General features: G+C 46.6%; 2 protein-coding genes and 2 pseudogenes across 4 annotated transcripts; 2 read left to right on the top strand and 2 right to left on the bottom strand.

Annotated features, from left to right (window-relative positions):
* The first annotated feature begins 34,623 nt into the window (after positions 1–34,623).
* Positions 34,624–38,491, top strand: LOC142575038 (uncharacterized). Its single transcript, XM_075684005.1, has 5 exons — positions 34,624–35,397; positions 35,975–36,074; positions 36,169–36,364; positions 36,397–36,788; positions 36,854–38,491. Exons 1-5 carry the CDS (start codon positions 34,992–34,994, stop codon positions 37,548–37,550), a joined length of 1,791 nt encoding a protein of 596 aa, XP_075540120.1. The 5' UTR covers positions 34,624–34,991; the 3' UTR covers positions 37,551–38,491.
* Positions 38,492–49,260: 10,769 nt separating this feature from the next.
* Positions 49,261–130,796, top strand: LOC142576667 (myeloid leukemia factor 2-like). 3 transcript variants are annotated; one of them, XM_075686895.1, is made up of 7 exons: positions 49,261–49,444; positions 75,747–75,873; positions 77,322–77,450; positions 101,308–101,467; positions 111,872–111,986; positions 116,194–116,317; positions 130,495–130,796. In XM_075686895.1, exons 1-7 carry the CDS (start codon positions 49,392–49,394, stop codon positions 130,519–130,521), a joined length of 735 nt encoding a protein of 244 aa, XP_075543010.1. In that variant the 5' UTR covers positions 49,261–49,391; the 3' UTR covers positions 130,522–130,796. The 3 variants fall into 3 exon arrangements, 2 of the variants coding, with proteins under 2 accessions (XP_075543010.1, XP_075543011.1); XR_012826914.1 differs by lacking the exon at positions 116,194–116,317 and having other exon boundaries at positions 49,264–49,444; positions 111,872–112,049; XM_075686896.1 differs by lacking the exon at positions 116,194–116,317 and having other exon boundaries at positions 49,265–49,444.
* LOC142573862 (uncharacterized) lies at positions 105,622–106,589 on the bottom strand (annotated as a pseudogene).
* Positions 107,691–111,540, bottom strand: LOC142573861 (uncharacterized; annotated as a pseudogene).
* Positions 130,797–144,179: the final 13,383 nt, after the last annotated feature.

The raw sequence follows: 144,179 nt of genomic DNA, 5'->3' as shown, positions 1-144,179 counted from the left end.
ACAGCCATGTCAAACCTACCATAATAAATTCACTGTTCACGCCATTTAGAATAAATCCTTTAAATTACCATTTGTCATGGCACTCTTTGGCCATAACTGGCCCTTGCGCCATTAAAAACCACATATCATCATCACATAAATGACGGCTGGTGTGAATGCGCCCAACATGCTCATTGCGTTTCTTTTGGTGTGTTCATTACAGGCTCAAAAAATCGAGTCAAGCATGGGCTTCAAGTTAAGATGCATTTCGGAATACGGGGGTTAGGTTATGGCCTGGTGAGGCTCTCTGGAATGAAAACTTCATGAACTAGAGAACAGATTTGCCCGTGAAAACCTACTTTTAAGTATTATCGCAGACATCTGAATCACAAGAGTAGTCTGAAGCATGTGGTAGGTTTCTGAAGATCTTCCGAGAAACCCGCATGGGTTTTCTTTATAACAGCTTGCTCCAATCGGGTGTATGACTCATTTTATATTTCCTGATCACCTTGCATGTTGTCGCACAGTGCTTTCGTCATTACTGTTCAGTAGTTCTTGTTTAACAAAATGGAGTCATGAGAAAAGAGGAAAAGGGAATTTTTAGGCACTGAAGAGGCAATACAGGCACGAACGTCAAAAGACGCATTTGTATGTAGAATAAATGCAAGATTACCTTGTTTAGATGTCCATGGTTTGTGCTTACAAAGAAGGCAGAAGAAGTATGCCAGGAAAAAAATAAGCATTTCGTCTGAGGTTCCTCTCGTTATGAAGCCGTTTGCAGTGATGAGAGCTAAATACAAAAAGTGTAGTCCTAAAGAATGGACACCTCCTCCCAGTTGCAATTCATAGTTTAAGTAAGATTTCGAGGGACTTGCACCTCAAAAAGATGTCCATGATCAATAAACAGTGCAGGAAGCCAGTATAACAATTTTCTTTGACAGTGAGTTGGCCCTAGGATATGATCCAGTTTGCATCTTCAATAAAATGGCTATTGATTGGCTACTATTGATCTTTACAATAAGCGCAGTGCACATACGGAACAGCACGCAGTCCCATTTACGCGCTTGGGCCCCAATTATACCATGTTAAAAGTGTGGAAATACAACAGATTCATAAAACCAGCTCTCTTTGTCACCTTATCTTAGCGAGGGACTTGTCGATGTTACATTGCAGAGCACGAGCATTTTCTTAGGAGAAGGCTTCCAGTTATTTATTAATAATATTGTAGAGGTTCATTACCTCTTGAAAACTTTTCTGCATAATACTCGTGCTTCTTCACACATCTATCATGATTCTGTCAAATACGGAATAAGTTGGGTGCTGCAGATAAATGGCTCCTACAGAGCATGAAGGTACAGCATCAAGAGGTAGCTAAATTTTCATTTTTTAATGTTTCGTGCAGTTCTCTGAAACATGCACATAGAACTGCAACTGCTCAATCTGAGTACCAATATTAAATGTGTTATCTGCGGGCTTCAATGATTTGCTCAAGTTGATTGAAAGTGAAGGACTGTACAGAAAAAATGGCTGTAAGGTCAATATCATCTTCTGCGCATAACCTTTCAGATACTGCACTAAATATAATCTAAAACACCTGAAAAATTGTTACAGAACAAAGTACAGCCACACTGGATCTCGCTGGCATCATTATCATATGTCACTGGTGCGGCGCTTCAATACAATGTGGGAACTACCATAGCTCGTACAATGCTCCGAAGGATACATTGCAATAGCGCAACTATGCTCAATGGCATTTGAACTGTTTCTTGCAATTACAACAACTTCTAGCTATGCGCTTATTCATTTATGACTTGGATGCTCGTGAAGCCTAAGTTCTTTTCTATCTAGCAATACTGCCAGCTTGTCTGCTCATACTAGCTGCACAAAAGAGCAACAGTACCTTGTGGTCCAGCAGAACTTGAGGGCCGATTACAAGTTCTTGCCACACTATAGATGAGAAATATGAACATACTCCCAAGCTGCAATATCTTGGGCGGTGTACAGCAATACAGATACTGCACTCCCTTAATTGCACTTTTTATAGCTGTAAAGCTATCCTTCTGGTGCTATGCACATTTTGGGGCTGGCAAGAAGTTCCACCAGACAAGGTATCAACCACAGAGGCACTTAAAACATTGAGTTAAGGGTGTTTAAGACTGACTAAACACAATTTGCCACTTGGCATGGAACTCGATTCATTTCCCCTCTAGTGCCATTGACTGAATAGCCACAACAGGAGTAGAGTAGCAATGTTTTGTCTTCTTGGCTGTTTACTAATAGCAAGAAACTACGCTCTAGTACTGTAGCATAATCAAAAAACAAAAAGTCAAGTTTCTTGAGCAAGCTTGATCAACCAACCCAACCACGTCAGAGGGTATCGTCGTATCGTTTCATGACTACAGAAGTGTATCAAGACTACTAGAGGCTGCAGTTTCAGTAGAAGCTAGGGGATAACCCCTAATTAAGGGTAAGCCTTTGCTTTTCACAATGATCGGCGAAATTGAAACACGATTTCCCGCTTCTCCACCGGTGCAGAAATAGCATCGTCCTTTTAAGATTGGCCACATTCCAAAAACGAACGCATGTACAGTCCTATACATCGCGGTTGGTCGCGTCGCAATCCCGTGTTTCTCTAGTTTTAACGCCCGTTCAATACGTATGTAGAACCCAACAATCGGTCTCCTCTGGCGCAGTTTGAAGACGATCGTCTTCAACGCGATCATCGTCGTGCTTTTCCGCGCACAAACGAGTCACACACGCAACTCGATTGCTCTTTGCGCACACCAAAAGCCAAAAGGCGATGTTCTCCCTTCGTTCGTCGTCGTGCTATTTGCACATGCACATTCGTCACACACGTCACATTCGTCACACTCACTTTCAAGGGTCTACTGCTATGAAAATGCATGACGACCATTTTTCTTTAGCCTACATTTGTTACGTATTCATCTGCAGGGCGTAGTGTGTCGCCAATGTGGCTGTACAGCTTTCACAACCATTTACGGCTCAGATTGCATGGCGACGCAAGCTTTAGCACTTTCACATACAGAGTACAATATGTCCCATTCCCACGAATCTCCAAGCGGGTTGTATTCTCAGTTACATTAAGAACTAATTCATCGGCACGGCAGTTAAATTCACAAACTGTTTCCGTTCCCGCGATTCCCCTAAAGTGTGTGGTATGCTCAATGACACTAATTAACAATGCATCAGCACGACGTGATGCTTTGCCATTAAAGTCATCCGAGAAAATGCCTCACGTCCGAACGTATCCCCCTGGGACCATCAGAATTTAATATGAAACCGCCGCAAAAAAAAAGAACAACAAAAGAAGCAACAAACTCGCATCGGCACGGCAGTCGAATTCATAAACTGTTTCCGTTCTCGCGAATCTCCTGAAGTGTGCGGTATGCTGACCTTACTCAACGACACTAATGAATAATGCATCGGCACGATGTAATGCTTTGCCACTAAAGTCATCCGAGAAGACACCTCACTTCCAAACGTATTCCCCTGGGACTATAAAAATTTAATATGCTACCGTCACAACAAAATAGCAACAAACTCACCTTGGACACGGCTTCTTCGCCTTGCCGGCCACGCAATCTGTCGATTGTGTTGCCAGCTCAGCTAGGGACGAACGGAGCTAATGCTCCAACCACTGGCACGCTCAGGAAAGCTTCGGCGAGCCCCGACAAGCGAACGCTTCGCTTCGCGTTGGTGGGAGGAAGAGGGCACGCAACCACTAGACAGAAGCTCTGACGCGCGCCGAAGCTCGCTCCTCGGCTGCGGCGCACTGTTGCTGGACTATTCCGTCTTCATCCGTCAAAGTCCAGCCTAAAACAGCCTGCTGTAAACTAAGCTTGAAACAATAAGTTAGTGATTTGTATGTGCTTTTAGATATAAAAAGCACGTTTGAATAATGAATATACGCCTGCCGCAACAGTTTGTTTTTATTTTTGAAGTAACAATAGTGCACAAGATATAGACATCAGCGCTCGCGCGTCGTCTGTCTGCAATCCTCCGTGGTCTGCAAGATCGCTTTGCAAACACCTGCACGACGATGCCACATATCAAAAACTGTTGTACCATTTCATTTTTTGGTAGCTTATTGCACAGCCAACTATGTAAGAATTAGGCGTGCAATGTATAACTGAAAAAATCTGTGTTGGAAATATTGCCACGTAGTGGTGAGGGTAAATAAATAGTGCCGACTCAATCGTAACGATAGTCGCGAGCAATGTCGGGAATCGTCGAAAATCTCATCTGCGGGTCAAGCGCGTAGGTTTGCATACGTCAGTCTTAGAAAGTTACAGCCTATTCGCTGGTGCCCGCGCGCCTTCCAGAAACTACAACACAAATCGTGTCGAGTATGCAATCAGATTAACAAGGTTCGTCGACAACAGACAGAACCATCGATAACATTCGCGAAACTTCCGATACGTTCAGGCGCATCCTGCACCGAGCGATAACGTTTAACATTTTTTAGCCGGTCAAATAAGGTAACCGGATACAGATAAAGCATCCGTGTCAATATAATTGTGCTTGTGGGTGCATGAGAGAAACGTGAAAAAGTGGGTTCTGAGAAAATCAGCAAAACAGAATTGAAACACCTGTAGCACTCACACAAAAAACTAGAATAGCTAAAATGTATATAATTCGTATCTTGTCTCCCCCCAATTCTTGATTCTGCCAAATCTAGCCCATGGAGCACCTCTATTATTTTAGGTTGTTTTGGTGCATCCATACCGCATCCGGAAGACTTCACATTGAGTGTATTGATGCAAAACATTTTCACAGTGTAAGGGCCATGTTCTATTGTAACTGGTTTCCACATATCAAGTTTGCCTTTCTTTACATTAATGAAATGACATACTGTCAGATAATACAAGCTTGAGAATTAGAGGGTTTTAATAGGAGGCTTTCGTTGCCCTTTGCCAAGTCGTACTGTTGAAGCACTCATTCGAATGTATGGGAGCAGCTCATTTGCATAGTATAAGAAATATATAAAAAGGTTATTTTCACAATTTATGCACTTCGTCACCACAAAAAGAAAAATTGCAGTTTATTGTTTTCAGCCTACTATGATGTTTTGACTGAGAAAGATATATTTAATTTGTTCTGTGAGGCACGCAATAATTGATGTGGCATATTATTTTATTGCACAACACTGCATACAGTAGCCAGCCATTATTAGAACTCAGAAGAAATTAATAGCACAATGCATATGATCAGGCACATAGCATATTACTGCACTTTCTTAATTCATGCCGGAACGACGACCATAGGCGTCCTTCTCCAACAAAGTCAGCATCCATCGTGCCTCCTTGCCATCGGGCTTCACGCCCTCAGCACGTTCAACCTCAGCTTTGTGGTGTTTAAAATAACATCAAGTGCGTCTTAAGGTTCCTGGGGAAACGACAGAAGACCGACCTGCCTACCTTGTCCTTGAAGCAAACAGCTCTGGATTGTTTTCACACTTTCTACTTAGATCGAGTGCACATATATACGGATGGTTCTTCCACTCAGACCAGCTCCACCAGCGCAGTGGTTATACCATCACGATCACTAGCCATCCAATACAAGATTTCTCACTTGACAACATCGACCGGTTCGGAGCTTGTTGCCCTCCGAGGTGCCGTTGATTATATTAATAACCAACCGGCTAATCGGTGGGCAATATTCTGCGATTCAAAAGCAGCCTTACAATGTCTTCTGTCATCTCTTCGTCGCGGTTCATGTGAACAACTTGTGTCGGAGATACGAAAAATGCACCATCACATGATCATGAAAGGACACGACGTCGTGTTTCAGTGGCTGCCTGGTCCATTGCGGTAAATCCGGCAACGACCTCGCTGACGAAGCTGCTAGGAAAGCCCACGAAGGAGCAACCCTTGTTTCTATACCTTTATCGCGGACCGACGCAGCCCAACACTTAGGCAAGCTAGCGCACTCTTTTGACATTGGATAAGTGGCACACACCTGAATTCACTCAACATCGATTGCATTCCCTCGATCCCTCTATGCAACTGCGGCTGTTACCAGGTCTTACGCGAAATGAGGAAACAGTGCTGTGCCGCGTACGTTTGGGCGTCGCATTCACCAATGCATATACACTTTTGATTGGAATGGCTGATAGCGCCGAGTGCAATGCCTGCGTCGGTGTCGAGGAAACCATTGAACGCCTACTGTGCTGCTGCCCATCTTTTGAAGATGACAGGCAAGACCTCTGCACAGCTCTCAATCAGCTAGATGGAAAGCCGTTCGCCTTGAACAAGATCTTGGGACCATGGCGTCGCATATCGCAGCTACAGAAGGTCACGAAAGCTCTGCTGCGATATTTGAAAGATACCGGATTGAGTCAGCGTCTGTGATCCGGAGTGAGTGACCGACTGATATCCCCAGTGGACTTTCTCTTCTTTTAATCTTTCCGTCCCCCTTTCCCTTTCTCCAGTGTACGGTAGCCGACCGGACTCAGTCCTGGTTAACCCCCCTACCTTTCATTTACCATTTTCTCTCTCTCTTCCTAATTCATGCCCTTTTTTTAATTGCACAAAAGCTACTGCACTGAAATAGTATACTAGTACACACTTAAAAAGCACAATTTTATACTACGATAATAATCAATCATTCAAATTTTTATTGTAGTGCCCAGGAACAGCTAGAGAGCCTTTGTACTGGTGCACTTAACGAGCACTATGTGAGACAAAATGTACAAAAAACATGAATGTAGTAGACAAAAAAATGGAAAATAAAGAAACAAATAGGGAAAAAAGGAAACACGGAAGAGTAAAAGGAAGTTAATCCTACGTGATTATCTACAGATACACAAAACACAGGAAATGAACTCTGAAGTATGTTTTGTAGTCGAGTCTTATTAGCACAATCTTGTAACAAGCCCAGGCAACGAATGTGGAATGCTACCTGGTATACTGTTGCGGCACAAACAAATGCATATCATCAAGAAGCTTTAAGGAATGTATAATGTCATGGACCACCTTATACAGGAACAAAAGGTGTGATTAATTAAGACTTGAATCTAGAGGTGCGAGTTGAAGTATATTTGACAAGGCTCAACTGTGGTCGCCGGAATGGCAAAAGTGGTGCTTTAAGATAGATATATCAATTTATTCTGGATGCATTCAATGAGCTCAGAATTACATTTGCTCATTGCATTCCCTCCTTCATAGGCATACTCTAGTAGTTGGAGGCACACAGCAGAATTTCAGAAACGCAACAGGTGAGTGGAAATCATGCAATTCCGAGAACGTGAAGGGCATCTTGTGTAATTATGTATGTAAGGAGAAGCTTAGCATTTTGTCAAAGTACACACCACGATCGTTCATTTCATCGACCCTAAGGAGTGGAGCATCACGCAGGGTGTATCAAAATTTCACATGGTGCGTTTTGTGAATATAACTTAATGCCATGGTGTTGGAAGCATTTAAGGGTGCTTATTGTTTCTGCACCAGTTTGAGAGTGAAAAAATGTCTTTTTGGAAGTCGATGCAGTGGTGAACACTGCTGACAGTTTGAAATAGTTCTAAATTGTCGGCACGCAAAGTCATGCTGTTCATTTATTAATATGCTCTTAGCACTAACAGAAAGCGAGGAATCCCATATCCATTCAAACACCTGACGCACTGAAGAGGATATATATAGGTCGGCAGTTAGTAACTGCAAATCTAGCACCTGATTTCTGCATGGGAAATGTTCATGCTACCTTCCAAGTGCTAGAAAAGGTACTAGACTAGAGGGAACTATTGAAGATGCTTGTGAGAACGAGGAACAAGTATGCTTCCATACGTCTTAACCCTTTCAGACACCACTTTATCCCATTGATTGAAAAGTTGCTTTCACCACATCTCTTGCATCCTCAGAATCATAGAAATTGTACAGCTGCAGCAAATATTAAGAATTTTCAATTGCTTAGCGAGTTTTGTCAAGTTTACAAAATTTCGACTCCATGCGAGAACTCACTACAGGAACATAAAATATGAGAACACGTACTATTTCGTGTTTTGAAAAGCTTGAAAAGCACTTATCCAGCCAAATAAAAATTATGCCTGGTGCACGACATTGTAAAAAAGAGTGAAAGAAGTGAACCCGCTACATGCAACATACTGACAAAGAGTAACAACACCCAGCCGTCTACCTTCCCACTCATTTTGTTAAAACATTCTGCACGTTATTCAAAATTGCAGCACAGTTCCAAGAATAAGTGTTTCAAGATGTATGAAACACATTTTAAATACCATTACTTTCACCAGTGCTTTTGCTATTGATGCACGCTCCTGCTGTGCCCAATTGTGTAGACAGCGTCTTAAAGGGTTAAGCTCTGTGGAGGAAATACCATCAACACCACAAGAAAGGCAAAGTTTAAGGCACTTCATATACTTGGAAACAAGGTTTTCATTGACTGTTAGCATACACTGCGCCAGACTGAGAAGGAAGATTACTTGAAGCATATTTCACACGATATAGCAAACAGAAATGTTCTGCAAAGGCATCAGCAGTGTTCGAGACAACACCACTACTTTCATGAAGAAGGCGTACATCTTTGGCACTCTTTTTAGAAGAGAGAGCCCACAAAGCTCCAGAAATATTTTGAATTATGTGTCACACTGGCTTCAACACAATCAATGTGGTCGTAGTGATGATTCTAATAATAATAATAATAATAATAATCTTAGTAGACTAAAACAAGGCTGATGCCTGTATGTTAGGGTATCTGATAACCAGCCATCTTGAGCAGAAATTTGCAGGATGCAGAAGACACTTCCTTGCCCTCCACGTGCACACACACTTGCTCAATAGCACAGCACGGCACACATGCACACATTCGACAGGTGCACAACACACAGGACTGCTAATTCAGTCTGGTTCCAAGGAAGGAGAATCCAAATCGCCAGGGGGATGGAGAGAAAGCTCTGCATGCCAGATATAATCATGGAGTTGTGGTGTCGGGCCATAGAGGCGCGATGAGGGCTCAGGCTGTGCTTACCACTTGTTCAGACGAACTGAAGAAATATTAGTGCTCTCCATAGAGTCGTCAAGCACCCTGCAGTATAGACTACTGAAATGTTGCGCTGGTATTGCAGGGTGTGCTACTTGAGGGGTTTGAGGCAATCCTCGAAGGCTGGCATGAGCTTGTGACAACCGAAAAGACGGGAGTAAAGGGTGTGTATTGTCCGGCGCTGAACAAGCTTAAGTTTGTTAGCGTCGCGAGTTTGGTACGGGAACTATACTGATGAGCAGTACTCAAGTCGTGACAGAATGATAGAAGTGTAGAGTGCTCGGAAAACCTTAGGTCATCAGGGAAGGGAGACGCGGGACACAAACCCAAGAAAGAGCCGGTGCTTACATACAGTGCTGGTGACATATGCGGAAAAGTTGAGAGAACAGCTAAATGCTACACCCAGAATGGGAAGGGCCCGAACAGTCTTTATAGAAGTGCCTCCAAGGAAGAAGGTTGGACGTGCAGCAGTTTCGTTGTGGCTGATACGCACGGCAGCACCTTTTACGGCGCTACTACAAAGTTTGATATTGTAGGCCCTGTCGTTCACCTTCACAGAATGTATTTATTGTAAGCACATATGCTGTGCATCGGGATATTGTTGTTGTGGAAGTGTTAACTTGTTAATCAAACACATTCTGCGCAGATGCATTAGTAACTTGGTTTTGAGTAGATCTTTGTCCTGACTATAATTTATAGTATCGCAGCAAGAAACATTTTAGTAGAACCTGAAGGGATTCCAGCAGTTTAAGCATCCCGACTGCACAAAACACTGATGACACCTTTTCACCTTCCCCACAATGCACTCACACCATCTGCACATTCCATAAGCAAAAAGTGAGATAAAAAATCAATTACAATTCCATTGACTCAGTACTTGCTGCTTCTGAAGCGGGTATCGAGGCAATCGTGGTATACGCTGCTACATACATAGGTCTTGCGTGATGCAGGTCCTGCTATGCACTGCACACAGGGCACACGTTGCAAACAGGTAATTTATTTTTGCAGTGCTCAACTATAAGGACACACTGACTCAAACGTGACTGCGTTGTCACGTATGCTTCAGTGCGTCAGTGTTTTTGATTGCTACACGAGCGATTTATGCCCAACTAGCCCAAAAGACGGACGCACTAGAAAGAACTGAGTGAATGAGTACACTGAACTTGTACTGAACTGGATTCACATGCCGAATAGAAGAGTGCAGTGTCAACTGAAACAGGCGGCACGGCTGATTATGTAAGAACTTCCAATAGTTCGGCTACTAGTGCATTTCGCTTTCGGAAGTCATCTTTACCACTGGAAACAGCGCAGAGCTTGCCCGTGAAACTTGAGTCAACCGACACCACACGAAACATGCCGTGGTTGACCAACCCAGCTTCCACACGGTTCATTCACGACATCACACATCACACCAAGTCAGGAGTGCCATATTTTAAATCACTGCAGCACCAAAGCGACCTGAAAATTCACTTCCTTCGACAGAGTTCCTTAGTTGGCCTCGTTCACTCGCCAGTTACGAACTCGATGGAGCCACTAGGCCTACGCGTAACGTAAACAACATCGGCGATAGGCGAGTGCTGATTATCCAGACTTCGGAACTCGTAAACATGTTTCCATTCGTTTTGAGCACAACAAAATACACATACAACAAGCACAGAATTTGCGGTAATCGTGATTCGGTTGGCTGTTTTAGCAGACGATCGTACCGAGCCTGGCGGAACCCAGTGGGCAGGTTGGATTAGTCGGCGTCGTTCGAAGTCGTTTCGGATCCACGTCGCACTGCCACAACCCACGGTCGTCGGTCGTGTGGTCGTCGGCATACTATTACAACACTGTCTTTCGGGAACACTGTCGCGCGCGTCGTACGCCCAAGGAACTCGGACGATCGTTGGTGCCGGCGCCTTCGTACGGGGGGCCATCATAGGCCTAGCAGCCGGAGGCTCCGCAGCCTCCGATTGGTCGAAGCCTGCGACAAGTCGCAGCCTCTTATTGGTGCACGGCGGCGCAGCTTCGCTGCGCGTCGGCAAACTTCTAGCATCGGCAGTAGACAATCGCGGCGCGACGTTCCGCTTCGCCGTGTTCCCGACCGACGCTTTTGACGCATGCCCCAACCACTGGCACGCGCCGGAAAGCTTCAGCGCGCGCCGAAGAGGCAAATGCGTCAAAAGCGTCAGTTTGGATTTGGATTAGCGATTAGGATTCTCCTTCCTTGGAACCAGAGTGAATTGGCCCTCCTGTGTGTTGTGCACCTGTCGAATATGGGCGTGTGTGCCGTGCTGTGCTATTGAGCAAGTGTGTGTGCACGTGGAGGGGAAGGAAGTGTTTTCTGCATCCTGCAAATTCCTGCTCTAGATGGCTGGTTATCAGATGCCCTAACATACAGGCATCAGCCTGATTTTAGTCTACTACGATTATTATTATTATATTATTAGAATCATCACTACGACCACATTGATTGTGTTGAAGCCAGTGTGACACATAATTCAAAATATTTCTGGAGCTTTGTGGGCTCTCTCTTCTAAAAAGAGTGCCAAAGATGTACGCCTTCTTCATGAAAGTAGTGGTGTTGTCTCGAACACTGCTGATGCCTTTGCAGAACATTTCTGTTTGCTATATGGTGTGAAATATGCTTCAAGTAACCTTCCTTCTCAGTCTGGCGCAGTGTATGCTAACAGTCAATGAAAACCTTGTTTCCAAGTATATGAAGTGCCTTAAACTTTGCCTTAAACTTTGCCTTTCTTGTGGTGTTGATGGTATTTCCTCCACAGAGCTTAACCCTTTAAGACGCTGTCTACACAATTGGGCACAGCAGGAGCGTGCATCAATAGCAAAAGCACTGGTGAAAGTAATGGTATTTAAGATGTGTTTCATACATCTTGAAACACTTATTCTTGGAACTGTGCTGCAATTTTGAATAACGTGCAGAATGTTTTAACAAAATGAGTGGGAAGGTAGACGGCTGGGTGTTGTTACTCTTTGTCAGTATGTTGTATGTAGCGGGTTCACTTCTTTCATTGTTTTTAGAGCGCAGCTCTTTGGCGTCCGTTCCTGGGTTTCGCGTCGTCGTCGGCGTTGTCGTCGGCCTCGTAACCAGCTCCGCCCCCTTTCAACCCCCCAGCGCTAGCAGCGACCGACTGATACCGCTGGATGCCGCTGACGCCGCTAGAGAGTCAAGATAACGTGACTGCATAGAATACCGTCGCCGCCATGCAGAAAGAGGAGGAAAGGGTCCCCCCCCCCTGTTCTTGTGTGGCGGATAGGGTGCTCTTCAGTTGCCGACGCGCCGGTTATTTCACGTAGGCCCCGGCACGTCGACGAATACGTGACCACCTTCCCACGGCTAGACCTGGTTCTTAGCGCTGCGGAAGCGAGGGTATCATATTGTTTGTGTCGGCATCGGCGGCGTTGTCCCTGAAACCAACTCCGCAGCTGGGGTTGACTCACTATCGGCGTCAGCGGCATCAGTCAGTCGCTGCTATCTCTTCCCTCCTCCCTTTATCGTGTTGTCCGCTTGCTGCGCGCGCTTCTGCCCCCATCGTTTGCCGCTGGGTGTACACGCCGCCCCCCTCCCCCCTCTTCCTGCGAGTCTCCGGTTGTCAAAGCGCCGGCTCGAACTTAATTCCTTTCTTCGCTCCTCCTCCAATGCAACCCCTGTGCGGTGGCAATCAGAGAGCCAGATCGGTGGCGGCGGATCTGTATATGTGCACCGCCCGAGCCGAAATTGCCGCTGCCGTTCGCCACTGCGAAATTATCTGCCAGTTCTTTCTGAGCCATGAGCGAGACGACCGATGGAAGTCCTCCGTCTGCTGCTGCTGCTGCTGCTGCTGCTAAACGAGCTGCCAGAGCAGAGGCCCAGCGCCGTCGCCGTCAGAATCCAGAGGTGCGTGCCGCCGAAGCAGAAGCTTACCGTCGCCGCCGTCGAGATGATCCAGGAGTACGGGAAATATAAAAAAAAATTCTGTGATAGCGCATACATGTGTTGCTCGATTTCTTTGCCTCAATCTATCGAAAAGGTGAAACAGCTTATTTGCTGCGCTCAAATTTCGCATTAGGAAGTAACGTAATCGTCGGTAATTTTTTTTTACAATGTCGCGCAGCAGGCATAATTTTCAAGTGGCTGGATAAGTGCTTTTCGAGCTTTTCAAAACACGAAATAGTACGTGTTCTCATATTTTATGTTCCTGTAGTGAGTTTTCGCATGGAGTCGAAATTTTGTGAACTTGACAAAACTCGCTAAACAATTGAAAATTCTTAATATTTGCTGCAGCTGTACAATCTCTACGATTCTGAGGATGCAAGAGATGTGGTGAAAGCAACTTTTGAATCAACGGGATAAAGTGGTGTCTGAAAGGGTTAAGACGTGTGGAAGCATACTTGTTCCTCGTTCTCACAAGCATCTTCAATAGTTCCCTCTAGTCTAGTACCTTTTCTAGCACTCGGAAGGTAGCATGAACGTTGCCCATGCACAAATCAGGTGCTAGATTTGCAGTTACTAACTGCCGACCTATATATATCCTTTTCGGTGCGTCAGGTGTTTGAATCGATATGGGATTCCTCGCTTTCTGTTAGCGCTAAGAGCATTTTAATAAATGAACAGCATGACTTTGCGTGCCGACAACTTAAAGCTATTTCAGACTGTCAACAGTGTTCACCGCTGCATCGACTTCCAAAAAGACATTTTTTCACTCTCAAACTGGTGCAGAAACAATAAGTACTCTTAAATGCTTCCAACACTATGGCATTAAGTTATATGCACAAAACGCACCATGTGAAATTTTGATACACCCTGCGTGATGCTCCACTCCTTAGGGTCGATGAAATGAACGATCGTGGTGTGTACTTTGACAAAATGCTAAGCTTCTCCTCACATACATAATTACACAAGATGCCCTTCACGCTCTTGGAATTGCATCATTTCCACTCACCTGTTGTGTTTCTGAAATTCTACTGTGTGCCTCCAACTACTGGAGTATGCCTCTGTAGGAGGGGATGCAATGAGCTAATCTAATTCTGAGCTCATTGAACGCATCCAGATTAAATTGATATACCAATCTTAAAGCATCACTTTTCCCATTCTGGCGACCACAGTTGAGCCTTCTCAAATATACTTCAACTCACACCTCTAGATTCAAGTCTTAATTAATCACACCTTTTCTTCCTGTATAAGGTGGTCCGTGACATTATACATTCCTTAAAGCTTCTTGATGATATGCATTTGTTTGTGCCGCAACAGTATACCAGGTAGCATTCCACATTCGTTGCCTGGGCTTATTACAAGATTGTGCTAATAAGACTCGTCTCCAAAACATACTTCAGAGTTCATATCCTGTGTTTTGTGTATCTGTAGATAATCACGTAGGATTAACTTCCTTTTACTCTTCCTTGTTTCCTTTTTTCCCTATTTGTTTCTTTATCTTCCATTTTTTTGTTTACTACATTCATGTTTTCTGTACATTTTGTCTCATATAGTGCTCGTTAAGTGCACCAGTACAAAAGCTCTCTAGCTGTTCCTGGGCACTACAATAAACATTTGAATGATTGATTATTATCGTAGTATAAAATTGTGCTTTTTAAGTGTGTACTAGTATACTATTTCAGTGCAGTACCTTTTGTGCAATTAAAAAAAGGGCATGAATTGAGAAGAGAGAGAGAAAATTATAAATGAAAGGTAGGGAGGTTAACCAGGACTGAGCCCGGTTGGCAACCCTACACTGGGGAAAGGGAAAGCGGGACAGAAAGATTAAAAGAAGAGAAAGTCCACTGGGGATATCAGTCGGTCACTCAGTTTGGATCACAGACGCTGACTCAATGCGGTATCTTTCAAATATCGCAGCAGCGCTTTCGTGACCTTTTGTAGCTGCGATATGCGACGCCATGGTCCCAAGATCTTGTTCAAGGTGAACGGCTTTCCATCTAGCTGATTGAGAGCTGTGCAGAGGTCTTGCCTTTCATCTTCAAAAGATGGGCAGTAGCACAGTAGGTGTTCAATGGTTTCCTCGACACCAACGCAGGCATTGCACTCGGCGCTATCAGCCATTCCAATCAAAAATGCATATGCATTGGTGAATGCGACACCCAAACGTACGCGGCACAGCACTGTTTCCTCATTTCGCATAAGACCTGGTAACAGCCGCAGTTGCATAGAGGGATCGAGGGAATGCAATCGATGTTGAGTGAATTCAGGTGTGTGCCACTTATCCAATGTCAAAAGAGTGCGCTAGCTTGCCTAAGTGTTGGGCTGCGTCGGTCCGCGATAAAGGTATAGAAACAAGGGTTGCTCCTTCGTGGGCTTTCCTAGCAGCTTCGTCAGCGAGGTCGTTGCCGGATTTACCGCAATGGACCAGGCAGCCACTGAAACACGACGTCGTGTCCTTTCATGATCATGTGATGGTGCATTTTTCGTATCTCCGACACAAGTTGTTCACATGACCCGCGACGAAGAGATGACAGAAGACATTGTAAGGCTGCTTTTGAATCGCAGAATATTGCCCACCGATTAGCCGGTTGGTTATCAATATAATCAACGGCACCACGGAGGCCAACAAGCTCCGAACCGGTCGATGTTGTCAAGTGAGAAATCTTCTATTGGATGCCTAGTGATCGTGATGGTATAACCACTGCGCTGGTGGTACAGGTCTGAGTGGAAGAACCATCCGTTTATATGTGGACTCGATCTAAGTAGAAAGTGTGCAAACAATCCACAGCTGCTTGCTTCAAGGACAAGGTAGGCAGGTCGGTCTTCTGTCGTTTCCCCAGGAACCTTAAGACGCACTTGATGTTATTTTAAACACCACAAAGCTGAGGTTGAACGTGCTGAGGGCGTGAAGCCCGATGGTAAGGAGGCACGATGGATGCTGACTTTGTTGGAGAAGGACGCCTATGGTCGTCGTTCCGGCATGAATTAAGAAAGTGCAGTAATATGCTATGTGCCTGATCATATGCATTGTGCTATTAATTTCTTCTGAGTTCTAATAATGGCTGGCTACTGTATGCAGTGTTGTGCAATAAAATAATATGCCACAGCAATTATTGCGTGCCTCGCAGAACAAATTAAATATATCTTTCTCAGTCAAAACATCATAGTAGGCTGAAAACAATAAACTGCAATTTTTCTTTTTGTGGTGACGAAGTGCATTAATTGTGAAAATAACCTGTTTATATATTTCTTATACTATGCAAATGACTGCTCCCATACATTCGAATGAGTGCTTCAATAGTACGACTTGGCAAAGGGCAACGAAAGCCTCCTATTAAAACCCTCTAATTCTCAAGCTTGTATTATCTGACGGTATGTCGTTTCATTAATGTAAAGAAAGGCAAACTTCATATGTCGAAACCAGTTACAATCGAACATGGCCCTTACACTGTGAAAATGTTTTGCAGCAATACACTCAATCTGAAGGCCTCCGGATGCGGTATGGATGCACCAAAACAACCTAAAATAATAGAGGTGCTCCATGGGCTAGATTTGGCAGAATCAAGAATAGGGGGAGACAAGATACGAATTCCATACATTTTAGCTATTCTAGGTTTTTTGTGTGAGTGCTACAGGTGTTTCAATTCTGTTTTGCTGATTTTCTCAGAACCCACTTTTTCACGTTTCCCTCATGCACCCACAAGCATAATTATATTGACACGGATGCTTTATCTGTATCCGGTTGCCCTATTTGACCGGCTAAAAGATGTTAAACGTTATCGCTCGGTGCAGGATGCGCCTGAACGTATCGGAAGTTTCGCGAATGTTATCGATGGTCCTGTCTGTTGTCGACGAACCATGATAATCTGATTGCATACGCGACACGATTTGTGTTGTAGTTTCTGGAAGGCGTGCGGGCACCAGCGAATAGGCTGTAACTTTCTAAGACTGACGTATGCAAACCTACGCGCTTGACCCGCAGATGAGATTTTCGACGATTCCCGACATTGCTCGCGACTATCGTTGCGATTGAGTCGGCACTATTTATTTACCCTCACTACTACGTGGCAATATTTCCAACACAGATTTTTTTCAGTTATACTTTGCACGCCTAATTCTTACATAGTTGGCTGTGCAATAAGCTACCAAAAAATGAAATGGTACAACAGTTCTTGATATGTGGCATCGTCGTGCAGGTGTTTGCAAAGCGATCTTGCAGACCACGGAGGATTGCAGACAGACGACGCGCGAGCGCTGATGTCTATATCTTGTGCACTATTGTTACTTCAAAAATAAAAACAAACTGTTGCGGCAGGCGTATATTCATTATTCAAACGTGCTTTTTATATCTAAAAGCACATACAAATCACTAACTTATTGTTTCAAGCTTAGTTTACAGCAGGCTGTTTTAGGCTGGACTTTGACGGATGAAGACGGAATAGTCCAGCAACAGTGCGCCGCAGCCGAGGAGCGAGCTTCGGCGCGCGTCAGAGCTTCTGTCTAGTGGTTGCGTGCCCTCTTCCTCCCACCAACGCGAAGCGAAGCGTTCGCTTGTCGGGGCTCGCCGAAGCTTTCCTGCGCGTGCCAGTGGTTGGAGCATTAGCTCCGTTCGTCCCTAGCTGAGCTGGCAACACAATCGACAGATTGCGTGGCCGGCAAGGCGAAGAAGCCGTGTCCAAGGTGAGTTTGTTGCTATTTTGTTGTGACGGTAGCATATTAAATTTTTATAGTCCCAGGGGAATACGTTTGGAAGTGAGGTGTCTTCTCGGATGACTTTAGTGGCAAAGCATTACATCGTGCCGATGCATTATTCATTAGTGTCGTTGAGTAAGGTCAGCATACCGCACACTTCAGGAGATTCGCGGGAACGGAAACAGTTTATGAATTCGACTGCAGTGCCGATGCGAGTTTGTTGCTTCTTTTGTTGTTGTTGTTTTTTTTTTGCGGCGGTTTCATATTAAATTCTGATGGTCCCAGGGGGATACGTTCGGACGTGAGGCATTTTCTCGGATGACTTTAATGGCAAAGCATTACGTCGTGCTGATGCATTGTTAATTAGTGTCGTTGAGCATACCACACACTTCAGGGGAATCGCGGGAACGGAAACAGTTTGTGAATTTAACTGCCGTGCCGATGAATTAGTTCTTAATGTAACTGAGAATACAACCCGCTTGGAGATTCGTGGGAATGGAACATATTGTACTCTGTATGTGAAAGTGCTAAAGCTTGCGTCGCCATGCAATCTGAGCCGTAAATGCTTGTGAAAGCTGTACAGCCACATTGGCAACACACTACGCCCTGCGGATGAATACGTAACAAATGTAGGCTAAAGAAAAATGGTCGTCATGCAATTTCATAGCAGTAGACCCTTGAAAGTGACTTGTGACCAATGTGACGTGCGTGACGAATGTGCATGCGCAAATAGCACGACGACGAACGAAGGGAGAACATCGCCTTTTGGCTTTTGGTGTGCGCAAAGAGCAATCGAGTTGCGTGTGTGATGCGTTTGTTCGCGCAGAGAGCATGACGACGACGATCGCATTGAAGACGATCGTCTTCAAACTGCGCCAGAGCAGACCGATTGTTGGGTTCTACATACCTATTGAACGGGCGTTAAAACTAGAGAAACACGGGATTGCGACGCGACCAGCCGCGATGTATAGGACTGTTCTTACGTTCGTTTTTGTAATGTGGCCAATCTTAAAAGGACGATGCTATTTCTGCACCGGTGGAGAAGTGGGAAATCGTGATTCTTTTTGGCCGATCATTGTGAAAAGCAAAGGCTTACCCTTAATTAGGGGTTATCCCCTAGCTTCTACTGAAACTGCAGCCTCTAGTAGTCTTGATGCACTTTTGTAGTCATGAAACGATACGACGATACCCTCTGACGTGGTTGGGTTGGTTGATCAAGCTTGCTCAAGAAACTTGACGTTTTGTTTTTTGATTATGCTACAGTACTAGAGCGTAGTTTCTTGCTATTAGTAAACAGCCAAGAAGACAAAACATTGCTACTCTACTCCTGTTGTGGCTATTCAGTCAATGGCACTAGAGGGGAAATGAATCGAGTTCCATGCCAAGTGGCAAATTGTGTTTAGTCAGTCTTAAACACCCTTAACTCAATGTTTTAAGTGCCTCTGTGGTTGATACCTTGTCTAGTGGAACTTCTTGCCAGCCCCAAAATGTGCATAGCACCAGAAGGATAGCTTTACAGCTATAAAAAGTGCAATTAAGGGAGTGCAGTATCTGTATTGCTGTACACCGCCCAAGATATTGCAGCTTGGGAGTATGTTCATATTTCTCATCTATAGTGTGGCAAGAACTTGTAATCGGCCCTCAAGTTCTGCTGGACCACAAGGTACTGTTGCTCTTTTGTGCAGCTAGTATGAGCAGACAAGCTTGCAGTATTGCTAGATAGAAAAGAACTTAGGCTTCACGACCATCCAAGTCATAAATGAATAAGCGCATAGCTAGAAGTTGTTGTAATTGCAAGAAACAGTTCAAATACCATTGAGCATAGTTGCGCTATTGCAATGTATCCTTCGGAGCATTGTACGAGCTATGGTAGTTCCCACATTGTGTTGAAGCGCCGCACCAGTGACATATGATAATGATGCCAGCGAGATCCAGTGTGGCTGTACTTTGTTCTATAAGAATTTTTCAGGTGTTTTAGATTGTATTTAGTGCAGTATCTGAAAGGTTATGCGCAGAAGATGATATTGACCTTACAGCCATTTTTTCTGTACAGTCCTTCACTTTCTATCAACTTCAGCAAATCATTGAAGCCCCCAGATAACAAATTTAATACTGGTACTCAGAGTGAGCAGTTGCAGTTCTATGTGTATGTTTCAGAGAACTGCACCAAACATTAAAAAATGAAAATTTAGCTACCTATTGATGCTGTACCTTCAGATCTCAGTGCACAAGGACATGTATGCACGGTTTGGCATACCTTCAGAAGTCGTGACTGATCAAGGACCTCCATTTGACTCCACTGAGTTTAGAAACTTCAACAAGGAACGGGACATCGTCCACAAACCCACATCACCTCTTTTCCCTCGCTCAAATGGACAAGTTGAGATAACGGTCCAGACCATTAAAGCAACAATGACTAAAGCGTTTTCTGAGGGCAAGGAACTCTCAATGGCGCTCATGAACCACAGAGCAACTCCGATGAATAGCCTCCTATCCCAGCAGAGATGCTTATGGAAGAAGGATAAGAACATTTATTCCAGCCCATCCCAGAACCTGGCATGGTTCTGGCATGGAAAGAAATGGGAAAAAGCTGTCATAACCCAAGTAGGCCCAGAGCCACGGAGGTACACAGTCACAGCAGCCAATGGTCAAGCGTACATGCGCAACCGACACCACCTAAGAGTGCGACGCCACTCAAGGGATCCCCTGGAAACACCTGAAGACTACTATCCCGTTGAGTCAACAGGAGAAAGTGAGCCACACCATTCTTCAGGCCAGTCTTCCGCCTGACCGATCCTCAGACCCGAGAACGATGCCAACGCAAGTATTCCCGAAACAGACGCGCTCGGGAACACCAGTGAGAATTCCTTCAAGATTTCTCCTGTGAACGTATTTTGTGGTTTTTTTTTTGTTGTCAGTTCTTGTGTGACGGCGTGTTATGTAATCGGTAGCGCCCCTTACGTTTCTCTTTGATAGTTGCACAATAAACGCCACTCCCAACTGGGGAGTGGGAGTGGCCAGTGCTGATTCAACCGCTCACCATGGCGTCTGTTGTCCTTTCTCTTATCAGTCGTAATCTACAGTAATCAAGATATAACAGATATAATAGCAGCGACCGACTGCGCATCTGCATGCATGTCAGCGCACGTTTTGCTTTCGCTGTGAGCGCGTTTTTGCACCGTGCCGTGAGCTTTAGGCCGCAGCATGTGAGCATTTGACAGTACACTAGCAACCATTGCTGCGTGGACGCTATCAGAACTGTTCAAAAATAATTTCGTTATAGTTTTCGTTATAGAGACTTCGGAGGAAGAAGAAGGCTCCGAGTAGTACGGTCGTGCGCACATCGGCTTTCTTCAATATTTACGGTGAGAAATTCATCTAAATCTCGATTGTTTCTGCAACAACGGATGCATAAGAAAAAGATGAACCCATGGATACCAACTTTTCAACGGTGGGTGGCCTTTTCGTCGGTTTTTCGAGCTGCTTCTCTTCCGTGACGCCGTGCTCCCCTCACTCTGACGGCAAGGCCTAACCAGCGTTCGCCGGGCAGGGTTAGTCCCGCCTCGTCATGAAAGAGGGAATGTTTGTTGTAATGGAAGGAGACGATCTTCCTCGGGAAGAATTTGGTGCGGAGCACGGCTGGTGCTCCGCCGCTGTCAAGAAAAACGCCCTGTGCGTCTCTCGTCGCGACAGCATCCGTGATGCGGCAAACAGCGAGGGGCACCGCGAGCGTCTCAATGGTAGCAGGAAGCCCATTAGCCTGAAGCACAAGATCATCAAGTCACCGCGAATGCCTCAGCTCCCGAATGAACACTGGAAGATTATCGCTCGCCCCAGGAGTTGTCTGGATGTTTAGAAGACAGGCTCCGCTCGGCTTGGTCGGGCCATCGCCACCGCGACATGCAGGACTCACTTCCGAGCAAGCTTGCCACGACAGCGTCCGCCCCAACGCAACACAAAATATTATCGTCCTCAGCACCGTGTCTCGCGATAACGCACATGCTTATCTAAAAATGAATTACATCACCCTGGGAATCAAACAGCACGAACTTAGCAATTACGAAGTCGCGCCGTACGCCACGTGCAATGGTGTCATACGTCAAATTGATGTGTCGGAGAGCCAGGCTGACCTGGACAGAAGCATTCTCAACGAGAGAAATCCCTTAGCTCTGGGAGCCAAGCGAATCAAGAATAGCGAAACCGTAGTCATCGTTTTCGACGGCTACAAGGTCCCCAACTTCGTTTTCTACGGCTCGGTGCTAGTGAAGTGCTCCTTTTACCTCAGGCAGCACGACTGCTGCTATGCCTGCGATAGACAAGGCCAGAGCCGACGTCTGCCCAACGCCGAAGGACAAACTATGCAGGAAATGTGGGGCCAACAAACCCGACGAAAACCCCACCTGCTCGCCTACTTGCAGCCTCTGCGGGGGTCCGCACGCCACAGCGGACAAGATTTGCAAGCAAAGATTCCAACTCCCGTACATCGTTCGACGCAGGAAAAGGGAAAGAAATGCCGAATCCAGGAATCGAGACCCGTCACAGCGCAGACAAGCGCCGGCAGCGAACCGACTAGACTTTCGAGCAGGCGCTCCCGCTCGAGTAGCCGCTCGAGGTACAGGAGCCATTCCAGGTCCCAGGGCCCACAGAACAGGGTCCAGTTCGAGGAGCCAGCCGGTCCTGGGAAACAAGGCGCCACCTGGGCAGACAGGTTGCAGAGTGGAGCGAGAATTGCCGAAAAGGTAACGGGGAAGCACGGCGCCAGAGCATGTTTCGTCTGAAATAGCTCAGCTTAGGAAAGAAAATTCCGAGATGCGCAGTATAATCGAGTTAATGCGAGCCGAAATAGCAGAGCTCAGAGAGGCTAATCAACCTCACCCCGTTCCAGTTTCTAGTTCAACCCCCTCAGGGACCCCCTCGGCGACCCCCTCTCCCCAACCCCCTCGGGGACCTCACACCGTTCCAGTCCATAGTTCAACCCCCTCGGGGACCCTCTCTCCCCAGACCGCAGACGTTCCCACGGTCGTGGATGCCAGCCACTTGGGCAAACCAGCCAAAAGAAATGCCGTTCCCAGCACGCCCGAAAATGTACAGGCTAAAGCCAAGTCCGAGGTCAGAGAAATGCTGAATTCCATCTGCTTCGAGATCAAGAAGATTAACGAACAACTATCTGCAGTGGATCAACGACTCTTAGTCTTGGATTAGAAGTTAGACGCGCAAAACGTCAAAATTCATTGCTTAGAAAACAGAATGTCAGATATGGAGTCCAAAGTGCAGGAAATGGACATCAGGACGTTGACCCCGTACGACCCGTTTACTTCCCGGATGGCGCGTCGGTACCTACGCCGCCACCACTGCGCATCCCCGGACCGATAAGTAAAACCATCTCCCTCGAGACCCTATAGTAGCAACGCAGGAAGGCGCTCTATACAGCAAGGATGGGGCCACACACCCAATTTAGGATTTGGTAATGGAACTGCAGGGGACTCCACCATAAGAGATGCACCCTGCAGTAGTTTGTTCGCACTCACAAAGAAAATCCATATGTTATATTATCGCAAGAAACGATGACTGATCGGGTTTCACTCCAGGGATACAAATCTCTTGCTGTCCGTGAGGACGGCAGAGAAATCTGCACATTAGTCAGCAGCAAGTTCACTTTCATCGCACACGATCTAGAAGTCCGGCCTAGCAAGACGGAGACCTCCCTAGTAGAAGTCATCCCGTCAATCCAACATCTCCATCATTTCTATACTTAACTTCTATAGCAGCCCGAGCGATCACAGACAACGTTTCAAAATCTGGTCCTGGTCAAACCTGGTGAAACTGGTCCCAAGGACTTTGGGACCAGTTCAAAGCCATGGTACATGAATGTATTGAATGTCACGTGCCGGTTATTCTTAAAAAGAAAAGAAAAAAATCCATGGATTTCTCGGGCGATACTGCAGTTAAAAAGAAAACTGAAGCGCATGAAACAGAAAAGAAAACATTCCTTCTCCGGAATGGGAACAAAATATAGCTTTCCTTAATTCTCAGCTCAACAAGCAAACAGCCATTGACAAACGGCATTATTTTGAAAAATCTTTGCCCAAATTTATATCAGAGTCTCCTGAGAAACTCTAGCGTTCGGTTTCCCCAGCTTCAAAGACCTATGATCAGTTTGAAATCAAAGGTGTTCTGGTCAGTGATGCACACGAACTATCTAATGCCTTCAATGAACATTTTAAGTCCGTATTTACTAACGACAATAACATCTTTCCAAAATTTGAAGCCTCACTGCCGCCTTCGGAGGATCTTGTCATTGGTGAGCCTGGTATCTTAAGTATGCTACTTAACCTCGACATGAAGAAGTCACCTGGACCGGACAACATACCTAATGCCTTTTTGAAAAGATATGCACAATGAACATCTAGATATTTCTTTGTTTTATTTACAAGGTCCTTGTGTGAAAGTCAAATCCCAAGAGACTGGGGGACTGCCAGAGTGAAACCGCGTCACAAAAGTGGAGACAAGCGATTGATCAAGAACTACCGCCCAATTTCGCTAACATCGACTACTTGTAAACTATTTGAGCACATAATTCACAATCACATATCAAACTTCCTCGAAGCTAACAATTTCTTTACTAAATATCAGCATACATTCAGGAGGGGTTAATCAACTTGTGCACAGCTAGTAGAAAGTGTACATGATTTTTCCTCTTCAATTAACAATGTAACACAGATTGACGCCGTATTTATGGATTTCTCGAAAGCTTTTGACAGGGTAACTCACAAAAAGTTAATTTATAAGTTAGACACAATACTTCATAACAAACAATTAGTAAAGTGGATTTCAGCCTACCTTTTAAACAGGGAACAATTCGTTGTTTTTAACAATCATTGTTCTGACAAGCTTACAGTTGACTCTGGCGTCCCTCAGGGCTCTGTTCTTGGGTCTCTATTGTTTTTAATATATATTAATGATATTGTGTCTAACATTCCTGTGAAACTTAGGCTTTACGGTGATGATTGTGTCATTTATACAGAAGTAAGAGGTGTCTCAGATCAAATACTACTAAATAGCGCGCTGCAATAAGTTTCTTCATGGTGTGAATAATGGCAAATGTCCATTAATTTTGAAAAAACTGCATTGATGAGGATTACTCACAAAAAGAATGTCTTACCGTTTGATTACAGTATTAATGATGTGACACTTGCAGAAGTAACAGTATATAAATATCTAGGGCTCTGGGTCACTAACAATCTCAGCTGGAACAAACATATTGATTTCATAACGTGTAACGCTTTTCGTAAATTGTTTTTCTTAAGACTGGCATTGCAGTTATCCACTCCGTTTGTCCGCCTCCTTGCTTACAAATGTATTGTATTGCCTACCTTAGATTATGCTGCTATCATTTGGGACCCATTCATTAAGACTAACATAAACAAAGAAGAGGGGGTTCAAAGGAGGACTGCTCGATAGATATCTAATAATTACCGATGTACATCGATAACACATCTTTTAATCAAAGCTGGTCTGCCAACAATAAATGAGCGAAATCGTTCTGCAAGACTTAAATTCATGTACCAATTAATTAAAGGACACTACAGAACTGAACTCACCCATTTAGTTCATTTTTCGTCTGGGTATGCGACCTGACAACGACATCAGCTAACTTTAACTCCTTTTCGCATCCGTAATAACTGTTTTAAATACTCATTTCTTCCACGAACTATTACCGATTGAAATAACCTCACTAACAATGAAGTGTTGCAACCGTCACTGACGTTATTCGCTCAACATATTACCTAGTCTGTGTTACTGCATTTCATCAATTTACTGTTCTATTGTCTATTTTTTATTTTTTACTGTTTGGCATCTTGTTCAAATGTATTGCTGATGCTGGCTGTAGAGCTTCAACCTGCACCCTTATTTCTTTTGTTTACATTTTGCCATTTTCGTGAAACTGCTTAATTCTTTTTCCCACCCTGCTATAATCCCGATACCGGGATGGCAGTATCAATAAATAAATAAAATAAAATCATCATCACTAGGGCAACGAAACTCGCCGAAAACTCTCTACTGGTAGTGGCCGGCGATTTCAACGCCCCCTTTCATGCGTGGAACCACACGCACGACACGGTCAAGAGCAGAAGCCTGTGGCAGGAGGCGGGAGATGCGGGACTCTCTCAATTGACGGACCCAGCCTTTCCCACCAGACGCCGCACCTCCTCCACCAGGGACTCTGTCCCGGATCTTGCCTTTCTTAAAAACGCCTGCTCAGCCATGTGGTCGAATCTGCTCATATACCTCGGTAGCGATCGTTACATCATGGTCACCAGCTTACAAGTGGAGCAGAAAAGAAAGAAGGCCTTCTCGGTCCCTGACTGGGACAAATTCCGTGAGGTTCGCAAGGCCCGCGCCGCCCGTGGAGAAAAGCCGGAGAGTTTCGTCCAGTCGTGCGGACTAATTCTGCAAGATGTCTGCTCCACCACCAAAACCATAGAGACGGATCTACAGACAGACAAAATGGATAGCAGGCTAGCACACCTTCTCGAGGCCATGCAATCACTTCCCGGGAAGTGGAAAAGCCAATGCTTGAATCGCAAGCTCAGAAAAAAGATAGCCGAGAACAACAAGCAGATCGACGAGCCCTGCCAAGCCCTGTCTAGGCAGCAATGGGACGAAATTTGCAATTCAATCGACGGGCAGATGCGCACGGGAGGCAAGTTGAATCTTCTCAAACACTTGCTCGACGACTCCGGCACCAAGTCAAACCAGAGAAGTGTCCTCGCTAAAGCACTCCACGAAGCCAAAAAGTCTTCGGAAAAGGACGTGCTGGATATGCTAGCTAAGAAGTACCTTCCGCTCAATACTGTGTCCGATGAAGCGGCATATCCAGTGTACAAAGGGAAGCCGAACTCCGCGCTGGATGAGCCTTTCAAAGTCAGTGAAATCCGCCGCGCCCTACACGACCTCAATGGTAGGTCAACACCCGGCCCGGATCACATTAACCAAAGGCTCTCAGAAATCTAGAAGACGCATCGATCGAGTTTCTTGCAGATGAGATAAATCGGATTTCTGAGGAGAGAATTTTACCGGAACAATGGAAGTTGGCGAAGGTCATACTCATCCCAACGCCCGGTAAACCGCCGAGCTTGGACAACCTCCGCCCCATCTCACTGACGTCATGTGTAGGGAACGTGGCCGAGCAGGCCATCCGTAACAGAATTGCCGAGTATATCGAAACCAACGGCCTTTTTTCCGCACAACATGATAGGCTTCAGGCCAGGCCTCTCCACCCAGGACGCCATGAAGTTTATACTCGTCGCCCGGAAGTGCTATGAGCGACTAGCCAATAGCGCTAAGCCGGAACTGGATGTACATAACTCAAGGACTTCCGATTGTCACACGGAACGAGCAAACGATTGAATTTTTATACGTGCAAGGATAAGAACCTACTGCAAGACTTTCAGAAATATTTTATGTTGCTTTTTACAGTAAAACACATCAACTTAAGTTAATAAAGCACGCGTCGCGCTAGTTTCGGCGCCTATATTGCTGCCCTCAAACCGGCAACACTGGGGAAACGTCGCTCGAAGTCATCGCTCGCGTATCGCTCGCATGGGGTACGACTTGTAGGCGACGAGCGAACGCGACAGCCATCTCCATCGCGTCGCTTGTCGCGTGCAAGATCACTTGCATGGGGTTTATACTTCAAGTGCCAAATCCTGGAACGCTGCACTCGGGACACGAGAGCCATCCTTGGTTTGGACCTGGAGAAGGCCTTTGATAACACCGTCACGAATTCGTTCTCGACGCCATCTCCAAACTCGACCTAGGCTCGTCCTTCCATGCCTTCGTCAGCGAGAAAAAGGGGGTTAACCGAGGGGCCCGATTTTGATTAGTCATATCATAAGAAGCCAACAAACACTGACACCAACGACAACATAGGGGAAATTACTTGTGCTTAATAAATGAAGTAATGAAACGATAAATTAATGGTAATTAAAGTGGATGAAAAAACAACTTGCCGCAGGTGAGAACCGAACCCACAACCTTCGCATTTCGCGTGCGATGCTCTACCAATTGAGCTACCGCGGCGCTGTTTTCCCATCCACTTTCTTGGGTATTTATGCGTCCTATTAGAGCCCTGGGAGTGTTAGCCAGCGCCGCCACTCACAGACCTTGGCGGCGGACGTGGAACGTCCATCATGCCGCAGGCGTCACGAGAACGTGATCTTTTTGGGTGAAGGCAACTGGTCAATAAACCCACATATGCTACCTAAAGGCATCAATGTTGCCGGATTCGGGACCCTCGTTGTGTAATCAACGAGAAAAAGGGGGTTAACCGAGGGGCCCGATTTTGATTAGTCATATCATAAGAAGCCAACAAACACTGCCACCAACGACAACATAGGGGAAATTACTTGTGCTTAATAAATGAAGTAATGAAACGATAAATTAATGGTAATTAAAGTGGATGAAAAAACAACTTGCCGCAGGTGGGAACCGAACCCACAACCTTCGCATTTCGCGTGCGATGGTCTACCAATTGAGCTACCGCGGCGCTGTTTTCCCATCCACTTTCTTGGGTATTTATGCGTCCTATTAGAGCCCTGGGAGTGTTAGCCAGCGCCGCCACTCACAGACCTAATTTATCGTTTCATTGGTAAATTGCTCAATTGGTAGACCATCGCACGCGAAATGCGAAGGTTGTGGGTTCGGTTCCCACCTGCGGCAAGTTGTTTTTTCATCCACTTTAATTACCATTAATTTATCGTTTCATTACTTCATTTATTAAGCACAAGTAATTTCCCCTATGTTGTCGTTGGTGTCAGTGTTTGTTGGCTTCTTATGATATGACTAATCGAAATCGGGCCCCTCGGTTAACGCCCTTTTTCTCGTTGATTACTCAACGAGGGTCCCGAATCCGGCAACATTGATGCTTTTAGGTAGCATATGTGGGTTTATTGACCAGTTGCCTTCACCCAAAAAGATCACGTTCTCGTGACGCCTGCGGCATGAAGGACGTTCCACGTCCGCCGCCAAGGTCTGTGAGTGGCGGCGCTGGCTAACACTCCCAGGGCTCTAATAGGACGCATAAATACCCAAGAAAGGGGATGGGAAAACAGCGCCGTGGTAGCTCAATTGGTAGAGCATCGCACGCGAAATGCGAAGGTTGTGGGTTCGGTTCCCACCTGCGGCAAGTTGTTTTTTCATCCACTTTAATTACCATTAATTTATCGTTTCATTACTTCATTTATTAAGCACAAGTAATTTCCCCTATGTTGTCGTTGGTGTCAGTGTTTGTTGGCTTCTTATGACATGCCTTCGTCAGGTCTTTCTTGAGCAAACGATGCGCCATCCTCAAGGCTGGAGATTTGGAATCGGAGAAAATGGACCTGAGCAGAAGAGGCACCCCCCAGGGAGCAGTCATCTCACCGCTCCTCTTTAACATCGCGATGGATACCTAGGCAAGGTCCAGGGCATCGGCCACACGATCTACGCGGACGAGATCTCTGTCTGGTGCGCGGGTGGCAGTGACGGACAAGTCGAAGCCGCTCTCCGGGAAGCTGTCGACACTACACAGCGCTTTCTAACAGACACGGTACTCCGGTGCTCCCCAAATAAATCAGAGCTCCTTCTCTACAGCCCAACTAGAAAGGGCCGCAAGCCACAGAACTGGAAACACTCCACTGAAATCGACATTAATCTCTACACCGAGTGCGGAGATCCGATTCCCAAAGTCGCGTCCATACGAATCTTGGGAATGACAGTCCAAGGGGCGGGCACAAATAGCATCACCATTGACAAACTAGCAAAGAAGACGGATAGCGTCATCGGTCTAATCAAGCGGGTAGCTAACAGAAGGAGAGGCCTGAGCGAAGAGAATCTGATAAGGCTAGTCCACGCGTTTTTGTCATGCCATTTCACGTACGTAGCGGCCATGCACGTCTGGAAGAGGGCCGAGCGAGACAACCTAAATTTCTTGATAATGAGGGGGATCAAGAGCGCGCTCGGACTACCAAACTGCACACGAACCGACCGACTCCTGCAGTTGGCTATTCATAATACCCTGGAAGCAATTGCAGAAGCACAAGAAATGGCATAGATTCTCACACTCTCCGGCACCAGGGCGGGCAGACGACTCCTAACAGAAATGGGCGTCCCCCCGCCCACTGTCGAAGACGCCTACCAGGGCCTTCCGAAAGAGCAGAAAGACAACATCATATCACCCGCCCCGCGCATTATGTATCCCCAGCGCAACGTAGAAAGAAGGAAGGCCAGGGCCGTGGCGCTCCTACGCAGCGCGACACAACTCCCTGGTGGCAGCTGCTTCGTTGATGCGGCCCAGTATGGCAACAGCAACAATTTCACGGTAGTGTCGATCAACCACAATGGTTCGACCGTTAACGCCGCTTTGGTACGATGCACGTCGTTGCGCGCGGCCGAGCAAATGGCCATTACCTTGGCCCTCCTGGACGACAAGCATGTCTTCAGCTACTCCAAGGCAGGCATTCGCGCCTTCAGCGTTGGCGCCGTATGTAAGGAAGCCTGTCGCATCCTCGACGGCAAAAGCATCGCCACCTACACTCTCACGTGGTTCCTCGCTCACATGGGATCCATCATGGAAGGCCCCACAAACTTCAACGAGCTGACCCACTCCGAGGCGCAAGGTCTCGCTTTCCACGACCCTCCAACGCCTGCCCGCAATGGTAGGGAACAGAGATCAACCGACCACACACAATGAAATTATGCAGCACTTTTATCTCGTCAGGAAAGACTTTCCCCTTTCACACAAGAAGTTAGAGCGCAGGCATTGACCCTCAGATTATTGCAAAAAGGCTCGTATCCCAGCCAGGCTTTATTCCACAAGCTTTATCCCGACACTTATGCCACTAGTTCTTGGAGGCACTGCAATGACTTCGCTAGCCTAGACCATATGCTCTGGCGTTGCCCCTCGTTACGAGGCACAGAACAAATCAATGAGGACAAGTGGCTCTCCACTATCAAGATCCCCGATACCGGGGCGCAACTTTGAGCTGTCCAGAGGGCCCAGGATGCGGCGGTTGGGCATGGCATGACTGTACCAACGTGGGAGCGGCCCGCAGCGCGCTGAGTCGCGTACCTCGGGACCTTCATTTTAAAGTTTTGCATCCATCCATCCACCCATAGAGGCTTCGACGCGATGTGACGTTGCGACAATTCAATATTTTTTTTTTGTCTTCTAAATTCTTAAACATTTCAATATTATTTCTCAAGTTGCGTCGCACTGTATGTTTATCGGTCCTCTCAGCGTGCGATTTCCCTCCGCTTCTTTTTCGTAATCCAGTGCATTACTTCATAACACAAATATGACCATATGCCATGCCTTTTTAATGCGCTTCTTACCGCTCCCTTTCCATTCCAGTGAACTTGCCAGAATCTAGTATCAAGTTCATAGACCTAATAAAGCGTCATGACATTAGCCGGGCAGCGGGTGCGGGCGAGCGTCTCAGTGCGCGTTTTATGCTACTCTCTGAATATCGCGCAGTCCCGGCGCCGTAGCAGAAATCTTCCTCGCGTCTGCTTGCTGCATGCTCGAGTTGTAGCAGATGGATGTCCGCCGGTTCTAAGTTTCGCCAGCCAAGCTTCACGCAGCTCCTTGCCCTGCGGCTACGTGTGAATAAGGCTGACATCGGGCTCCATTGCTTACGTCCGGCACTGCGGCACCGAGCAGCAGCCTACCATGCTGCACGCCTCCAAAGGCAGCCACTACCTATTATAGTAGTTTCAAATGTTGTCAAGCAGACACCCACGGTGGTAAAGCCTCACCACTTAACTAGAACCGCAGCGCAGGTGGTACTTTAAACTTTCGTTTTCAGCTCGCTTCGGCACTTCCGAAGCAGCCGACGCGGCCGCTGTGTCCACGTGATCCCTCATGTCACGTCATGCCGACGGTGGCGCCAGCTTTTCCAGTGGTGGAGCTCGCCCCCATATTAAAAGCACCCAGATTTTCTCTGTCACGCCCGCTCTTATTCGCACCTGCGCACAAACGGCTGGCTATCCCATAAAATAACGCCGCGTATGGCAGCCCTGCCTGAAATGCTGCTTTCTGCTGCTGCCGGCAGGCGGCAATGCAAGTTTGTGCTTGCATCCCTAGGTAGGCGTTTGGATGATAACTTTGTAGCGGCAGCAGCATCGGCGTCGCACGAGAGAGGACGTAGACGCTCGCGTCTACACGAGGCACGAGCGGCTGGCACGCTCCGGCACGGGCTAGCGTTCCGAAGGCGATTATTAAAAGAATCTCCTTCTCTCTCTCTCTCTCTCTCTCTCTCTCTCTCTCTCTACGTGGTCGCTCGTCGCCACAGTTTGGCGACTCCGGACGTGATACTGCCACACGCTCCTGTGGTAGAGACGACCATGGACCAGACCAACGCTACGAGAGCTCAAGGCCAGAACCCTTCCGAGGAACGTGGTGAGCCCTCCTGTTGCGCCATCGCTGTCCGCCTCCCACAGTACTGGGACCAGCATCCTTCGGCGTGGTTTCTTCAGGCCGAAGCGCAATTTCAAGTCTCTGGTATCCACTCTCAAGCCTCGAAGTTCCATTACGCCGTCGGAGCGCTCTCGCCAGCCGCCATTGACGAGGTAGCAGATTTGTTGAACTCCCCATTTTCTGCCGCCGCCTATGACGATCTCAAGGCAGCACTGCTACAGCGCACATCAGCTTCACAGCGTTCTCGCATACAGCAGCTTCTGTCCGCTGAAGAACTCGGCGACCGACGCCCTAGTCAACTTCTTCGCCGAATGAGCCAGCTGCTCGGAAACAACGCGAGATCCATCGACGACACGCTGTTGCGCGAATTGATTTTGCAACGACTCCCGGCTAACGTGCAGATGGTCCTGGCGACAGCCTCTACCATGGACCTTACCGGACTTGCCGTTTTGGCCGACAAAGTCATGGAAGTAGCCACCCCAACCATCGCAGCCACGGCACCGTCTCCAGGTGACAATACAACCGCTCTGCAAACTCTTCCCTGCTCTTCCGCTGTGCAATCTCCGATCGACTCCTTGTGTGAGCGCCTGGAACGCATCATCTGTGGAGTGGAACATCGCCGCACATCTCGTCGCCCACGCAGCCGCAGTTCCAGCAGATCAAGACGCACGGGCACCCGCAATGAAACCCCAACTACAACGCCTGGCGTTTGCTACTACCACCGCCGTTTTGGAAACGACGCTCGTCACTGTCGGCGTCCCTGCGCTTGGCAGGAAAACAGGCCGGCCAACCTCTAACGGCGACGAGTGGTCCGGCCCAGCACGCAAGTCGCCTTTTCTACGTGACGGACAGAGTTACGGGACAACGATTCTTAGTCGACACAGGTGCTGACGTCAGCATTCCTCCCGCAAAGCACTCCGACCGAAAAGCGACACCTGTCTCGTTTTTGCAAGCCGTCAACGGCACCAGGATTCCAGTTTTCTCGTCACGCTCCGTCATGCTAAACCTTGGCCTTCGACGAGCGTTCCGCTGGATTTCCCTGGTTGCAGACGTCCGTCATGCAGTCATTGGAGCAGACTTCTTGCATAACTACGGACTCCTTGTGGACATCCAACGACGCCGTCTCATCGACTCCGTGACGCAGCTATCCGTTCCCGGAGTCCCATCATCAGGCACATCGCCCATAGCGCCTATTTCTGCCATGTTGGACGAACCTTTCGCCGCGCTCCTACGCGAGTTTCCCACTTTGACGCGCCTGCCGGACTGGACGCAACCGGTACAACATGATGTGTGCCATCACATCGTCACCTCCGGCCCACCGGTCTATTTCCGACCCCGGCGTTTGTCCCCGGAGAAACTCAAGATCGCTCGCGCGGAGTTCGAACACATACTGCAACTTGACATCATCCGCCCTTCCTCCAGTAACTGGGCATCACCACTTCACATGGAGCCTAAGAAGACGGGAGACTGGCGCCCATGCGGCGATTACCGGGCACTAAACAACGTCACAGTTCCTGACCGCTGCCCTCTACCGAACATTCAGGACTTCACAGTAGCGTTGCACGGTGCGACTATCTTTCCTAAGATCGATCTCGTTCGCGCCTACCATCAACTACCGGTCGCTGAAGAAGACATTCCCAAGACCGCCATCACCACACCCTTCGGTCTTTTCGAATTTCTCCGCATGCCTTTCGGTTTACGGAACGCGGGCCAATCCTTTCAGCGTTTCATCGATTCCGTCACCCGAGGTTTGCCTTTCGTTTTTGCCACTCCGTGGTTTTTGCATACATTGACGACCTTCTCGTCGCAAGCTCTTCGGCAGAAGCACATATTCACCACTTGCTGTTGTTGTTTTCACGCCTTGCCAGTAAAGGAATTGTCATCAACGCCGCCAAGAGTGAATTCGGTCAACCTGAACTCGAGTTCCTCGGTCATATCGTTGACGCTAACGGCATTCGACCACTACCGTCCAAGATTCGCGTCATCGAAAACCTTCCCCGACCGACCACACTCACCAAGCTTCGCCAATTCCTCGGATTCGTCAATTTCTACCGCCGATTCATTCCCGAGTGCGCACGACTTATGGCTCCGCTAGAGGCTCTCCTGGTAAACAAACGCGAAGTGCTTCAGTGGACTGAAGAGGCCACCGACGCTTTCACAAGAGTCAAGTCTGCCCTCGCCGACGCCACGCTGCTTAGACACCCAAAGCCAGACGACCGACGCTTCCAACACCGCCGTTGGTGCCGTTCTGCAACAATTCATCGACAATGCGTGGCATTCACTCGCTTTTTTCTCCAAGAAACTGAAGCCTGCGCAGTCCCGCTACAGCGTGTTCGGCCGTGAATTACTCGCTGTTTACCTGGCTATCAAGCATGTTCGCCATTTCCTCGAAGGCCGTGCATTCACTGTCTTCACTGACCACAAGCCCCTTGTGCACGCAACGAATCGCTCGGCGTCCTGTTACTCGCCGCGCGAGATTCGACACCTTTCCTACATCTCCGAGTTTACAACAACGTTCCACCACATCAAGGGCACCGACAACGTTCCAGCCGACGTTCTGAGTCGTGTCAATGTCGTTTCCACGTTGACATCGGAACGTTTCATCATCGAGGCCGACTTACTCGCCAATCAACAGCGTGACGACACTAAACTTCGTACACTCCGGAATTCGTCAACGTCCCTGAAATTGGAAGACGTGCACAGCCTGTCGCACCCTGGCATACGCGCGACACAGAAGCTTCTTTCCAGTCGTTTCGTTTGGCCTCGGCTAAACGCGCAAGTTCGCGATTGGGCGCGCTGCTGTTTGTCGTGTCAACGCTATAGGAGGTATGCACTGGGACTGATCCCCCAGAGGGCGCCAGCGTCGTTTCGGCTTGTCCGCCATGCTTGCGGTCCGTGCGGGGTTTCCGTTCGGGTAGGTCGTGTAAAGAAGTCATGTTTTCTGATTTGCGAGTTCACCTCGGCAGCGACTCGTCGTTCAAGTGTGCCAGCATCTGCCAACGGTCTCAGCAACGCGTTCGCAGTTCGTTCGTGTCTTTTGCAGTGAGTGTAAATACTAGCTATGCATATTTCCCGTTTCTGCGGCGTCGACCTGTTGCATACGCGAGAATGGTGAACTGCGTTGTGTTTGGTTGCAAGAACCACACAAAAAAGAGGCGCGGCGACGAAAATGTCGCGCAGGTCGGCTTTTTTTCACTACCCAAGGTTGTGAAAAACCAATGTAAGAAAACCGAAGAGACGACTGCTCGAAGGAGAACAGAGTGGCTTCGTCGAATCAACCGCAAGGACTTGGACGACTCAGCAAACCATTACCGAGTGTGCGGCAAGCACTTCATTTCAGGTAAGCGCTGATATCTCAGAATGAGCGTTATTTCAATTTCAATATACTTTTAATGACGCCCAGCGTAGCGGTGTCGTCGCGTTGACGGTTCTAGAGTCAGCGAATGTCTCAACATTCGCGCGACCGCCTCAACCCAACACAGTCAGCCTCTACTGCAGTTTTCTGGGCTGGAATGATCGTTCTCTTTTGTACTTTGTTGCCAGAAGAAAATAAGCTCAAGCGAAGGTAGCGGGTACTACAAAATTATTCTTTGAACAGTGCTGTGCGTACATATGCAAGCTGGAAAAGAAAACGCGTTCCGTTTAAAAGCGTACGTCGTTCTGAATCAGCTGCTGTTGACGAGCCACTAAAACAGCTCTGCTGGTGATCTGTGGGTCTCGCGTTCTATGCGGCTGTATTTCCGAAAATACGAGGCGCAAAACGAGTGTTCTGCGCCAAAAGTAAAACAAAAACCTCGATAAAGAATTTCTAGTGAAAGCCTAGAGCCCACTACTGTGCTGTGCATGTAAATCCACATCACACAAGAAACAGTTTGACATTCATTTTTTGAAAGGTTGATAGTTTTATTTTTTTGCAGGTCGACCAGCATATGCAATGGCTGAGGCAGACCCAGACTGGGCACCATCACTTCATTTAGGACATGGAAAAAGTGTGGACTCTGAAGGTTTGGCATCCCGGTAAATGCCCTTACTTTTTCAGGCGCTAGGTAAATAAGTGTGTATGCTGAAGTTCGTTATGCGTTCAGCAGGAATGGGCCACGTTTATTTTCAGATACAGGAGAAAGCAAAGACGCTCAGAAAGAAGAGCCAGCCCTCTGAAAGAACGCCAAGTGAGCCCAAACACAACAGTTGAAGATGACATAGTGATTACAGAAGACGCACTTTCATCTGCTGATGGTCAAGAACCAGAACAGCCACAGGTTCCTGTCGAAGTCTGTAAAAATAGAGGTACGTCCCAGAGTGCTTATCACCAGTAGTTGTGTAGGTTTAAGCAGTGGAAAGAAATGCATTTTGTCTAGGAGGAATTCCTGGTGCTAGGATCACGCATATCTGCATCTGTTCAGGGAAGGCCGACTTCAGTCATATGACCGAACTGACAATGGCTCACATCAGACAGTTGGAGGAAGAAAACAGGCACCTTCTTTCAGAGCTTCGAGATGCAAAACAGGAGCTCAGCATGCACGTGTTGTCAGAAGACATTCTGAAAACAAGGGAGGATATGGTCCAGTTTTACACTGGGCTGCCCAACTTTGCCCTCCTGCTTGTGCTGTTCAACTTACTAAAGGAAGGCGCAACGCACACAAGCCGTAACTCTCTGACAGCATTTCAAGAAATGGTCATATTTCTGATGCGCCTGCGGCTCAACACTCCTTTACAAGATTTGGCCTACAGGTACTACCTTGTGTTTAGCTTTCGTTTGATGAAAGTTGCTAATAGGTGTAACATGTTATTTGCAGGTTTCACGTGTCGCAGTCTACAGTGTCAAGGATTGTGAACAAGTGGCTGGACGTGGCCTATGTTCGGCTCTCCCGAGCTGTCCAGTGGCCTGACCGGGAGACTCTCCGAGCAACTATGCCCATGACTTTTCGCAAATCATTCGGCGTGGAGGTTGCAGTTGTTATAGACTGTTTTGAGGTTTTCATTGAGCGGCCTTCATCTATGCTGGCCCGGTCGCACACATGGTCCAACTATAAAAGTCACAACACTGTAAAATATTTGATGGGCATTGCACCGCAAGGTGTAGTCACGTTTGTTTCCAAAGGCTGGTGTGGGCGGACAAGTGATAAGGTTATTGCAGAAAAGTGTGGCATTTTGAACAACCTCTTGCCTGGGGATGTTGTTCTAGCCGACCGAGGCTTCACAATTGCCGACAGTGTTGGTATGCACTGTGCCAAGTTAGCCATGCCTGCCTTCACTAAGGGCAAACAGCAACTTTCGCCCATGGATGTGGAGAAGACTCGCAAAATAGCCAACGTGAGGATTCATGTAGAGAGGGTAATTGGGCTCGTACGAAATAAGTACAGAATCCTCAAGCACACACTGCCTGTGGAAGTGCTCACTGGTGAAGAAAATGGACCAACAGTGCTCGACAAGATGGTTTTTGTTTGTGCAGAATTATGCAACATGAACAGCTCAACCGTCCCATTTGGCTGAACTCGCGCTCTTGTCGTGCATGCGCACATATCGACATGCTTCTGCAGAAGAATCTGAGGTAGTATGTTCTTGGATTTGTCTGACTTGTTCACGACGGACGAAGGAAGACAACACAGGATAACCACATAGGCACAATAGCAAATGAACATTTTATTTCTCGACACAGGAAAACCCTTGGCAGCAGCTATTTGTTCCTGTGTCAAGAAATAAAACGTTCAGTTGTTAATGCACCTTTGTGGTTGCCCCATGTCGTCGTCTTTCGTGCCTTCGTTGTAAACATGAAATTACCAACTCGCCCACCAGTACGTGCTGAGTTTGTCTCAGACGTCAAGTGCATATCTTCCTGGAGTTAGCTAGGATGGAATGGAACATTCTTGAAGTCTGCAAGGATCTTGATTCAATTTATGTTTTTGTCCGTTGAACGTAGAAACTCGAAATTTCTTGTGACCTAGCTGTGTGTCAATGATTGTTTCGTCTGATACCGGCGACTGCCTTTCTTGAGTTACAGGTGCTACAAGTACACTCACTGAATTGATGTAAATAAAAAAATTTTCAATTTGCTTTTGTTTTTTTGTACAGGTATGCATACAGAATAACATTACACAGTGAAATTGTTACGCACTGTGCATACCAAACCCTCCGCGTTTTTTATGTTCACAGTTTGCCATTGCACTAATCTAGAAGGGGCAAGCTTGTCAGCCACTGTATACAAATTAGGCCTTCCTACTTTGTTCTGTGCACTCTGGGCAGTACCATGTTTTTTTCTTCGGAGCTCTCTTTAGGTTAACACACTCATAGTGAAACCAAACACGCTTGCATGTCTTGCTGTCGCACATGACCATTCTGCCCGATTCGGGACCGCCACATACACAGTACACCTCATCGGGTGGCACTGAGTCTTGATCGCTAGCCTCTTGTGGTCCTTTAAGGTTATCTGTCCAGTAATGATAGCACAGTTCAGGCAGAATCGCAAGCTTGAAGTACAGGGTACAACGTTGCAGCATATTCTTGCAGAACTGCGAGTCTTCATAGATTCGAAGAACGATACAATTCTTCAATGTCCAAACTACAAAATCACAGTACTTTACCTTGCACACGTAAATCTGCATTTGGACCTGATAATAGTAACTGTGATCAGTCCTCAACATCACTTTGTTGTCTGCAATCTGAAGACACGATGGATTGGACTCTGCATAACTCCTGACAGACTCTTCTGTGCTGTTGTATGGGCACTTCACCTCCACCACTCCCCGACCGCAGCAATCACAGCTAACCACACCATCGGGGGTTGCAGCCAGAAATGGATTTTCGGTGCAGATGTGAAGTCCAGCCTGATTATATTGAAAATTAATGTGCACATTTTTCGATGCAGCTGCAAAGTTTTGGTGGCTTTCTGCTCATTATCCTTTCCCCACGCAGTCTGTGGACTGGAGAACTGCACATCTTCAGGGTAGCATAACCTTTTCAGCAGGGACAGCGAGGGGTTTGTAGTGGATGTCCTACACACAGCCTTTGCGTTTGATGCTGTGATGCGGCCAGCTCTGAAGGCGAACCACTTCGTACTTCTTGCCTGCTCTCTGGTCTCCTTTTCTGTCAACTCGGTGATCTGCAACGAGACAGTGAAGATATGCGGTGATGTAGTTCACAGACAAGTCCGAAGACTGCAAAGTGCTCAAAACGTCAAGGTCATTTAAAAATAGCAAAATCAGTCAATAGTTTCAACTGACGTTTGCAGGGCAGTACTGCTGCAGAAAACCAACTAAAGTAAGAACAGGAAACATGCTAATTTTAGGTGATGTACCTCATGCTCAATTGACAGGCCTCCAGCAAGGGCAGAGCATTTCTCTGTGATCTCGTTCCATGTGCCCGGAATATCCTCCTCTTGCAAATTTGTGAGAATGGCACTGGGGAACTTCATCGCCACGGGAACAAAGTGGTCAGCAAAATCGGGCTGCAAAGACAGGAGTGCTGGCCGGCTTCCGCTGTTGTGGCAAGCAGCCAGAAATGCTGCCCACTCTTCTCCTGTCGCCTCCTTAACAGCCCTTCTTTGTTTCTTCTTACGAAGAGGCTGTTCCCCATCCATGAGCCTTTTTTTCATAGTTGAAGAGGCGAAATTCACATTGGAAACCCTCTTCGGCTCGAGGGATCGCACTGTTGGGGGCAGCCACGCATTTGCTTTGTCCGTACATACTTGCCCATCCCTACTCTTCACAACTGCATCTATGTAAAAAAGCACTGCTGCAATGTGAGAGCAGGCTTCTCCGAGGCCTGCCTTGCAAGTACAGTGCGCAGCTTGCACTTCACCATCCTCCTTGATGACAAGCCAAGGTGTCAGCGGCTTGTCATTGACTGACTGGGAATGCCGGACCTGCATAAATAACAAAGCTGCTTAATGCCAAAAAACACTGCATAATGCTTCACGAGGTTGGGAGAGGCTTTAGAAGCGTAAAGCAAGATAATGAAATATGCCACAGCAATACACACAAAACCCTTTAGGAACAAAAGAAAACGAGAACATTCTCTTTTACATAAGTTTACCTTTGTCTTTAAGATGCCATTTTAATGCCATCGCTGATTGTTTTTCTTTTTTTTCAATGAATGAGTTTTTCGGATCCACTCTGCGTCCGGCAATGAGGCAGTCAAGTAAAGCGGACCAGGAATGAGATCTGAACTCGTTGAACACTTCCAGCATTTGTCATTAAAGTATGTAATGTAAAAATGGCCAAAAGGAAGGTATCGCACGATGAAGACAAGATTAAAATTAGGCGGATTACAGCCTTGCGCCACACTTGAACCCACTTGCACTCGAACATCAGAAGCATTTTGGTAGAGTGTGGAAACAGTAATCTGAGCCTAAACATTACTGATAAATGTCGTGCTATACATGTACTGCATTAGCGAACCATATGAAATGAAAAAGCATGCCTCAGTGGCACTTTTTCACAAGCTTCAAACACTCACAGCCGCGCGTAATCTGCACCAAGAACACCCACTGCCGAACTACTGTCAACCCCTGTGTACACGGTCGTTCCCTCTTAACTAGAACACGAGAGCTCGTTGCCGTAATTTTCAGAATCTCAGTGCGTCCTAAACGGCCGCTCATCACAGCAATGCGGTACAGGCATACAGAGACCCGAAGCTCGTGCTTCTCTTCGTCTTTCACTTAGCTTAGTTGTTCGTCTCCGATGGACGCATTGGCCCTCTGAAGAACACGGCCAAATGCTCGCGTGTTCTAGCTATGAGTGGACGACCGTGTACGTTCCTTTCTGCGCATCATTCAAACATTTCGCAAGCGTACACAAACACATCTGCGAATCGCACTAACTTACCTGGCAAACGATGACGACGCGGCCGTCAGATAGCACCTTCAGGCACGGCTGCTGGACCCAACCGCTCGTTAGATAATTATGGGCCTCCAGTGCCTTGTATGCCTTGAACTGCTCTCTTGTTAGGAAGCTTGTTGCATGAACAAGGTAGTCTTTTATATCCGTGAAGTCGACGCGCGGGTAGACATCGGCATCGCGGCGAACTTCTTCACCTCGGAGATCAAGCGGGTCGACGCCGTCACAAAGGCGCAGCTTTTGCAGGTAGCGAGATCTGTCTTCCTCGGACAGCTCGCGTGCGTAGGCACTTAAACGCATTTTGGCAGAATTCACAGCGCCGCTCACATGGATTACGCTGAAAGCGTGGGAATAAAGCACAGGCGCCGTGACTCCGCGTCTCACAGCGAGCAACACAACACCACACTCGACGCAGCCAAACGGAGCTGGCGAGACCGCAGCAATGGCGGACGGCTCGACCGACGCTAGTGCCCCTTGCGCCTGACGTCATGTGCATACCTCCTATAAGATCCAGCGTCACCCCATTCCGCCTGCCAAGTCTTTTCTTCCACCGGATGCTCGTTTTGACACCGTACACCTGGACCTCGTCGGCCCTCTCCCACCTTCGAAAGCTTACTGCTACATACTGATATGCACCGACCGTTATATACGGTGGCCAGAAGCTACACCTATATCTGACATCTCAGCGCCCACTGTTGCAGCAGCTTTCGTGTCTACGTGGATCGCAAGGTTCGGCTCCCCATCCACAATAATCACAGATCGCGGTCGACAGTTTCACTCAGCACTCTTCAACGAGCTACTCAAACTACTCGGAACGACACGTTTTCGCACAACTGCTTACCACCCGCAGTCCAATGGGCTAGTTGAACGTTTTCACCGGCATCTCAAGGCCTCCCTTATAGCACATGATTCGCCGGAGAAGTGGGTCCTGCATTTGCCCCTCGTCTTGCGTGGCATCAGAGCCGCACTCAAGAACGACCTACGTTGCTCCTGTGCTGAGATAGTTTACGGTACTCACCTACGCCTTCCGTGCGATTTTGTCGCCACCCCCAAAACCCCTATGCCATCACCTGCCGAATACGTCGCCGAACTGCAAGCTTTCTTCAGCCAGATACGCTCCGTGCCTACACGTTCACAAGAAGCAAGGTCCCCGTACGTTTCTCCCGCACTCACCTCTTCTACCCACGTTTTCGTGCGTAACTGTGCCGTGCGGAAGCCTTTGCAACCACACTACTCCGGGCCATATTGTGTTCTAGAGCGTCGTCCGACGACGTTTGTTGTGAATGTCAACGGCCGATCAGACACAATTGCCCTGGAACGTCTCAAACCCGCCTACATCGAAGCACCCGCGCCATCAGCTCCACCAGTATGCGACGCGACCCTGCTGCATCCTTCGCTGCCTCCTGAGCCCGTGACACTAGCGTTACTGTATGTGCTACCTACGGTAGCATATACAGTAACTCTACGTGACACCCATGACCAACGCCAAGACACGCCGTGTCACGTGGACTTTCCATCGTTCCTCGAACTTTCCTCCTCTCCAGGGGAGGGGAGCCCTCTGCAGCGGCAGCAGCATCGGCGTCGCACGAGAGAGGACGTAGACGCTCGCGTCTACACGAGGCATGAGCGGCTGGCACGCTCCGGCACGGGCTAGCGTCCCGAAGATTATTAAAAGAATGCTACGCTAAGAGATCGAGTGTCGGTTCTTCCTCTCCTGCAAGAGCCCGAGACTTTACCAGTCTACGTGGTCGCTGGTCGCCACAACTTATTTGTTCTTACTCAGTGTATTGAAATATCAAGAGTAGAAAGCAGCAGGCCACATTATGTGGCCTTTTTAGACATTCGAGGAGCCTATGACAACGTAGACCGCAACATTTTGTGGGATATTCTAGAAGGGGAAGGCGTAGGTGACGATTTCACGTTTCCGTCGTTAAACACACGGCATGCACGCAACGGTAGTCTTAATCTCCCTTTGTGTTCGAATGTGTTCGGCGAAAGATCAATTCTCTGGTGTTAAGCTGTAGAACAATTTGCCTCTTGAAATAAAACTCGCAAGAAATTTTGAAATTACATGCAAATGCCACTTCTTATCTTGTCAAGCATGTTCTTGAGTTTTGTTTTTGTTTTGTTCGTTTTCAGCGCAGTTCTGTGATTATATATAGTATTTACCGCTTATGTATGATACTTTCGCTATTTTGTTTGTATAAGACTGCTAATTATTGCAATACATTTTTTGTATTGGACCCGTCAGCCGCTTTAGGCTATGGGACCAAATATCTTTGTACGCACTTTTCATATTATTGTGTAATAAAATTCCCTTTTGATTTGATTCGATTATCTATAGCTTTTGAGAGAGATTTACCTAGAAAATACCGTTTGCGTTGAATAGGAAGGGATGAGGAGCGAGAAGAAAGTTGATATCAACAAGGGACTGAGGCAGGGGTGCCCTTTATTCCCACTGCTGTTTATGATGTACGTGGTGAGGATGGAGAGGGCGCTAGACGGAAGTAATTTCGGGTTTAATCTCTCATGACAACAGGCGGGTACAGTAGTAGAGCAGCAGCTTCCAGATTTATTTTATGCGGACGACATTGTATTCATAGCTAACAAGCAAAGTGATTTGCAACGTCTGGCTAATATCTGTGGACAGGAAGGCAACAATTTAGGTTTGAAATTTAGTGAAGAAAATCGGATGTTATGGTATTCAATGAAAACAGTGAACAGACAGTGGCGATAGAGGGCCAGGAAATACCTCGGGTAACAGAGTATAAATACCTTGGTATCTGGATAAAGGAAAGCAATAGATATATGGAAACACAGAAAAAAAACAATAACAGTGAAGGGGAAAAAATGGCAGACATAATGAAGCACAGAGTGCTATGGGGATACAATAGGTATGAGGTGCTTGATCCGGGGCATGTGGAAAGGTGTAATGGTTCCATGACTTACGTTTGTAAATGCAGTTGTTTGCTTTAAATCAGGGGTGCAATCGGGACTCGACGGGAACCAAAGATTAGCGGGACGCCTCGCACTGGGCACTCACGGGAAGACTACAGATGAAGCTGTGCAGGGTGATGTGGGCTGGACTAGTTTTGAAGTGAGGGATCAGCTCGCAGTAAAATTGATTTTAAAGAACGACTGAGGAATATGGAATAAGGAAAATGGGCTGGGAGAGTGTTGAGGTATCTGTAGTGGAAAAACATTGATTCGCAGTGGAGGAAAAGAACTAGGAAGCTTACCAGCAAGTATGCGGCCTGTATGGTGTGCAACACAGCAACAAAGAAGGTCAAGCGGAAAGTCAGAGAGGCTGAAATAATATCATAGGTGGCGGCAATGAAAAAGAAACTTGCCTTGAGTAACTACTTAAGAGGAAAAAACGAAATCAGGAAAGAAACAATTCATGATAACTCATAGGGAAGCTCATTACTTTTCCAAGCGATATCTGGATGCCTTAGAACACGCACCTATAAAGCGAGATATAAAAAGGAAGAAGGAGCAATGTGCTTGCTGCGGTAAAGCTAAGGAAACGATGGAGCATGTTTTATTAGAATGTGAAGACGTCTGCCCAGCGGTCGATTTAGGCACCACTGGCCTCCTTGAAACCCTTGGGTTCAGCGAGAGCAGGGGGAAAGTAAGGTAGTGACTACAGTGACGGGGCCCGGTACTTTAGCATCTGCACTACAGTGACGGGGCCCGGTACTTTAGCATCTGCACTACAGTGACGGGGCCCGGTACTTTAATATCTGCACTACAGTGACGGTACCCGGTACTTTATCATCCGAACTACAGTGACGGGGCCCGGTACTTTAACATACGCACTACAGTGACGGGGCCCGGCACTTAAACGTCTACACTACAGCGACGGGGCCCGGCCCCTTAACCACAGTGACGATGTAGCGACGTCAATGGCCGCACTTCTTTCAAACATTTTGTGCAAACAACTTCGAGCACTTCACGGAAGGCACTGAACTTTATTAAGGTCCTGAGGAGCGACTCCGAAACCCCCTTATGAGGGAGGAGCCGCCGCGAGCCGCTCCCACGTTGGGACGGGCAGCCCGTGCCTGACCGCCTCCTCACACTCTTCTTCCGTGGTGAGGTGATCGTGGTGCCGTAACGTGGGGCACCGCAAGAGCATGTGTTCTAAAGTGCAGAATGGATCTCCGCACTCCAGACAATCGGGCTTGAACGAGTCCTGGCGTGGTGCGGTGGATAGACCCTCCTGTCGATAGTGTTTTGTAATCTCGTTCAACGTGTGGAGCGAGTCCTTGTGGAGCCCTGCGTCCGCGCCTGCGAGCGGCGTTTCCCCGGCGCGGTGGGTGAGTTCGGGCGCGCGGGCGTGTGCCAGCTCGTTGGCGTTGGCAACGACAGGGTAGACCCGAGGTTGCCCATGTGGGCCGGGAACCAAGTGATGACGTGGGGGGCGACGTGCCTCCCTGGACACCGAATCCGCGGCGAAGGCCCTGACCGCCGCCCGGGAATCCGTGTAGACCTGCAGTCTGCTTTCGTCCCGGACGGCGAGGGCCACCGCAATCTGTTCCGCCAGTGCCGGGGACGAGCCCCGCACAGACGCTGTGATCCACCACGGCCACCGCGAACCGGTCGGACTAACCGTATTGGGCGACGTCGACGAACGCGACCGATCATGCATCGCCGGCGACGGATCCGAGAAGCGCGGCCTACATTGTGTTGCGGGTGCATGTTGCGCGGGAACGGCGAGACCGTGCCGACCTCCCGCGAGCCCGCGTCGAGCGCGCACCGCCTTTCCCTGACGGCAGTGGGTTAAAGTTCAGCGCCTCCAGGATCCGCCTCCCCGCAGGCGAGGAAGCGAGCCTGAAAACCTGGACTGACTTCTGTGACTCGACAACCTCATCGAAGGTGTTGTGGACCCCCAGTTGCATGAGCTTGTCCGTGCCTATCGGGATGCCGAGCACTTCACGGACCGCGAGATTTTATTCCAGCGCTGTCCACAGCACCACGTGAATTTCACGATGTCAGCAACTTCCGTGCAGTAACGGAATGCATTGATTATTATTATGATGATTATTATGGCCCCGTAATACGGCCGTGGCAACTGCCACAAAGTGTGTGGAAAGGTGGAGGAACAAAGAAAGAACGAAAGAAAAAACGACTGACTAACGACACATGTGCAGTAACAGATTGCTCTTCTGACTGGCGAAACACGTGTAGGGACGAGGTGTCCGTTGTGATTGGCGAAGCACGTGCTCGGAAGAGGCCCGTCACTATTGGGGGCGAGCTCCACCACTGGGAGAGCTGGCGCCGCCGTCGGCGCGTGACGTGGTATGAAGCATCACGTGGACACAGTGGCCCCGTCGACTGCTCCGGAAGCGCCGAAGCGAGCTGAAAACGAAAGTTTAAGGTCTCCACTTGCGGCTGCGGTTCTGATTTAGTGGGGAGGTTTTCCCGCTTCAGGTGTGTGCTTGACAACACTTGAAATACTATAATAGGTAGTGGTTGCCTCTCAAGGCGCCCAACATGGTAGGCTACTGCTCGGTGCCGCAGTGCTGGACGTACACAACGGAGCCCGGTGTCAGCCTTCAGAAACACCCGCAGGACAAAAAGCTGCGTGAAGCTTGGATCGCGAAACTTATAACCGGCAAGCAGCCATTGGCTACAACTCGGTTGTGCAGCAAGCACTTCCCCGAGGAAGATTTGTGATACGGCGTCGGGCTGCGATGTTCGATGAGTAGCAGAGAGTGCGCACTGAGACGCTCGCCCGCGCGCGCTGCCCGACTGTCATGAAGCTTTGGTGTATGAACAGATTGATGGCAGATACTGTATGATAACGTCCACGCAACAATAGTTGCTTGCGTACTGTCAAATGCTCATATGCTGCGGCATAAAGTTCACAGCACGGTGCGAAAACGCGCTCGCAGCGAAAGCGGAACGCGGGCATGCATGCAGACGCGCAGTCGGTCACCGCGAACCCGTGCGATCGCTGCATTGAAGCTTCATTCTCTTATGCTCCATTTGGTTGCATACAAAAGCGGGCATTAAGAATAATGGCGCACTCAAGCACCGATACACACAGCAGGCCACTGTTCAATCAACTAAACATATTGCCATTCGATTTTATGCGTGTGCGTAAAATAGCTATCTATTATGTAAACAATATTGTGAAACGCAATCATCCTTTCCGTGTGTCCATATTTTTTTTCATGTTCTACCAGAAGTACTGTCGCTGGAAATGTCAAACTGCCTCCTGTACATAATGTATGTGGAAAAAGACTACTTGAATTTGTTTGAGTTAAGGCATTGAACAACATACCCACCAAAATAAAAGAAACACAAAATTTCGGCAGAGCACTGAAATCGTATTTACTATAGCTACAAACCACTGATTTGGTGCCTGTATTCATGCTTGGCGTTCTGTTCCTTGCGGTTTGATAATTTATGTAACTGGTGATAATTTTTATGTATGCTGTAATAAAAAAAAATCTTTTTTTCCGTTAATGTGCTAATGTGTTGCTTTCATCCTCTGTATTGATCCTCCTATGCTAGTAGCGCATGTCTATTATATTTCGCATCTGGGCCCATCCACTATAGCTTGCGGCTATTTGTTCCAACAATCTTTTGCGTATGCACTGTAACACCTATGATGATTATAATAAAGAAAGAGAAAGAAAGTTATCTGTAATGGAAGGGGAGCGGTAAAAAACATTAAGAAAGGCATGACATATGTTCATGCTTGTGTAGCACTAGTCAATGAATATTGTACTGGATTAAGAAAGAGAAGCAGCGGGTAATTGCTCTCTTAGACGACCGATAAACATGCAGTTCGATTAAATTTGAGAAATGGTGATATTGAAGCTTCCAAGACTTCAGAAGAAAAGAAAAAGACTGAATCATCGCGACGGCACATCACAAGTCGCCGTGATGCTCGTATGCTGCGGCATAAAGCTCACGGCACGGTGCCAAAACGCGCTCGAAGCGAAACATTGTGCGAGGACATGCATGCAGACGCGAAGTCGGTCACCGCGAACCCGTGCGATCGCTGCATTGAAGCTTCATTCTGTTATGCTACATTTGGTTACAAGAACATATTTACATATACAAAAGAACACTATAAGAACATATTTCACATAGTTTTCTCTCGGCTATTGCCTACGTTTCACGCAAACCGGTTCGGGGGAATCGATCGTGGCGACCGCGCACAGTGTCCCAGCATAGTAGGTAAAGAGATAGCATCTGTAAACCATTGTGTGCTTTCTCTTTGTCCAACATTATTATTATTTTTTTTTGCCACGTAAAACCCCATAATTTTTTTAACATTATTATTTTAAAGGTAAAATACTTCTGTCATTTCGAGACTACTTGCAGAAATGCTCAGGAGGGCTGCCGCGTAGTATCTTTATTTAGCGCCGATAGCCAAACCTATGCGGAGCTCGCCGAGTTATCCTTCAGACTACGCGTACGCATGTAAAGCGCTTCCGACAGAGGGCGACTCGGTAAGTCCTCGCCCCCTGCTCGCCCCCCGATACCGACATCGTATAGTGACGGCCCCGTCACTATAGTGTGGATGTTAAAGTACCGGGCCCCGTCACTGTAGTGCAGATGTTAAAGTACCGGGCCCCATCGCTGTAGTGCAGATAAGTACCGGGCCCCGTCACTGTAGTCACTGCCGAAAAGAAACATGTCCGCAATAGAGATTAGTAAGAGGCGATTGGAAGATTGGTGGAAGAAAAGTAAGGAAACGACAAAAAACGGAGACGTACAAAGGAAAGTTCGCAATAGGGGATAAAAAAATTGGTGGTGGGAATTCATAGTGTTTTTTTTTTTAAACCTAGGTAGGACATTAAGCAGTATAATAGCAAGAGCTTGGTGGCGCAACCCACCACCCCGTTCCAAAGGGGACGCTAATAACATCCACCCATCTATGCACGATCACGGCAGCAGCTCGCATCCTCATAAGCGAAGGCAAATTTACACTTTTTCTTAAATACCAGGTAACTAACAGTGACACGTGTTAGACTGAACGACGTGTACTCCAAAACGCGATCCTTCTGCAATATTTCAGCAAGAACAGTGCATTGGTAAGCGCAAGATCTTTTTTAGAACGCGCTAAGCGAAATATGCAGGACACTGTATGTCATTAGTTATGTGCAGACAGGAGGCTATGGTAGAGAGGAACAGCATATGACTGTTGATTAGGCCTCTTCGCTGGCAGTGCTTCACGCACGTTGCAAGATTTTTTTCTTCGCGTTAGTTGCTTTCAAAACACCCGCGTAAACGTCAAAGATCACGTGAGTTTTAAAAGAGCCATGCATTTTGTTCTTTTGTTTTTGCTTTGCTCCTCCTCTCTTCAGCACCTTGCTGTCATTTACCGCGAGAGAGCGTTCCTCTCGGGATGTCGGTCAGCCGCAGGGGCATTGGAGGCATCGTCGCGCTTATTCGGGTGGCCGTCACTGCTGCTTTAGGCTTATAGTTGGTTGGTGGTCGGTGTCTGCGGCGGCACGGTCTGCGGCTCCTCCCGTCGACCAAGATGGCCCTCTTCGGATCGCTCATGAGAGACTTGGACAGCGACCCCTTCTTCGGGTGAGTACATCATTACTCGATCCGCGCGGACCAGCTTCGCCACGACAGGGAGTCGCCCAGCGCTTGTGGGCGCCCACCCTTGGCTTGGCAACAGCGGCTCCTTCGGCACACGCTCGCTGTGAGAGAGGCGTGCACCCTTTGTGCTGTGTTTGAACCCGTGCGTTGGCGAGTGTTGTGTGCACTTTCACAAGCGTATCGCCAAGGGTTCTCACCCCGAGCGCGATGAAGTGGGGATATCTTCTTTCCCGCTGTTGCGCGCATTTTACAGGCCACGTCGGCAGGCGACCCTGCCGTTGGCGAGTTCTTGCACGACTGTGGAACCTTGCTAGGCCCATCTCATTTTGGGTGCTTCCTAATGATACCCCCGGAAGCTGTGCGAAGACAACGGGCTGGTTGAAACACAGCAAACGGGACATCGGTGGCTGGCCGCGATTACTTGTTGCGCAAAAGAGCGGACGCAACCTTGGGTCTGCTGGGTGCTGCTTCCTTGGAGCGGGCCACACGGGCAAATTGCACTTCAGGGCCCCAAATGTCACTTTGGAAGTGCGCTGCTAAACGAGAAAGTGCCCGTTGAAATTGATGGCAATGGATAAATTAGTTTGCACAACATACCTTTGTCATGTTAAGCAACGAAATAGTAGTGTATAATAAATTTCAAACAGCATTTCGAGAAAAAAATTCGGTCTAAATGAAGTATTTAGGGTTGCGCAACTAGTGATTTCTTAGACCGAATGGGATTCGAATCAAACTGAATATTGACCACATTTTGAATAGCTTTTGAATGATTAACAGCCGTTTTAACAATTATTATTAAAGTGTGTTTACAACCTAGTATTCATAAGGTTTGCGAGTTTGTCATTATTTTGTACATTATGAAGAGTTGTTTAATAAACATGCACATGGAGCATTAAGAATGAATAGATTTCTTTGCAAGCACAGGACTGGGCTCATGGGGATGAAATTTATTGTACTTTTGATGCAATTCTGTTTAATTGTGCACAATTGACATTTCAGGGTGGTATAAAAATATTTGTATCTATTAATTTTGGCAATTCGATTTAAAGACTGAATCGAATAGGATACGATTCGATTTGTTATTCTAAAATATTCAACATTTATACATCCCTAAATTGATTGCAGTTGCAATGACATCAGTTATCACAAGCCAAGACATCCGAAACAAGAATAGAAAGAATGGAAGCTTTCATTCCAGATCTTGTGGGGACGCATAGAACTTTTAAAGTCGCAAAACGAAAGTGGCTCAAGAATAAGTGCCAGCTCTGCATTTAGTTTTTTTTAGTTATTTTTAAAGCGCTGCTATCGGGGCTGCACACTAGTTGCAGTGAAGCGAGTTTGTCGAACACACTCGCTGGCCAGCGCACTACACAGCAAGCATCACTAGACCTTTCTGTCTGATAGCCTGTGAATGCCACGTACGTGATGAGTGCACTCGCTCAAAGTGTCACTAAATTTCCTTCGTGGTTCCAGAATACCAGTCACATCATAGGAAAATGTGGCACCACTGTTTGTGCTATTTTAGTGTAAAATATGGTTGTGGCTGTGTAAAGAAATCTTTCTTGGAATTCACCCATAGTGCACTTATGTTTCACCACATGTAGAGAGAAAACATATCTTTCCAAATTTAGCGACCATAGCACTACTTTATGTGACTACTTGTGTTTTACATGTCGTTTCAGAGGGACTATTGCTGAATAATACCTGTGTCACACGGGCGTGTGGAAGGCCTTCCAACCGATAGTCAGTTGACTCAAAGGTCAAGTTCGAGCTGCTACACGGGCGGTTTCGAAAGCCGCTGAGTCAATAATCTATCGAGTCAACGGAGCACCTTACAACTCTATCGAAATCTCGATGGCCTTTGAGCAACGGAAACGGAAACCGTGCGAACATGCCCTCTCGCTAACAGTGTGCTCGTACTATCGGTTAGAAAGAACAAAACAAACCAAAAGGCTCTGAAAATACTATATATGAGTGTTATTAATTATTCAATAAAGTATTTTTGCCACTTGATATGTGCGAACTGCACATACTCTCGACATGCAGCGACGCAAACGTTGCCGCAGTTTCGCTACTCAACAACTTAAAAACTAAACATATATGTATGGCAACGAGTAAACATTTCTTGAAATGTATAAACAAACATAGAAGAAATTATAGTGCTTTTAAGTGGTTTTAATGTTGGTTAACTTTTCGTAACATGAAAACGAAAGTAAAGATCCGCAGCGCGACACAATTTTGCGAGAAACGCTTGAACCACTCAATGGTCTTTCGAAAGTGCCGTGTAGCAGCGCGACAACTCCTTTGAGTCTATAGAGTTGTGGCATTTCGAAGGCCGTCGACTGGAAGGCCTTCCAAATTTGCCCGTGTGACACGGGTATAACGCCTGAACGCGTGCTGTAATGTCCTCTGACCCTCTGAGCAAGATACCAGCACCCTTTCTGCAGGGCCTACTTGAGGCTGCGATCCCATCATGATGTGTCTATGTCCACCGCTAGGCAAATCCCATGTATACAAGTTCCGTTGCGACTCTCGGGCTGTGCGGCCTTCTGAGTGCATGAAGTAGGGATGGCACGAGTACTGTCGCTCAGCAGGTTTATTGAAAACAGTTTCCTAAGAGCAACAAGATGCCTATCGACAAAGGAGGTGACAAAATCGGTGGTGATATGGGCAGAGTGTAGTTGAGCATTTAGCTAGAAAACTCCTCAGTGTTGTAGATGGCTGACTCACGCAGGACTGTGCATGCTTGTCCATTTGGAAAGCTTTGGTAATTTCATGGGCGTGCATATCTGTGCCTTATAAGAATGGAAGTTTTGGGGAAACATGGCAAGCAGCCACATGACCAACAATGACTTGTTACATGAGAGCTGCATGTACCCTTTTGGTGAGTTAAGAATGTTCCTCTCAGGCGAACATTGGCCAATTTTGCCTCTGCAAGCCTTACTTCAACACAGCAGAAGTAGATGTAACACCCTTACAACAGCATGTATAGCCAGTTGTACTGCACTGTAAATGCTCCGACGCACTATACATGCCCCCACTCTCTTATATATTATCGTTGACCACACAAATGCCACTGAAATTTGATTTCATTGCCTCCTTCTACCTTTTTTAGTCATACTGTTTCTTTTGTTACCCTGTATACTTAATTGGCATGTTTTCAATAAACCTTCAGTTCTATGACAGTGCTCTTGTCATGCGTACTTTTTCTTGTCTTTTTGCACTGTAAATTGTGAATATTTTCCAACTCACCCAGTACTCCACTCTTGTTTGCCCGCCTATTTCTTCCTCCTAAAGGGACAATAAACAGGGTATCTACCAACCGGGAAAACCTGGAATTCTTATGAATTTTGAGTAGTGTGGAAATACTGAGGGAAAACTCTGGGAATTCGTGCTTCTATCAGGGAAAATTAGCTGTAATATTAAAGAAAGGGAACGAAATGCTGGCTCGAGTAGCAGAGAGGAATTTCAATGAATCGTCTTGACGCCATGTCATCGGCTGGAGGAGTTGCCGGTGTACAGTAAGTGACTGACTTTCCAGATGCCCAATAATTCCGACGGCTTCACGACACCCCCACATACCCCATAGAGTCAATGTATAAGAACGTCTATAAAAACGTATCTGAAATTTCGGACGCAATAACCCTTTGCCATCCGATTTTCCAGACTTTCCGTGACCACAGGTCCAGAACGGCAATAATCAAAGCCACCATCGCTGCCGTTTTGATTACCTCACCGCCTTGAACCGCTGCTCTCACGCAGATGCGCTGGCAGCCGTAGCTACCACTGCGGCAACGCTAGGCCTAGCTATTTCGACGTTCGCTATTAAGCTTCTTGCTGTTGGGCGCCGCGTTTTTCATTGAAGGAATTCGCCGCTGTCAGCAATGGCACCCTCCCCACCCACCCCCGTCTTATGGTCCTCGCGATTGGCTTCGAAGCTCGGAAAGCACGATGCATTGTATAATGCTGGTTCCCGAAAGTCAGCTTCACCTCAATACAGCAATGTTACAAAGTATTGCTGTGAAGCATGACAAGTGTGGGAAGGGCAATTGTCACGGGGCACAGTTTGTGCACCCCCCATCTCGTGTCACAGTATGAGCACCGTTATGCCTAATAAGTGCACTTGCAGGCCTTCAGAGCTTTTTCGGATGGGCCTGCGGTGATTTGAGCCCTTAAGGGCAGTAAAAGACAAATTCATTTTTTCTAACTGTCCGAATTTTCTGACGTATTTGGGGCTCCTAAGAAGTCCAAAAAAATCTGACGTTGATTGTACAAATGACCAAGAGGATGCTTCAAATGGTCTGTAGGGTGAACGCGCGGCAGAAGGAGGATGAGAACACAAAGGACCTACGCACTGAGGAATAAACTGGAAAGGAAGCATGCTGCCATTTTTTTTGAAGGAGCTCGAGCTCACAAAACAGTGTTGGCTGACACCGAGATGCAAGTGTCCCTGATCCGAGCCAAAACGAGCTCTTTAAAGCAGTGGAATGCAACACTGAGGCATTGTATGCCGGCTGAGAATTTGTCAGGACAGTTGAGGTTGACGTACCAGCTGTTGTGAGAAAATCTCACTTATGACAAAGTTTGGGCCTCATACCAATGAGCTTGCTACCAGGTGAGAGAAATAGCTCATATACGAAAATATTTGCTTCTGTATGCATCTCCTTTTTATTTGTATTTGAGAATGTTTGACTCGATTTGCAATGGGTTTTACAATTTTTTTTTTCGAAGATATCTTATTTGCTGCACATTTTACTAACCCCTCCATTCTGTTTTCTTTTGAATTAAAATAATCGCGAATCCTTACTATTCAAACTGGTTTAAGATTTTTCTTTTATTTTTTTAACATGCTTGCTAGAAAGTGACAGCATGAGGCGACATGGTGTCTGCCCATCTAGAAGGCTAAACCCCATGAGAGCGCTGTGCGCGACGGCGACGAGTGATGGCTTCGAGCGACAAAACGGGTCGTTGCTTGAACAGATGGATCGGTCTTGTCGCTCGATCGTTCTGTTCTAGAAATCTAGAATTCGTCGCTTGTTGCCCAGAAGTGCTATGAGTGACTAGCCAGTAGCGTGAAGCCGGAACTGGCTATGCATCGCCCAAGTACTACCAATTGTCACACGGAAGGAGCAAACGATTGAATTTTTATACGTGCAAGGATAAGAGAGACACTCAGAAATATTTTCTGCTGCTTTTTACAGTAAAATACATCAACTTAAATTAATAAAGCATGCCTAATGCTAGTTTCTGTGCCTATATTGCTGCGCTCATACCAACAATACTGGCGAGACGTCGCTCGAAGTCGTCGCTCGCATGGGGTGACTTGTAGGCGATGAGTGAACGCAACAGCCATCTCCATCGTGTCACTTGCAGCTGTCGCGCGTAAGATCAATTGCATGGTTTATACTTGACATAAAACGAAGTTCTGGGTCATTAAGGGAATTTTCAAAAGGCAACCAGGGAAAGCCCGGAAAACTCTGGGAATTTGGAAATGTCAACTTGGTAGACACCCTGAATAAAGGGATTAATTCAGATCAGAGGTTCCCAGACAATATGCTTTTTCTGATTTCGCCTAGCCATGGTTGTTGTGATGAATTATTTGAAGGAATCAATTGAACATCTAAAGGTGGGATGCAGTGGTTTGGTTGTTAAATACAATCTAATGTAAAGGTTTTACAGAAAGGAAGAGCGGGCTAAATTCGTTCCCCCCCCCCCCCCCCCCCCCCCCCCCCCGCAGTATCCTAAAACGCTGTTCACGAAAACTCTGGGTTCTGTGGAAACGAGTTTGGGAACCCCTGGTTTAGAGTATTGTTTCAAAAGTATAATTTCATTAAGTTCATGGTAGTAGAGAATTAAGGCCAAGCTTCCATTTTTTTTTTGTTTAGTGCCAGAACGCCAGCGCTGGTGCATCAGTGTTGCAAATGTATCTTCTCATATTTTGGCCATTCCATAAATGTTTATGAAACATGCCAAGTTTGTTCTGTGGCACATGATGTGGTCCATCTTTGCTGATGTAAAGCTCACTGGCCCCAAACAGATACGGTAAAGGTTCATCACTTCAAAAAGAGTTGGCGTTAATGCCACCATAGTTTCTTTATTCTATTGTGCCTTGTCAAGACTCCCGTCATGGTAAGAGTGGCTTTTTTTATGCCATTGTAGAAGTGCACTTTACCAATACTGCTCAACTTATTTTTCTCTTTAGTGACCCTCTTACATCAAGTAAAGTATGGGCTGCCCATCCATATTTGATCTCTTATCCACTCCACTGTCTTCTAGTCTTTTAGCCCTTTCCCTACTGCAAAAAATCACGAACGTTGTAGTAAACTTACTGGAATATTTCTGTTCACTCAGTTTGTAGAGATTTTTTTATGATCAGAACAGTATGCGATTTCTCAATTCAGTAAGGTTGCATTATTTCCCAAATTGCATGAAATAAAAGATTGAAGGCTTTTCTGCACAACATTGAGGTTTTGCAGTATGGTGCCCTGTGGGACTATATACACCGCAAAAAGAATATGAAAAGAAAATAGTCTAAGCGATGCAAAACACATGCGGATGAATAGTGGCTACTTTTCCACAGCTCCAAAGGCATTGTTAGTAGATGGAGGAACCACTCATTAGCAGTTGTAGGAACCTCCAGTCCATCCACATAATTGTCGGAATCCTCAGAGGAGAACACATCACTTTCTGCTCCCAAGGAAAGCTTCACGGAGCTATCGTCTGACGAGGAGCCATCAAAAAAAATTGCAGCATAGCCCATCTCACGATGACTCTCAACGATAATGTGTCAGCATTGAATCAATATAGCGATGCAACATACTGCCACCGTCGAAATGAGTTGTGTATGAGGCGTGTATGGCAGTGGGACTCTTCTTTTGTTCTTCCCTAAAAACAGTGTGCCATCTAGCACTGCTACTGTGAAGCTTGTGCATGGCCTCCAAAATTCTTGGCATGTTGGTGTGTGAACGCTAAAGAAATTCATCATGTTGCAGTCGGGCTCCTCTCTCGCGTCTTAAAGCCCCTCAATCTCCAAAAGTAGTGCCAACCACTTCCCTCCTCCTCCGCTGCACGGGTGCACTCAGCACGGCCTCGACAGTGCCTATGCTGGCCCTGCCTTAGCAGATGACGGCTAACATGCTACCGGAGGGAATCCACGGAAAAGTTTGTTTGAGCCTTGTGGAGCAGGTTTTGCTTCATCAGTCGGTAACTGACCTTGATAATGTTGTGTTGGAATAGCAAAAAAAAATAGAGAAAATGGCCATTATTTAAGGCATAAAGCGCTCGCATGTTGAGAGTTCGTGTTGCTGAAAAACACGATGCATGCACACGGTGTGCCCAGAGGCACGTAATTACCTCAGTTCCAGGTTTTGACTGCATGAAAGTATGCATATGTGGTTTCGTAGGTTTATTTACATACCTGCAGCATACTTTCGTTCAGCCGGCACGTGAGATTCCAACTGTGTGGGGCCAGCAGCGCCTAGCAACCGGGCCACTTCTGCTCCCCGCCTTTCACAGATGCGTGTAGCTCACGCACGGCTTGTGGCGGCCATGAGCAACATTTTTACATGTAGACAGTATTGATAATTTTAAGAACGTGCCAGCACATGGAATCGTTTATAACAGTGCAAGTGGTTGGAATTAGATAGCAAGTACAAAATTGATGAGACAACCGAAAGAGGTTCCGAAAATAATTATCCCCTCCTCATTAGCACCAGTAACACTATTGTTGAAGTGCTCATATTATATCGGTATACTATGTGCGTCTGTATTCATTTGCGTTGTGCAAGTTTTCGCAGGGAAGCAGTGTTGCCCAGACTACCCAGTGACTCGGTAGGCAAGAAATCTGTTAAATAACTAACATACATAGATACTCTAAAGAGGGTTTTAGGCTGTGGTCTGAGAGCAACTAATGTGGCAGTAAAACAGCAGCAAGAGCAGCGTGTTGCAAATAAAGAAGGTGCGCCGCACACGAGCAGCGGCCACAAGCGCTGCTCGTGCATTTGCTGCCCGATGACGAACGAATCAGAGATCCGGGACCAGGTCTAACCCCTGTAATTGTTTGGTATATTTCAAGTGGTATTGACACCCACCCTGTTGTCTGGCCCTTGAGTTCCGGCATTGGAGCAACTCTGCACCAAGCACAGCTTCGTCCGGAGGGCCATCACCAAGGCCATTGCTACAATCGACGCCTTGCTGACAGATGAGGCCACCCCTACGTGGGTGCGGCACCAGCATCTCGAGCTCGTTTTAGTAAAGCAGGCAGAGCTTATTGAGTTCGACCATGCCATCTAAGATACGCTCACTGATGCCAACCTGGAAGCAGACCTGACCGCAGCTTCCGAGTATGAGCAAATGGTAATGCTTACCAAGACGAGCGTGCGTCTCGCCACCAAACTGCGGCCACCTGTCCTGCTGGTCTCTATCGAATCCACAGAAAGCCCTACAGTGCAACTTGCCTTGCCAACTCATCCAAGTGCCCCTTCCGTGTCACCTGGAGTGTCACCCACGGCTTCGTTCTCTGACATTGCCCTGCCAAAGCTGCACATCCCGATGTTTTCTGGGGAGTGGCGCAACTGGCAAGGCTTTTGGGACCAGTATCAGGCAAGCATTCATGGCTTGCTGTCCAAGATAGACAAATTCAAATATCTGCTGACGTACCTGTCTGGGTCAGCCAAGACGGCAATTCAGGGTATCCACCTAGTCGAGGCCAATTACGATGTCGCCATTAAGGTGCTGTCGGACCGGTTCGGCCGTCATGACTTGCTGGTTGATGACCATCAGGACCACCTACTCGTCTGGGGCAAATTCATCTGGGGGCGTTTCCCCAAACGAGTATGCTGCTGCGTTGCGATGCGTCATCATGAAGGCCTCACCACCTGACCTTGGTATCCTGTACCGTCAGCGGCTAAAGGAGGCTTCTTCCTCAAATCACGCTGACACATCAGCAGTTACAGAAAACAAGGGCAGCAAGTGAAACATCTTATGACCTTCCTACAAATTCAAGTCGAAGCAAGGGAGGAAGGCCATCTCAACCAAGCCAGCTCATGTGCAAGCCAGTGGCATCATCAGTGTGAATCGCCACCTCAGGAGCTAAACCTGCCCTTCGCTGCAGCTCTATCAACTGAAGTAAGATCGCCTTACATGCGTCCCTGCCTCTTGTGCAACATATCAGACCATACAGTTCAAGAATGCTCTACGTCGCTCTCTTCAGAAGAAAAACAGGAAGTTTCAGGCACACAGACGTTACTTCCACTGCTCCAAACGCAACCACATCGCCAGTGAAGGCCAAAGTGCCAGAAATTTGCAATGTGCTCACTCTGCTGGCCAACACCTGACATCGCTGTGCTACATATGCACTCCAAGTCTCAACCAAGGAATGTGTCTGGGCAATGCGTCTGCACCCTCCATGCAATGTGTAAGCAGGCCGGGACCCATTGACACACCACCTCAGGCAACTTCCATGTCAATGAGTGGTACCGGACTCATGCCTGTTTTCCTACAGATGAGAAGTGCTTGGGCTGTCACACCAGCAAGGGCAATTTTGTTGATGTCCCTGCTAGACATGGGCAGTCAGCGCACTTTCATTCGGCGCATTTCATGCTCTAGTACTTAATTGTCGTGCTCAAGGTCTGGAGCGCCTCAAACTATTCACCTTCGGGAAAATGCATCACCCTGTGACCCTTACATGTAACCGAGTGTCCACCACATTCCGGAGTCAGCACAGTACCAATGAGATCACTATAGATGCTCTTGAAGTACCGGAAATCGCAGTGGTAACTAGTCCACAAGTGTATGGCACGATCATCACCATGATGACAAACCTCGGTCTTGTTCATGCTGATGCAACCCCTGAAGCAGCTGGTTTCCAAGAAAACGAGATCAGCATTCTCATTGGCTCTACTGGGACGTTGTAACTGGCCAGATAGCTTGACTATCACCAAAAGCTACTACAGTGGAAACCCGTTTTAGATGGACAATCCAGGGAGCCGTTGACAACTTCTCCCAAGATTGAACTGTACAAAGCATGTCTCTTGTTTTTGGTACTGGAGAGCCTCCCAGAGACGATGCGCCATTGAAAGCAACTAGTTCTTTGAAGTTGCCTCTGAATACAGTTGGCATGAATGAGACATTACTGAGAAATGTAACCAATACAAGTACAAAGCTCCCCTCGCCATGGAAGGGATCGGGACAGCGCCGCAGCTCCTTTGTTTACCAAGCTTCCATACAAGAGTGCTCCTATACAGAGAACAAGCCATCACCATGCCTCAGAAGGATGGCAAGAAAGGTAGCAAAGACGACGAAAACAAAGGCAAAGAACACAGGAGCCTTCAAGAGACACGACAGTGACAAGGTTGCCGAACATGGAACGGCCACCTAAAGCAGCCGCCACAGACGTGCCTAAGGAACCCCTGTCCAATAACGTCGTCATGAAGTCTACCAAAGGCAAAAAATGCTCACCTCCTACAATGCTGTCCAAGCTTAACAGATGAGGCTTAAGGCCATTGCCAACGATGGTTTCATGTACTCCGGACAGTAATTCATTGACGAGCACAAGCATGGCAATAAGCAACTACGTCAAGACGAAGGTGTACAAGCACTGCCCTTCCAAAATGGACACCAGCACATAACAGTCAGCGTTCAATTAGAGATCAACACAAGTGGAGACACGCGTACTGCATAAATGCTGCGTCTAGTTACAAGGGTGCCTACGATGGAAAGCCGCTTGACAGCTTCACACTTCTTACTTGGCAGATGTGCAACATGTTTGACTCAAGAGTTGAGCACGACGCTACCCAAATCAACTTTAATTCAGCATACATTGACAAGCTTTAACAGATTATCTGTGGAAGCATTGGCACAAGGAGTACTTGCTGCTTCCGCGCTCTGCACACGAGGCAATACCGAAGCTGCCACCAGAACTTCTGATTGGAGAGGTCGTCCTGGGGTCGAATCTTATAATGGTTCAGAAGGGGAACAGTTCACTTGGCCTCGTCTGATTGGTAAAAATTTTGCTTGTGTCGGAGGCCATCAGAGACAATGGGGTGGCACCGCAAATTATGATCACGTCACGCATCTGTCAGTCATTTCCAAAGTGAACCTATCTTTCGCTAAGAGCGGAACTGGCAAAGGGGTAGTCTGCTTTGGGTCCCGTTGTTGTGGCTTGGCTGTTGACTTGCGAGCTTGGCCGGTCACGCTGGTCACGTGACCCCGAACACATGCAGGCGCCGCATGCACCTGCGTTGGTTTTCGAAGGCTATTACTTGCCTTTGTCGTCTGCTTGGCATTGCGCTTTAGCTGTCGACCACGGCTGCAAGTGCGATACATGTTCGAAGAAATGACGGATAATGATTTGCATTGCCCCTGCCGGCTTTCTAAGTAGACCTTTCGCAGGCTACGCTATCAACTGGAGGAGACTCGGGTGCAAGCATACCAGTGGTTGTTCCACGCAGAGGAAGGAATTGCGCGCTGCGGTTCATCGCCACCGGCCTGCAGCTCCCAGAGGTTGATCGGAAGCTAAGCATTCATCGGAATGGCCTAGATCTCTGCTGCCGACACTGTCCACCAAGTTGCTTTTGCAATTACCGTGTGGCCAGTAGAAGGGCTGCGTCAGCTTTCCAGTGACCTCCGCTTCATAGCCAATGTCAAAGAGATATTTGCATGTTGAGATCAAATTCCCAGTGCTATCACTAGCGTCAATAGCTCGCAGATTGCCATTGAGCGATCAGAAGGGTTCAGCTTAGGCTGATCCAGCGCTTCCTTTGTTCGGCTCATAAAACTACATTCAGGACGGGAAGATATTGTGGAGATCTCTTATGTAGCTGCCCTTCTTTCTGTAGTTTGGAAGTGCCACATTTTGTTCCTCAATTTCGTAGCACAGTGCACCATCAGCACCACGCTCTTCGATTTTACTTCGTGCAGGCAATGCAGGGTCCGTGTATCGTAATGTTCGATTTCAAGTTCCATTGCTTCTACCACGCGACGCACCATAGGGCAGATCGCAGGGTGTAAGGGTTCCAGGACAGTCTCACCACTGTCATCCAGTTGTCAGAGTTGGAGGTCGTAGGGAGGAACTTGGGAGGAACTAGGCATACGGGATTTATTTACAGATATTTACATTAGACAAAGAGATACATTTGATAGTCTAGCGTGACTCCCAAATTCAGCACGCAAGACGAAGCATACAGCATACGAGCACGAAGCTCCAAACACACTGCTTCTCGAGCACGAGCACACCCTAGCAGCCGACAAACAACTGCTTATAAACACTGTGTCCTCCCTAGATCCCTAGGGGAGAAAAAAACATTCTACCAGTCATCGTAGCCAAGCCGCCTTTGAGCGGGAGGGCTTACACACACATGTAGTTTAGGAGAACTTGTTGTTGGGCGAGTTGGTAGGTATTAGCGAACATTGTTTAACTGCGCGAACAAACGGACCACAAAGACAGCATGGGACATGGACGGGTGCAGACTTGCAACTAATGTTCATTCCACAATGACCACATATAAGTACACCCCCGACAGTGAGATGAGGTTTATTGACGAGCGTAGGTAGGTCGCGTTTTGCTTATACAAGGTTTTACTTTTCTTTTATCGTGCCTTTTTTCGCGCATGCGCAGTAGTGTATGTCGGAGGTGTACTTATATGTGGTCGTTGTGGAATAAACATTAGTTGGAAGTCTGCGCCCGTCCATGTCCCATGCTGTCTTTGTGGTCCGTTTGTTCGCGCAGTTAAACATCGCTTACACACACACTTCCGCACAGGTTTCACTGCCCCCACCGAGGCCAGACAGGTTTCGCAGAACTCGGGAATTCCCCCGCTCCCGAAAGACCAGGTCGGCGATGGTGAGTTCAGTAAGAAAGCCTGGTTCGTCGACCTCATCTCGATACTCCTTGCGACGGAGAGTTGCTGACACGGTGTATTGTACTCCTTACACAGCAGACATTGTGATGCCATGAGGCTGGAGAAGGACAGTCAATTCCTAGAAAACGCCAACCCTGCTGCTGCAGCTGGCTGAGAAATTTTGCATGTCAGCACCTTGACAGGCCATTCCTAACAGCTCCTCCATGGCCCGGAAAATCTCGACTGTCCAGCGCTGACAACTGCTGGGCAGGAAGAGAATGGCTGGCGAGCAAGAATATGGCTTTGCTCTCTGCAACCCCTGCACACTTGAAATGCCTTCAACCATCTCACAACAACCGGCACAGAAGAGTCGATCCCAGCAACACAAAACCACTCAGCTTGCAAACGCCCGGAATTGGCTGTTAACCCACCAGGCTTCCTATCAAAATTTCAATGCAAGCCACTCAACTGGGAAACCAAAATTTTGCCCCAAAATTTCGTGCTGCCAAAGCGAGCGTTCACGTTCCCCTTGAGTTCGACCGAACCTGACCGTTGTGCTGCACAAGGTTTACGCTGAACTAAACCGAAGGCTCTCAACCACCAATACCCGAACATAACTTAAGCAGCCTAAGTTCACGAACAGCCTGTTCTTATCCTATCGCAGTGGCGTACTTATCGCACATACTGGTGCCACTGAACAGTCTGGTCAACTCCACAGGCCATTCGCGCTAGCTTTGTGGTCATTATTGAGAACACGTACTTGCGTCGTACGCAAACGTTTCATCACGCTAACTTTCGTTTCTTTCTCTAGTCCATACAGGACACGTACCCTAAACAAACTACTAAACTTGCGTGACTTACGCACTCCGCAGAACTCTAAAAAAAATATGCGTCTTCTAACAACTATTTCCATGCACGCTCACTAGAGAAGTCAGAACACTGCCGCCCTAAACACACAAGAGGAACCCAGTCATAAATCTGCTTCCTTCCGTCCACACAGGACACGTGCTAATGGATCTAACAGCTCTTCCCAGTGCAAATGATGCACTAACTGAAAATCTATGCGCTTAACCTTAGAAAATTCAAACACACTTATAAAAGAAAGGGTAACTAATACACATGCGCGTTACCATAGGCCCCTCAACGATAACCTTGACCTTCAGGTTACCCACACGCACACAAAAAAAGAAGCCTACCTACTCATTAACACCTCGCAAGACTAACTGTTTATATAAAACACCTATTTCAAACGTCTGAGCTTCTCAAATGAAAACATAAAGAAAGCTCATACCTTACATAGTTAAAAAGAAATTTGTCTCAAATCGCGAAAATTTTCCAATGCTCAAAATTAAAACACCTTTCACTTCTGCGGAAGCTCCCTTGGTCTCCCGTTCCAAACGTTTATGTCTGACTCATACTTTTTAGCCCTACTCGAGGTGGTCGCGATTCGAAAGCTATTCTGGCTACCCAGGAACAACAAAAGGGCTGACACACTATCAGCTCCTTCAAGACGTTATAGTCTCCTGCCAATTTGCGTCCTGGTGCCACGTTTTCATCATGAACTCGACTGACCACGTCGAGACTCCCTATCACCTCGTCTCGTCTTGCCACCTTGCACTCCTCCACACTACAGGCTGCATTCCGAAAAGAGCGACAGAACGATGAGGAACATAACTGCACCATGCCCTTTGTCTGCGTCCGTGCAGAACATGCTTCTCGGTCTCTTTTTGACCGGTGGCCCGAACGTGTTTGATGCGGCAACGTCGTCAACGGCCGCACCTTTCTTTTCCTCGCGCCCTGGCTTTTTGCGTCTGTCGCTGTCTTTGGCTGCTCTACATTATTCACCGTCTTTCGGTTTTTACCGCACTTCTTTCTACGGCGCTTTCTCTTTAGTCCCTTTTATGCCGCCTTCTCGCCCCTCTTGCTGGCCGGTACACATCTCGTCAGCCCAGATCGCTCTCCTACCAGCACAGTCCGAGTAATTTTCATTTAAATTAACGCTCACTTTGCCACGACTGGCAGACAGCCCAATTGACTCTGGAACAATGCAGCAGTCTTTTCTCGAGCTATGCAACTCGCACTCTTGTGAACTGCCCTCTACTGCACTGCCCTGCCCAGCTCACGCTGTGCCTCGGCACACAGCTAGTCGGTCTCGGTCGCTGTCTCACCCGCACAGTCCGAATGGTTCCTAACTAAATCATTGCCTCTCGTGGCTACCTAGACTGGGGGATAGTTGCACCAATCCCTGAACAATGCAGTTGTCTTCCCTTGAGCTACGCAGCTCGCAATCCTTCGAACTGCCCTCAACCGCATCGTCCAGCTGGCACTGCACTTCGGCACGCAGATTTGACTCGACATGGGTGCTCGCGTCTGTCGGATCAGCAGTACTCTGTACTTCGTTAACAACCGTGTTAACATTACAAGCGACGCACACGCGTGGAGTCTGTGCCAATTCATTCACAGCTGGCCTAGCTGTCTCTAGTGTTCTGTTGGCACAGCACCTCGTCGCTCTCACTACGGCCTTTAACGGCGTCTGCTGCCACAAAGGCATCGTTAGCTGCTAGCACTTCGAGTTCACCTATGAACGTGCTGCTAATCTCGCAGGTGCTACTACTTCTGTCGGCTTTCGACCAAAATCTGCTATCTACTTCCTCCCACTTTTGCTGCGTCCAGCCTACAGATTTCTCAAGCCACTGTTGACTTTCGATTGACTGCTCCAAACCTTGAATCTCTTTGTTCAATGCAGCAACATACTGCCTCGTTACTTACTGCCTCGTTACTGGGCCTTCTTTCTGCGAAATTCTTTTTAGTTCCTGCCTAGCTTTTTCCTGTTTTTGCCTCATTTCTTCCTGTTCTTGCCTAATTGCTTCCTGTTCCCGTTTTTTGCTTAGAATTCGTTTACGTTGATGTTTGATAAATTTCAAATCATTGTCACTTTGGAGAATGGTTTTAAGAATTTCTGCTTCCGTAAAGTCCTCCTCTACGTCTACCTCGACCTCTTCACACAACCACAACAGGTCAGCTCTCGTCAAACACAATAGGACCATAGTCGCTACTTTAAGCTTTGGCTCTGCTGTCACACAATATTTGCCGCGATACCCACGCAAATCAGAATACAAGTAAAAGATCCCCAGTGATTGAAATCTACAAACAGAGAAATTGAAGCCTGGTAAATATTGCAGCCAAAACCTAACGCTTACCCACTGAAGCAGCACCACATCACCAGTCCTTCTCCACCATATCCAGTCAGTTGCAAGAGGTGGTCAGTCTCAAGTCGCCTCCAACTTGATCGGGATACCGGTCGGTCATCATATCCCATAGTCCGTGAGCTGTCATTGCTGTCTACGTGCTGTAAGCCAATCTCACCACTGCCATCCAGTTGTAAGGGTTGTAGGACGATCTCACCGCTGTCATCCAGTTGTCAGAGTTGGAGGTCGTAGGGAGGAACTTGGGAGGAACTAGGCGTACGGGATTTATTTACAGATATTTACATTAAACGAAGATACATTCGACAGTCTAGTGCGACTCCCAAATGGAGCACTCAAGACGAAGCATACAGCATACGAGCACGAAGCTCCAAACACACTGCTTCTTGAGCACGAGCACACAGCTCACGAGCACACCCTAGCAGCCGACAAACAGCTGCTTATAAACACTGTGTCCTCCCTAGATCCCTAGGTGAGGAAAAAAACTTTCAACCAGTCATCGTAGCCGAGCCGCCTTTGAGTGGGAGGGCTTACACACACACACTTCCGCACAGGTTTCACTGCCCCCACCGAGGCCAGACGGGTTTCGCAGAACTCTGGGCTTACGTCTTGAAAGGCGCATGGCAAGGTGCCGCCAAATACATTCCCTCGGGAACTCTCCCGAAAGACCAGGTCGGCGGTGCCGAGTTCAGTAACAAAGCCTGGTTCGTCGACCTCATCTGTGAATTCCCGCGACGGAGAGTCGCTGACGTGGCATATTGTCCGCCTTACACAGCAGACATCTTGACGCCAAGAGGCTGGAGAAGGCTGGTCGGTTCCTAGAAAACGCCAACCCTGCTGCTGCAGCTGGCTGAGAAACTTTGCATGTCGGCACCTTGGCAGGCCATTCCTAACAAGGGATAGAGGCAGCGTGGTGGCAAGCCAGTCATGTCCGAGCCGATGACGAAGGGTGACAAAAGAAGGAAGATTGATACTGTTACGTGTAGAAAGACACAGACGAAAGAGGCTATTTACACTGGACTGGAGCCAGAGCGCCAGCCTGACATTCACTCGCACCAAGGGCACAGACCCACTTCGTCGTCGTTCTTGCGGCGGCTCGTCCCTTGAGCATCGCTCGATGATATCGTAATACTACCCCCCAGCGGCAAAAGCACCGTCACGGTGCTGTTAAATATCCAAGGGGCCTGGAGAGTTGCAGGGCTTGAGTCGGGTGACATGAACAATGTCACTGGTTGTCACAGCAGAGGACGTAGTGGGCGTGGCTAGAGTGATTTCGTAGGTGACATCGGTCACTTGCGAATCACGCGATATTTGCCCGTGTAGCAGGAAAGCAGTTTTCCACAAAAGCCGACTTTACGCGATGGTGACCAAAGCAATGTGAGGGTGCCGGGCACAAAATTGACATCACGGTGACGGAGGTCGTAGCGTTGCTTTTGTTTGTCTTGAGAGACTTGTAGACGAGCGTGCGCAAGTTGGCGAGCATGGTCAGAATGGGCGATAGCATCACGGGCATAAGCGCTAGTTGATGCTGTGGTGGACGGAAGCACAGTGTCCAGTGGTAGCGTCGGTTCACGGCCATACAAGAGGTAAAAAGGCGAAAAGCCAGCAGTGTCGAGACGGGAAGATTTGTATTCAAAGGTGATGTAAGGTAGAGCCTGGTCCCAGTCACGGTGGTCGTCTGAAACGTATTTGGATAGCATGTCTGTAAGGGTGAGGTTCAAACACTCAGTGAGGCCGTTTGTTTGAGGGTGGTAGGAGGTGGTAAATTTATGCTGTATTGAGCCAGGCACGCATGATGTCGTCAATGACTTTGGCTAAGAACGTATGGCCACGGTCTGTTAGCAATTGACGCGGAGCACCATGAATCAAAATGATATCGTAATAATACAGTCAGTCAGTCAGTTACCAGCTTGATTACGAGAAAGCGTTTGATTCTGTCGAAACCTCAGCAGTCATGGAGGCATTACGGAATCGGGGTGTAGACGAGCCGTATGTAAAAATACTAAAAGATATCTATAGCGGCTCCACAGCCACCGTAGTCCTCCATAAAGAAAGCAACAAAATCCCAATAAAGAAAGGCGTCAGGCAGGGAGATACGATCTCTCCAATGCTGTTCACAGTGTGTTTACAGGAGGTATTCAGAGACCTGGATTGGGAAGAATTGGGGATAAAAGTTAATGGAGAATACCTTAGTAACTTGCGATTTGCTGATGGTATTGCCTTGCTTAGTAACTCAGGGGACCAATTGCAATGCATGCTCACTGACCTGGAGAGGCAAAGCAGAAAAGTGGGTCTAAAAATTAATCTGCAGAAAACTAAAGCAATGTTTAACAGTCTCGGAAGAGAACAGCAATTTACAATAGGCAGCGAGGCACTGGAAGTCGTAAGGGAATACATCTACTTAGGGCAGGTAGTGACAGCGGATCCGGATCATGAGACGGAAATAATCAGAAGAATGGGCTGGGGTGCGTTTGGCAGGCATTCTCAGATCATGAACAGCAGGTTGCCATTATCCCTCAAGAGAAAAGTGTATAATAGCTGTGCCTTACGAAAAGGGTTTTACTCAAATTGAGGATGACGCAACGAGCTATGGAAAGAAGAATGATAGATGTAACGTTAAGGGATAAGAAAAGAGCAGATTGGGTGAGGGAACAAACGCGAGTTAATGACATCTTGGTTGAAATCAAGAAAAAGAAATGGGCATGGGCCGGACATGTAATGAGGAGGGAAGATAACCGATGGTCATTAAGGGTTACGGACTGGATCCCAAGGGAAGGGAAGCGTAGCAGGTGGCGGCAGAAAGTTAGGTGGGCGGATGAGATTAAGAAGTTTGCAGGGACGGCATGGCCACAATTAGTACGTGACCGGGGTTGTTGGAGAAGTATGGGAGAGGCCTTTGCCCTGCAGTGGGCGTAACCAGGCTGATGATGATGATAGTCAGTTAGTAAAGGTGGCCCTAAGAACCAGTTCATGGTTTTGTCGCGCTCGCTGCTTGAGGAGTGCTGGCAGCGAATTCCTGTTGCGGGTATCATGCAAGCTCCTGGTAGCAGGCAACCTAGTGCTGCACTCTGCCAACTCATTTGTGCTTACAGTACCACCTGTCAGCTGAGAATGAAAAAGAATGACATTAATAAATTATTTCTGCACTGCGTAAAAGCTTGGCACCACACGTTTACACTTTAGAACTTGCCGTTAATTTATATTTTATATTTAATTATCAAGCTGCAGTGCCTCGATTAGCTCATCATATGATGACGTACACTTCAATGATAGCACCCTCTCGTCTGTTGGTCATGTCCTCTCCTTCTTCCATCTCCAGCTTGGGAGTGGCACATTTAGTGATGTGAGCAGCGAAGTTAATGGTTCGTTTTCTGAACCATTATAATATTCTGCCCTTGGTGCACGACGTCGATTTGTCGCCTATCCTGTGGAAGCTTGCCCAGGTGATGGAACTGCTTCCTGGTTACAACGGAGTCCCTCGAGCGTGCTGCCTGAAGTTGGCGTCCAGCTCTGTGATAAGGCATCTTGTACTAAAGAGTTATTTCGAGAAGCCGGCAGCCTTTAGCAATTCGTTGGCCGCAGGAATGCGTTACAAATAAAGAAGGTACATTGCGCTCAAGCGGTAGCCACGGGCGCTGCTTGCGCAGTTGCTGCCAGATGATGAAAGAGTCAGACGTCCGGGTACAGTTCTAATCCCTGTCATTGTTTGCTACACGGTGAACCCCATGCCTAGCACTGGTGATGATGGGCCAGTGTTTGTTGTCTTCACTACATTTAACTTTGGGAACAAAAAGCTGTCCTGGACACCTAAGGGCTCACCTTGATGAGCATGTCATAGTGTGTCTTCAGGTGCTGCACATGTACAATATCTCGTCCCCAACGGCGCAGGTCTAAAGACGGCGCTCGATGATACGGTAAGGGCCTTTGTACTTGGGCAATAGTTTCAAAGAGAGACCAGTTGAATAGCCATGAACTGACAGCCACACAAGCATGCCAAGAAGGAAAGTGGGCGCATCAATGTAGTCGGCGCGGCTGCTCTTCTGACGCTCCTGGTCAGTTGAAGTTAAGGCCCGTGCAAGTTCATGGCACTTCTCAGCATGTCTCGCAGCAACAGAAACGGGTACACACTCGGATGCATCATGCCAGTATAGTAGAACTGTGCTGATAGTGTGCAATGGATGGTGGCCGTACAATAAGAGAAAAGGCGAAAAACCAGTGGTGTTGTGGTTCGCGGTTTTGTATGCATAGATGACAAAGGTTAGAATGAGGTCCCAATTTGTGTGGTTAGGCGCGACATACATCGCAAGGATGTTTGAAGCGTTAAGTAAGCCTGTCGGTTTGAGGTAGCAGTAGTTGGTTTGTTGGTATGCAGTAGTTGTCTGATGAACAATGCGGCACTGATTGAGGGTGGCTTCAACGGCTTTGGACAAAAAGACGCGCCTGCAATTATTGAGCAGTTCTTGGGGTGGACTGGGGCAGAGGATAAAGCTGCGAAGGAGGAATGACGCTGTGTCGCATGCTGTAGCTGCCGGTAAGGTGGCGGTTTTGGCGTATTACATGAGATCGTTAATTGTGACAACGGCCCAGCAGTTACCAGCAGTTGTCAGGGGAAGTGGCCCATACAAACCAATGCCGATGCGCCCAAACGCCTGGGCAGGGCAAGGTAGAGGCTATTATGCACCTGGTGACTAGGGGCCTGGAGATCTGCGGCATTGGCAATTGGGGCAAGAGGGAACAAAATTCTTAACATAGTTGTACATCCCTCACCACTAGTACCGCTGCTGAAAGTGTTGGTAAGTCTTCAAAACTGCCGAGTGCTCCCATTGGTGATCAGCATGGAAGGATGCATAGATTTCGGAGCACAGTCTTTGAGGCATTACCAGTAACTGGTACGGTCATCTGAGCAGTAATTATGTCAGCGAAACAAGTAATCACAAATGGCAAAATGGTAAGCTTGATGAAGCAGCATGCGAGATGTTGGTTGTGTTGAATCGTAGAGAAAGTGTATAAGGGAAGCAACCCAGTGTTCCTTGCACTAGTGATGACGATTGGCCAGCATTCGTCATCTTTACTATAATACAAATCGATACAAACATTTGCACTTTTATTCCCCTGCAGCAGGAAAGCAGCCATGTTCCCCGCACAGGCATCAATTAGGCGGGGCATCAATTGGAGAGTAAAGAGAAAGGCGAGATACAGTGGTGCAACATGGGCAAGTCTGGCCATCTAGGATTAAAAATTGCAGCTGGATGAAATTTGACAACTTTAGTCAACATCGGTTCACTGCGCAAGGTATATTAGTTGATGGCGACTATACTCGTCAGCAATAAAGAAAGGGTTAGTCCTACACCTGTTATATTTTATTCCATCACTTATTGCAGGGTCCCGAGCTCCTTCTCAACCCTAAAAGGACACTAATGGCAAATATTAAGCCAACATGAACTTAAAAGTACCATTCCGTGAACCTTACAGCACTTGTTTCATGCCCAGAAAATAGTTAGTCTGAAAGAAAATTTCATCTGAAGTGTGTGCTTATATTTAGAGAAATTCAAATTTCCCGCCCCCCAGAGGGCGAGTGGTGACGTTGCGTAAGCCATCACGGCCCTTTTGTGCCCTGGGTGAGTAAAGCACCACCTGACACACGGTGCTACAGCTTTTTATGCACAACTCAAACGTGTGGCTGTGGAGGAAACTGAGCCAGGGCATAGCAGTGGATTCGCCGCTCCATCTGCTTTTGGTCAAGTGGTGTGGGCCGTTGTAACATCCCACTACTTCACATGAACCTGCAATTCCCTGCCACTTGCAGTTTGTGAGAGTTTTGCGAGCGATCAAAACCAGCGCAGCTCTACACGATACTAAAACTACTGATAGGCAAAAGCATGGGTGGTATAGAGCCAAAAACGAAACCTTTGGACCACCTCCATCGTTGTGATGGGCAACATGAGCTTTTTTTTTTTTTCTAAATATTGAATAGAACTGGACAAGTAGCATTTTCTTCTGTCTTATAATGCAATGATCTTTTTATTAGGAGAAGTGGAAAACTAGACAGAATTGTGAGTGCCTACGTCATTGGACTAGTACTTGAATGTCCCGGTTGAGCTGCACATCGCATCCTTCATTTGCCTCAATTTTTTATTACTGAACCTGTTTGCTATAATATTGAAGCCTTAGATGTTCTGAAACATCAATCCATCAATGTAGCGCGACCTAATATTTGCCTTTAGTGTTCCTTTAACCCATGATAGTGTGCAAGCATGACTGAATGAGGATGTAGGAAGAAACAGATACACAGAGAGGGCGCATTTTTTCATGGTCAGAACATATACTATAATGGTTACAACGATGAACCGAGGTATTGTCTCCTTTTCAGATAGCGACACTGATGGCTTGCTCTTGCACCTTTTCTCTGATTTTGCAATTCATAGGCCTCCACAAGCTCCCTTGTCATCCTGCTATGAGCCCTACACAAAATAGAAGTACTTTCAGACACGTGTTTGCCAGGACAATCGCGGCAATGTATGCCCAAATTGCCCGAGATTACCCTAGGGACTTATACATCGATGCTCTTTTAGTCTCTCATTGATGCATCTTCCAGTTCGACCAACATACGTTCTTCTGCACGAAAGCGGAATTGCATAGACATTGTATCTGTTTCTTTCTACGTCCTCATTTAGTTGTGCTTACTCTATCATAAATTAAAACAAACTAGCGCACCAAAATCTTTTAACCAAGTTCCTTTAACATCCACATTTCTGCCCCATATGTTAGTACCAGTGCAATGCAATCATTTTACACTTTCACAGATAATGACAAGCTGCCAAACATGGCTTCACATTGCCTATAATATGCCCCAAGCTATTTCTAATTTTTATAAATGTTGTCGTGACCTGGGTCACCTTGACAATTTGGCCTAGAAGAATGTCGCTGAATTCCAATCGCAAATTCTTTTTTGACTGGGCTGTTAAATTATACTTTAGTCGTCAGAATATCAATTCTGAAGCCTATTCTTAGAACAGAGAACCTTGGTGTGTAGATCAAGCGGTGACAATTGTGTCTGCAAAGTATCAAGCAGCTGCACTACACAAGAACAGCTGAAATATCTGAAGCTCGTATGCACTTCCTCTTGAGGAGCCTTGCTTCCAGCCAAGGAGTCGCATGCGCAAATGTTTCTATGCACTGCCTGCCTGCACTGTCACCGATTATAGTATAAATTGTCTAATGTGGAAGAATGTGCAAGCCCTCATTATTGCCACTAGGAGTGCACCATCCTGCAAAAAGAGGGCGGGAAGGAAAAATGCAGATCCTGCTTACTGTGAAATTATGCCAAGTTATGCGAAGCATACCCACTATAGCAACGCGAGCATGATGATATTGTCACAGACAAAACCACAAAAGACTTCGGTCGACACCATAGATCTGTTTATATATCGCTGTCCTGGCACTTTCGTCGTTTTCTTCTTCTGGGAGCCACCCAACATGCCTAGCATGTGGCACCGAATCGCACCGAGTGGCTGTCAGCTGTGTCGAGGTTGTGGCAATATATACCCAGCGGCTCAGGTTGGTAGGCATGGCCATCTCCGCAGTGTGGGAGAAAAGATAGATAAGTGCACTCAGAGTGCCTGAAATTTGCAAAGAATGCTCCACATTAAAAGAAAGGCAGCAGGGCTGATGATGTAAGCACGACGTGGTCCCTCCTTGGCTGAGAGAAAGCAGGGAAGAAAAGTTGCTTGCGGATGCTAGTGAAGCTCTAAGTCTGGCAGCATGGCAACATAACATTTCAATTTGTTCCATCTTTTCTACAATGACTCGATTTGAAAAATTATTGTGTTAAGATCCTCACTTGTTGGTGCCCTGCAAGTTGCAGTGCAAAAACACAGTAGCATTATAGGTGGACTTGACTGACTTGGGAGGTATCATCGTCTGGCCTAAAGCATTCTTCCAATCCCGCAGTGCAGTCTAACATGACATCTTGTAGTGCTAGCTGTCATGAAGGAAGAATGTGTGTAACTGGTGCAGGCATCCGCAGATGTTTCAAAGAGCGACATTGGCGTTCGAGAAGCATGAAATTGTGGCCTAATAGTTAGAGCATTCAGTAGTTTATTGAACTGTTTATTTATGTTCCCAAAAACAGCATCAATAAGCCTTCTAATTTGGTGCACAAGGAAGAAAAACACAACAAGGTGTCATAAACAAAATACATATTGCGTATGCATATACAGTCAGCGACCGATTTTTCGGACCCTCTAGGGAACGTAAAAACGTCCGAAAATTCAGGCAGTCCGAAAAAATGAATGCATGCAAAAAAAACGCACTTTTTCTTTTTTTTATCGGATCTTGAGGTAAAGGGCGAAGTATCAGGCTTCCGAAACCCTGCCAAAGCATCAGTGAAGTGGCTATAAAACGAGGCGTTCAAAAACTCTGTATGCAGCCGACTGCCGGTTTATTATGTACATTGCATCGTCGGGCAGCCGGTGTTATTGCTGCAGTGGCTTAAAGAACTTGTTGCTTGTTGTTTGGATGGCGTTCCGGTTGCATGCGATCATATTCGCCTCGATCTGAGCAAGGGTCATGTCAGCACTGTACACCGATGAAAGAGTCAACAGTGCACGCGTCAACTCGGCGCTTGTAGTCGGCGCAGGCATTGGCTCCTCATTTTCAACATCGGAGTCTTCTGAATCCCTCACAACCTGACGGACTATTTCCTCGTCAGTCAGTTCTGTGCAGAAGTCGAGCTCGTTGTCAGCGTCAACAAACTGTTCGAAAGTTACTTCCGTAGGTATGGAAGCCCAGCAGAGCGGAGGTCGTTGATCACGTCGTCCATGGGCGCCGAACTCCTTGCTCACGCCAGCCTGGGTTCGGCCGCTCATGACTTGCTTAATTATGGCAGCTTTCTTCTCCATCGTTAACCGACGGTACTGCTTTCCGTGCTTCGATGCCATCGGCGAGGACGACGAAGACAGAGTGGGGGCCATCGAAGGCAAGGGAAATCCTCAAGTTGCGAACACTGGAGCTCGCTGACGAGCGTCGAAGCACCTAGACCTAGCGTCGCAGAGCACACTTGAACAGCACAGCCACACACCACGCTAGCCAAAACGTGGCCGGCGTAAACAAACGAAATGGCGCCGCTCCGGAAACTCCGCCGAAGGCGGAAGTGCGGCGATAAACATAGCCAGCGTGGCCAGACCAAATCGGTGTGTGACGGCTAGATTCGGCTAGTTGTGGTTCAAAGCGGTGATATGCTTTGGCTGCAAGTCGATTTCCTTCGCAAGGGCGCTGCGCGAGGAGCCAAAGGACCTTCTGTCGCGTCAAAAAGTCCGGAAAATTGGACGGCGGGGGGTTCAAGCGTCCGAAACTTCAGATGTCCTTATACATTGATTCTATGGGGCTCGTGGCGGTGCCGCGAAGACGTCCGAAATATCAGGCATGTCCGAAAATTTGGGCGTCCGAAAATTCAGTCGTTGACTGTACACATATAAATATAAGCAGTAGGCCGGCAATGTGCTTATACCTATTTTACCGGTAAGTACCCAGCGGCAGTTTCCACCTGCATCCCACAGCCACGACAGATGCTATACTAGAATGCCAGTATTATGGTCATTGTTCTTGAGAAGTAAAATATGTAGGGATGAATTACTGTCTTTGTAATGTAAACGGCTTCACTTGAAACTGTTAAGATACTGCAAGGTCGTGCATTTCCACTGTCTTTTCTTTTGTAATTCAAGTGCACACCAATGGGATGGAATCATTTCAGATCTTCCATCGGGTTGAATTAAGGGTTGGATTTTGCTGTAACTGGTAAGCATTATGAAAAGTGCAAGGCATTTGCATAGACTTTGTTCGCTTACTGACTCTAAGCATTTTATATCAGCCTGGCTTTTTGAGCCTCATGCATTCCTTGAAACAGGGCCAAAGAAAGAAGTTCCTTGTTTGATGCTTTAGTTACGACACGAACTCGCCCATTGCTTGAGCATTCATTGAGCCTTGTCTTCTTTTACACCCGCCGTGGTTGCTCAGTGGCCATGGTGTTGGGCTGCTGAGCACGAGGTCGCGGGATCGAATCCTGGCCATGGCGGCCGCATTTCGATGGGGGCAAAATGCGAAAACACCCATGTGCTTAGATTTAGGTGCACGTTAAAGAACCCCAGGTGGTCGAAATTTCCGGAGTCCTCCACTACGGCGTGCCTCATAATCAGAAAGCGGTTTTGGCACGTAAAACCACATAATTTTTTTCTTCTTTTACAGTCCGTTTGAAGGCATGAGGCAGATGGAGGCCATGCTGGGCCCCATGCTCGGAGCATTCCCAGGAATCGGGGGCACACGGCGTTCAGCCAGCCTTGGGCTGTTCCCTACCGACATGTTCTCCACCATTGTGAGTGCCCCGTGGGTGGTAACCCTGAATTGTTTATCAGGTTTTGTGTGACTCGCATGCAGTCCAAAAGTTGTGGAGCCCTTTTGTTCAGGTTCAATTTTTAAATCATAATTTTGCTCTGGTACTTAAATGCATTTTTCCTGTCTTTGTTATGTTCCATATAAAGTCCAACGGTGACAATACCGTCTCCACGTGCCATATGCTGTATGTATGAGTGAAAGCATGTGAGGGAAGCTGACAATCGCGTCTCGATATGGTGTACGAGAAGGAGGAAAGTGCAGAATAAACACGCCGTCTTCCATTCCGTGGAAGGCCGTGGGGGAATGGGTGGGAGGGGGGGTGTGGCATTGTGCTTCTGCAGCAACTGCGTGTTTCGTGACAGGGTGCAAGGGGAACTGACGATCGTGGCCCGATCTCGTGTGATAGGGAAGAGAGTGGGGAAGCAGCGCGGGTGGGAGGAAGCGGGGGCGGCTTCGACCCTTTCAACAAGTGCGTGCTTTGCACGGCAGCGCACGCGGTATTTTGAACGGGATCCGCAGACGGCTCATAGCTTTGTGCACGCTGTGTTCTCGCCGCTCTTGCATTGAAGTGATAGACAGCGTTAAGGTCACTTCGCTCGCTGCAGCTGCCGCACTTGCTCACACCAGGGCTTTAACTGCGAGTGACCATGCTGATCGAGTGCGATGTGTTCATGTTCACTTGTGCGCGCTGACACCATGCTTAATTCAGTTAGCAAGCGAATGTTTCCAAGTTTATACAGCCAATAAACATACCATCCTTACTTTGTATAGCTGTCTACCAATTTGCTATCGCAATCGATGATTTGCCTTTTGGGCAAAACTGCAACTCTCGCTTTTTTCGCATGGTCCTCGTGCTTTATTCTTGAAGTTAATCTATAGCAAGTACAAAGCCCCCCACTGCAAGCAATGCTATCAGCCACGCCAGCGGAGTGGACGTGAATGCTTCGCAGGCTTCGTTTTGTGCCATCAATGTAAAGACATAATCGGCATGGTATGAAAGCTTATCTTTGTCGTGGACTCGCAAGTTAAAAAAGAAGACTTGAAACACAAATTTTTTTCTTTCTTTGGTTGCACAATAGTGCAAAAACCTTTACAGCTCCTTTCGTGCAAGAAAAATTTGTCAGCAACTGTACTTATTTGCATAAAAAGTCCAATTTCAATATGATAAAGTAAAGGGCTGACTTTATCAACTTCGTTACCCTAAGTTCAGCTATGTTGTCTTGAAAACGTTGTGATAGTAAAAAATTGCTACATGGGATGCCACACTGCACCCTTTTAAAAGCTTTGGCAGGGCTTTGAAAGCCCTTGAATTTCTGTCTCTGAGACCTGTACGAACCCTGATTGAACAAATGGAGTCTTCGTGTAAAGCCCCGCATGAGACAATGCCACTGAAGTTATCTGTCTCCCTCTCTCTCTCTCTTTCTGCAGGGCCGCCTCTCTCAGGACCCGAACTGCCACAGCTTCTCGTCATCCTCGGTGATGACGATGACGACTGATGAGAATGGGCGACCGCAGGTCTACCAGGCCACCCAGTCAACTCGCACTGCCCCAGGGGGGGTGAGTTCCTTGGCATGGCCTGCCTCATCGCTTGTACACTGGTCAATGTTGCAAACACACAGCGGGTAGGATGAACCGAGAGCTCTGATTGTAGTTAAACTCTATATAAATCGATACTTCGTTTATTTGAAATTTCATTATATCGAAATTCAACCATTTATGCAAATGAGTACAGTTGCCAATGGATTTCTCTCACACTGAAGAGGGGCTGCAATATTTTCCAAATTACCAGGCAATCAGAAAAAACAAATTTAAATGAAAAAAAGTCATTTCTTTGAAATTCGGAGTCGATGACCAAAGATACGGTTTCATGCCCTGTCGACAATATCTTCACATCGACAGTACGAAGCGTAGCCTGCGGGGCTTTTGTGTGCAGTCTGCTGCCGTGGCTAATAGTGTTACCCACAGTGAGATGGTGCTTTCGTGAAGAGTGCAGGCAGAGGAGAGAGAACATTTTGTTTGGCTCTTGCGTTAACGTGTCTCCGAAACGCGAGATTACGTGACCTCCAGCACTAAATGCGTGCGAAGACAGCACATGTGAAGGCACTGCCATCTCTGCTCCTCCACGCTGAACCAGCCACAGATCTTCGGTCATTAATACTGATCTCACGAGAATGAAAAAAAAAAAATGCCTGAATTATGTGGCATGCTGAATTAATGAATGAACAACAAAAAAAATCCGGCAGATCCCACGTCCTGTAGGAATCTGTTATGCGAAGCAGAGTGCAGGAAGCCTACCATGTTAACGAAACAGCCACAAGAGCACCAAGGCGTAGACAACTATTTCATGACCTACATGACACGCATGTCACAACCTATCATTTATGTTAGTCATGCACTCTCATCGTACTATGCCAATTTTGGTACATACCAAGTTAACGAAACTACCATGAGAGCACCAAGACGTAGGTGGCTGTTTCATGACTTGCATGTCATGTAGGTCAAGAGAAGCCTGAAAAGCAGTTGGGGATCTTGGAATGCTATCGCCTTCCACACTCAAAGGCGAAGCTTAAGCTTCCTCCCAGTTTTTCTTTTCTCTTTTATTTCGGTCAGCATTGTCGTCACAATCACTTTGTGTGGGAGTTTCGTTCACCATTCTGCATGTGGTGTGTCCACGGAGCAAGTGTGCCTCGCAAACGTTGTCGCATCTTCGTGTGTGTCTGTGTGGTTTCACATTTGTGTGCGAAGAAGCATGGCTCACTTATTTTCGGTCTGCGTTGGTGGAGATCGCCAACGCGGTGATTCTCTTGTTGATTGTACACAGAAAGGACTTCAGTCTTGCTCAAATCCAAGCAAAACTGATTGCCACCTAGCGTAGTATGGTGCAGGGCATCATCAGAGATTCTTCTAAGCCCTCTAAGCCTAATAAATTTTATTTTTTGGGCAGAACGAATTCTTTGACTCTTCGGTATTTCAGACTACAGTTAAACCTCAATATAATGAAGTCAGTAAAATCTGTAATTTTCTTCGTTATATCAAAATTTCGGTCTAGTGAAATCCGACCTTTCTTGCAAGTAAGCACAGTCGCGGATCAATTTCTCTTACACGGAAAGGGGCCGCAGAATTTTCCGAATTATAGGGCAATTGAAAAAAGCAAATTTGAATGACAAAACACTACATCTCTATAAATTTGGGAGTCTGCGACAAATGATACAGTTTCATGCCACGTATGTCGGCGATATCTTCTCGACAGTAGGAATTAAACGAAGCCAGGCACAATTTCGCGTACACTCCACCCCCACAGCTGATAGCATCACCTGCTTTGGGACGGTGCTACTAGGAACAGCGCCAGCAGCAAGGAACGAATGCTTCGGCTGCCTCTCGCTCCAACAGGTCACCGAAACTCGAGATTACGCAACTTCCAATACTAAACGCGCGGTACGACAGCTTACATGGTGTGGGATTCTCACCCGTACTCTTGGGACAAAGGAACGACAGCACAATAGTGCAAACAATCACAAGGGCATTTATTGCACCTTTCATAGATCAATGCCTGCTAGCCGTGTTGCTATCCACAAAACATGCCGATGGGCGCACGACAAATCTAGAAGTCCGACTCACCGCGACCAGATAGCGAGCGAATATGTTCGCCCCATGCTGGATCCCAACGCCTGGTCGTTCGCGCGTACGGTCACGCGAACGGTGGCGCGTTCCAAGGTGGCCATGCGAGACGGTCTCGCAGAAGCATGGATCGGCGCACACGCGGCACGGCACGTCCGTGCTGCTTGCTGTCCCGAACCCAAGCGAGAGCGCCTTGTCTTCCGGCGCCCAAGTACAGTTGCTGACCGATTTTCCGGACTCCAAAAATTCGGACATGCCCGATTATTCAGTCAGCTTCGCGGCACCACCATTCCCCCCATAGACCATAATGTATAACAACTGCCGAAAGTTCAGACACGTTGCAACCTCTCGTCTGATTTTTTGGACACTCCTTGAGCCAACTCGATCGAGAGCATCATGCACCGATTATGACCGGCGCATAGTTCGACTTGCTGAATGCCATTTTTGTTTTGAACAGAGCCTCCTTGCTGCCCCACGAAGTGGCGCTACTGGAAATACCCGCTCATCATCATCGTTTCTGCCTGGTTCAATAGTGGCTCTTTCAGTTTCAGCTTAGTAAGCCATGTCAAGACAATCCAGCAGCTAATTTGTTTCTTCGCGCACGACGCTGCGAGCAGGCTACGTTTTCCGTTTGTGCGACTGGTGTCGGCATGGTGGTGTTTGCTTTGTGTGCTGTGTCGAGGTTTCGGTGATCCAACGCGGCGTACGGAAACATCGCGTCAAGTGTCTAATGGCGCTGACAGTGCCCGCGCAGACTTCGCTGGGGAATGCCGGCAAGCGTGTGCCGGGAGGCCTAAGATTTGTCGCCTTCTGATGTGCTCCCTACTGACGCGGAAAATGTTCTGCCGAGACCTGCGCAGTGGTTGCATTGCGATTCCGGACACCGTCTCAGTTGACAGTTTCACAGGTGCTGACACTGCAGTACTGACATGCGCAGAACTCAACGACTGCGAGATCATTCGTCAGGTTTCTGCTGCACCGCCGGACGATGACTCCGAGTCGGAAGATGACGCACAATGTGCTACGCTGCCGTCGCATGCGGAGCATGCGGTCACTATAGGTGCTTTCAGCCACCTATAGTGACCGTACGACCCTCTCAGAGATACAGGCTTATCTGACTGCGCGTAAACGGAACAGCATGCAATGGCGCATTCACAATTTCTTCAAGCCTACTGCCGAGCCCGAATAAGCGCGTGGAAATAAAGGATTTCATTTTTTTTTATTAATCTGCTTTTTCGGACACCTGTTTATTCGGACATTTCCGCAGTCCCCGTGAGGTCCGAATAAACGGTCCGCGACTGTAACCCCGGGGGGTGCCTGTCGGCGGCGTTAGCAGCGCAACACTCGTGCCATCTCTCGTACTGCGCCTCAACCACTCCAACCACCACGGGCGCCAGGCCGCGCCGCGAAGCCGAATTACAGGAGACGCGCTATGCGGGAAAAACATATCAGGGGACGCGCGAGTCACGCATCCCCACATCCCCCCAACCTTAAATCACTACACATTCCAGCGAAACATCTCACACGGTCTAACATCAACGCATGCTTCGCGAACAAGGTAGTACATGCAACCGTGGCCGCGCTGAGGAAATGTCCACATGCTGTCCATAGCATGCGAGCCGACATTGTCCTTGGGTACACAGCTGGCGTCCACCGGTCACAGCAGCAGCTTTGCAGACTCGACGGCACGATTCCAGGCCAGGACTCCGGAAACGACGATGCAGTAGTCGGTACGAGCAAGCGTCGCTCGCGCCGACGCGCCCTACTGGCAAGAGCCGCCGCAGCTGTAGGTGATCACTGGCTCTTTCCTCCGCCGCCGAGGGTTGCGAGCTGGATACAGGCGGCCGCCGAAGTCGCTGCGCCAAACTCGCCACAGCACCATTGCCCGGTGGCTCGATCGTAGTCCGGGGCAGCAGCGCAGAAGATGTGCAGGTGACGGCAAACCAGGGGTGACTCCAATGACACTGCGTACACTCAACACACTCGGCAAACACTACAGTAGTGCAAGGGAGAGGAATTCTGCATGCGCATCGCCCACGTGGTACGATGTTCAACTCGGCTGGCCACTCAGATGCTAAGTTCACGTGAATGAAGCTCGCTTCCTTGAGTCGAACGAGTAATTTCAATTCGTGCGAGGCTAACTAGAATGAGGGAAGCAAATTGCAACTCCTTAACGCCACGGTTCACCAGGTTGTGTCCCTCCACATGCGACAGGCAGCTTCGTAAAGCCTTAGGCCTAAAGCGTCGCTACCCTGACAACAACCGGCATCCAAAAACACCCAAAATGAGCACAAAACAGGCAGCCGCGAGGAGACGTCAGCTCTGTGAGGTGGTCCTACTCCGCTCGGTGCACACAGCATCCGAGTTGACGGCACCCACAGTCCCAGGCGGTGTCGGAGCGCCCGGTGCCAGGCCGAGGCCGCAATACCAGTCAGCCCGTAGTGGCACCCGTGGCCCGCGGCCACCCGGCTCCCAGAGCCGCGACTTCATCCGAGTCAAAGAGATAGAAGAAGCTATTTACATAAGAAATTCGGACCACCCACGAGGCTTCTGTACTTGCTCGTTTCAGGCTTGGCAATGCTCCGCGGGCGCTAAGCCTCGCTCTCCCAGGATGCAAACCATGTGAATTTCGTACCGATGAATGGCATTAAAAAAACACTTGCTAAAAGGCTTAGCATGTTGACATGTTCAAACACACTACAGCCACCGTCGCCTCGCTCAAGAAAGCATGCCGCCAACGCTAGCAATCAAAATCCACGCTAGCCCTACGCTTCGGTTCAAACAAAGGTCTCGAACGAAGCAAAACTGTTAAATCTATCGTCCGATGCCCGAAGAGCCCCACGTTGGGCAGCCAGATGTGGGATTCTCACCCGTACTCTTGGGACAAAGGAACGACAGCACAGTAGTGCAAACAATCACAAGGGCATTTATTGCACCTTTCATAGATCAATGCCTGCTAGCCGAGTTGCTATCCACAAAACATGCCGATGAGCGCGCGACAAATCTAGAAGTCCGACTCACCGCGACCGGATAGCGAGCGAATATGTTCGCCCCATGCTGGATCCCAACACCTGGTCGTTCGTGCGTACGGTCACGCGAACGGTGGCACGTTCCAAGGCGGCCACGCGAGACGGTCTCCCAGAAGCACAGATTGGCGCATGCGCGGCACGGCACGTCCGTGCTGCTTGCTGTCCCAAACCCAAGCGAGAGCGCCTTGTCTTCCGGCGCCCAAGTAACCCCGCCTGTCAGCGGTGTTAGCAGCGCAACACTCGCGCCATCTCTCGTACTGCGCCTCAACCACTCCGACCGCCGCGGGCGCCAGGCCGCACCGCGAAGCCGGATTACAGGAGACGCGCTATGCGGGAAAAACATATCAGGGGACGCGCAAGAGTCGCGCATCCCCACAATGGAGTCAGACTGTCTTGGCATGTCCACTCTTTTGCGCATGCAGCGATTACCGCTAAAGCAGGGCATGTGGCTGCATATGCGCTCACCCACGCTTACAGCCATGCACAGCCATGGCGGAGGCGTGCGCCAACTTAGGTACCTCCCCACTCCTGCCCCTCACGCACTTGATAATGTTACCGCGAGCTCGCTCCACTCCCCCTTTTTCCCTTTGCTCACACAGGAAGGTGGCAGTCGTGAAGCCACCATCTTTCTTGTCTCACCTTCGCACACTTTCACTCATACCTAAAGCACACAGTGCACGGGGCACTATAGGATCTTATCGCACTTTGAGCATGATGCAGCTCTACTTCAGAGGTCACTCTTGTCACGCAGCACGGGATTCGAGAGGCACGTTTCCAAGCAGCCGCTTGTAGTTTGACCATCTCCTTCCATGTATTGTCTCTGCATTCCTTTGCGGTGGCAGGGAAATCAAACCCACATATAACGATACCGGTTTTAACAATATTTCGGTTATAACAATGAAAAGCTGCTGCTATGTTTTCTATGGGGAAGTAACCCGCTTACTACAATGTCCCCATGCCGCATTATTGGTTATAACGATGAAGTCTGGCTGCTGGGTGTCTGTGCCAAAAGGTATGGAATGCGAAATCCTCGAAAAGAAAAAGGAAAAAGTGAAATGCGAGCCACTGCATGATCGCCCGCCGCCACAACTGCCGCCGCATGCTTCTTTCCAGGAGAGATACCCTTCCACCCCTCCGAACATTAATGGGCTGCGCCTAAAGCTCTGCACCGCACCATCCTCCGTAACAGGAATGGACCACGCTGCGCTGACGCTGCTGGTGCTGCTCCCAGATTAGGGAACCCTAACCAGATTGCTCACTAGGCCAGGCCCTCACAGTTGGTTCTTTATTCTACGGTCTTCATTCTGCGCAGTTCTGCTAACGAGCTAAGCCGCTCGTACTTGTCTTTGTTCATTAGGACTCGCCGATGAAACGCAAGATCGCTGGTCCATCCACTGATCATCAGCAATGCACAACGTTGGCGGTGAAAAGAAGCGCGCTGCTTTAGATTTAGAAATGAAGTGCTTCTAACTGATAAGGTGATCATTGTGAACGTGCTTGCATTGGATAGCCACAGTGACGGCCACGATGGTAGCGCTGACACGGTAGGGCAGGCTGCCTCAACATTGTCCCTGCGGGAGGTCATGTAAAGCCCGGGATACATGGAGCGGAAAACAGATGTCCAGGTGACGAAATACACCCGGCGGTGAACGCTCGCCCCTCGGCGTCCAATAATTTCACTCCCGCCGCCGGCTACCCGTTCCGATCGAAGAACTGGCGCCCGGCGATAATCGCCGGCAGAAGTGTCAGGACTGCCTGGCGTGCTGACCAGGCGTCAAGACGATTGATCTCTCTCCGACTTCTGGCAGCTGGTTGGTTTTTGTGTATTTTTGGTTTTCCACCGGAGCGTCCGTCGCGCTGAAGCGACGGAATGCAAGCGTTTGGGCTACTTTGGCTGCGCACTTTCGGGCTCTCTGCGCGTGAAATGGACGCCATTGATCAGCCGGATATTGAATGTTTAAGAATACAAATTTATGTAAACTTATTTTTCATCTACAAACTTAAGTGAGGTGCTCACAAAACAGATAATAATTATAAGTGCTGTGCAGTTTTCTTACCAACCCAAACGAATATTCCATGGCGCAAAATAGTGTGTGCATTGTATTGCTTTTCTTGTTATTGTCTTTTTTGTGTGTGGGGTGCCGCCCACGTGGGTTTCTTGTTCGCGGCACCCGAAGCAGTTTCTTTTTTTTTTGCTGCCGGCGTGCGTGCTCGCAAAGCTTGGTTTCGTGCTTCTTCGATGTGAAACCACCCCTGCTCTACAACAACCACAAGTCCCTTCTGCTCGAGTGCCTTGATTGAAAAGAGCGACAACAGATTATAGCTAGAACCCGACCACGCCTTGTCTTGTGGCTGTTTGCATCTGTGTGGGCCCAGGCGGTGCACGGAGCCTATAGGGCATCGAGAACGAGAGCCGCTGAGAGGCCCATTTCACGCAAAATACCGATACAGTAAAAGCTCGTTAATTCGAACTTCAGTAATTCGAATTTCGGGATAATTCGAACCGTACTACTTGGTCCGGCCTAGCTCCATAGAAGTCCATGTATAAAAAAGCCCGTTAATTCGAACGTGAGTTGGTTCTGCCACGGTTAATTCGAACTACGTGCCGCCGCGCCTGGGCGGCGTGCCGCCTGGCACATGGCCAGAGCAGGCCTTGTCGCGAGGCTGCAGCGGCTGAGTTGCCTCCAAAATGGGGAGAGAAGGAAAAAGCGGGTAAAACCGGTGCCAGCACCCGGCGCAGAGGCTGGAGGGCAAGGGGTGACAGCTGTGGCAACAGCTACGCCCTCTCTCTACCTCCGAGAACTGCGGTTTCCGGTTTTGAGCCGCCGATCTCAGAGGCCTAAGAATCTTGTCGTATAGCTGCAGTTGTTAACCGATGGATGGCGCAACCAGCACAAAAAAAATACAGCGAATCCAGTACATCGCAGCGCCGCTAGCGCTCGAGAATTGAACGAATAGGTGGAGCCTTCGTCAACGTCTTTGTCCTGAACTCGCGGTGGTCTCGGCCGCTTTCGGCAGCCTCGAGTTTTCTGGTTTTCGGCGCGCTTACGACCTTTGTTGTGCGGATCGCTTGAAAAGTTAGGCCTCGGTGGTGTGCTTCGCCGTGCTGACGTGCGGTTTCAGAATGGCTTGCGCCCACGGTAAATACTACTGCGCCAAAACACTGAAGGATAAATGCGACATCTTACGGGAAGTGGACGCCGGAGTCTTGTCGAAACAAGAAATCGCCAAGAAGCATGGGATACCGAAGAGCACGCTGTCCACTTATATAAAAAATAAGAGGGCGATTGAAGACTCCTTAGAGGCAGAAGTTGCCAGGGAAAGGAAGAGGATGCGGCTGGCAAAGTACCCCGACCTCGAAAAAGCGCTTCTCCTCTGGATTAAGGAGATGCGTGCTCAGGACATACCGCTGAGTGGCCCCGTCATATTGGCGAAGGCAGCGGACTTCGCCCTGCGGCTGGGCTACGACGACTTCGCAGCTTCAGATGGGTGGCTGCACCGCTTCCGTGAAAGGTACGACCTTGTGTTTCGTGCGGTGTCAGGGGAGATGAAGGCTGTTAACTTGGAAACATGTGAAAGTTGGCGCTCCGAGGTCCTACAAGGCTACCTACGGAAGTACTCTCCGCAGGACATTTTTAATGCTGATGAGACAGGCTTATTTTTCAAGTTACTGCCCGCCAAAACGATCACGTACAAAGACGACAAGTGTACGGGGGGGTAAACGAAGCAAAGAGCGAGTAACGGTGATGGTTGCGGCAAATATGACCGGAAGTGAAAAGCTACCGCTGTTCGTGGTAGGAAAGTCGAGCAATCCTCGCTGCTTCAAGAACATCAGGTCCCTCCCAACAGACTACGCGGCAAACAGGAAGGCTTGGATGACTGGAGAGTTGTTTAAGCAGTGGCTCATGAAGGTAGACAAGAAGTTCGAGCGCTGTGGCCGCAAAATCCTTCTTCTTGTCGATAATTGTTCTGCGCACAAGATTGAAGTTCAAACGAATGCCGTTGAGTTGGCCTTTCTTCCAGCCAACACAACGGCAGTGCTGCAGCCCATGGACCAGGGCATTATAAAAAATTTGAAGACATTTTATCGGCGCCACATACTAGAAAGAGTTATTCTATGCCAGAATTACGAAGTGACGCTCTTGAGTGCACTGCATATGCTTGTGCATGCTTGGGAACAAGTGACAGGGGCTACAATAGCCAATTGCTATCGCCACTGTGGCTTCACCACGCAAGGCGAGCACGTGGACGAGCCACCTGCGCACGGAGACTGCGTCACTAGCGTCACCGCTCCCATGTCGGACGTTCTGAAAGACGTTTCCTTTGTCGACTACGTAGACGTGGATGCGAGCGCAGTTGTCTGTGGTGTGACCACAGACGAGGACATCATTTCCCAAGTTAAAAACATAGAGCCTGTCGCTGCCAGTGACGACGACGAGGAAGACGACGAGGCACCGGTGCGGCCCTCCGCTGCGGAAGTCATGGCCGGACTTAATGCCGCCCGCCTGTTCTTCAGTTTTGAAGAAAGCGAAAAGGAAGCCTTCCGCAACATTCGCTCTTTAGAGCAGAAAGTGCTTGCTGTTGCCTTCAAAGAAAAAAAGCAGACCACAATTACGGATTTTTTCAAACATTAAATTGAACTGACGCCATGCCCTGCTGCTTCCTGGTCGCGGTGTCCTGTTTTTCTTCATTGCTTTCGTTAGTTCGAACTTCGTTTAATTCGAACTGAGATGGCGTCCCCTTGCGGTTCGAATTAACGAGCTTTTACTGTAATTCTGTCCTCTCCGGATGCAGTAGTAATCACGGAGGGGGCCTTAAAACAGGAACTGAAACTGAAGTAGACATGAATAACCACAATGTGCCTTTTACACAAAAGTAAACTAAAGTCATAGTTGGAAAACCACAAATCCTTGTGCCTGCACTCCATGGTGCCACCGCTCAACGTAGCCAGACGGCGTAAAGCCAGCCCGCTAAAACTCTTGCAGCTCAATGAAACGTGCGGAAATCGTTTGTAAGCACCTCTATGAAACATTTTTCCAAGTTGTTTAGTCATTAAAGACAAAAACTACAATAAAAAGCCTATTCAGTATTTTTTTTTTTTTTTTCTTATCCTAAAAAATGCATTCCTAGAGTCTGGCAACGCAAACAAATGCGCGGTGAGTGCACGGCTGCGTCCGCCTGTTTTTTGCTGAATTTAAGCGATGCCAACAAACCATCGGTGGCGTCCTGCCACATCTATTTGTGCTGGGCGAAAGCCCGCTCCATGTATCCCGGGCTCAAATGATTCAGTCCCTCGTGGGCATTTTCCCGAGGGACCTTCCGCTTCACTGTGTGGAGCACCTGGGTGCCTTGCAGAAGGATGCCGGCAAGCTTTACATAAAGCAAGCAAGGCTGACGGACATGCAGTTTTTTTTTGCAAGCCAGTGTGAAGTATGTGGCGAGATGCTTGTGGTGATCAAGTCCCAGCGGTTTTTTTGTTGTTGTTACGAAAGCATGCCCTTAGGCATGCTTTCGTCCCAACGTTTCTTTTGGATTTCTCAAGCTGAAATGCTGCCACGGCAACCTTTGCGCATTGTATAAAAGGCGCTTTTTGGGGCCACCAAAGTGATGCCTTGACAGACCCTGCATATCACATGCCTCCCATGACCCCTCTTTGCAATTTTTATAGCAGTGCCATTCTTGAACGCCGACAGCTGCGACTTGTCAACGACACGTGATTGGAGCGCATGGGGAGCAGAGTTTAAGTTAAACGAGTCAACACAATCAGAAGTTGGATGGAGGAAGGCGGTGGGTAGGAAAACTGGCCTACGCCATTATGGTTTTCTCGGAACAGCTGCACCATCTCCCATTTTGATTTTTTTTTTATCATGCAACCCGGTTATAACAATGGAATTTTCGTGGCACTTCAATATTGTTATAAGTCGGCTCGACTGTACTGTCGGCCAAAAAAGTAAACGGACCACTGCTTAGGTGGCCAGAGCGGCTGCAGGGCCACACCGGGGTGCTGCTATCTCGCTCCGCGCGCTGACGGCGAGAGTGCCCCGGGTGACGCCACACTTCGCCCTCACTCTCACGCGGTGCCTTGTCACTCTTGATAAATTTCTAGTGCGCCGTTCGGTTGCTCTACTGCTGACGGTCGCGACGAAGGGGACCATGCATCGCCGGCAGTCCAACACATAACGCTGTCCTGCAGTTGCGGGAGCCGCAGGGCATCAAAGCGCGGCACTTAGAAGGAACGGAGACCCGTTCTGATTGTTGTTTTGTTTATGTTCACCTTATCTTTTAGATTAGTGCATGTCGCCGGCGTCCACCACTGCTCGATTTTAGGCAGTATCGCGCAAGTAGCCGCGACGGCGGCTACCGTGACACGCTTTCTTTCACGTCAGCACGATAAGTTAGAGAGCTGGAAGCGCTGCGTGGACGTCCGAAGCTATAGCGGCGGTGCTCTCGGTGCCAAGGCGAGTAAGCCAAGTCATCGCGGTAGACGGCAACTTTTCATCGCACTGAGGACCTCTTCAAGCCATGGAATGCTTCCATGAATAAACTTTCATGACTGACTATAGTTACTCCTATTCGTCTTCCCAATTATCTCTTCCTGGCCGTACTTTTGTAATGTTTCATAACGGCCTACGCATTGTCGTATCTAATTAAAGCAGTTTTCAGAGGCGTCACTTATATTAATATTAAACGTACTACTGGAGACAATTACGGAAAAGTGATCTTGACACATAAGCCATGCCCGCAGTAAACCTTGCCGCCTGCCGCTATCGCACCGGCGTGAAAGAGCGCGCGTCACCGTAGCCGCCATTGTGGCTACTTGCGCGATGTTGCCTAAAATCGAGCGGCGGTGGACGCCGCCGACATGCACTAATATAAAAGATAAGGTGAACATAAACAAAACAACAATCAGAACGGGTCTCCGTTCCTTCTAAGTGCCGCACTTTGATGCCCTGCGGCTCCCGCAACTGCAGGACAGCGCCATGTGCTGGACTACTGGCGATGCATGGTCCCCTTCGTTGCGACCGTCAGCAGTAGAGCAACCGAACGGCGCACTAGAAATTTATCAAGCGTGACAAGGCACCGCGTGAGAGTGAGGGCGAAGTGTGGCGTCACCCGGGGCACTCTCGCCTTCAGCGCGCAGAGCGAGATAGCAGCGCCCCGGTGTGGCCCCGCAGCTGCTCCGGCCACCTAAGCCATGGTCCGTTTACTTTTTTGGCCGATAGTACATCTCACTAGATGACCACGGAAACTCGCTGTCAAAATGCTGGAGTGAGGAAGCGCGGCAGCAAGCAAGTGAATTGACCTTCGTGCTGCCTCTTGCATCAACGCCAACTAAGCAGCGAAAACAGCACACCCGAAGCTGCCAGCACTTGCAATCTATCCCCATCGCAGATCGCTTTCAAGATAGGGCCCGCATGGCTGTGCCATACACAGCAGCCGCCGTTGCAGCTCTGCCTCCTCCTTAAGAAGCTTTAGCTTGGGTGCTCATCTAAATACATGTAAATACGTTTTTCTCGGCAACCACTACACCAAATTTGACCAGGTTTGTTGCATTTAAAATAAAAAATTAAATTGTACTCACTTTTAGTTTCGATTTTTTCATTTAGGTTGTCAGTTTATTAAAAATTGGAAAAAATCACAACATTTCAGAAAACGAAACAATCAAGTTTAACACTCTGTAACTGAACAGTGAAAAAATATTTTGCAATTCTGTGAATTGCATCCAATAGTACATCTACAGCGGACGAAATTGATATGTTACACATGAATCTCAAGAAATTTAGTACAGTGGAACCCCGTTCATACGTTTTTCACCGGACCGCGAAAAAAAAACGTAACAGCCGGGAAAACACAACAGTGAGGAAAGGTCTGAAAATTAATGAAAACAGTGCAGCTTTGCCTTGAAACAATTTATTTCGACATCAAGTGAGCTTAGGTCTTAAAAAAAATCGAGAATGGTCGATTGCCGTTTTTTCCGCTCGCTGGAAAACACGACGCGTTTCTCGATGGCCTGGAAAGCCGCATTGCTCTCAGCGTCGCTTTGAGGTGCGACGTACCTGCGAAGGAGGTCCAGAGCCGCGACGGCTTCTCCAAAGCTCGGGTCCGCCAACTTCCCAGAATCATGCGGCTCATGCTCCTCGTCGTCACCACAGTCTGAGGCTTCACTCGCGACCGTGTCTGCAACGATCTCGGCGATACTCCGACACTCGTACGTCACGACAGCAGCATCCACGGCGACTTAGTCGTCATACGTGACTCCCGTGGCACCCAGCGCATTCAAAGCTTCACTCAGCTCTTGATCACGAGAGGCTGCTTCCGTCTCTTCAGCTTCCGTGGCAGTTTTCTCTCCGCCGTCCATGCGAAATCCACACCGCGCGAAGCAGTGCTGTGCAGTTGACGCGCTCACTGCAGTCCACGCTGAAGCGACGTAGTGCATAGCGTCCAGTATTGAAATGATCGTAGGCTGCTGTCCGCGATCAATACGCGCCAGACAGCGCTTTACGATGGACTTCCTGTACGAGTGCTTTAAGTTCTTTATGACGCCGGCATCCAACGGCTGCGAGTGGCTTGTAGTGTTTGGAGGAAAAAAAAACAAGCTTAGCGTTCCGAAGAAACGACGGGTCTTTCGGGTGGGCAGCACAATTGTCCAGAAAAAGGACAACACTCCTGCACTGGGAGCCCATCTTATTGTCGAAGTAACGAAGAAATTCTTCGAACAAAGAACCCGTCATCCATGCACGACTGTTGCTTCTATAGTGACATGGCAGCAGGCGAATGTTTTATAAGCACCGCGGGTTTCGGTATTTTCTGATTACCCATGGCTTCAGCTTGTCCGAGCCATCCATGTTGCAGCAAAGGAGCATTGTCAATCTTTCTTTGCTGCATTTGCCTCCGTGGCATGCTTCGCCCTTCAGGCTTAACGACTTGGATGGCTGCACCCGAAAGAAAAGACCCGTTTCGTCGGCGTTGTATATGTCACGAGGCTCATACCCCTCAATTATGGCAGATAGTGTGGCCTTCCAATCGTCGACTGTTTCCAAGTTTACACTTGCTGCTTCCCCGGATACCGTCTTATACGCGATGCCGTGCCTCTTCCGGAAACGGTCGATCCAGCCATTTGACGCCGCAAAGTCACTGATGCCCAGTCGGTCGGCTATTTCCATCGCCTTCTCGCGCAAAATGCTGCCGTCGAAGTTCACACCGGCAGCACGGGCTTGTTTAAACCAAGTAAGAAGCGACTCGTCGAGGTTTCCATACTTGGCGCCACGAGCCTGCTTAGCTTTCGGGCCGAAGAGCGCGGCATTCCCTTGTATCTCGGCACGCTTCGAAACGATGCTGTTAAGCGTCGAGGGTGGCAGACCAAGATCCTTGGCGATGTCGACTCTTTTCCGCGCTGGCTGCCTGTCGACTGCGTTGAGAACATCCAGCTTTTCCTCGAGGGAAAACGCCTTGCGCTTGCGCGACGCCATCAAAGGACGACAAATCGCTCGCGGTGTTAGCGAGGCCCGACGAGGCGTAGGCAGCGTAGGTGTTGACGGGAGGACACGGACGACTCGGATGGGTTGAACCGCACAAACAAGAAAGACTGGATTAGTGAGGCCTGACGAAGCGTAGGCAGCGTAGCTGTTGACGGGAGGACACGGACGACTCAGATGGGTTGAACCGCATAAACAAGAAAGACTGGATTGCTGCGGGCCCGCGGGTTTTACTCGCTTCGGCTGACGAGGCAGTGGCCATCTAGTGGCAATCTCTCCAACTCGCGTGCGGCTTTTTATGGCCTCTGAGATTACCCACGCGCGTGCAAGGGTATGATCTCGGAGGCCATGGTCTTTTAGCCAATTCCGTAGCCAAGCCTAGCCAAGACTCGTCAAAATGGCGGTTGGCGCGCGTTGCCCGGCCGGGTTCGGAGTGCCAGGTCGCGACGTAACATGCGGGAACGTTTTCACAGCTACAACGTAACAGCGGGGTACCCAATACATTGGATCCTATGGGAGCTATGCTGGGACCGGACGAAAACGACGTAACAGCCGGGAAAACGCAGCAGCGAGGAACGTAACAGTGGGGTTCTACTGTATTATGGAAATACAACTTTTGCAGCACCCTTGTACACAACGTAACCAGTTCACGTAAGATACAAATTGACATATCAAATTTATAATAGATGCCGTTTACAGAAACGCGATATCTGTTCTTGATGCAGAGCTATTAGCTTTAAACGTCGTGCTTCTATTTTTTTCGAACTTTCAAATATTTCAGGATATTTAAACAAAATTCTGACCCTAAATCGTAATTCCGCTTCCAACAGACACTAGAATTTAACTTTCTCTCTCAAGTGCAACAAACTTCAAGAAAGGCTATCGAGGAGTTATCTCAGAAAAGTGTTTCGGCGTTTTACATGTACTTGAATAGGCCGCGTCGGACTTAGGCCCGAACTAAAGCTTCCTCTTAAACATATTGTCGAGGTTTCAAATACATGAATAATAACTGCATTGTCATTGCCAAACGTGCTGCAAACGGATTCTTGAACACTACACACTGTCAAAACAAGTAAAATAGGTGTATTCTTATAAAAGAATGTATTCGTATGTGTCCAAAATTGTGCCCAGAATACCTGATGTCAACGCTTCCATGTTTTTTGCCTATCTAATAAGTAAAGAACATATCACACGAACTTTAGAACTATATCAGTTACAAACCAGCAAAGCAGTACATGCCGCTGATATGAAAAATGTAAAGGCCATGAAATGAACAAGTTGATGACAAATGTGTTAATGAAACTTTGTCATTCAATAACCTTGTTCAATTCTTGTACATATGCAATGACCAGTGAAAAATCTCAATGATGCTGTCATTTGTTTGAATGTATTACGCAGGAGCAGTCGTGTGTCGTGAGTAATTGTGTCGAAATTATAGTCGCAACACAGAGCACGTATAAAAAGCGGGAGTTCTGCAAAATATATGAGGGCGAGTCAAATGAAAATGAGCCAGTGAGAATACATGACAAACGGGGTACTTTATTTAAAAGTAGCCTTCATGAGCATTTAGACATTTCTCCCATTGACTAGCGAGTCGCTTGATTCCCATCTCGTAAAGCTCCTTGGGTTGCTGCTTCAAAAAGCCTGCAACTGACTCTTTCACGTCATAGTCCAACACAAATCTGGTTCCCTTGAGCTGTTTTTTCAGCTCCCCCAACATGTGGAAGTCGCAAGGCGACAGGTCTGAGCTGTGTGGCGGATGTCGCAGCGTTTCCCACTTGAGCTTTGCCAGTTTTATATTAACCACATCAGCGACGTGGGGATGGGCATTGTCGTAGAACAAGATGACCCCATTCATCAATTTTCCACGTTTTTTGTTCTTGATTGAGACTCGCAGCCGATCCATCGTTTCACAATATCTGAAATAATTGATAGTCTTTCAAGATTTACCAAATTCTATCAGTAATGGCACCTGACGATCGAAAAAAACTCAACACCTTTCCGGCGGTAATGGCAGCCTTTGCATTCTCTGGGGGTGGTGAATTCGAATGTTTCCACTGTAAGCTTTGCCGTCGTGTTTCGGGCTCATAGTAGTGGCACCATGGTTTGTCCCTGATCACAGTTGCAGACAAGAAGTCGTCACCCTCATTATGATACCGGATCAGATGAGTCAAGGTAGCGCCGATCTTCTCCTTCTGGCAGTGGTTCAAAATATTGGGCATCCATTGCGCACGCAAGAACCGATAACCAAGATGTTCATGAATTATGGCGTGAACCGGACCGTGACTGATGTCCACACGCTCTGCCAGTTCATCGATGCTTATGCTCCGTTCTAGTCTCGTCAGATCATCAAGCTTTGGAATTTTGTTGGGGGTGATTGCACGATGGCTTTGGCCCGGTCTTGGATCGTCTTTGCAACTTTCACGTTCTTCTTTGAACCGTTTACTTCAACGCTTCACAGTGGCCAATGAAATGAAATGTCCAACTAACACGGTAGCCATACCATACCATTCTTTTTGGGAAACACCTTCAGCTGTCAAAAACCTTATAGCACCACGCCGCTCAACTTCCGGAGCATCCATTACATCACGCAACCATGTTCAACCCAGTGTATGGGAGCAATAAAGAACATTTATCCTCACACCTGTGTGTCACTTTTGTAAATGAGAAATGCCTGTTTGCTACGCGCATGCCTTGCAGATAATGAATCGAACCATTATTGCGCGAGGTGGGTAGGCTAACTTTCATTTCACTTGCCCTCGTACATTATAAATGCGAAGATACAATTGAATATATATGCAAATGCAAAGATACAGCTTGATAAAGGGCAAAAAAAGTGTCACTAGAAACAAAGTTCACTGCACATATACACAAAACCTGGCAACAAGATATTTAAGTATGCGCATAAGTATCCAATAAATCTACCTATCTAAGAAAAAGTCACTGTATGTAATGCGTCAGACAAGGCAAATGAACATGTTGCGCAATCACAGATTCACAGAATCCTAGATCCCGCCCCCATTCCATCCACTCTCCCCGATGTATCGTGCGCGACAGAAGACGGCGCGCTTGCTTCCCGCTTTTCTCCTTTGCGCACGCAAGACTTAGCCACCATCGTCGGCGCACCCATTCCACCCCCCCCCCCCCCCCTCAAAGTCAAAGGAGGAAAAATAGGAACATAGTTACTTGGGCTGGCTATAGTGTGTTGACATGGATGCTTTGGTGTAGGTGAAAAAGAAATTTTGATATATTTTTTTTATGTGACATGACGGCACGAATGAACCACCACAACCCTTCGTCTCATCGGACCTCGCTGCGTACTTTGTCAACTTGATTGATTGATTTACTGATTGATTCTTTATTGGTTTATTTTGCCTGAAAGTGTGTTGATTAGGCTTGTCTCGTTGTATGTTCCGATGTAAGACTAGAAAAGTCAATGCATCTTTGGCATTAAATGTTTATAACTACATTAAACCCACAAAATTCCGTAATTGAACATCAGAACTACAACTTTGGAAATGTCAATGCACCTTTCGCATAAAAACTTTATGAGAATTTATACCCATAATGTTTCGGAATTGACATCCATGCGCTCCGTAGATTCCGCGGCCTCTGCGACATGCTGCGGTGAGTCCGTTCGCCATCAAAACGCCCTTGAAATTTGGTGCTCGGACGGGGCTCCTTGCATTATGTGACTCCAGGTGCATGAGCATTGCCACGAAATCCAGCCTGAGTTCGCAATGTTCGCGGTGAAATGTCTTTTCGAGCGTGAAAAGTATATTCTAGACAAAATCCAGAATGATTTCCGATGCCGGTGGTTGCTTTGGTGGGCCTTGCATGGACAGCACGAAAATATTTCGGGGGGGGGGGGGGGGGCTGAAGCCCCAGAAGCCCCCCCGCCCCTGGCTACGCCCCTGCCAGTGTACTCACAAGCACGTGTTGCAAGGTTTTGGAGCACATAATTTACAAAGCAATTGTTACTCACCTTGCATATAACGATCTTTTGTGCCATCAACAGCATGGTTTCAGGTCTGTCTTGTCAACCACAACACAATTAGCAGAATTAATGCAGGACATTGCGAATGAACTTAATAGAGGAGGTCAAATTGATGCTATCTTTTTGGATCTCTCCAAAGCTTTTGATGTTCCCCACGCTGACTTAATTACCAAACTCCATGCATGTGGTATTCAAATAAATGTATCCTGGATTTCATGTTACCTTACTACCTAATAGGAAACAAAGTGTTACTGTGATGTGAATACGTGCTCCTCTGAAGTATTGAGTGTTTCTTCTGGTGTCTCGCAAGAATGTTTTGGCACCCATTTCAATTTATATCAATGACATGCAACGCTTTGTTCACCTGTCAGTACATACACGATTGTTCACAGAGTCATATATATGAGTCAGTGCTTAACTGTTCAGATCAACTTACAATAAATGACTCTTTGCATGCTATTCAACAGTGGTGCAAGGTATGGGCTATGAGACTTAAAACACTGCTAAAACAAAATAACTTTTATATGCTAACAGAAAACAATGCTTGACTTCACGTACACATTACACAATACCCCACTAACCAGAATTTCGTGCATAAGATATGTGGAGGTAACTATGACAAATAACCTAAGTTGGGAGACCTACATTAACGAAATTTGTCGCAAATCCCAGAGTAAATTGTCACTGTTGAAAAGGAAACTGCACGAAGCAACAGTGCCTGTCAAATTGAAAGCTTACAAAAGTCTAGTAAGACCTACCTTATAGTATGCTGATACAATTTGGAGCCCACATCAGAAATATTTAATTGACAAACTGGAACGAATACAAAGATTAGTGGTTCAGTTTGCCTTCTCAGATTATTCAAGATGTAGCACTGTTAGGCAGTTATGTATGGAACTAATCTACAGTCACTAGCCCATCATAGAGTCGTATCGTGGTTAGAATTTATGCATGAGCTCTATCATGGCCGCTTCAAGATAGTGGCTCTGCCTACCTACTTCACTTCACACGGGTCACAGTAAAATGGTCAAACAAACCATAAGCCACACGAACTCGCACAAGTATTCTTTGTTTCCAGCTGCCATTGCCTGCTGGAATAAACCACCAGAAATAGCTGTTTCCTCTATTTCAGTAGAATCCTTTGTTAATAATATTGGGAACATCAACATTAGTGTGCAACATGTTCATTGTGCAAGACTGCGCGATTCATGATTTGTATTTACGTGTTTATGTGGTTGTTGTTGTTTTTCCCTGTGGCATAATTTTTATAGACTTAACATGCCATTCATGTATTACATCTTCTCTTGTGCTTCACTCCTGCTTGAGTCTGACTGTGGCCTTTGGTATGTGTATAAACAAAAAGAAATATATCCCAGGGCTGATTGCGGCTCTCAGTGTGTGTGGTGACTTATGGTGACCCAGGTGCTACCGCATCAATTGGACTGCATAATTTCCGAGCATTTTTCGCTATTATCATAAGCATCACGTGGGAATATGTAGTTCGATTGTAGTGCCACTGATGTTTTCGGCTTTACAGGAAAGCCTGCACCATGCCACTGCTTGATGCACTTTTCCATGTTGTAGCACACTGCAGTTACCGTACTTACACGATTGTAAGTCGACTCAAATGTAAGTCTACCCCCCCCCCCCCCCCCATATCGCGTGACAGGAGAAAAAAGAAGAAAAAAAGGAGAGCATACCCGAGGGCGCATTCGATAACAAAAATTTATTAGTAGCTGACATGGTCACTGGACTACTCGTCTTCACTAGTGTTGCCATCGTCATTGTTGCTGCGGTCCCACAGCGCGTCATGGTCCAGCGAAATTTCATATTTGGCAAACGACCGCACCACGACATCTTGTGGAACAGCAGCCCATGCCGAATGCACCCAACCACACGCAGCCATCAGGGAGGCTCTTTTTACAGGTCCGGTTGGCGTAATTTCGCGGTATTCTGCCGCCAGCCACTCGTACTCACAGCGGAGCAGGGCCTTGAAAGGCGAAGGTCTGGGCTTGTTACATGACCATGTCGCACTTCACTGACAGGGACCAATCACGCATTTCAGCGACATACTCCGCAAGCTTAGCCTACAGCTGCGGGAAGCGTCCAGACTTCGTCATGTGGGAAATTTCTCACTTGCCGTCACAGGTGAAAATTTCGCTTCGCTGCAGTCGCCACTCTTGCACCACCTGTTCAGATACATAGAAATTGCAGCCCGCTGCGCAGTGATTTGTTTCTTCTGCATAAAGGATGGCAGCCCTCATGAACGCTGCTTTGAACGAGTGCCGGACGATTAGTGGGCCTGGAGCACTCATGACGACTGGCAAAGCATAGAAGTAGCGCGTAGCCAGCGGTCAAGTGGAACATGTCAAACGAATGCCTTTTGTCAAGAAAGCTAAGCGCAACAGGCAAAGAGAAACCCGCAGGCGGTGCCTGCTCTTCCATGAACTGCCGATGCTCCCTGCAAGCGCCACCGTTCTGAGGGTGCCACCGCAAATAGGAACAGCGATGCTTCCATCAACTATCGACACCCCCCCCCCCTCCTTGAGTGTTGCGTGCACTGTAAAACTCTCAACGTTGAAAAACCCTTCTGAAAAGCGAACAAACACGCGAGATAGCGAAAAGATACGGGTAGGGCTGTAGAGCAAACATAAAATCGTAGTAACTACGTTGTAGCTCCTGTTGGTCTCGCTTTTTTGGCGGCGCCATGTTTTGGTTTCGATTGTGAGTCGACCCCCCAACTTCAAACTTTCAAATTTAAAAAAAGTGGTTGACTTACAATCGTGTAAATATGGTACAAAGCACGCTTCTACTACACGCTTCGTGTTAGTTTGTTCTGTGTTTCGGTAGGGTTTCAAGGTGCACTGCCATATTCTGTTATTCCACCAAAATTGAGATTGCCAAACTGCTCCAAAATTAAATTTAGTCTCCAAAAATTGTTCCAAAGTGGCTTGGAGCAGTCCCACCCCTGCACTTCTGGCAAGTTGCCGGCTGTCGTCGCTGCTGTTGGTGTGGCCAGGGCAGCTGTGTTTAAATTGGAGCGCAATGGAATACGGTTGAGTGGGCCCATCGCCCAAGGTGCAAAACAAAGAAAAATAGGTAGAGGGCGCTGCAAGCTGTTGGAGAAGCATACGCTGCAGCAGGTTCAGCCAGCGAGCGTGTCTGTCCCCAAGGCCACTATAACATGAAAGTGTTACAACCTGTTTTTATGCCCCTATCGGCGAGGCCTCAGCTATCGTGAAGGGCTAATGGCAGATTTGAAATAACAGGTTGAAATAGTTTTACATTATACTAGAAAGTTGAGCATTAGATGCTTTGGTATCGCCCTGCTCTATTCTGTTGAAACGGCTTTCAATTAACCAGAGTACAGTGGAAACCTCAAGGGACCAAGGAAATTGGTTTTATTTATCAGGAGTTCCATTTACTAAGAGACGAGGTGAATACAATTGCTTGAATACAAAACCAACCAACCGTGAGGGTGGTGTTCCATATAAGAGACGGTTCCATTTAAGCGATTTCCATTTATTGAGATTCCACTGTAGTTCGTAACCCTGGCTTCTCCATAGGGTCTGTTGGTAAAGTGCATTTCCAGGCACTTCAACCACACTGTCGACACATTAAAGAAAAATGTATTTATAAAAATGTATTGTTACTTTTCGAAATTTCGGACTCACTATTACAGAGAATGCATGTTTTTTTGTGGTTGCTACCACTAAATGAAAATCTAAAGGCACTACAGTGAACTCTCACTTAAGTGAACTAAACTAAACTTCAGTTCACTAAACTGAATATTCAGTAGAACACAGAATGACATAGGGCAGAGCAGATATGAGTCAAGACTGTGAAATGCAATTTATGGAGTTATGTACATCAATACATACGAAGTGTGTAACAGTTACGTTGCTGCCTATCTCATTTTGAAAAAAAAAATTGTATAATATTCATTTGCACTGGTGCTCTTAAAGTGCAAGAAGTACTAAAGCTGTCCACAGAGATTGTTTACTCTGGCATAGCTTGTTGCTGAGACACATTGTCTCACAACTTTCCAAGTCATCCTGCAGCCTCGGCTAGAATTATAGGATTTGAATCTGCCTCTGCCATTGCATCTTCCTCGTCGTACTCTACTTCTTCGAGACGAACACAGGAAACAATTTCCAGATCTGATAGTTCAGCACAGGTGACTAGCTCACTGTCACACTGCACATAGCCGGCACGGGAAGGGAAATTTGGGGGTGGCGGGCCAAAGTGCTGCAGAGCGCAAAAGTTCATTGAACTGATTTCAAAAATGAGCCCGGGTCCACTGATAAACTTTGCACAACTGAAATATTCGCTATTCAGAAATTGTCTAACTGAAAAATTTTTGCATTGAATGCATAGGAAAACTGCGGGGAATTTAATAAAATGGTATTATTCGTTATTCTGACATTTGTACAACCGAGAGCATGCTGTGTTGTCAAAATTTGCATACACTAGGCAGTTTCAGTATCGGGGTATATCTGCTTCAAACTTCAGCTTAAGACATTGCTTAACACAGTTGCAGTATAGTACAGTGCTTGTGCTGGTTTAGTCTGTTTCATACCCGCCGTGGTTGCTCAGTGGCTATAGTGTTGGGCTGCTGAGAACGGGGTCGCGGGATCGAATCCTGGCCACGGCGGCCGCATTTCAATGGGGGCGAAATGCGAAAACACCCGTGTACTTAGATTTAGGTGCACGTTAAAGAACCCCAGGTGGTCGAAATTTCCGGAGTCCTCCACTACGGCGTGCCTCATAATCAGAAAGTGGTTTTGGCACGTAAAACTCCATAATTAAATTTTTTTTTAGTTTGTTTCATCATGGTTTCGAAGTGTGCTGCCATATTCCATATTTGATTATTCCACAAAATTCTAATTGGCCTGCTCTAAAGTGCTTCAAAATGAAATTTTATCTGCTCCAAAATGCAATTTTACTTGCTCCGAAAATTGCTCCAAAGTGACCTTGGGCAGTCCCACCCCTGCATAACATCAACCTTGTACCTATGGCCAATCATCTTGATACGGCACAATATAGAATGCAGATACATGATTGCTCCTATTAAGTGCTTGGGCCACTTCATCAGGGCACTTCCGTCCAGCAATCTTCATGTTTACGACCAATAGCCGAGAGTCACATATAAAGAAACTAGGCATACCAGCAGAACCCAGTCACATGCCTTATAGTTATTGCATACCTCATAGTTATTGTAATTGAGTGGCTTGCATTATCTAAATGCGTCCATGCATGTTGCTCACCACCAAGCATATTTTTCTTACTTTCAGGTGAAGGAGACCCGGCGATCACTGCAGGACAGTCGGTCAGGGCTGCAAGAGCTGACGATTGGCCACCACTTGGATGACCGGGCACACATTGTGGGACGCAAGCGCAATCGCCTGACAGGAGAGGAGGACCAGAGCGTGGAGTACGTCAACCTGGACGAGGGTGAGTGTTATAGCATAGCCTCGGCCATCAGGCAACAAGAACGCACTCTTGTTGATAACAAGAAATGAAATAGAGTGGCGATTTGCCAAGATGGTTTTTCATGCTCGAGTGCAAATTTTTGCTAAGAGGCATCATCTGGTGCAGGCTTTGTGAATTGGATGGCTTTGGGAAGAGCTTCTCAGCCAAACAAAAGCGCAATCGGGATTCCAAGTGTCCTGAAGTTGAGCATGTACTTCTTGAGTGGCTGAAAAATGCCAGAAGTGCGAACCTCCATGTTAATGGACCCACACTGACTTCGAAAGGAGAAGCTCTAGCCCTCCAAATAGGCAAGCAGGGAGAATTTAAATGCAGCAATGGCTGGCTTGAACACTTCAAGCGACAACACTGTGTATCCTCAAAATCAACTGTTGACAAAAGTGGAGCCATGGACTGTGACACCACGGAGGGATGGTATAAGCATCGGCTGAGCTCCTTACTTCAGCAATTGCATTTGCATTACATTCAGCATTACCTTTGCAGCCTAGATGAGACTGCATCCTTTGGCAAAAAGGAAAGCAAACATAGGGAACAGGTTACTGTGTTGTTTGGTGGAATTGCAACCAGTGAGGACAAGCTTCCTTTGTCGATACTGGAGAAGGCGGAGTAGGTGCAATGCCTAAAGACGGCGTTATATGAAAAAAATAAATGTGCATGGATGTCTGCAGCTGTTTTTGAGGAGCCTGTGTGCCTCTTGTATCGAAAGTTCAAGGCAAAGCATTGCCATGCGCTTTTTGTTATGGACAACTGCCCCAGCCATGGGAAGATTGATAATCTCAGAGTGATCACTTTGAAGTTTGTGCTAGCAAACACAGCCGCCATTTTCCAGCTTATGGATCGGGGCTTTATTGAGACCACCTGAAAGCTATACAGCAAGAGTCTTTTACAACGCAGGCTTATTACACATGGTGCCAACAAGGGCTGTAACATCGACCTACTCGGTGCCATACATTTAAACCATTCATGGAAAGAGTGGGCACCTGCATAGATCGCAAACTGTTTTGCGCTAGCCAGCTTTACGCAGTCGCACTTAGGCGAGCCTGAGTATGATCAGCAGGTTTGCAACGATCTTTACGGCACTGTGCACATAATCTTTGACGAATAGATGAAAGTCAACTTTGACCAATTTGCGTAGGCTGACATTTATGTTCCTGTCGTTGCCCCTGCTATGGATGCCGAAGTATTAGACTTGGTTCTTTGTCTGTCGGCTCTTTGTCCTCATTGGAGACACAAACAGCCTCATGATGTACAGCCAAACTCGCTTATAAGAATATTCGAGGGCCACAAAAATTCGGTTGTTATAACCAATAATTGTTATGACAGGGTTGGTTGAAAAAAAAAATGAAAATGGGAATGACGTAGCTGTTCCGAGAAAGCTTTAATAGCAGGGAGGTCAGTTCTCCTCCCCACCACTTTCCTCCATCTGGCTTCTGATTGTGTCGACTCATTTAACTGTTTAACTCTGCATCCTGCGCTCTCCGATCACGTGTTGTTAACTAGCCACGGCTGTCAGCGTTCAAGAAGGGCACTGCTATAACTGCAAAGAGGGGTCACGGATGGCAAGTGACATAGTACAAGCTCTGCCGACGCATCGCTTTGGTGGCTCCAAAAGGCGTCTTTTTAAAAATGCGGGAAGGTTGCCGCAGCTGCATCTCAACTTGAGAAATCTAGAAGAAATGCTGGGACATGATTGCCACAAGCATCTCGCCACGTACTTCCCACTGGCTTGCACGAGAAAACCGCACGTTTATCAGCCTTGCTTGCTTTACGCAAACCTTGCTGACATCCTTTTCCAAAGCATCCAGCTGCTCCACGTAGTGAAGCGGAAGGTCCCTCGAGAAAACAAGCCCACGAGGGACTGAATCATTTGCAAGACCTCCCGCAGGGACAACGTTGAGGCGGCCTGCTCTACTGCATCAGCGCTGCCATCGTGGCCGTCACTGTCACTATCCTATCCAAGCATATTTGCAATGATCACCTCACCATTTAGCACTTCTTTCCAAGTCTATAGCAGTGTGCTTTCTTTTCACCGGCAACGTCGTGCATTGCCAATGATCAGCGGGCAGATCAGCCATCTTCCATTTTGGCGGCTGGTCCAACGAGGCAGAGAAACAATGTGGCCAGGAACGACTTCAATGCAACGAACAAACGCAAGGACGAACGACTTAATCTGTTTGCAGAATTGCGAAGAATGAGGGCCGTAGACTAAACCAACTGTGAGGGCCCAGCGAGCAGTCTGGGAGCAGCGTTGTCAGCGCAAGTTGGTGTCAGTCCATTCCTGTTTCAGAGGGTGGTGCGGCACAGAGCTATTTCGTGTTCGGATTGGTGGAAGGGCGACCGGATACTCATGGAGAGAAGCATGCACCGTCAGTTGGGGTGGAGGGCAATCATGCCAGGGCTCGCATTTTATTGTTATTTATTTTCAAGGATTTCACATTCAATTATTTTTCGGCATGTACACCCAGCAGCCAGACTTCATCATTATAACTGATAATGTGGCATGGGGACATTGTAGCAAGCGGGTTATTTCCCCATAGAAAACATACAAAAGTCGACGGTGCAGCAGTTTTTCATTTTCATTGTTATAACCAATATAGTGTTCGAACCGGTATCATTATAAGTGGGTTTGACTGTACCAACAGTGGTGCAGACGCAGCAGAGCCTCCATCTACTGCAAAACAAAGGTGAATGCACGGGCGGTGACCACAGCCTCATCGGTGCCTGAACAAATTGGAGCGGGCATTACTTGCACTCTGCAGAAACACTTGGCCCAAGCACCCAGTGGACCTAGCTTGACTGCCTTTTTGCACCTCAGTAAAGGTTTGCTTCATTGAATATCTTGCATTTGTAACATCGTTACACGGCTACTCTCGATTGCGATCAAGCCTGATCTGGATGGAAATTCTTAATCGTGTTTGGCTCTCTGCCACAGCTTGTACCAAGGAGCCAATTGCAATGGAGAAGTTCAGTCTCGATTGAAAATGTGCCATGTGACACCCGTATTAGACTTCTGTAAAGTTGTGCTACTCCCTCTACTTTCTTAACTTTCAAGAGGTCGTTGCTTTTAACTATTTGCTGCTTACATTGAATTTTTTCAATGTCCCCTTCACTTTATCATAATGAGGGTTTACTGTATGCGCTGTGTCATTTGTGAAAAAACATAGCTTGGCTAGCTACAGTTTTTGGCGCTACTTGTTAAGTAGCGTGAGAGCTGATCATAATTAGCAATGTTATCACTAATTATTCATCACATCAAAGCATTTATGGTTTCATTCTATGAGTATTAGAGATAGAACTCATAAAAGCATACAAGTCAAAATTAAAAAAAAATTGCAGGTATAGCGCACCTTTCGGAGTGTACGTGAAGTGAAGCTTTGTATGTTTGTGCATAAGTTTATCTGTGTTCCTTCTTACATGGTGCTCATGCTTATGAAGGAGTGCACAAGATATCTGGCGAGTAATTGCTTTGTTTCTGATTGATTAGGCATCTTGTATGGTATTGCACACCATGCACACACTTCCAGAATCGTCCTGAAAAAGTGCTTATTGAAGTGACGGTCGGCCAGCGTGAAGTGCTGAAGCCTACTGATTGCTCTGGTTTCACATCTCTTGACGAGGCGTGCTTCGTGTTGTTTGCTTCCAAAACTGACTCGCTGCCCTTGTTTGTGCGCAGGTGTGTGCAAGTAGACATGCTCTCCACTCCCACGGCAGGTAGTCTTCGATCCCGCGACGCGCACCAACTACTAAATCCACACTCATAATGCATGTGTAGGCACAGCTGTGCTTAATAATCGTGTCCAGCTCGGTTAACAAATGTGTACAAATGGCAAATAAGAGGGAAAGAAAACTCAGCACGATTACATTTGTCTTCTTATCCATTATAGTGGTATGTTCACTCTTGGCGATTGGCCAGGAATGGGCACATATCCAGCAGTCCAAGTTGTCTGTGTATGTCCACAAGTTGAACCCATAACTTTTCAAGGTAGAATATCTGAAATTTTGCAAATCCAGATAGAGGAGTCTGCAAAATTCCACAGCAACACTGAGCAGACATAAGGTACATGTAACAGTTTGTTTATTTATTAAGAACTTTCAGAGTCCAAACATGCTTGCATTATTTAAAGCTGAAGGAAGCTGCTGTGGCTGAGATGATGCATCAGATGATGCTTTGTACTCTCTTTACCAAGAGAAAGGCGCTTGTGGGACATAATGTCGCCATAGCAGCTGAATGATCTTTCTGTATCAACAGAATTGATTGGCATTGACCATTATTTAAAGGCAATGGAAGAAAGTGCTGGAGTGAGCTGTTCCATCCCTGCCCAGGAAACCAGAACATCAAAATTTACACCTGGATTTTCTTGTTTAGAAAGAAATGGTGCTAAGTCCCTGTCACTAGGTTTCAGTTTTTGGGCAGACATCAGGTACACTTGTCATTCAACAGCTAGGGCGAGTGATTCTTCCCCAAGTCCAGGCACACCTGCAGACTTTGACCTCTTCTCTGAATGACACCCGACTTGCAGAGAATGCAAGCACCTCACACTCTTGAAGAACTTCCAAAATTTATCCAAATATACTAACGCTTTGCTAGCCGCTTTAGTCACTACAACCTTCATTTTGTTTGTAGTCGGATGGGTCGTGTGAAATGTTTTCTTCAGTTGTGTTTCAAAATCTTCCTGTACAGCTGCTTTCAAATATCCCCAGAGTGCAAACAAAGCATTGTACGCTTTGACAAGCTACACACTGACACTCTGCTGCTTTCAGGAGGCTTGCAACTTTTTTACCAAATACTGCAATGCATCCTGTACGCTCAGTTGAGTGTTCATTCAAAAGTTTCACAAGAGAATCAACACGTACTGCATCTCCATATTTTCATGGACTTGCCTTTGCAAAGAAGGATAGTACTCAAAGTATTCAGAATGCTGCTCAACAGCTTCAATCCATGAATTCCACCTACTTTTTATAGGTGCTAGAGAGGTGTCTTGGCACACTGAACCCTACACTTTTCTAGATGAGATTTGTAGAAAGCACACTTTCTACCGTATTTACACGATTGTAAGTCGACTCGAATGTAAGTCGACCCCCCCATATCGCTTGACCGGAAAAAAAAAAAGAAAAAACCGAGGGCGCATTCGATAACGAAAATTTATTACTAGCTGACATGGTCACTGGACTACTCGTCTTCACTAGTGCTGCCATCGTCATCGTTGCTGCGGTCCCACAGCGCGTCGTGGTCTAGCGAAATTTCAAATTTGGCAAACGACCGCACCAGGACATTTTGCAGAACAGCAGCCCACGCCAAATGCACCCAACCACACGCAGCCGTCAGGGAGGCTCTTTTGACAGGTCCGGTTGGCGTAATTTCGCAGTCTTCTGCCGCCAGCCACTCGTACTCAGGGCGGAGCAGAACCTTAAAATTAAGGCGAAGGTCCGGGCTTGTTTCATGACCACGTCGCACTTCAATGGCAGGGACCGATCACGCATTTCAGCGACGTACGCCGCAAGCTTAGCCTACAGCTCAGGAAAGCGTCCAGACTTCGGCACGTGGGAAATTTCTCACTTGCCGCCACAGGGTGAAAATTTTGCTTCGCTGCAGTCGCCACTCTCGCACCACCCGTTTAGAGACATCGAAATTGCGGCCCGCTGCGCAGTGATTTGTTTCTTCGGCGTAAAAGATGGCAGCCCTCTTGAACGCTGCTGTGAACGAGTGCCGAAAGATTAGTGGGCCTGCAGCACTCGTGACGACTGGGGAAGCGTAGAATTAGCACGTAGCCGAAGTGGAGCGCGTCAAGAAGTTAGTCAAACCAATTCCAATACCTTTAAACAGAGAAAGAGGAACCCGCGAGCGGTGTCTGCTCTTCCACGAACTACCGATACTTCCCGCAAGCGCCGCCGTTCTGAGGGTGCCGCCGCAAATGGGAACAGCGACGCTTTTATCAACTATCGACACCCCCCCCCATGAGTGTTGCATGCACTGTAAGACTCTCAAAAATGTTGAAAAACCCTTCCGAAAAGCGAACAAACACGCGGGATAGCGAAAAGATACGGGTAGGGCCATAGAGCAAACATAAAATTGTAACTACGTTGTAGCTCTCGTTGGTATGGCTTTTTTTGGCGGGGCCATGTTTTGGTTTCGATTGTAAGTAGACCCCCCAACTTCAGACTTTCAAATTTTAAAAAATGGGTCGACTTACAATCGTGTAAATACGGTACTCGACAGATGGAATGCCTTCTTTGTACTCGCGACAGGTTTGTCTACTAAAGGAAAAGATACCGGCACTATACTGCCTGCGATGTTTACTCTATGGGCTACACATAATGGGAACAGCACCTCGCAAAGTGGCTTTATGCACTCATTAAATTACTTCACCATATATGCTGCATTATCGCTTACAAAGCCTGTTGCATCCTCAAATTCAATTCCATACCTTGTCATTGTTCTTGTTACAATGCAGCCTCTCACAGACGAGTTCACTTCATCCACAAATTTAACTTCCACTATTAAACATTGTGGCGAAGCACTCGTTGACTGGATGGACAACACGTTCACAACTGATTTTGATCAGTCATTGGTGGTTTAATCTGTAATTACTAACACCGTGGCACTTTGAAACATAGCTTTCAAAGCTGTCTCATCTTGTGCTCCTCAAACAATTCCGGAAGTCCTCGGCGGAGTGCATCAGATCCATGCACCAAACCGTCGTTACAAACGAGTGTCTGTATAAACATTCTCAGTTTTGGATTGTCCAGCTTCTCTAGGGGAGCATTCGCAGATATTAAAGGGACACTAAAGGCAAATACTAATTCGATGTGGACTGCTTAAATACCATTCTAGAAACCTCACGATGCTTGTTTCATGCCAGGAAAAGACTTAGTTCATGAGAAAATTGCATCTTAAGGGTCTGAATATGTTTACTGCTCTTCAAACTTCCCGCCGCCCAACCGGAACAGTGGTAATGTTGCATATGCCATACCACCCTTTGCTGCCATCGGTGAATGAAACTGCACCCGACAGACGGCGTAACCGAGCGAAAACAGAGTAGTGGATTCGCCGCTGCAGCAGCTTTTTGGTCAAGTGGCATAGACCATTCGGGCATCCCGCGACATCACATGAAAGTTGAATTCTCTGCTACTTGCAGTTTGTGCAAGTTTCCCAAGCCAGCAAAATCAGCGCAGCACTACACTACGCGATGACAAAGGTACTGTGAAATGCGAAAGCGTGGGCGGCACGGAGTCGAGCGAAAAGGAAACCATTCGACCAGCCACCTCATTGTCAAGGGTAATTTCAGTGAGTTCTTTCTTCTGAAAATTAAATAGAGCTGAACATGTGGCATTTTATTTCGTCTTATAATACAATGCAAGGATCTTTTTGCAATGAGTGATTGAGTACTGGTCACCGAATTTGACTGAGGAGTGCTTTCGTCATCAGGCAAATGCTTGAATGTCCCGGGGGAGTCTCTGATCATGTCCTGCATTTACCTCAATTTCTCTATTAAGGCTCTGTTCGGGGTAATATTTACTCCTTAGAGATTCCCAAGCACTAGTCTATCACTTTAGCTTGACCTAATATTTGCCTTTAGTGTCCCTTTAATGCATCCAGGAATTTGACCACAGTGTCGTGCTTCGCTTTGCCAGCAGCAATTGTGGATTCCAGCGTTTGCAATCGGCTTCGCTTTCACGGTGTTCCTGAACCTCCAGCGGTGTCTTCTGATGATTCTTTGCCATTTTTTTGCTTGGAAGAGTCTCTTGTTTCATCATTCTTATGATGACGGTTGCTCTCGATGTGCTCGTCAATAGTTCACCTGCCCCGACGGTCCACTGCTCACACACAAGGTCAGCAAGACTCCCCCATCTTTGTAATAGCTAGCATGCTTGTATTCTTGAGCATGTTCTTCGGCTTTCTTTTTGCTTAAATGAGATCCTCAGGGAGCCATCTTGATTACCGACTCGGAAAATAAAGCAAACGGTAAAATGCAGCACTTTCTATTGCTGCGCAAACGTTGGATGAACAGATGACTGCGGCTGCGCCACTTTGCCATGTTTTTTTTTTAAGGTCAGAATATTCTAATATAAAGTTAATTTTCATCTACAGTAAAAGATGAGTCAGTAGAAACCCTTTTAATATTATTAAATAAGAAAACACTACTTTCTGTCACTTTTGGCACCTTTCACTTGATCTGTCATTTTTAAGATGCGTAGGGCCACCTTGTGAGAAACAATGAGAAACAATTGTTTCACCGTAGCATCAAAAAGTGTCAATTCCGTGATTTCTCGTGGAATTGTGGAAAGCTAAGGCCTACATGTGTATCTGGCAAGGAAATGAGAAACGCCAAGCCAAGGGAAAGAGCCAATCAAAGCTTTGCTTTAGAACTTATCTGTCAATGGTCCTTTAAGTGTTTAGTTAAAAGCAGTGAGAGCAAATGGGAAAGGAAAGCAGTCAGGATTGCAGACAGTTGAAAGTTGAGAGAGAGATAAAAATTATAAAATATGAAAATAACCCAATGTAAAAGGAGAAAAGGTGTACTAAAGTTCAGATAAAGGTGATAATAAAATAATTAGTGACATCATTAATATGCAATAATATGTAGCTTGCAAGAAAAATTATTTTGTTGAGGAATAATGTAGAAAAGTCGTTTCCATTTCAAGCAAACTGAAAGGGGTACTAACGACTGTTCTTTAAAGAATAAGTCTATATTCTTTCATTTCATGGTAAGTTCTGCTTAGAGAAAGATTTCAAAGTATTTTTTTCATATTGGGTCATCATAACACACTGTTTGCCAAACTGGCGAAGTTTAGTTTTTGACTCCGTGAGAACACCGGTAAAAAATAACTAGGCCCAAGCAGAGGTCGCGACACAGTAGGTGTCTCTCGTCTAATCAAACGTCCTCTCACTGTTTTGTTGAAAAGTAATTTATGGCTCAGCTTATTTTCTTGGATATAAGTCTTGCTTGGATATGCAAGCCTTATGTAGGAGGGTCAACTAGGACGACCTTTCGAGCAGGGCTGGTGGAAAGAAAGTGCCCTTTAGCAGCTGAGGCCAATCGAACACGGGGCAGATCGGGTGCTGCCTCGGTGATCGCCTCGAAGAAAACATGGTGAAAGTATGGCAGCAGGTGCACTGTTGCTCACGCAGATGCAGGCGAAAACTTGAGGCTATCATCAAAAGGCACGCCGATCATTGAGGCCTTCACAATTGTGAAACCCTCCTGTGTCAGAATTCAACAAGATGATGAAGGGCTTGCATATCTTCATCATTAACACCCTGCACACGGTGGCAGTCACTGATGTAATACAGTAAAACCTTGTTAAACAGTACCCGCTTAAACAGTAGTTTCGTTTTCAAAGTAATAAAGTCAGATCCCCGACTCAGTGGCCATTGAACATAATGTGTTTTGTATCCGCATAAACCGTACCAGGTTATTCTGTACGTATCGATTAAGATGTAATATTTCCACTTTTCGTTGCGCAAACTCGGTGGTGCGTCGTCTCCGTCGGGCGGCCTGACAGAACAAGCCTCAGAGATCAGAACGGCCTCCAAGCGCTCTGCGTTTGCGCGTGAAGCAACGTCAACACCATTTCGGTGCTGTGCCAGAGAGCATTGTGGCCTCATGCTAACAAGGAGTTGTGTCATGCCGAAGCTTGGATAAAAAAGGACGCAGGGTGCTCAGCATAGAAGAAAAATTACATTGTTCGTGCTATCGAATGTGGCACGAAGTTGGCGCTGGCACGCAACAGGGATCTACTGTTGACTACGGTATGTGGCATTTGGAATGCGAAGAAGTTGCTCAGCAGCACTTCTGCAACCGTAAAGAGATGTCGGCTACGAGGTTCGACTTTTCGTCATTATTGCCTTTGTTGTTGCCGAAGTGTCGGAAAGGGACAGCACGGGCGATACAGGCCCGACAGTGGCAGAAGCTGCGCGTTACGTCAGCCTCGTGAATGCAATCGTCGCTACGAGAACAGCACCCCGCAATGAAAAAGGCACCCTGCGACTTCTGCAGCGCTACTGCCCGCGGGCACACCAACAAGGAATCTGCCATGAGAGTGTTTGCCGAGAAGGGGCTGGCTGAAAAGCTGGCTTACATATTCAGTAAGTTTGAGGCCGCTGTTGTCGCTGCTAGGCCGTGGCGGCATCAATCGAAAATAACACTTTTGTCAGGCAAAGTGAATAAATACTGCTTGTTTTTTTTTTTCCCCTTTCATCACACATTCTCAGAGTTCTGTTTTTGACAGGTAAGTGGGCGATCTCATGCTATTTCGGTTCAGCAGTACTGCCGCTTAGTACATACTTTTTCCGAGCTCCGGCCAACTACAGTTTAACGAGGTTTCACTGTAGTATTTTCAGCCAGTTTATTCTAACGTGTTATGCAGAGGAGGCCGAGGGCTTCGGCCACGAGTGGCAGCAGCGGGCACAGTGCATGAGCCGGCCGCACTCCATGTATGCCGCCCTGCCAAGCCGCACTGTGCCAGCCCTTCCCCCCACCAGGTGAGGAAAATGCAACTTGGCAGGCAGGATGAACTGGGAATTCAGGCCCAGCATCATTCGAGAGTGAGAACTGAAGTTTTCTTGGTCGTGTGTAGTCGCACTGTTTCTGCTAATGTGTATCTGTTCCAGCTTGCCCAGAGGGAAGGTTGGCATGATCACTTGAAGCCTTTTGATTCCAGCGTGCATGCACAGCAAAAACCGAGTCTTGAAATGAGACAACCTTCACAGCTGAAGGCTTGCTTGGCACTGCAGGTGGCTCCTATCGTGTGCTGTCTGCGGGCTTTCTTCCAAAAAGCACCCTGCCCTAATGTGCCTTTGTAGTAGCACAGAGAAGTAATAAATCAGTTTGTTTAGAGGCAGCACCGTCAAGGCTCTATATTACGTAAGGCTGACAGGAAAGTTGACTTAGCAGCTCCTGCCCTTTTGCGATGGCCTTCATTTTCATCATTTATTTCATCATTCATCATTAGTACAGAAGGAGGTCTCGGAGTTACAAGAACTGTCAGGGGGACCTCCTATTAGTAATTTAACATTGCATGAATTAATACATTTTGGCAACATAGCAGCGACAGACATCAGAAAACACGAAGTTAATTAAAAAATAAACAAATACAAAAGTTGCTTACAATAATTGAAGTTCAAAACACTAGCAAATGAAACCGATACAGCGCATGAATAAATAAATATGTAGTAATTGACACGTTATGGAAACATAGGAATGATATATGTCAAAGAACACGGGGTTAATGTAACAGATAATTAGGAATAAATATATGCTTACAATACGCAAAGCACGAATGTTATATAGACTATGCGACAAAAAATTTGAAATGCCTAAGAAAGGATAAAAAAGAAGACACAGGAAGGTATAGAATAACCAATAAATAAAGGCTGTCGATACAATAGGTAAGTACAGAATCATTGAAAACTGGGAAATAGATTTGTACACAATATATACTTATAATAATGAATCAGTAGCGAGTAGTGTCGTTAGTAAATATTTCTTCGTCTCTCTCCTGAATGTTAATGTTGTGCGGCAGGCTTTAATATGGGGTGGTAGTTTGTTCTAGTATTTAATGGCCGTAAAAAGGGAAGTAAACATTCCATAATTAGTATTTATTCGAGGGAGTAAAAAATTTTCAGAGGAAAATCTCGTATTGTTAGTGTTGGTAAGAGCAGAGTTATTAAATGCATCTAAAATTATTTGATGATTTAGTGTGTGGTATATTAGTAAAACCAATTTGAGCTGGAGCATGTAACGTAATGGTAGTATTTTTAAGGAACTGAAAATTGGTACTGCATGTGACATGTAACTAGAGAAATTAATGATCCTCAAGGCTTGATTTTGTAAATGTTCTAGATGTATTATGTGCGAGCAATATGTGTTTCCCCAAACTGAGATGCAGTATTGCAAGTGACAGTGAATAAATGCGTAATAAAGTGAAGTTCCAACGTTTTGTGGAAAATACGAGCGCGTTAGGATTAGTACTCTTATTCCAAAGGCAATTTTTTTTGAGGCCATGTCAGCATGCAAGTTAAATTTAAGTTGGGGGTCAAGTTTGACGCCAAGGAAGACAACTTCATGTGCAGGTGAGAGAACATGGGTTTGTAAGACGAGCGGTGGCGCGGGCGCGATGACACGTTTATGTGTATGAAAAAGCATAAACTGAGTTTTCGAAGGGTTGATGTGAAGTTTGTTACTTGTGCACCATGCAGATAAGTTTCTTAGGTCAGAATTTAGTCGTTTTATTACAGTATTTATGCATTTGCTATTAGTAAATATAGTCGTGTTGTCAGCATATAGAATAGATGAAGTACTGGTTAAACAGTGAGGAAGATCATTAATGTACACCAGGAAAAGTAAAGGGCCTAAAAGTGAGCCTTTTGGGACACCCTTAGTGACTAATTTAGTACGTGAAAGTGAACCTCCGAAATTTACAACTTGGGTTCTGTTAGTCAAAGAACTGTGGATGAGCGTAAAAGCTGGGCCACGAATGCCCAGAGCTTCTAACTTGTAAGAAAGGATGTTATGACAGATGGTGTCAAATGCTTTACTGAAGTCAATGAAAACTGAACCAACAGTATGGGAGTTGTCAAGGGCATGTTTTATTTTGTCAGTGAATGATGTTATAGCTGTTTCAGTCGAATAACCTTTACGAAACCCATTTTGTTCAGGCGAGAGAAGATTAAATTTGTGAAAGTAGTTTGTTAAGCGGGCTACAAGTAGTTTCTCAATGACTTTGCTAAAAAAAGATAGCATGCGAATAGGACGGTAGTTTGAAATTAATTCTTTGTTACCTTTTTTTAATATAGGAGTTATTTTACCGTGTTTTAATTCATCGGTGAAAACGCCTGTTATGAACATGCAGTTAACAATGTGCGCGAGTACATCGGCGATATGAAATGATACTAATTTGATTTTAGAAGGTTGTAAATTATCAAGGCCGCGACCTGTAGTTCGTGAACTAGCGATTGAATCGGATACTTCTTTGGGTGATGTAGGGAACAAGTAAAATGAATAAGGGGTTTGCCTGAGTACTGGCAGTGGTATACTGTTTAGTGAATGATCATGTGTAGGACAGAAAAAAGTATTGAATTCATTTGCGATGTCAGTGGCTTCCGTTACTACCCTTGTTCCTGTATTAAGTTGGTTCAGTGCGTGGTTTGGTGAAGACAGATGAAGGAAGGACCTGATGGTATCCCAGGTTTTGCGGGTGTTATTTGTGTGTTTAACAATCGTTTTCTCAAAGTAGGAACGCTTGGCTTCTTTCAAGAGTCTGGTAAGTGTATTAGAATAAGTTATGTACAGCGACTTTAAAGATACATTAAAAGGTTGGCGTTTTAATTTTTTATGGAGGTTATCACGTTTTTTAATACTTTTTAAGAGGGATCCTGTTATCCATGGGTTTCTAGGGGCGGAGAAGCAGTGAGTATTTTGTGTTAGGCTAGTACACGCTGAGTACGCGCTTTTAACTTTGTTGTTAAATTGTTCGAATGCCAGGATTGGGTCTGTTATAGAAAGAATCGGGTTCCAGTCGATTTCAGCAATTTGACTAATGAACTTAGTGGTGTGAAAGTTTGCCGTTTTTATGTTTCGTTGGTACGGTGTGTTAATAGACTTTAATAGAATGAATATGGGATAGTAGTCTGTTATGGGAACAGTGACTACGCCAGCACATTGCTCTAGGTGTAAGTTTGATAATACATGTTCTATTAAAGAGTGAGATCCGGACGGAGGACATCTTGTGGGTACGGTTATTAATGAATCTAGGCCATATCCCGCATAGCAGTTGGTATAATTAGAGCAATGACTATCATTGGGGTTAGTAATATCTATGTTTATGTCACCGAGGATGACAACATTTTTGTTTTCGTTTGCAATGATGTTCAATATAGCATCTAGTTGAGAACAAAAGTTTGTAGAGCAAGATGATGGGGAACGGTATACTGATCCAATTGTGTTTCTACTGTTAGCTGAAAGAAAAGTTTTATCGAATTCCAAAAATACAGATTCAACGTTAGGGCAAGAGAAAGATAGATCATGGCGACGGTGATATGGATGGTTATCTTGGACAAGAATTGCTGAACCACCATACCGAACATCCTTACGGACACATACTTCCATTGTGTATCCGGGTATACCAAATAGTTTGCTATCAGCGTTTGTCAACCATACTTCTGAGAGGCAAATGATAGTGAAAGGGTTATTTAGATCAGAAAAGAAATCTACCATGTTATCGTAGTTCTTTGAGAGGCTACGTATGTTGAAGTGCATCAGGGATTTATGGGTGAGCCTGCTGTTATTTAGTGAATGTTTTAGTTCTTCTGAAGAAAAATACATTGTTTGGAATATTTATTTAATTAGATGTAAAAACGGAAGGCTTGGACAGCTACGAGGCGTTTAGCGAAAGGTCGCGTGTGCTAGAAATTACGTACACATGGCCTCCTTCTGTCTTTCGTGCTTTGATGCGGCAGTTGTCCGTCCATAGAAATTTCCAGTTGTGCTGCTTTTTTAGTTCGAGGGCTTGAGCAAACAGACGTTTGTTGTCTTGTGTTAAGTGGTCGTTAATAAAGACCTTCGCCTCTGCAGATGGAGGGAAGCCGAGAGTAGTAGTGTTTAGTCATGCTTTTCGGGCCTTATTTATGAAATCCGTCTTCTTAGTGCGGGAACAGAAGCGTGCAATTATATGTTTATCCTTCTTCGCAGGGACGCGGTGAACAATGTCTATGTCAGATGGTGCCACAGGGCAGCCATTCTTGTCGCCGATTTTTTGGAGAACAGCGACACAATTCTCGCCCTGTGTGGACGGCACACCCCTGATCTCGACATTGTTAGTACGAGAATTCTGCTCGAGGTCCGCTACCCTTCTAGCCAGCTTTTCGTTTTCCTTTGCGAGTGTTTTGTTCTCTGCATTCACAGCGTCACATTTTCCCCTCGATTCTTCGTACAGGTGGTTCATCATGCGCAAACTTTCACGCATTTCTGCGATTTCTTTCCGAAGGGCGTCAACATCGCGAGCAAGTTCTGCATTACTGGGCATTACTAAAAAACCGCGGGAGTAACCTTGGTAGCAGCAGGCATGACAAAAGTTAAGAACAGAATGGTAAATGCCGTATAAAAGCGAAAACTAACCTGCGTAACCAAAAAGTACTGCTTAGTGGTGTGTCCTTGTTGCCACGGCTACTGCTGCCAAGTGAAGCGCAGGACCAAACGGATCCATTTTCTGTAGTGCTGGCGGCACCACGGAGCGGTTCAGTTCAGTGGTAGCGTTGCGAGATGTCACCAGGTGGCCACGGTGATATCGACTGGCGGGGATGGTGGGCGTGAAGTCCACGTGCCAAGATAGCCGTATGCTTGTCAGCACAACAGTGGTGGAAATCAACGCTTGCCGATTACTGTGCATGCCGTATATCCCGTGAGGCATATATCCCTTTATATATCCCGCATGCCATATATCCCTTTATAGTTAGCAAGCCATAAAATCCCGTGAGGCATTGTTGTAGGTTTGCAAAAAAGAAAAAAGCTTGGTCCAATCGTATACTGCTGCGTATTACCAACCGTACATCGATAATATTTTTGTTACGTTCCTCCTCACTTTTCTCAACTGGAGGCTTCCTCCTAGAGGCACTAATCTGCCGTCCACGGCAAGTGCACATATTAAATGAGTAGCAGCTAGCTTATCCAGTGCCTACTGGTCTTGCACTTCAGTGTTCTAAATGAGCAACAAGAGTGTAGTAAACAACATAAAGTACTGCATGCATTCGGAACACAGGAACACATACAGGGTGTTCTTTAGCTGCACCAAATTTTTTGAAGGTTGCTCAGAGCAGATAGCACAATCCTAACCCTCGAACTAAATTACTCAATCTGGCAGCCATTACTTCTGCAACAAATCAAAATGTTCAGATCAAAATGCATTGTGATGCATGTGGCTGCGCCGATATTTTGCATTGCAGTCGCAGTATCTGAGACAGCTTTAATCCAACAATACCTTGGTTTGAGCGAGTTCGTTCGCCTTGACAGATTTAATAAAAACACACTAAAGACGAAAGGAACACAAGTGCCAGTCCTGTTGTATGTGTTCCTTTCATCTTCGTCTTTAATGTGTTTTTGTGAAAACTGGCTTTAATGTGTTGAAGTGTACTGATAGCAAAAAGAACTAACCACTTTTCAGTGAATGATACACCTCCAGTCGTTTATTATCAGAAATAGGATCACCCACTGCTTCAAGAAAGCAAAAAAGAGGCCTCCTGGAGTCCTGGTCAGATACGGACGTTCCAAAATAAAGCATGGATGGCATTGTCTCCTCGCTGAGGGGTTCAGGGCATGTGATGCCAAACTGGAGCTGTCTGCTCACCGTGCTTGTCTTGTAGAATTTCTGCAAACAGCATTTTAGGGTTCCCGCGAGTGGCCAAAACGTATCTGATGCCAGGCTTCACTCTGACAAATGTTTACATTACAGTTTGGATTGAACAAAACCACCGAATGTCGCATTCCCACTTTGCGGAAAGACCATCGCAACAGCAGCGCATAGGGCTCGGTGCTGTGCGATTTGGAAGCCCACAGTCAGTGCTGAATGTACTTCAGTGCAGGCTGTGGGCCTGTACAAGGGACATATCAGTGCAAACAGACTTGCACAGGCTGAAAGCCACTTTCAAATCTTGTAGCATCTTCATGGGTAACTCGTTACCGACATATGATGATCGCCCATGTATATGGCGTCTTGTAACAGACATTGGCAGGGCACGTTACGCACAGTTCACAGTACAGCTGTGCTGATGGTGGCACAGTGCGTACAGGCTGGTCTGCTTCTGCACTGCGGCTCTTTCTCCTTTATAGTGAATAAAAACATCCAACAAACATTTTGAAGTGTGCGAGGAACTCCACGGCCACACGACGTGGGCTTTGAGATTAGCGTTGCGATTAGTTTATCGAAGACCATTCCGTAGCCTGAGTGAGTTGCGACGCTCGCACGCAAAAATAAAAATAACTGCATTTGATGCAGGCTTGGACAAATAAGTCAGTCACTTCCCGCCTTTCACGATCTTTGGACACTGTCTGAACCGTGCGAAGTTTTCAGACAAGCTTCAGGTAGGCATACTTTATATTGACAATTATCGATATATCGAACTAGTGTGCATTCCCTTTTGAGTTGATATATCCAGGATCGACTGTAATTTAAATCCACAGCCACTAATCCACACTGGTTCGGATGCAATACAGTATTTACTTGACTCTAACGTGCACCTTTTCCTAAGTAAAATGTGTCCAAAAAATTGTATGCGCGTTAGAATCGAGTGCGACCCTAGATCTGTGCTACCATATAGCCATCGGCATTTCAAAAGGGCCGCCTCATACGCACTTCGAGCCTAGCTACCATAGCTTCCACCATGTGCTGTAGTATGTGTGCTTAGGTTACTCCACTGTCCGTCTTCACATTTTCTACGTTTGTTCTATCAGCACGTAAGTGCCGACTGCAAAGAGATGCCGAGTGTCCATCACAATACCGCAATGAAAAGGAAAGTGATCACGTGTGTGGAGACGGGCAGAAATCAGACCGCATCATGGGCGTTCGGAGTTCCTGGAACATGCACGAGGGACTGGCGCAAACAGGAGAGGTGTTCTACTCCGGCAGCTGCTACGTTGGCACGGCCGCGCACCCCCTATCTTGAAAGCAACCTGCGACGGAGACAAGAGTCTATGCATGTAGGCGCACCGTGCTGTGTTCTTGTCGCTTAGTTCGCATCAAAGCGAGAGGCCACATAAAGGTCAATTCGCTCACTCCTGCCACCACACTTCTTCACTCCAGCGTTCTGATAAAAAGTTTCCACGGTCATTGAGTGAGACGTGTTCATGTTTGCTTGTGCGCATGTGACACCATGCTTGTTAATTTAGTTAGTAAGCGAACGTTTACAAGTTCATACGGCCAATATGACTACTTTCTTACTTTTTGTATATCTGTCTTCTAATTTGCTATCGCAGTCTATGCTTCGTCTTTCGGGAGAGACTGCGACCTTTTTTATTTATCGCAACTTTAGTGCACTGGGAGTGAACATTTGGTTTTCCAAATGAGAGAAAGTTGTGTTTCTGTATGAAATAATGAAGTGCGCAGTACTGTAAAAGACTTTTCTTTTTTAGGTCATGGCAAACGGGTGCATGCTACAAACGAGGGTGTCCTTTTTTTTTCTTCCCCTTTTCTGGTCGCGGAAAACAGGTGCACGTTACAATAGAAGGTGCGTTAGACTCAAGTAAATATGCAAGTAAATATGGTACATATTCAAGTTATCTCTTACCAAGGTGGGCTGAATAGCACGAGAAAAGACAGCAGATGTGTGTTGTCAAGTTCGTCACCTTTCTTTTTTGTGCAATTTAGGCTTATGAAAGAAGGGCGTTCATCAGGGTTAACATAGGGGGCATTGCATTTCTCGTTTCTCGGAATGAAAATTGGGCAGGCTTGCAGTGAACAGTGTATTAAAATTTAGTAAATACAGGATCTCGCCAAAATTCTTTTTCAATCTGAAGCTGTCGAGGGGCTGTACCAACAGTGTTTAGCTGAAGGAAGTGATGTCATAGCCAAGATGTTCGACCCGTCGATCATTAGCCCTTTTAATGCAAGAGACTTGCTGTGAAGTGTCAACTGCTGCACACCCCTTGCCACTGCATTTTTCCAGCTTAGTCCTCGTTCACTTGGCATCCGTTCCACTGCTTCCATCAGCCTGGCATGATGAAGAACTTTTTAATAATTGCAAGTGTCTGCATGATCACCTGTGGGTGAACCAATAGGTGGCAGCACCTTTTATTGCCTTTTGCTCAAACAACATTGTAATCAAAGTGGCAGTTTGGGCACATTGGTATTACATAAGAATGTTAAAAGGCATGAACTGGACATGGACAAAAAGGGCAGATATACACACAAGCACCTGTGCGTGTGTGTTCCCCTTTTTGTCCGTGTCCAGTTCAAGCTTTTTAACATTCTTGTGGATTGCCAGTGTGCCCAAATTGCCACTCTGGTGAACTTTATTTAGTGCCTACTTTGTAGCACCAAACTGCCAAATGGTTTAGGCAACCTGGACTTCACTTCGAACAGAAAAAATTAAATTCGCACTAGCCTAGCGACAAGTGATTTGTTTTGACCTTATATGAATGATCGTGGTGAGGGAAGATGGTTGCGGGTGGTTTGAAAAAGTCACGCATAGATGTGTGATTGTATAGCTTATGGATGAGCGAAAGGCTAGCAATTTTCCAACTCTTAACTTGTTCTAAAGATATCACGCTGGAGTCAGGCAAATAATCTGAACATGATTTTGAAGTGATTCAATGTCATTGTTGGGTGATTCCATGTAAGATCGAACAAAGGATGGCTGGTCGTCTTTTTGTATATATTTCAAATTTTTATATATTGTTGCCTGAGGAGCAAAAGAAGATCCACAATTCGTTTTGCTGCCAAAATTTTTTTCGAAGCATTGGGGATTAATAATGACCAAGAGCTGGAGTGCTGCACTTACCTGTTCTGCTGTTTTGGCCAACTTTAGTTATGAATTATGCAAAATATATTAAAGTTAGGGAGCTGAAAATGTTCTGACTGAATATATGCACGTTTTTATTTGTGTCTAGTTATTCGTGGTTTTTCTGGGTAGTGTAAATGCTTTTATAAAATTTCTCAAGCTTGGCCCAGGGAATATTTGTTTTTCTTTTACTTTGCAGGTCTTTATCTGAAAGAAAGGCTTGTGGCAGAGTGGCAATAATACCACATTATATTCTAAGCATACGTATCTATCAAACTGCTAAAGCCTATATTTATATAACTTTTCAATAAAGAGATACGATTGGGCTAACTTCAAGAAAACACTGAACAGTGGAAATTTCTGAAAATCTAAAAAAAAACATTTCGGATATTTCTTAAACTTTGCCCACTCCACTTCAGCTTTCACAATCATTAAGAACATATTGCATAATTTTGTTGCACTTGTAGTTACGGCCACTCCAATGAGGCCCTTGCGCAAGGCTCTCAGCGCACCATGCAGGTCTGAAGATTCTATAGCATTTGTGATCGCATACGACTTTTCAATTTTGGCATGATATTGTATTTAGTCCTTTGTCTCAGCATGGCAAATTAGCTGTGAGAGACACCTTAGGGAAAGATTCGGAATCAGTTTTGTATGCATGGGGTTCCTTGATGTACTGCGGCATCAGAGAGCATTTTACCTCCACAAAAATGCAGTCAGAATTCGATATGGAGCTTAGATTACCCAAAAAGAGGATAAAATTCAATGAGCAAGCAATGTATTCCAAATAATCTAGCGAAATGGAAAAATTGTGGAGGTCATGGAGAACCGCCTTATTAAAACAGAATTTGTTTCTGGGCTCCTATCAGTATCATAGCCAGAAAGTTTGTTTGGAGGGGGCTCATGTTGCAGCTCGGCCTCCTCCTTATAGAATTTGTCGATGGATCAAATTCATTAATAACTGAATTGCCATTGCCAAAGATGCTGCAAATGAATGAATTCTTGAAGGCTACCATGTATCAAAAATTGTGCCCCAAATAACCGATATCAATGCTTCCATGTTTTCTGTCTATTTAATAAGTAAAGAAAGTACCACACGAACTTTAGAACTATGTCAGTTCGAAACCAGCAAAGCAGTGCTTGCCGCTGATATGAAAAATGTAAAGGCCATGAAATGAACAAGTTGTGGACACATATTTCAATGAAATTTTGTCATTCAGGAACCTTGTTTACATTTTTATACATGTGCAACAACCGAGGAAAAATCTCAATGACTCTGTCCTTTGTTACAATGTATTGCACAGGAGCAGCTGTCACCGTTCGTGTATTGCGAGTAATTGCACCGAAATTATACTCTCATCAGAGAGCACATGTGAAAAGCAGGAGTCCTGAAAAATATAGAGGGCGAGTCAAATGAACATGAGCCAATGCGAATGTATGACAAATGGGGTACTTTATTTAAAAATAGTCTTCATGAGCATTTAGACATTTGTCCCATTGACTAATGAGTCGCGTGATTTCCCTCTCATAAAACTCCTTAGGTTGCTGCTTCAAAAAGACTGACTGTTTCACGTCATCGTCCGACACGGATCTGCTCACCTTCCCCAAGTATTAGCAGCTTTCTACTTTTCTAAGCTTATTATCCTCCGTTTCGTACAAGTATTCTAGCTTTCGTGCTGTTTTTACAAATGCTCCAAAATGTTGAAGTCGCAAGGCGCTAGGTCTGGGCTGTATGGCGGATGTAGCAGCTTTTCTCACTTTGCCAGCTTTGTATTAGCCACATAAGTGACTTGGAGACGGGCATTGTCATGGAGCAAGATGACCCCATTCCTCAATTTTGCACGTTGTTTGTTCTTGATTGCAATACGCAGCCGATCCGGTGTTCCACAGTATTGGAAACTATTGATAGTCTCCCCAGGTTTAGCAAATTCGATCAGTGAAGGCTCCTGACGACCAAAAAAGAAGTCAACAACACCTTTCAGGCAGAAATGACGGCATTTGCTTTCTTTGGGGGTGGTGAATTCGAATGTTTCCACTGTGAGCTTTGCTGTCATGTTTCAGGCTCCTAGTAGCAGCACCATGATTCGTCCCCAGTCACAATTGCAGACAAGAAGTCGTCACCCTGACAGGTTTGCAGCATCAAACCTCTGTCTTTTAGCGGTGGCTCAAAATCTTGGGCAACCATTGCGCATGCAAGAGCCGATAGCCAAAATGTTCATGAATTATGGTGTGACCCAAACCATGACTGATGTTCACACACTCTGTCAATTCACCTTTGATTATCCTCCGTTCTTGCCTAATCAGCCTTTGCAGTTGTGTTGGGGGTGATTGCATGGTGGCTTTGGCCCGGTCTTGGATCCTCTTTGCAACTTTCACGTCCTTCTTTGAACCGTTTGCTCCAATGCTTCACAGTGGTCAATGAAATACAATATTTAAAGTACATGGCAGCCATACGGGAAACAGCTTCAGCTGTCGGAAACCTCGCGACACCACGCTGTTCAACTTTGGGAGTGTCCGTTACGTCACGCAACCATGTTCAGCCCAATGTATGAGAGCATTAAAGAACCTTTATCTTCACACCTGCGTGTCGCTTTTCTACATGAGATGCCTGTGTGCTATGCACATGCCTCGCAGATAATGAATGAACCATCATTGCATGGGGCGGGTTGGCTCACTTTCATTTGACTCGCCCTCTTACATTAGAAATGTGAAGATACAATGGAATATACGAATGCAAAGGTACAGCTTGATAAAGGGCAAAAAAGTGCCACTGGAAACAAAGTTCACTGTGTATATACGTAGAATTCTCCAATAAATCTACTAATTTAAGAAAAAGTCACTGTATATTATGCGTCAAACAAGACAAACATTGTGAAACCAGATTAGCAGATCGCAGCCCCCCCCCCCCCTATCTCTCCACTCCCCCTGATGTATCGTGTGCGACAGGAGGGGCGGGGCACAGATGAGCAACCATTGTCGGCTCACCCAGGCCAGCGCCCCCCCCCCCCTCCCCAAACGCTTTCACTAGCACATGTGCACATAGAGCATGCGGCGTGCGGTCACAATGTTATCACGCTTGGACTTTATATGAAACATGAAGGTGACGGCAGGAATATGCCAGGAGCGTCCATATAATTGCTATCGCAGTAATATAAGAGTATCCGGCAACTGAAGCGTCCCGTAGCTCATTGCTTTCTGCAAAAGAAGTAACAAAATCAAACTTTTATCGTGCAACAATTTGCGGCGCCGCAACAATGTCTTCTTTTTTTCTTTTGTGGGGCGAGGGCACGGAAATGAAAAAACACAAAGGAAAGCATGTTGGCCACAATCGAATGCCTACTTTGGGCACCTGATGTAGCTAACAAAGGAATATAGAAGAAAACGTGAGACGCTTGGTCCACAGAGAACTATACGCATAATGCTAGGCATCCTACACCGGCGAGATAAAATTTTCCGGATAGGTTGCGCTCAAGCGAACGTGTTGCAATCCTTCAAGTCCTTACAGTGATGATGGCGAGCGACCATGCATTGTTTCATTTTCTCGTCTGCTAGCCAGAAAGCGTCCAAAATTCTGCCAGGTGAAAATCCACTCTGTCAGAGAAAAACGAACACGCATCGAAGTGTGCGCGGTGGTCGGGGCAACACGAGAAAAAAATGTGCTCTGGCAGGCTTCGGCAGCCAGTGGGTAGTGAGAAGAAAGAAAAAGATATTGAGGAGGCTCAATGTGGGGCCTCATGAATAAAAGTCAAAGTAGAAAAATAAATGAGAACGTAGTTACCTTGCTGGATTTAGTGTCTTGACATGGATGCTTTGGAACAGGTGAAAAAGAAATGCTGATTTTTTCTGCGACATGACTGCAAAAATGAACCACCACTATGCTTCATCTCATCGGACCTCGCTGCGTGCTTTGTCAACTTGTCTGATGGTGTGTTTATTTGGCTTGTCTCGTCTTATGGTCCGATGCAAGACATTTAGGAAAGTTTCTGCACCTGTGGTGTGAAATGTTTATCAGAACATTAAACCCACAAGGTTCCGGAATTGAAAATCTAAAGCACGATTTTGAAAATGTTAATGCACCTTTCGCATTAAAAGTTTATGAGAACTTTATACCCATAAAGCTTCAGAATATAAATCCATGTGCTCCGTAGATGCCGCGGCAAGCCCACTCGCCATGTAAACGCCCTTGAAACCTTGCACTCGGATGGTGCCCCTGGCGCTATGCGACTCCCTGTGCATGGGCATTGCTGCGAGATTCAGCCCGATTTCGCTATGTTTGCGCTGAAATGTCTTTTCGAGCATGCAAATGACATTCTAGACAAAATCCAGAATGATTTCCGGAGCCGAGGGTTGTTTTGGTCAGCGGCGCAGACAGCACGAAAAAATTTCGAGGGGGGGGGTGATGAAGCCCCATAAGCCCGCCACCTGGCTACGACGCTAGCTGCAATCGTTTATAAACGCGACAGCGTTAAGGAGCTCGTGTCGCAGAAAAGTCGGCGTCCGCGGCGTTGGCTGTGAGCGATAAATCCCGGCAGGCGCTTCATGAATAAAAAAAAACTTGCAAGATGGGCTGGGTGGGAATCGAACCAGGGTCTCCGGAGTGTAAGACGGAGACGCTACCACTCAGCCACGAATTCGATGCTTCAAAGCAGTACAAAAAAGCACCTCTAGTGAATGCGGTGTTGCCTTAGAAACGAGCCGTAGAAAGTTATACTGCGGTGTATATCGGTAATTATGAACATGTAACTTACAGAAGTCGCAGTTACACGAGTAGTGAAGTGCGTTTCCGCTACATTTCTTCTGCGCTTTCCGCACACACAGAGCCATCTTGCGGCAACACAGAAGACCCCCTCCTCTGAATGTACGGCGCAGCCCCGACAGGTGGCGCGCCACGCGTGCATTGGGGTTGTGCGGGGACCGGTGCTAGGCGCGTCGCCGCCCGGACTCCCTCTCCCCTGACGACGTTTCGCCTTGCTCCCTCACGGGTTGCAGAATCAAGCGTCCTTCCTTTCTTTAGATCACTATCTGTCTATCTCTCTGCCCGTGCCGATCGCGACGTTTGGCTGGCGTGCATCGTTTCCCCCTCCGAAACACCGAGTTCTTTGGTTCGTTCCGCTTGCTCAGGCACACGTTTCGTTGCCACGCCGAACGCTGTGTTGCTCGACGCTCACCGCGTCCGATGCAGGGCGCCTCGTAAGTGATTGCTGCGCCGTAGCCCATTGTCTTACACCCCTTGGCGGGTCAACGGGAACGCTGTCGCGTTCCACTCTTGAAGGCGAAGCTTAAGCGTCCTCCAATTTTTTCGAATGATTCAACAATGCAGATTGCCTTCATTTCTGTACACAATTTCTCCCATGCAGACTGGGCTATGCCTGCCACACACAATTCGGGAGATGCTTCCATTGACCTGGATAACTGCCAGGCATACCAAGACTGAATGCCGTGGAAGGCGGGCACTCTCATCCACTCTTCCTGTTTTAACTCACGGAAGGCAGCAACTTCTTTTTCCTCAATGTGTATTAGATGCACACCTTTCAGTTTTTGTGATAAAATAGTTACAAAGTCTCTGGCTGCCTGAATTGCACTTTCAGGGTTTGTTCTCAAGTTGTTGAGCATTGCTTGATGCTTGATGAGTCCTCCAACTCTGTCGCACGTGTTTTTCCTGTGTCCAGTTGATGAGAATATCCATTGGGTCTTGGGACACTTGCTCTTTCTGAACTCGAAAGCTGGTATCTATTTTTCAAATGACTGGCAGCTACATCGCTCGCATATGTGACCTTGGAGTACACCAGCAGGTTATCGTCCGCCCATTCTTTCACTTTCTTTAGAGCCAAGCAGGCGTGAGCGAAGTCGTGGCTCAAGCCATCAGTAACATTAGCAAAACTCATTGCAGATACTTGCTGCTTTTGCCAGTGTTATGACTGAACTTCGTCAGGAAGCACGACAGTCCAGTTTCCTGCAAAATAAAAGTGGAATACAACGCTCCCACGCTGTATGCATTGCTTTTCCTCGTAGGTAGCTTTGCCTTGTGTCTTCCTGATGTGGTTTGCACGATCCACCTTGCCACTAACACCCGAAAAGGATTTAAAGAAGTGTCAGCATCCAAAACCTTTTTCACAAGGTTTCGGATGCCTCCCACATCGCTAGCAGTATTTCTTCGTCTTCTGGGATATTAAGTTCCTCCACTGTCAGGGACCTGCCTTTTAGACACTTATTGCATTCACCTAAAGGCAATGTGCTGATGACGGAATGCAAATGAATGCTGAGTGAAGATCATTAGCATAGATTCTGTGGCCAGTAATGTTCTGAAGAGCGGCAAGTCAAAGTTTATATTTGGTGCAAATGACACAAACGCACATACCATGCTGGGGATAACATTTTACCCAGCACGGCCACAAGGTATAGAATTTTGATAGGTCAATGCCAGAATCGGGATGATCGTCTTTGTATAGGTGGAATGTCCCTCTAATAGATCTTGTCATGAAATTCTTTACTATTTTTTCCCCATCAATTGTAACCGACAGGACATCCTTTCTGTTAGGGCCTTGTTTGGAACATTCCAACTCATCCTTCGTGTAGTACTCACGCGCCGCAAATATGCACTCGGGGTTCACCTTATGCCTGGTGAAAAGATCCGGTCGGTACCACATGCCACGATTTTCTTTCAATTTCCTGGACTAGTTGATACATCGATGCTTCAGGAATAAGCTTAATCTCATTTTTCGCTAGTGTTGATGGCAAGAGAGTGAGAAGTTGACAACGTTCCCGGGGTGTAGTCGATGTCGCATGGGTTTGTCAAAAGCTTTCGGTTCACTGCACGCAGAAGGAGCGCTTTCCTTTGGCTTAATTTCCCGATGCATCACCTTGGTTGTATGCCCCGTGTTTCTTGCAGCGAACATTTTCGGCTCCCACCTTCTGCACCTGCTTTTTTCTCTTGATGCAAGCAGGTCTCTGCCAACTGCTCACTGTGCCTGGAGGTTTCAAAGGGGACACGGCAATAATCGCAATGCTCTGGATGATGACGTTGATTTCTTTAGGGGGCATAAAAATGTCATCGCCCAACTGCGCGTTCCGTGAAGATATTTCATTGCAGAAGTAGCAAAAGCATGGGTAGCACAAGTGGTCCGTCTCTTTGACAGTCACTCATCTTTCGGATGTTATAAAAGTTGCTTCAAAGCATAGATGTCTAGATGGGTAGCTCTGCAAAAATTTCGCTTCTGGTGCGTCAAAAGGTTCGAAGCTATACTTTGTCACCATGAGACACACAGGAGCAGCAGAGTAAGAGTAAGGCACAAGCACTGTCGGCATTGAATGAAGTATGAACAGCGGATAAAACGCGTGGCCACAGTGCAGGCCGTCTGCTGCCGTTATCTGAGATGGGCGTCTGGTAACTAATAGTTTTGCTTTTTTTTTTTTTTGCGTTCCACGTCTTCCTTTGCCACTGGAGCACCACGGTCATACTTTCCTCTGATCGCAACTGGCACAGTGCAGTTTCTGTGGCGGGAGTGGCTGTCGCCCGCGTGCGTGAAGCGAGCGCTCATAGCTCCCTTATAGTTTTGATCTTTCTTCCATGTCCACTGTATTGCCAGGGTCTGGCTGCGATGCGAACAAAGGGCGGACGGAATAGCAAAGCTCCAGTGCACATGCGTTGCCCGAGAGGTCGAGGACGCAAACACGAGCTCACACACTGCGCTGTCTCTCCCCGCGCGAGCACGCACGCCCACTCGGAAGCCGTGCGCTCGTGACCAAATCATATCGAAATTGACGTTGCTGCAGACACCTTTTTCCAAACTGCTGGCCTTTTAAGAAGCAGAAATACAATCCTGCCTGCATTCTATACACTTATTGTGCAAGAAGTCGGATCTATTGCCTATCCTTGCATAAGGGTCTCATTCGATGGGCCATAATTACTAGTGGAACAAAATTATGCAATATGTTTTAAATGGTTGCGAAAGCTGATGTGGAGGAGAATAAGTGGACAAAGTTTAAGAAATGTATTTTTTTATTGTCAGAAATTTCCATATATTTATATATATATATATTTATATATATATATATATATATATATATATATATATATATATATATATATATATCTTATATATATATATACATATATTTCCATGGATATATTAGCGCAATCGTATCTCTCTACTGAAAAGTTGTATAAATATAAGCTTCTGCAGTTCGATAAATAAGTATGCTTAGAATATGATGTGGAATTGTTGCCGCTCTGTCACAAGCCTTTTTTGAGATCCTGGGCCGATTTTGAGGTATATTATAAAAAGATATACACTACCCATAAAAACCAAAAATAACTGAACGCAAGCAGAAACATGCATATATTTAGTTAGAGAAACTTCAGTTACCAAACTTTAATATATTTTCTGTAATTCATAACTAACATTGGCCAAAACAGCAAAGCAGGTAATTGCCCATTCCACCTCTTCATTATTAATCCCCGGTGCTTCGAAGAAATGTTTGGCAGCAAAACCAATTTCAGATCTCTTCTTTCCACTCATCAGGCATATATAAAATTTTGAAATATGTTTAAAAGGCCTACTGGTCATCCTTTGTTCGATCTTACATAGAATCGCCCTGTTTAAGTATGCTTGGTCAGCATCCCAAATACCAGAAGCATATTCAATCTTGGGATGAGTAAGTGTAACTTACGTAGGTTTACATATGTGCACGGGTGCCTGCTTTAAGTTGCACTTAAGCATACTGAATCAGCGGTTAGCTGAAGTCAAGATTAAGCTGTTTCCTTACTGCTAGAAATGTGCTCATTTTCGGTGTTTTCATGTTCTAACTTTTTATGTCAAGTCACATTAGTTCTACAAATACCATGATATGTTAAATTGTATCCTGACCATAAAATGCTGCTTTTCCCATATTTCAAAGCTTTGATAGTGAAAGGTGGGCTTACCGTGGGACGACTGTGCAGCAATACTTATGCAGTGGGATCACATGATTGCATTGTTCTCTAGTACTTTGTGGTAGCCTACGCTGCTGGGCTCAACGTCCAGCGGGAACACCCGTGCACTGAATGCAAGTGGCCATAACCAGAATTTATTCACACTGTTTACAAGGCCCATAGATAAACCCACAGAATGATAAGTGTTGAGGTGCAGAAAGTACTGTGTGCACATTAGCAGTAATGAGACAAGGAATGCTATGAAGCCAAAAATCTGTCAGTGGAACAATAACGGGAAAAGTAAAACATTTCTTTGGTCATGAAGTCTTTGCTTATAAACGTGCTTCTTCAGTTCAAACTACTTTTAAAAAAAAAATTTGGCTTCATTTGCGCTTGGGGTCACCTGTCCTTGATAATTACACCTAGATCACATTCTCTTGCTAAAAGCACTAGGGAAGACATGTGCTGCTAGTTTGACTAACTTCTGTCATGTAACACCTGCTCAACACTTTGCATACATTTTGGGCAAAGGTGATGAACATTTGTTGCACCATTATGGGCTGTCCTAATTGTTGCTGCTGTTGCGTGCAGTGCCCAGCAGCCACAGCATCGGCCTAAACGGAGGGCCAAGCAGCGACCACGCCACGAGACCAGCATGTAAGGCTGCTTGCAAGGGGTGCTGTGGGCATTCACAATGGCAGTCCTCCCTTGGGTTGCACACAAGTTGTGCACCTAGGGACTCCAGTTCCTTCCTGTCAACCCGGAAAGCATTAATCCTCTCTGCATTATATATGCAGCCATTGGCATGAATAGCCAGATTGTCAGCATGCACATTACACTGGTTGTAAACTGGCACAGGAGCTAATAAAGTTGTGGTCTTTTTTTTTTTTTTTTTCCGTGGCATTTTCTGTGTCAGCAGGCTGGAAGCAGCACAGGCTCTCAGCTCATTGTAAATTGTGAAAACTATAACGAAACAGTTTGGGGTTATCTTCAGCAAGTGCATCAATAGCGGGGCGATGCATTTGGGCTGTGGATTTGAAAACGCCGCAGGCAGACATAGAGTTTGAAGCATGAATTAGTCAGATGCGAAATCACCTGTGGTAAGCAGGGCAGCGGAGGAAGGGTACCATGGTTGCATGATGTGATGGCATGGATTCAGTTTCTTCACCTGCAGGGGTAGAACAGCAGCAGCAAATTGTGCCAAGAGCAGTCCTCTGCAGTGTCCTGCTCTGAAACAGCATTTTAGCATTAATTGCGCCTAACCTGTGCTAAATAAAGCATAAAAATAAAGACCTCGTTCCATCACTGCCTCATTGGTAAAACTGAAACCAACACGTAACCGCACCATCATCATTGTCATCCTGGAAGTCAATAGAGTGGCCGTAGCCGATGCAGTCTTTCCTCTGTTTGCTCTTTTCGTCCTTTATTGCATCCCACTTCAGTGTAGGTTGCAATGTGCTGCTACTGTGCAGTTATTTGTGCCATTTGTGCTGCATTTGGATGCTCCTTCTACTAATGTGGCACGGAGCTCACTCAAGGAAGCTGCCGGATCAAAAAGAAGCCTCAAATAATAACCAGTTACACATTGTTTTTAGCATAGTCGTTGATGCAGTGCCAATTTACAATACCTCATAGTATGCATACTCAACCAATGACACATAATTTGCATATTTAGGGAGACTTGTAACCCTGCACGATAGAAAGGGCAGATTCCATGGTTGTAATTTAAATAGCATTCACACAAGACAAAAGATGGAAACTTGAAATGGTGAGCAGTCAAACAAGCAACGTCGCTTTAAGCCAATGGTTCAACAAGGGGACCTGTCTTCGTCAGGGCAGCAACTGCTTGGCAACGTTTTATGTACGCATAGCTCACTCTCCTGCACCCTCAATGAAGGAGGTGAATAGGCCAAGATGTGCTTCCTATGTGGTCCCGTTTTGCCCACAGCTGCTCCAGCTGGCCAATGCTTAGTGACGCTGGTGCTCACTATTTTTTTCACACTGCAATGACGGCAGAGCGTTTTACTAATGGACATGCGCTATGTTGAAAGAAAGCTTTGCAGACTAGTCCAAAGTGTGCGAACGTCATGTTGAGGACAATATACATTTCTAAATACTGTATTTGCATAATGGATGCACGTTTTATTCTGGAAAACGAAAGTAGAGTTGGGGGATGCATTTATTATGCAGGATAATTTTATAACTATTTTGGGTTGAGCGAAAAGATGCATTAATGCAAAAGGCATTAGATAGCTTGCCTTTTGCAGTAAACGTACTCATACACTATTTTCAAACAGCTTTTTTATTGCACTTCACTCAATTTTGTTTCTCTATGCTTCACTCAACAGAATCACTAGACCTGTTGTCCATCGTGCTTCCACAACTGGTCCTCGCTGCCGTCCAGCACATTTGTAATTCCAGTCTTCTTCAAACTCTGAGATCAACTAAGCCGGCAGCAAGCACCACGCGTCCAAGATCCAGGAACATACCAGCTCGACAGGTGGCCTGTTGCCGGTTGGCGTCGGGGTGTGCCCTCCCTGGGCCATCCAGTTTGTGTACAAGTGGTGCGTGCTGTCTTTCAGTGGCTTGTTCACACAAACATCAATGGGCTGCAGCACCGAAGTGAGTCCATCCGGAACGATGGCGATCTTGGTGCGCAGCTCCTTTAGTTCCCTGTATACGTTCTCTCCCAGGTGGCCATGAAAACTCTTGAGCATGAGGAGAGACTGGAGAAGCAAGGTGCCAGGTCACCGTCCTCAGGCAGTCCGGATCCAATCAGCCATTAGGTTGGCCGACATCCATCTTTTCTCGTGGACTCGTACGTGTATGCTGGCTGGGAAGTTGGCCTTTGGCACAGTTTTCCTTTTAAAGATACTGTATGATGGCAACTTCGTGCCGTCTGCCTTGGCCGCCAGCATTACCGTGAAACGCTGCTTCCCAGCTCCTGTCGTTGCAACGAGCATGCTGCGTGCGCCTCTTTCATTGACCATCCTGCTTGTTGACATGTTGAAGTTGATGGCCATCTGGTCGGCATTCCCAACTTGCAAGAGAATAAATTATCCTCAAACTTGTAAAGTCCACTACGTTCTCTTCGTACCAAGGAGACAGTTGTTGACAAAGCAATGTGCACTGCCTCAAGCACAGTCCGTTGCCCCGCATGAAGCACGTCGTCCGCCCAATACTCGCTTTGAAAGTGGTGGTCGCAATGCCATGCTTCCTGGCTGTGGCTCGCGTGTGCATCCCTATCATTTCGTGCGAAACGACACAGCCTTCCTTTCGCAGGTCTCGGTCACATTCTAGGACGTCTTCTTCCACGCCAGGAAACTCTCTAGTGTTTGGTCCGTTAGAGGCATGCTGCTCCCGATTCGTAGTACGCAGCTCGGGCTGCTTCCGCCAGTAATGCATGCAGACTGCGTCCCTTCCGAAATGCCTACCGGCAGCACGATTCCCTTGCTCAGCAGTATACTACACAGCCTGTAACTTGAAACCGGCCATGTAACTGACATTTTGGCCCACTGCCCATAACAAAATGCAATACAGGCAACAAAAAAAAAAGCTAGCAACTGACAGTGTTGTTACAGGGTGAGAATGGCTGTCGGAAAAAAAAGTAGAGCCAGAACCTGCGCCACTTTCTGGTGTAATTTTGACTGGCTGTCTCTGTGCATGCCCTCCGCCGGTTGCCACCGGCTCCTTAAGGTTTCGTATTTGCGGGAAACAGCCGTTGGTTGGCATGGGCAGTTTCGTCATCTTTGCTCACTTTGCGCTTGTGCACCGTGACATCTCTACACTCGCACAGTTTGTGAACCTTTTTATGGAGCATGAATGTTCAAAAACAAGTACTGCAAGACTCTTCGAAGTCCCGAAAGACAATGGGCGAGCGTGCAGTTTGTGTCCCTGTGCACTGTCTGCTTTAATTTCGAAACCTTATAGTGAATTTTGTGTTGTTTAGTAGTCATGAACGTGTCATCAATCCTTCACTTCTGTTCATTTTCTGAGCGTGTATCACACCACATTGTATGAAAGTCTTGGTTTTCGAAAACAGTCACTAAAATGAGGCCAAGGATCTGTTGTTGTGTTAGTGGAATTCATTTTTGATATTCTGGCACATGACAGCATGATCGCAGTTATGGACAAGACTGCATACATGCAAACACATTGCGCACCACGCGCAAGTGCACAATGTCATTGTGTTCACCAAAAAACAAGAAAGATGTGCCGTGCACAGGTATAAAGGAAAGCAAACAAAAAAACTGTGTGCGCGGCAAGGGGCGGAGAAAGGGACTGGAGGGGGTCGACATAGTAAAAGAAGAGCACTAGGGCAAGGGGCACCGTGTGGCTGCTGCTCTTATTGTCATCACATCAGCTGGATCGAGTGAAGTGGGAAACCGACAGCGCGGCCGTTCGCGAGAACTGCAGGTGACCAAATTTAGGGGGGCATTCGCTATGTGGGAGAAAAAAAAAAATAAAATTTTGACAACTAAAGTTGGGGGTGCATCCATTACGCAAGTAAATACGGTATTATCCTTGGAAACAGATATAATGATCGTGGTAAATATGGGCACTGGATTCCGGTGCGATTCCATCTCGGAGCCAACGAATGTGATGCAAAAGTGAAGTTCACCTATAGGAGCTCGAATGTCGGCAGGCACTGCGGCGGAAGCTTGCAGCGATGAGCTTCAGGTTCAAACCAGTTGTGCTTAGAATATTGTGCTTGCCTTCAAAATATGCGCTGCTGACTGTGTTTAACGAGCTCATGACCGTGACTTTGCCTTCTGTACTCTGAAAGCTTGAATTTATTGAGGACGGCACTACACAGCTGCATATGTGGATCGTTTTACATGATGCAACTCGTAGGTAGGCATCTTTTTAGTTATGGAAACTGTTGTCCTTGGAAACTATTGCACCTAATTATTTGCTGCATGGAAGGCTACAACAAAATCCACAAAATGCTTCTGGCAGGTTTACTACCCTCGGAAGCTTTGGTGCACAAGTTTGAGCTGCACGTGAAACGTTCGTAATACCACTGCTTCTACAGAAGTGCTCATTGTCTTTAATGGACATGTTAAGAATAAGCTGCCAGAAAAGAAAATGAGTAGGGCGATGCGGCGCTCTTAATTTTGACAAGTTGATTGGAAAGCTGAATCATTGCACGCGGCCATTCATTTGCGTCGTGCAGCTTCAGGCATCGGCTACATGTGTCTTACGAGGTTCGCACAGGCTAATTTCTTTTCACGTCAACCTTGGCATAAAATTTTCAGGTGGCAACTAAACTACATTCACTGACGCGCAAGCGGTCCAGGGTAAGTGGAGAAAAGACCCATCGCAGCAATCATATAGCGGACAAAGCATCGTTTGTGAAGACAGACATGACCACAAGACACACAAATACAGAGACAAAGTAATGCCCCTGTAATTTAAGCATGGCAGGTTTGTTTTAAAACCGTGTGTGTAGCTAAACTACATTTACATATGGACAAGCAGTACAGGCCAGTTTGGACAAATGACACATCGCAGCACAAGCAGAGAACATGCGGTGCATGACAAGAAATGTGACTGCGGCGCCATTTAGTTCCAACAACAGCCACAGTTGCTGCGCTGGCCTGTGCACACCCATAGGAAGCTCCTACATGGAAGTTTGTCTAAAAATGCTGGTGCATGCGCACGTATGATGGTGCTGGTGTGCTGCGTGACGCACAAGCAAGACGTAAACAATGCATGCAGCCAACGCCGCAGGCTGACATGGATGCTTGTGGCCATTACCGTGGCCTCTGCGACGGGCCGATGGGAGAGGCCACATCATTAGTGAAACTTAGTACACTGACGACTGGAGGCACTGAGAAGCACCCAAAAGTGCTTATGCCTTGTATGTGACATGTCTACTTGAGCAAAATGTATCGTGGCACGTTATACTAAAAGTGTTGTGGCGCACTTCCTTTGCACTGTATGCAATGTATTGTGTACTATGCAAGAATGTGCTGCATGTGCCCAGCCAAGGGTGTCTAATATCAGGCTTCTGTGCTAGAGCTCCTGTGTTCGAATCCTGCCGTCGGACAATTTTAATTGTTTATTTATTTATAGCACAGTACTTTGTTGAAAATGATGAGTTAACAAAGTCACGAAGCCGTTTGAAGCCAGAAGGACGAAGTTTAGGCAAATGCATATACTAACCATACTGACTAAACCACCGCCCCACTTGCAGCTCCTGTAGGTGCTAGCACCAGACTTCCCTCAAGCAATTGAAGGGTCCGTGAAACTGTTTGGGCAGATTTTGCAGACGCGTAGCGTATAGCTACAGTAAAGCATTAGCACCACAAGTGAAGCATCTCATATTAAGAGAGCTAGGGACGATTACAAGTTACCTTCCTCACTAGCCATGCTTTTTCTCCTGAACTCATTTGCCAAGTGATCGGAACCAAGTTCCGCCTTCGTTGGGTCCGCGTCATAATGTGGCATTGTGGCGTCTACTTTTGGTTGTCTTGGAGCCAGCGCGCGAAGCCTCTCTGATCTCTACGTTAGTCACCTGGCCGTCGATCCCCCGCGAGAGTTATCCAAGCAGCGTGAGTTGTGAGCGTTCTCCAGAGAAGCAATGTGTGCTTGTTGGTATGGCCCCTTGATCCTAGTTTCTTTGTGTGAAGAAGACTGGACTCAAGAAGAAACCTAGGACAGTGCCGTGTGCAACGTTTATTGAACGTGCTTCAGCTGCCGCAGTCTCGGCCTCCGCTGTACTCCCAAAGTCGCGCCTGACCGACTACCGGTACAGGTGGCGCGGCTGCAGCAATAGCCTCCATGTAGCAGACAACAGAGTAACAGAAAAGGTGGCAGCTTAGGTACACCTGTGACTATCGGCGCGCAATATTGAATGACCTAGCCAACCAATTGAGAGACCCACTAATTTCCCCCTTTAGGTAGTCATGCAGTTAATCTCTGGTCCATTCAGGACTTGTAATTGGAGCTCGGTAAGTGTTGCAGGCTTGCGTCAAGTGCAGGGCGGCAAGGCTGAACATTGCACACTGGTTAAGCTCAATTTGCCATGACAGAAAGAGGAGCTTTGACTGACCTTTTTCTTGGCTAGCAGAGAAAACTGATCCAAGTTCTCTTAGGTTCGGAAGCAAATGCGCTACTGCAGAATTTCGTCGGAGGATTGCTAGGCATGGGTCTTGTGTAAGTCTGTTTATTGTTTGTTTTGCTGGCATTTCTTGCGGTGAGACCATATGTGATTCTGAAAATTGCAATCCAGATTAAGGTATGGCAGACGGTTTGAACACACTCAGCTTAAAGGACCCTGAAACGATTTCGATGATTTCGGACAAATGTAATGAGTCGCTTGATTAGGTCGTTCTGATCGTTGACACATATAAGTGCTCCGTGTAAAGCGTGTCATTTATTATAAGGTTTTAAAAATGTACATCGCAGCACGTCACTAGGCGGAATTTTCAGCCGCCCCTAACCATTTGACGTAAATTGCCCTAATGACATTAGTAGGACAAGCTATCCCATTGGTTGCCCAGGGCGCATCATCGATCATTTTTCCAACTTCATGGGGAACAAATGTTGTTTGTAATAGTTGGAATGTTAATTTGTTTCTATAAGAAGAAAGTAACAGATTTCTCACTACACTTAAGCACTCTGTCACTGCGCATCTGCATAGATCACTAAACCTTTTGCTCTTACAATGCAGATCATCATAAGTGAAGCTCGCACGCAATGTGTGTTTCTCTCTTGTGCGTATCACCTTCGCCACTGTGCATTTCCTGCTGCCTGCCATAACCGGTGCTGCTCCGTCCGTTTCATCAAGGTTCGTGGTCGAGTGCGGAGGAAACGAGCCAGCCTACACACATTTTCCTTACCAGCATTACGCCATACCCGGACATTCTACAGGAAAAGTGGCGGCCTGTAGTCCTCATTCAGGAATGGCAATCCCCATTGTCATCAACGGCAGCGAAGCCACCAGCCATAAACCGGACGTGGCCGTCGACACAGCTTTGTGGGCTCAGTGACTGCACTTCTGCACAGATCACTAAACCTTTCGCTCTTGCAATGCAGGTTAGGCAACCATACACTCTCTTCGCTAAGAAAACAAGGAATTATTTCCTGGCACAGTTGCCGAGCCCACAGTGCTGTGTTGCCGTTGCTGTCGAATGTGCTCGTGTAATCCACGCCTTGCTGATTTTGGCCGGCGATGTGGAAACAAACCCCGGTCCTGACGTTTCTGAGAGCCTTCTAACCAAATTGCGAAATATAACCGCCAGCCAGACCCAGCTAATCAGTGAAATTCAGGGTCTCAAGTCTCAACTCACTTGTATGGACAAAGCAATTACTGACCTAAGCAAGCGAATGAACAACCTCGAAGGTCACTAAGAGACGCGTTTGCCCATTCGGAACGAAGTGGATGCAATGGTGCACCACGACTGAGCTTATCGTATTTCTGAGCTCAAAGCACGTATCAACGATGCCGAAAATCATTCACGGTGGGATAACTTACTTTTTTACGGCATTCCTGATCCTTCCAGCTCGGAAACCACTGCCGACTTGGAAAGATCAATCGTGGATCTGTGCCGCGATACGTTACAACTGATTATTGATCAAAAAGAAATCGAATCTGCACATTGCATCGGCCATCACTCCCCAAATTGCTCTCGCCCTCTCATAGCAAAATTTACATTCCATAAAACCAAGCAAAACATCCTTTCGAATAGCCGAAAGCTTATGGGAACTGACTACAGCATTAGTGAGGACATATTGCAGCCAGTTCGAAATTCCCGAAAATGTCTCGTGTTCGCAAAAAGTAAAGGCGTTCTGTCTTCTCTCCGCTATAAGACCTTCATTGGTTCAAAGAGGTACATTTTTGATGCCACCTCAAATAGTGTCAAAGAGGTAGCATAGCAGTTACATCACTACAAATAGGAAAATAACAAAACACCGACCCGCTCCAGAAATAGTGCTTCGCTTTCTATATATACACGAATGTGCGCAGTTTGCTCCACAAATGCTGTAAGCTAAAATGAAGGAGCAAATGACATGCTAACCATTGCCAATCGCCATTCACCATCTTAAACCTTAACTGCCGCAGCATTATCAACAAAGTAGAACAGCTTGAAGGCATCCTTTGCTCGCTTAACCCCGATATTGCCGTATTGATGGAAACCTGGTTAAATGAAGATATATATGATAGCCAATTTGGTCCCGTTATACTACAGAACAATGCGCAAAGACCGTGATAGAATAGGAGGAGGCGTACCCATTCTTTTGAAACATTCCCTTCAAATTTTAAGAATGCCGTACACCTTGGGAGTAGAAAGCATTTTCTACAAGTTTTGTATTAACGATGTCAAATACATTCTTGGTGCCGTGTACAGGCCCCCTAACTCACCTGTTGCAAACTTGGAATGCTTAAGAGAATACATGTGCACCCATATAAAACAAGCAGATAAAATAATCTTAGCCAGTGATTTTAACCTGCCGAATGTCGACTGGAGCATGTTCACGTCCTGCCCCACCACAACTATTGATAGTGAAATGATTGATGTTGCTTTTAATTTTTGACCTACGACAGGTAGTTAAGGATTTCACTAGAACCTACAAAGATTCAAATGCAGTTCTCCATCTATTTTTTGTAAGTGGAAATATACAACACCATGTCTCATGTATGGTCACAGATGGCATTTCAGATCATCAAGCAGTAGTATTGTCGTTTCAATGTGCCCCTCAAAGTAAAAATGACAAGATTCTGTATTACCCGAATTTTTCTCGTGCAGATGACGTGTTTGTAAGTGATACTTGAGCATATCATCTGGACAACTCTAAAAATAACACTGCTAACATGAATGATCTGTGGCTTTTATTTAAAGGTGTTATATTCAACTGTATGCAAGAGTTTGTTCCACAGATTGCGAGGAAGGCTATGTGTCGGAATCCCTGGATTTCCCGGGAGATGCTGCGCCAGCAACACAGGCTTAAATGGCTTAAAAATTCCGCAAAATTGAAAACTACTTCAAATTCCGAAAGGGTCATTGAGGAAGCGTCAAATAAATTAAAACAAATTATCATAAATGACAAAGAGAATGACTTTAATGTACAGCTTCCTAGTTTTATGAAAACGTCTTCAGGGAGATCCTGGAGGATGATGGCTCATTCTCCTTCCCTGTCCGATATGTTTTTAATAGACAGTAAGAGTACACGATGAGCAGGTTGTATGTTCTGCTTTTAACAATCATTTCAGTACATTCACAATGGATGATGGTTGTCTGCTTTCCTTTTACATGGATTTGCCTTCCATTCCTGATATAGTTATTTCTGAGGATGGTATACATCACTTGCTGTTAAAAATTGATGAAAAAAAAACCCCCGGTCGAGATGGTATACCAAATGCCTTCTTAAAATGCTATGCCGAGTTGTGTGCGAAATACTTGGAAATTTTGTTTAGTAAATCGCTTCAGGATGGCATGTTTCTGGATGACTGGAAAACAACAATAATCAAACCCTTACATAAATTGTAAACAAGAATTGTATAAAAAACTATCGACCAATTTCTCTAACTTCGACAACATACAAAATTTTTGAACACATAATGTATAAGCATGTTAGTTTCCTTGATGAGCATTGTATATTGACAAATACTCAACACTGATTTCGGCAGGGCTTTTCCACAAACACTTAGTAGAAACAATTGACGATTTTGCCAACACAATGAATAATAGAAAACAAACCGATGCTATATTCATGGATTTCAGTAAAGCGTTCGACAAAGTAGTCCACAGCAAATTACTTTACTAATTAAGTTTTATACTTAGAAGCGATAAGCTAATAAAATCGATACAAGTGTACCTAACCAACCGTTTCCAATTCGTTAGGATAAACCAGACTGCCTCCAACACATTACCTGTTGCTTCTGGTGTTCCCCAGGGATCTGTGCTGGGTCCTCTTTTATTCTTGCTTTATATAAATGACATTGGAAATAATCTGTCAAAATTAAACTTTACGCTGATGAATGTATACTATATGACGAAATTGACTCACTCCAAGATCAAATCAGGCTAAATAGTGACTTTGGCAAAATAGTTGCATGGTGCCATCAATGGTAAATGGCTATTAACTATGAAAAAACCGCCTTTATGAGAATAACACCAAGGAAAAAGCATCTTCTCTTCCACTATTTTGCCCAGAACACTTACATCTCCGAAGTGTCTCACTATAAATATCTCGGTATACACATATCTCACAATCTTTCCTGGTTAAAACATACTGACACTGTAATGGCTAATTGTCTTTGCACATTCTTCACCCTCACTCGGTCGCTAAAATTCTCCACACCAGCTGTCTGCCTCCTGGCATATAATACAATCATCCTACTTTAGAATATGCAATACTCATTTGGGAGCCTTACACAAAAACAAATATTGAAAAATTAGAAAGAATTCAAAAGAAAGCTGTCCGATTTATCTACAATTCTTACGGTCAAACTTCTATAACGGATCTCCTTAAACGTAGTGACTTCTCTTCGATTACAAAACAAGATCGTGTTTCCCCAATTAAAATTTTTTTTTCAGCTAATGAATGGCCACTACCATATTGATACCTTGCACATCTTAACACCTTTAACTGGTTGTGCTACTCATCATAAACACTCCCTAGTAGTAACCCTGTTAACGCGACATAACTGCTTCAAATACTCTTATTTTACAAGAACAATAGTTGAATGCAATAAACTTCCTGATGAGGTTGTTACACTAAATTCTGTATCCCGTTTTCAAGCGCACCTGCATTCATGACTTAACCGCATTTATTTGCTCCTTTTTCATGCATTTTGTCCTTTTGCCATGTTGAATTCAAGCGTCGGCATGATTGCTTGAATTGTATGTTTGTACAAATGTATTTGTATGTTCCTACCCTGCTAAGATCTTGTAAACGATCGCAGTATCTATAAATTACGCTTATGCAAATATTCAGTATTTTCGAATAGTTGAACGAATGATGCGCTATTCTATATTTGCTTCGATGAGAATTTTGTTATTGGGAAATTTCGAAGTATTCGCCTCGAGCGAATAGCCGCACACGGCAGGGAGAAGGCGTTTTCAGAAGTTTTGGTTTTGGATTCAGTAATACTCTTCATAATCCAGTCCAAACCAAGCCAGGAAAACAGAGCTATACTCAGAACAAAGGCGTACAAAAACTTATCTCGGCGTGGTGGTGTGGTCGATTGTGTTTAGTGGGCGACTCTGTCTCTGCCGCACCGGCATTTGATCAATCCCAGCCACCTTGGACCACTCCAGAGAGCACCATGGGGGACTTGGATGCAGCCAGCAATCCGATTTAGACTTTTTTTTAAAGATTCCCCCGGGAATCGAAGCTCAATGTCTTAAATGCAAGGCAGTCCTGAAGACCCTGACAAGTACGACAACCCCAGCAACGCATTTAAGGAGACACCCGGACTTGCACAAGGACTACCGAGAGAGGTGGGATGCACGCGAAAGGCCATCCAAGCTCAAGGGGGCAAGCAAGGGCTCAACAGCCATCCATAGCCGACAGTTTCAAGCCGAAAATGAAAGCGTCGGCCCCAAAAGCCCAACAGATGACAAAAATGATAGCTCGCTCCATAGCTCATGGTATGCACCCCTACAACATTGTCGAAGAACCGGGTTTCCTCGACATTATGAAGTTCGCTATGCCGGATTATGCCGTGCTGTCTCAGACAACGTTCTTGAGAGCCATTATTCCGGACCTCTATGCATCGAGCAAAGAGAATGTGAAAAAGAAGCTCAGGGGCCATTTTTGCAAGCGGAGTGGAGTCGCTTTCAATCACAACTGATGGTTGGACATCGCAGGCAAATGACAGCTATGTTTGTGTAACATGTCACGTCATGGACAGTGACTTCGTGAAACACGTGCATGCATTGTCTTGCACGGAGATGACAGACTCTCACACTGCAGAAAACCTGGAGCTATTTATCGCAGGTGTCGTCGAACAGTGGGAACTTCTAGCCCACAATATGTGCCGATCTTTGTCGTTACAGATAATGGAAGGAACTTTACTTCTGCAGTAGCGCGGTTGTCCTGGAGTGGGGTGTGTCGGTGATGCCAAAAGAGAAGTGTCGGGGCTTTTGCAGCTCTGTGCTAAGGCCAGAGCGATTGTGGCTAGATACAAACGGAGTGCCAAGGCCCGAGGATGGCTTCAGGAAGTTCAGAGAAACATGCAGCTGGACCTTCTCGAGGTTATGCAAGACGTCCCGATGCGATGGAACAGTGAGCATGCCATGATGGCCCGGCTCGTGGAGCTCCGTACGGTCATCACTGTAGAACTTTCAGAACCTGACGCAGTGTTAAACTTGAACGCAAGTGAGTGGAAGCTTATGAATGCAGCAGTGCAAGTCTTGAAGCCACTTGACCAAGCCACAACTGAACTGTCTGGGGACAGATATCCCACGCTGTCACAAGTCATTCCCCTGTTGTAGTGTACCGAGGTGGTTCTAGCTGAACTTGTTTCTGAAGGTGATGAGGCAGCACTGCTTGCCTCAAGCCTTTTGTGTAGCATCAAGACGAGGTTCCCTGATATCAAGATGTCGCGCCCTCCTGCATTGGCCATGTTGGTCGATCCTAGATACAAAGAGGTCTGTTATGCTGAACGACCCGCAAAGCAATGGGCGTTCACTCTACTCACAATGGCAGCAAAAGAGACTGTGCCAGTTGATCAACATGGTACAGCAACAAGTGAGAACAGCACTTGCTCTGCAAACCCATCAAGGGACTTTGTGTGGAGTGCTTTTACACACTTCAGTCCGCATGCAGATCATCAGTCAAGCCGTACAATCTCAGATGAGGTTGCTGGGTACTTGAATGCCCCCTTCTTTCCCGGTCCGAAGACCCCCTTGTGTGGTGGAAAAGCAAGGGCAGCCACCCTTACCCAACCCTGGTTGCAGCTGCCCGTCGGTATCTTTTGATACCAGCCACCCAGACAAGAAGTGAAAGGCTTTTTTTCAACTGCAGGAGCCGTTGTAAGCTCCAGAAGGGAGCACCTCAAACCCCAGCATGTGGAGCAGCTACTGTTTTTGCACGAAAATTTGTAGATTTTCATAAATAATCAAGTTTACTTTCCTTGAATAAATCCCAGACCTTAGCCTTCTGCCATTTTTTTTTAGTTACTTGCTACTATTCGAAGTATTCGCTTCGAAATTATTTGAGAATTACTATTCGCTTCGAAGCAAAAAAGCACTATTCGCAAAAGCCTACTATAAATAAATAAAAAAAAGTGCGAATTGGTGTCTAACGTAGTCTTATCAACC

Source organism: Dermacentor variabilis, chromosome 3, assembly GCF_050947875.1.
Source record: "Dermacentor variabilis isolate Ectoservices chromosome 3, ASM5094787v1, whole genome shotgun sequence".
NCBI lineage: Eukaryota > Metazoa > Arthropoda > Arachnida > Ixodida > Ixodidae > Dermacentor > Dermacentor variabilis.
Note: the sequence above shows the minus strand (reverse complement) of the source record. Positions and strands in the feature narration are given on the sequence as shown.

Coding starts and splice junctions, on each gene's coding strand:
- LOC142575038 (XM_075684005.1), top strand. CDS start 34,992: ATGTTTTCTGATTTGCGAGTTCACCTCGGCAGCGACTCGTCGTTCAAG. Junction 35,398..35,974: donor CGGCAAGCACTTCATTTCAG/GTAAGCGCTGAT, acceptor ATTTTTTTGCAG/GTCGACCAGCATATGCAATG. Junction 36,075..36,168: donor TCTGAAGGTTTGGCATCCCG/GTAAATGCCCTT, acceptor GTTTATTTTCAG/ATACAGGAGAAAGCAAAGAC.
- LOC142576667 (XM_075686895.1), top strand. CDS start 49,392: ATGGCCCTCTTCGGATCGCTCATGAGAGACTTGGACAGCGACCCCTTC. Junction 75,874..77,321: donor CCGACATGTTCTCCACCATT/GTGAGTGCCCCG, acceptor CTCTTTCTGCAG/GGCCGCCTCTCTCAGGACCC. Junction 101,468..111,871: donor GTACGTCAACCTGGACGAGG/GTGAGTGTTATA, acceptor CGTGTTATGCAG/AGGAGGCCGAGGGCTTCGGC.